Source organism: Neltuma alba, unplaced genomic scaffold (genome assembly GCF_004799145.2).
Source record: "Neltuma alba isolate B1F8T4 unplaced genomic scaffold, ASM479914v2 tig00011781_pilon, whole genome shotgun sequence".
In the NCBI taxonomy this organism is placed as follows: domain Eukaryota; kingdom Viridiplantae; phylum Streptophyta; class Magnoliopsida; order Fabales; family Fabaceae; genus Neltuma; species Neltuma alba.
Genome location: NW_021636404.1, coordinates 55270 through 190072, shown reverse-complemented (window position 1 = coordinate 190072; position 134803 = coordinate 55270). Strand labels below are relative to the sequence as shown.

General features: G+C 33.0%; 14 protein-coding genes and 3 long non-coding RNA genes across 19 annotated transcripts; 2 read left to right on the top strand and 15 right to left on the bottom strand.

The window, feature by feature from the left end:
* Positions 1 to 3016: 3016 nt before the first annotated feature.
* Positions 3017 to 4496, bottom strand: LOC114717917 (MLP-like protein 28). The gene is made up of 3 exons (XM_028903142.1): positions 4237 to 4496; positions 3622 to 4083; positions 3017 to 3480 (listed from the first exon to the last, which is right to left on the bottom strand). The coding sequence occupies exons 1-3, from the start codon at positions 4421 to 4423 to the stop codon at positions 3212 to 3214; spliced, it is 918 nt and encodes a 305-aa protein (XP_028758975.1). The 5' UTR covers positions 4424 to 4496; the 3' UTR covers positions 3017 to 3211.
* Positions 4497 to 16833: 12337 nt separating this feature from the next.
* Positions 16834 to 17809, bottom strand: LOC114717899 (MLP-like protein 43). Its single transcript, XM_028903124.1, has 2 exons — positions 17623 to 17809; positions 16834 to 17471 (listed from the first exon to the last, which is right to left on the bottom strand). The coding sequence occupies exons 1-2, from the start codon at positions 17807 to 17809 to the stop codon at positions 16834 to 16836; spliced, it is 825 nt and encodes a 274-aa protein (XP_028758957.1).
* Positions 17810 to 23901: 6092 nt separating this feature from the next.
* LOC114717882 (uncharacterized) lies at positions 23902 to 24632 on the bottom strand. The gene is made up of 2 exons (XR_003737762.1): positions 24585 to 24632; positions 23902 to 24339 (listed from the first exon to the last, which is right to left on the bottom strand). It is a non-coding gene; the product is annotated as an uncharacterized LOC114717882 (long non-coding RNA).
* A 439-nt stretch (positions 24633 to 25071) lies between these two features.
* On the bottom strand, positions 25072 to 26399 carry LOC114717898 (uncharacterized). Its single transcript, XM_028903123.1, has 2 exons — positions 25622 to 26399; positions 25072 to 25217 (listed from the first exon to the last, which is right to left on the bottom strand). The coding sequence occupies exons 1-2, from the start codon at positions 26397 to 26399 to the stop codon at positions 25072 to 25074; spliced, it is 924 nt and encodes a 307-aa protein (XP_028758956.1).
* A 279-nt stretch (positions 26400 to 26678) lies between these two features.
* LOC114717897 (uncharacterized) lies at positions 26679 to 27272 on the bottom strand. The gene has a single exon (XM_028903122.1). The coding sequence runs from the start codon at positions 27270 to 27272 to the stop codon at positions 26679 to 26681; it is 594 nt and encodes a 197-aa protein (XP_028758955.1).
* A 2290-nt stretch (positions 27273 to 29562) lies between these two features.
* On the bottom strand, positions 29563 to 34414 carry LOC114717877 (uncharacterized). Of its 3 annotated transcripts, none has more exons than XM_028903101.1 (7): positions 34290 to 34414; positions 33488 to 33982; positions 33211 to 33357; positions 31425 to 31508; positions 31058 to 31105; positions 30520 to 30947; positions 29563 to 30283 (listed from the first exon to the last, which is right to left on the bottom strand). In XM_028903101.1, the coding sequence occupies exons 2-7, from the start codon at positions 33978 to 33980 to the stop codon at positions 29666 to 29668; spliced, it is 1818 nt and encodes a 605-aa protein (XP_028758934.1). In that variant the 5' UTR covers positions 33981 to 33982; positions 34290 to 34414; the 3' UTR covers positions 29563 to 29665. The 3 variants fall into 3 exon arrangements, with proteins under 3 accessions (XP_028758934.1, XP_028758936.1, XP_028758937.1); XM_028903104.1 differs by having other exon boundaries at positions 29958 to 30099; XM_028903103.1 differs by lacking the exon at positions 31058 to 31105.
* Positions 34415 to 36732: 2318 nt separating this feature from the next.
* LOC114717878 (MLP-like protein 28) lies at positions 36733 to 39648 on the bottom strand. Its single transcript, XM_028903105.1, has 3 exons — positions 39438 to 39648; positions 38810 to 39274; positions 36733 to 37332 (listed from the first exon to the last, which is right to left on the bottom strand). The coding sequence occupies exons 1-3, from the start codon at positions 39625 to 39627 to the stop codon at positions 37067 to 37069; spliced, it is 921 nt and encodes a 306-aa protein (XP_028758938.1). The 5' UTR covers positions 39628 to 39648; the 3' UTR covers positions 36733 to 37066.
* A 14507-nt stretch (positions 39649 to 54155) lies between these two features.
* On the bottom strand, positions 54156 to 54683 carry LOC114717896 (MLP-like protein 34). Its single transcript, XM_028903121.1, has 2 exons — positions 54566 to 54683; positions 54156 to 54424 (listed from the first exon to the last, which is right to left on the bottom strand). The coding sequence occupies exons 1-2, from the start codon at positions 54681 to 54683 to the stop codon at positions 54156 to 54158; spliced, it is 387 nt and encodes a 128-aa protein (XP_028758954.1).
* Positions 54602 to 57426, bottom strand: LOC114717895 (MLP-like protein 31). The gene is made up of 3 exons (XM_028903120.1): positions 57414 to 57426; positions 55172 to 55204; positions 54602 to 55019 (listed from the first exon to the last, which is right to left on the bottom strand). Exons 1-3 carry the CDS (start codon positions 57424 to 57426, stop codon positions 54781 to 54783), a joined length of 285 nt encoding a protein of 94 aa, XP_028758953.1. The 3' UTR covers positions 54602 to 54780.
* Positions 57427 to 62871: 5445 nt separating this feature from the next.
* LOC114717894 (uncharacterized) lies at positions 62872 to 63651 on the top strand. Its single transcript, XM_028903119.1, has 2 exons — positions 62872 to 63343; positions 63431 to 63651. Exons 1-2 carry the CDS (start codon positions 62872 to 62874, stop codon positions 63649 to 63651), a joined length of 693 nt encoding a protein of 230 aa, XP_028758952.1.
* Positions 63652 to 81362: 17711 nt separating this feature from the next.
* Positions 81363 to 84904, bottom strand: LOC114717893 (uncharacterized). The gene is made up of 5 exons (XM_028903117.1): positions 84412 to 84904; positions 84150 to 84299; positions 82944 to 82991; positions 82393 to 82844; positions 81363 to 81980 (listed from the first exon to the last, which is right to left on the bottom strand). The coding sequence occupies exons 1-5, from the start codon at positions 84902 to 84904 to the stop codon at positions 81363 to 81365; spliced, it is 1761 nt and encodes a 586-aa protein (XP_028758950.1).
* A 9378-nt stretch (positions 84905 to 94282) lies between these two features.
* LOC114717892 (uncharacterized) lies at positions 94283 to 95135 on the bottom strand. Its single transcript, XM_028903116.1, has 3 exons — positions 94921 to 95135; positions 94792 to 94832; positions 94283 to 94461 (listed from the first exon to the last, which is right to left on the bottom strand). The coding sequence occupies exons 1-3, from the start codon at positions 95133 to 95135 to the stop codon at positions 94283 to 94285; spliced, it is 435 nt and encodes a 144-aa protein (XP_028758949.1).
* A 137-nt stretch (positions 95136 to 95272) lies between these two features.
* Positions 95273 to 97557, bottom strand: LOC114717891 (uncharacterized). Its single transcript, XM_028903115.1, has 4 exons — positions 97212 to 97557; positions 96896 to 97045; positions 95954 to 96070; positions 95273 to 95676 (listed from the first exon to the last, which is right to left on the bottom strand). The coding sequence occupies exons 1-4, from the start codon at positions 97555 to 97557 to the stop codon at positions 95273 to 95275; spliced, it is 1017 nt and encodes a 338-aa protein (XP_028758948.1).
* Positions 97558 to 111670: 14113 nt separating this feature from the next.
* LOC114717879 (MLP-like protein 28) lies at positions 111671 to 113337 on the bottom strand. Its single transcript, XM_028903106.1, has 3 exons — positions 113096 to 113337; positions 112487 to 112948; positions 111671 to 112347 (listed from the first exon to the last, which is right to left on the bottom strand). The coding sequence occupies exons 1-3, from the start codon at positions 113280 to 113282 to the stop codon at positions 112076 to 112078; spliced, it is 921 nt and encodes a 306-aa protein (XP_028758939.1). The 5' UTR covers positions 113283 to 113337; the 3' UTR covers positions 111671 to 112075.
* Positions 113338 to 121266: 7929 nt separating this feature from the next.
* LOC114717890 (uncharacterized) lies at positions 121267 to 122197 on the bottom strand. The gene is made up of 3 exons (XM_028903114.1): positions 121964 to 122197; positions 121510 to 121730; positions 121267 to 121411 (listed from the first exon to the last, which is right to left on the bottom strand). Exons 1-3 carry the CDS (start codon positions 122195 to 122197, stop codon positions 121267 to 121269), a joined length of 600 nt encoding a protein of 199 aa, XP_028758947.1.
* Positions 122198 to 122254: 57 nt separating this feature from the next.
* LOC114717885 (uncharacterized) lies at positions 122255 to 129503 on the top strand. The gene is made up of 3 exons (XR_003737764.1): positions 122255 to 122264; positions 126215 to 126221; positions 129420 to 129503. It is a non-coding gene; the product is annotated as an uncharacterized LOC114717885 (long non-coding RNA).
* Positions 129504 to 130666: 1163 nt separating this feature from the next.
* Positions 130667 to 131001, bottom strand: LOC114717883 (uncharacterized). Its single transcript, XR_003737763.1, has 2 exons — positions 130966 to 131001; positions 130667 to 130803 (listed from the first exon to the last, which is right to left on the bottom strand). It is a non-coding gene; the product is annotated as an uncharacterized LOC114717883 (long non-coding RNA).
* Positions 131002 to 134803: the final 3802 nt, after the last annotated feature.

The following is a 134803-nucleotide window of genomic DNA, read 5'->3' as shown; positions in this document are numbered from 1 at the left end:
CAAAACACAGAGAAAGGAAAAGATGATGCCGATGGCTTTCTACTTTTTTCTCTCATCAATTGCAACTATGATGATGGCTTTCTCAGCAACCATAATTATTATTCCCATTATTATGCTTTCTAGTGTTTAAATCCATATATATATATCATGGTTCAAATTAGAGAAAACCTTCTCAATTTTTAATTTGGTATCTATACCTTTTTTCTTTTTTTAAAATCCTTCAACTTCTTTCCGTCAATACCGTTGCCCCCTATGTTTTTAGATATCCTCTCAAGGGCCAACAGAATATAAACGGCGTTAAAAAAGGGTAAAAAATTGAAGATCCAAGGACACAAGCCGTGACTGGATTGTCTTCTTTGTTTATTGAGCATCACAAGCGCAGCAGCAGTTATGAAGACGCAACGCATTCTCTACTCCATTGAGGAAGGAAATGATCAATATACGGCGACAAGAATATATTTCTGTTCCATTCTCGAATTTATCATCTGGTATGAACGGGTTTCATATGTCACTATTTTTGTGTGTTTTTATGAGCAAGTGTCTCTTCTGCTTGACAATCAAAAAAATCCTCTACAAAATATCGCTGAACATTAGCCTCTGCTCTGAAGTAGCCAATTCAGCAGGACTGCAAATTGCAACAGATGGAAACACAACAATTTCCAGATCGCTTGATCAAATTCTGTAAAATTTTAGCCTGTTTGATCTAATACCGATTTGTCTAACTTGGGAGATAGTGAGGTATATGACCTTGTGCAATTCATTTTTATGCATTTAATTTAGTTCATCTAATAGAGTTTGTCTAGGAATGAAGGTTTTTACATGCACAACTCGCACTATTCTATTATATCACTATCACAACACACCAATAGTACTTAGATGTTTGTGACAGAGGTCGAGCAACTGGAAACAAGTGATAACTTTGTAAAGATGCAGTGATCTATTTCAAATGAGGCACCAAGTTTTCTATGTCATTATGGGGAGAATTGGCGTCATCAATGATTTTTTTTCGTTCTTTTTTATTTTGCCATCAATTATCAATGATTTCAGTGCTATCAACGGAGAAGAAACAATCAGAATACAAGACACACCCACATGAAAGAAACGATCCAATTGTAGCTTGCGTCTTCAGTTATTTCCCCCCTAATTTCAATGCTGTTTACATTCTGTTGGCCCTTGAGGACATATCCAAAAACACAAGGGGTAACGGTATTGACGGAAAGAAGTTGAAGGATTTTTAAAAAATGAAAAAAAGTATAGGTACCAAATTAACAATTGAGAAAAACTATAAGTACCTGAAAGATAATTTTCTTTTTTACAGTAACAATTTGAAAACCAACTAGTCTTATTCTAAAGATGTGTGTATTATCCCCGGTTTGCATATTCAGGACATACATTTATATATATGACCTTTTCCAATTGACTTTTTGGTATTGAAGGTTTCTCTGGGTAACGTCTCAAAAGAAAAGGATCTTTTGGTACTCGTCCGACCCATTTTGTCAAATGAAGCTGATTAGGGTATGGATACTCTTGTATTAACAAGTGAAAAGAAAAACTAGAGTTATATGGTAAACCAGATGGGAGGACAGCAGCAAATTAACACTCAACCACGGATTTCATAGCTTACAACCACATATTACAGCTGATCGCAATACATAATTAAGAACAAGCAACACAAGCATTGCAAACAAACTTTTTTTTTTTTTTTATACAAAGGGAAAAAGAAAGGCAAGAAGACAATAAAAGCTGAAAGAAAGACTAGTCTCCTGGGTCCCAGTGGAGCATTTCTCTTATGCCCCGTTTGGTACATTGGAACTGACGCTGGGGAATTGGAAGCGGAACCGGAATTCATAAATTGGGTTGCTTGGTATGTGAGAAGTCCCTTTCATGTGGAACCCACTTACATAAAAGACGATGGAAGTGAGTTCTTTGGGTAGAGTGGGGACTGACACGGGTTCCATGGAAGTGAGATTTCATGACTATTGTACCCTCATATATTTTATCATTTGACAATTTTGTCCCACCTGACCTGTCTCTCTTTGCTCTCCGTCTTCAGCTCAGCCTCCCTCTCCCTCTCTTGCGGCGACAGCGAGGTACAGCGACGGCAAAGGACAACGACTTCATCGGCGACATCTGTGACGGTCATCGGCGAACCTTCCCTCTTGTTCATCCGCGACGGCAACGATAACCTTCAAGCATCTAGGTTCTTCGACTTCAAATCTAGATCAAGCCAAGCCTTCAAGTTCGACCTCAGATGTGACGGTCACTGGTGACCTTCCCCCTCTTGCACGACGGTGATTGACTGGCGACCCTCCTTCCATTCTTCCGAATCTCGCTCTCATCCCCTGCGTCATTCTCACTCCTTAACCTCCTCGTCATCCTTCTCTCCTCTAGCATGTTAAAGACGAGTTGGATCTCAACATTCCTTTCTTCCTTGCGATTCCTGAAGCTATTCAAACGATCTCAACTTCCCTTGCTTCGTCTTCTGCAATTTATTTCATTTTCGCCTTTGATCGCTCCATCTTTGCATCTGTCATATATTGGGGTTGAAGATGAATTTTTTTAATCTTTTGTTCTGGGTTTGATTTCAATGAGATCAATCATTACTAGATTTATTTTGTTATTTGGATTCTAGGTGAAGTTATTCACGTTTGAAGTTCACTTCTTTGGGAGCACGTTGAAGAAGACGATGAATAGGGAAACTTTTCTTTTGCCCTTTTTTTTTCAGATGGGCATTTTGGTACTTTATGTTATAAAAATTAATATAAATTAAAAATAATATTACATGGTCAAACCAAACACGCTTTAAAACGTACTTCCTCTTTCACTTCCACTCTTACTTTCACTGCCATCAAAAACTCTTCCATTATACCAAAAAAGGCATTAGCGTTTCAGGATGAAAAACCTGTGAAAGCTGTTTTTATTACACACAATGGAGTTTATATAACATCCACAAAGACACATACACTGGAGTTGAGGATTTGAATCTCTCAATTTCTTCAGAAATTCACAGTGTTGATTTCAATAAAAGAAAACGATACAATATGCGAGGTTCACCATCTCGCACACATTGTACTTTTCTTCTATGAAATTTAACACCTTAATTGAGATGCTCTAGGAAATCAACAAGACTCAAATCGCATGACTCAAACATCTGAAAATACAAATAAGATCAATATATAGCAAAGCGAAAGATAAGCTTGAAAGATGGCTACTACTGGGTAACAAGATAAGCATCAATGTCTCTGACAACCTCAGCAGCGGAGTCTACGAGAGTGTGGGGGTCAGGAATGTGACCTTTCAACTTCTCATATTCCATAATGACATGCACCAAACTCCCTTTATCCTTTGGAATTGCGTGGAAGGTAACACTCACGGTCTTGAAATCCTTGAGGATATCTCCCTCCACAACTCTCAAAGTGATCAGATTCTTGTCTGCATCTATGGCTTCAATCACCTCCTTAACCACACCGTTCTTCCCTTCTGCACAATCCATAAATAGACCACAAGTTCGTTCTTGAATCAGCATCATGTTCAACATATATAAAACAGATTCAATTAAGTGAATTAACTGTGTGGGTGTGTGACAGAGCAAGAGAGAGAGGTAGTTGAGAAGTTACGTACCATGGACGTAATGCCAGACAATAACGGAACCGACCTTGCCCCAACTTCCTTCAAGAATAGCGTCTCTAATTCTAGCAGGAGAAACATTGGGAATATGGTGTGGCTTGCTGCTGAACATTTCATGAAACTCGTCTGCAGAAGCATTAATGTGCACATCAACTCCCGCCTTCCCCAATAACTGTTCTTCCTGTGCTTGTCCCTGGGTGAGGCTTGCATCAATTTCTCTGCTCATTTCTGTCACCAACTGCATCAGACTGTGTGGATCTGGGATTCTCCCATGCAACTTCTCATACTCAAGAGTCCAGTGAGCCACACTTCCTTTTGCCTTAGGGCTCACTTGAATTACGAACTTAAAGCTCTTGTAATGCTTCAGGAAATCCCCCTCTATCACCCTGAAAATTATCAGGTTCTTTGCTGAATCCACAGCTTCGATCACATCCTTCGCCACCCCCTCCTTCCCATCTGTTATATCAGAGGATTACAGTGGTGCGTAAGTGATAAGAATGAGTAACAGAAATTCTTCAGTCATTTATTTTTATCCGCCTCACACATACAAAAAGAAGCGCGTAAATATATATATATAGAGTATCTCTCTAAATAACAGTTTGAGCTTACCAAGAACGTAATTCCAGACAACGATGGAGCCGGCTTTTGCGAAATCACCTTCAAGCTTAGTCACAGACTTGATTTTAGCAGAACTAATGTTGGCTATGTGATGAGGATTGCTGGTGAACATTTCATGAAACTTCTGGGCAGAGGCATTCAGGTGGACGTCTATTTCGGTCTTCCCAAGATGAGACATCTCAATTCTCTTTTGATAGAAACCAGAAAGATATATAATGCGAAGACTATTGCGTGCACAGCGAAGAAGCCTTTAGTCCTAACCCTTTTATATAGGAATTTTGCGGTGCTTTGAAGCACCACGACCTGCTTCGCAATGTATTCCAAATCATTTTTTTTATCACTTCAATAGGCATTCATTTGTATCAATTTTAATTAGGCGCTTGATTAATATGAAATATTTGAATGCATTTTTATATAAGATAACAGATTAATCGCAATGAATTGGGGCTGTTAAAAAGGTCAAATTTTCAATAAAAATTAAAATTATTTTTTCCTAATAAGTTATTGGTTGAGATGTGGTAAGCGGTCTCATTTCATAAGAAGAAGAATATAAGTTTAAATCTCAAAAAACGTACTTGTTAAGAGAATTTTAATTTTAATGCTCTCAACTAGATAGAAATTAGTTTCAAACTTAAAATGACTTGAATATATTCTGATTTATAAAAAAATAATAAAAGAAAGGATCCGAGACCCGTCACGCCTGCCAGATTATTACAGCTATATAATTTTGTATAGTTGTTTTTTTCCCCTATAAGAGGGCCCTAATTTTGTATAGTTGTTATCAACATATGAATTATTGTACTAGATACATCAAGAAGTTGGGGCCTTTATTGCGGAAAGATTATGACTATTATTTTCATTAAATTTTAAAATTAAATAGTTTTACATATTTAAAAATTTAAAAAATCAATTATAAAAAAAACGAGATTGAAATTTGTTTATTAAAAATTTTGTGAATCGTTGTCTAAACTTTTATTTATTTATTTATTTTCTTTTGTCAACGTATGCTTATTTTTGTGTACCTTTCCAAACATATAGTCCTCTAATCCTATCTATACATGTTTCATAGACCAAGAAAAATCGTAAATTACATTAACTTTCTATTAAAATATAATAAATCTTCAACTTTGTTCCCATTTAATATATACACATTTCAAAAAAAAATTATTACACTATAATAAATAAAGCATAAAATAGTACATTATGTTTAAAATTTAATGAAATAACTTATAAATAAGACTAAGAAAAAACTTATCTCTGTCTTATAAATAGCACCGGAAGAGTAACATAATTTGCCGACTATTGATCCTCCCCTTTATGGTTTGATATTTATTATCACATTTATTGTCCTATCCTCCCCAGCGATTTCTGGATGTTACATGTCTGGCTTTCCCTGTCTTCTCTTTTTTATTTAATATATCATTAAAAATAATTTTTGGTTTCATTATCGCTATAAATTTTCACGCAGGTATTTTTTTGGACCAGCAATTTTCATGCAGGTATAATTTTGGCCTTATTATCCACATGTAATCATGTATCGATCATTTCGTGTACTGTGACGAGAAAATGGTTATAATTTTGAGACTTTGAGATCAAGGAATTATTATCTACTTGTTCCTCTCCTTCTTGGGGAAGTTGAAGTTAAAATGTGAATTTAAATTTTTGTCCGATTTAATAGTTCAATCTGGAATAATCGAAAGTAAATAATCCTCACAATATATGCAATTCACTTAATTTGTCTCAATTTTAATTTTCAGTCATTAATTTGACCTGAATTGTTACTTTTTAAAAAAAAATTATGAGAGTGCAATATTTATATATTTCTTATTTGAATTAAAATACATATTTATAAAAATGATTTATTAAACTGTAATATTCATCCGACGACTAAAATTTTTAATTGAGACAAATTAAGAGAATTACAAATTAAGATGATTCAAACTTGTTAAAATATTGGGTCTTGGCTTGCTAGGGTAATGAAATAATGCAGGATTTATGGCCAACAAGGTATGTACGGAGCTCTCATTCGATATTTATATATATATATATATATTGAAATAAATGGAAGATTATAAGGGTTAAATACGAGTAATTTTTTTTTGGGCAAACAATTATATTCACTTCACTTCTTTACATACACTAGAAATTGATTTAATGGTTGAAAGAATAGGAGAACTCATGTTTCAGTTTTATATGTTTAAAACCCCTCATAATCACTTAAAAAAATATTTTCATATCAAGACAAAATTTTTCTCATGTGAAATTACTTGTGAACAGTTATTTCAAACACCCCCTAGGTAGATTCTCAATCCTTTTTATGGGACCCATTCTTTAAAACAAAAACTAAGTAATGGTGTAGATTTAATATCAACTAAATTTTTTTACGCCCAATTATTTTAATAAATTTAATTATGGTATAGTATTTATTTTCTTCAATATACGTTTTTAAATTGTGGCAAATTTTTATTTATAAAAATTAATAACTTATATAAAGTATGGCAGAAGTATTCACTTTGTTTCAGTTTTTCGTTCATGCATGATGTTATATCCTGTAATTGCCGGTTAATGTCAGCGGAATATTATTTTTAAATATTTATATATATTAAAGGCTGAAATGCATCAAATTCCCTAAAAACTTTGGTCATAAAATCTTCTTCACCTTTAAAAATTTAAATTAAGAACTTTAATGTTTAATTATTTGATTGTCAACCCGCTTACCGTGCAGCGGTTTTTACCATGTCAAAATTTTTTTATTTGTTTTATTATAGATCATGTCATTTGATTTTTTTTATTTGACATGTAATTTTAAGTAACTTAACATTTTTATTTAAAAAATCTTTTAAATTAATTTTTTAAATAATTTTTTATATTTAAATATTTTATTTTTTAAGTAATTAAATGTCTCTTTTTAAGTACTTAAAAAATTTAAAATTACTTTTCTAAACTGCAAGTACTATTTTTTAAATGACATGGCATATAATAAAAAAATATAAAAGGTTGACATTACAAAACCATTAATTTTAATGGTAACTTTAATGGCAGAGAAATTAATAATCAAAATATGAAACATTATGATTATTAATTTAAATTTTTAAAGATGAGGGAAGTTATATATAAGTAACTTAAAATTTAGGAAAGCACGTATTTCAGTCTATTTTAAATATTAACGGAAATTTTTTAAATTAATTTTTTTAAAAGATAATCAATGTTACAGGATTAATTAGATCCACTCCTTACAGGATTTTTTTTGGCGAGGGACCTTGGCAAGTTATGGAATATCCAAGTAGGCTAAACTACGCAATTGTTCATTTAATTTTATATAAGATTTCATTTTAATCTTTTAACTTTAAAAAATATAATTTTAGTCTTTTAACCTTAACATTATTAGTCTTTTTCTTTTTTGCATGACTAAAATCATTATTCTTAAATAATAATTTTTTCTAACAAAATAATTGTTGTAAAAATTAAACTTAATATAATAGTCTTAAATAATAATTTTTTTAACAAAATAGTTGTTTTAAAAATTAAACTTAATATAATAACATCTGAGAATGTTTTATCAATATTCAAGATCTCAATATCATCATTTTTTTATTAACAGTTTTAAGATTAAAAAAAAATATATTTTAAAGTTAAGAGACTAAATTAAAACTTTACATAAAATTAAAAAATTAAAAGTATATTTTAGATATCTCCACATCCTTTGCGTTAAATGATGATGGAGACAAGTTTTCCCTGTCAGTATACACACCGTCATCATAAATAAATGTGTTTTTAAGTATAACATTTTATTTCCTTTTGTCTCTTATATTAAGATTTTTTTCTCTTTCTTATTACCTCCATTCATTAAGGTATCCTTAATTCTGTATATTACATATTTTAATCATTAGATGGTAAGAGCATATTCTTTTTTAAAAATAGTATTACAAATTCTTCTCTCACAATTAAAATACTTACCCTTTTTTTTGTTTTTTGGAATCTACCCTTGCTTGAGTAAACCTTATATTTAAGGTAGTAAGCGTAGACTGAAAAAATACTTGATCAGGTAAACAAGAAAAGATTGAAAGGATAAAAATATTTTTCCCCATAAAAGGAGTCAAATAACAATTACAAAGAAGTCCAACAAAAGTCGTTTTAACAAACAAACCAGAAATGAACAAGACAACTAAACGAAGGGAAAGGACAGACCAACCGTGGACCACCTCCAAGATTACTTGGCACCCTGTTGGAACAAATTTGAATGGCTTGGTCTACTTGTTTAATAAGTACTTTTGTGTCATTAAAAACAAAAATTTCTTTGCATATTTATTTGTATTTTATAAATTACAATTAAAAACTTACTTTTGAAAGCTTTAATCGCCATTCTAAATAAGTCTTTAATTACCAACCATAACTAATGATTATTTTCAGAATCTATACCTATATCATCAATCATAAAAAAGAGTTAAAAAATCTCAAAATTAGATGAGAAATTTGCGTAACATATATATGTATATATTGATTTTAAGAGAAATTCATACAATTTTTTTAAAAATAAGAAAAAATAGTCTTTATAATTTAAATTAAATAGAGAGAAGATCACATTATATTATAATATTTAAATGCAAATATGTATGAATCATTTTTCGTCAAATTTTCTCTTAGAGAGAATTACAATGAAACTTCAAGAAAAGAAAATAATACCAACAATATTTTTTTTATTTGCGATTTCATTGCAACTCTCCATTTCTTTTATTCTAACCAAACGTCTATATATATGGAGAGTATATTTCATGTATTTCAGTGATCATGGGATGATCAGCCCCCACTATCAAGATATCTATGCCTGTGGTGTAACACCCACAATCATTTTACTAAAATGACAAATTTTTTTAATCAAACTGAAAATTTATGTTTTGTTTTTTTTCCCTAAATTTGGAGCCTTATGATTCCAGTCGTCTCATCTGATCACTATCAAGCCACGCATCATAAATTCTCCCTTATCTTCATCTTCCTCCTGCAGATTGGTCCCATTTTAATTTATGTAAAATTAAATTTTAATTATTATTTTTAATTTCACTCTCGAGATAGAGATCATAAGGATGCAAAATTATATTAGAACCACTCACTTCTAGAAAATAAAAATTCATACATACATACATACATACATACATACATACATACATACATACATATATATATATATATTTTCTCTGATGCAATGCTAGTGGATTAGTGTGGTCGCTATCAGAACAACTAACTCAATTCTCATACTGGATTCACAGTCGCTTATCACAATCCACATACCTCTTCATGTTTGATGTCCACGCGAAAGCATGTGAGTTGGTGACTACTTAACCTTCCATGCAGATTTGGATCTGTCACATAGTCATCAACCCCGTCAAGTATGTTTCCTGGATTCTTTGGGAAAGTAAAATAGAGATTTGAGGATGAAGCAAACTAAAAATCACACACTACTTTAGAACTTCTTATATTATGGACCGGAGAAAGTGTATCGCAATTAAGGTCAACCATAATTAAATTCCTGGTTAGCGCAATATAAGAAACTACTCATTCCATGATTGTGTTAGGAGGTAACAAATTAAATACTTAATTAACATAAAAATGGGGAGTCAATTATGATTTTTCCAAAGCATGAAGCTTGGTCATCCGTCAAGTAATTAAAAAACACACGCGCACACATTTTGGTTATGTCATTCTGAGCAGTTATAAAGTCGTTTTAATTTATTACTCCACCTAACCTAACAAGCATTATTAATGTAACCCACTTGAAGAAGAAGCCAACGACATGTCTATAAATTTGCAACATATCCGAGTTGCAAAAGAAGACTAAGCCACACCGAGTCGCACACGTGTCAGAATTTTGGGGCTAATTAACTTAGTTAAAGATACACGGGTGAGCGAGCTGCAGAAGAAGTAACAAGCCATTGCCATCAAGGGTTCTGGCTAATGCACTTTGCGAACCATGGTGCAAGCAACAACTAGTAAGCGCATTTAGTGTTTATTTGGATGAAATTAATTGGTATTTTAATTTCCCAAAAAGCCATTAGTTGACACGGCAAGAATAATGGGGATTGCAATGATGAGGAGAAGGAGACAGGTAGAAGATTTAGAGATAAGTATTGATCATGGTAGATTGATGTATTATCTGTTTATATGTATGTTGCTTACAGCGATGAGCGAGGCAGAAGACTTAGAGATGGATATTGTGTACAAGGCCATACTGAGAACAACTGGTCGGCTGCGAAAGCATTCATTGATCGCCATCCTAGGGTATTGAACGTAGATTTTGGTGTTTCATGAAGAGGCGAAACTCCTCTTCATGTGGCTGTAAAGGTTGGGCATGTGCGCATTATAGAGGAGTTAGTGGAATTAGCTCCAGAAGAATATCTCGTAATACCCAATTCTTATTATGGCTATACTCCACTTGCAACTGCGGTAACACATAGTGCGGCCATTCGAATTGCAACATGCATGATTAAGAAAAGTAGGAATGCGCTTACAATTCCACCTCCAGGTTCTGCGTCCATTCCTGTTACCTTGGCTTTCATTTGTGGCCACAATGAAATGGGACGTTATCTGTATTCTGTCACTTCGTTGCAAGTCTTCACACCAGAAAACGGCAATATTGTGGGTCCTACGTTCCTCCATCTCTGTTTGAGAATTGGACAATGTGGTAATATAACCTTTAGATATATAAATCTACACACGAAAGCACCCCCTCCTAAATATAAGACTTAGTTGACACCAAAAAATTAGATGTTATTATATTTAGGATCAGTGGTTGTACATGTTTCATTTTCATTTTTTTTTGGTCTGTTCATACACCTTGTCATTTTGGCATTGCATCTCATACTATATATATGATTTTGACGCATAAACGGATATTGTCTTGGATTTGCTCCAACAATGCACGGAACTGCTTTTTGCTCCTGACTCATACGGGACCCTAATAATTGAGCGAATAGCATTCTATCTTCATAAATATTCTCTTGACAAATTAAAAGTCAACTTTCGCTCTAAAAGCAATGGGCCTATCACTGTTAGTGCATATTATTGCTTTCCACTGGTCCGTTTTCCCCTAGCTACAATTTTCCATATATTGTTTGCTCTTTTTAATTATTCACTACAAACTAGTTTTATATTTAGGACTGGAAGTAGTATATAAACTCATTCCCAATCCATCTCATCCTTTCTCTCTCACTCCATGTCGTCCTAATTAAATATAGAACACCTTTTAAAAGAAATCATCGATCCATAATCATATGTGTTTAGGAATGTGTGAGTTCTTTGATTAAAAATTAATTAGAAGACTCCTCCTTTGCTTCTCTCTTCCAAGCATATTTATTCTTTGATTTAGTTAATTTTCACCCTATGCAATTGATTTTTTTGCAAGATGATGGCTTCAAAATTTTCCGAAATCAATTCTTTTCAATCACTTGCAGTGGACAACTCTACGCTACTTATATTTGCAACTAGTGTTTTCTTCTCATAATTCATTATTACTGTTAGCATAATAACAGTATTTATTATAACGAAGCTACATATCCAATAACATAACTTCTACCCAAGGCTGCTTTGTCAAGAATTGGATCAGTTAGATCACAAAGTAGGAGAATTGAGTTCAAATCCCACCTTCTTAAAATAGACCCTTTGAGAGAGGCATTCTTTTCGTAACGTTTCAACCCAAATTATTCCATTGGTCAGGAAAAACAACTTACGATACGTTCTAAACTTTTTTCATGGTCCATTATAAGGCTCTTGGAAAATTTGGTGAACATTTTTGACGTATTTCCAAAAAATGTTGGCAACAAAATTTTCAAAAATACTATTTGTGTAATTAATACTCAATTTATTGGAAATACTATCTTTGAATCTATGTTTCCCTTTCTTTTTTTTTTTCGATTTGACTTTATGTTTCAAATAAAACAATCCGTCAATTGTATTAGGAGGTGGCGGTAATTAATTAATAATATTGATGCAATTTTCTTGTACGTCTAGTTATTTATTGCATTATTATTTGAAGAAGCTTATGTTTTCCCATTTCTTTGATCACTAATTGTTACCATCATGTTTGCGGCAGCTATAACGGTTCCTAGAGCGAACACTCAGAATACAGGGTATCCAATGTTTATGGAGAAAACATTATTTAAGGTTTTCTTAATTTCAGATGCGCTTTCCTTATTTTCTCCTCCTGCTTCTGTGCTCACATTTTTAGAAATCCTCACTTCATGCTATGCAAAAGAAGACTTCCTTTACTCACTACTTAGAAAATTGATAGTAGGTCTGTCTACACTTTTTCTGTCTATTGCAACTATGATGGTTGCCTTTTCAGTAACCATAATGATCATGTTGCAATATCACTCATCACGTTTATGGGTTATTCTTCCTGTTCCTATACTCGCTGGTGTTCCAGTAATCCTCTTTATATTATTACAATTCCCTCTGCTTGTTGAAGTATTTTCTTCTACTTATGGTCGGGGCATCTTCAAAAAGAAGGTGGAGAAGTGGCCATGAAACTGTGTGTGTAATTCACACGTCTTACCATATATGTATTATTTTCCATTGAATAAAAATTTCCCCAGTTTAACTTAATGTGTGATAAATTACCAACTCCTTTTATTTTTAGCCTAACTAAGTTAGCAATATGTGCATCAGCCTTCGCATGTTTAGAACATAAACATATATTGATCTCATCATGCCAAATAATTAATTACATTTAGCTGATGACTACCCATATTTCTAGTGATTATTGGTGCTATAATTGGAAAAAAAAAATCAAGGTCGTTGATGAGCCAACATGTAATCGCTACATGCATTTTGAAGGATTATTTGAAGAGGAGGAGTAATCATTACACATGGTCAAGGCAACAGGCAATGGTAAATTGAGGATTCTCAAGTTTGCTTCATGAGTGAAGGCGTACCTGATCATAAAAAGGGGGGAAATCAGCCAACTCCTCAAAATGTGGTTAATTTTGGAACGGTAGACTAGTGGGGCAATGTCATTATGAATTATAGTACATCAAGCGGTTGAATTGCTTTTGGTTGAGGTTGAGGAGTTTAATTGCGGATAGACATTAAGAGAAAGAGCAGCTGATGACTTCTGACATTACAGAACACAAGTAGGGTGAAATCTATTCAGGTAATTTAAATTAAATCACAACATGTCAAGTTCAGCATATTCATCATCTTGACAAGAAAGAAGTATCATTTCCTTCTACCATTAAAAAGGCAAAAATTAAAGTGATCATAAGGAATGTTTAATAGTTTGGAAACACCCTATGAATTTTTTAAAATAATAAAAATTTTATATTATTATTCTAAGTTGTGAGTGATCAAAATTATTACATCCAACAGGTGCATATATGTTGAGTTCGCACAAATCCAAACAGGCTCCAAAGAGAATAAAATCACCATCTGTTTCTTTGTCCCCACTATTTTATTGTCTTCAGTTCTCAATATAAGAGCTATTTAATTAATTTAGATAGATTAAGAAAAATAAAATATATTAGTTAATTGTAACAAATGTAATTTGACGTCCTTAAAATACTCAAATGTAATGTTGGATTATGTATCAGTTTATGCATCATATAAATTAGTTAGGAAAAATAAATAAATGTGAAAGATGGATAGATTGATATATTATATTGAAAACCAAATTTAATCCTTAACTAACTCTTATATATTAAAACTTGACAGAGTATTAAACATCTTAAAGACTTAAACCACACAAGCAGGGAGGGAAAACGGTTATAAATAAATATACAACGTGTGAAGAGCTTGTGAGCTGTGGGAGCAAGCTGCAAAAGTAACAAGCTATTGCCACTACAGGTCCACATGGAGCAAGCAACAACTGGTAAAAGCAATAAGTATGTTTTGTTTCTTTGGATGAAATGTGTATTTTAATTCCTCAAACCGCAAGCATTGGTGATTACAGTGATGAGGAGAAGGAGAGAGGTAGAAGATTTAGATATGGGTATTGTGTTTATGTCTCTCTCTCTCTCTCTCTATATATATATCACGGTAGAATGACATAGTACTCCTCCGATCCTTAATATAAAACCTATTCAATTAATTTGATTAGATTAAATAAGTTAGGTTAGTTAGTTAATTATAAAAAATATGACATGTTTTTTCTAAAATACTATACTTATCTTTCTTAATATCATTTCTTCTTTTTCTACTTGCTTATGGTTGAGGAAGTATACATAGGGTAAGTTAGAAAAATTTGAAAAATATGATAAATAGGTCTTATATTTTAGGACCAAAATTAACTCAACAATTGAATCCTATATTAGGGATCAGAAGAGTATTTGTTTAGATATGGAACACTTTATGATTATTTATTACTCGTTTGGTTTTATGCATTGCATTTGGATTCCCTGTAATCCAGATACAGTGCCTTCTTTCAAGTGTTTGGTTGGTTTATTTAGGTAATTCTGATGCATTGAGATTACATCATATAAGTTAATAGGGATTACACTACTAAAAGTGAAGAATAAGGATTACAACATGTGGGATCAATAAAAAGACATTATTTGCCCCTCCCTTCTTCATTATCTTCCTCCAACCCACTTGTTGCCAACATTCCTTCGTCGGCGAACTTTCCTCCTCCTCCTCCCCACTGACGACCTCTCCATACTCCAGCAACCCGTCCTCCTCCTTCCCCATCGATGACCTTTCCATGCACCAGTGACCCACTGATGACCTTTCCATATGACAACCTACTCTTCCTCCTCCTTCCCCCATTGATGAATTGGGCACCTCATCGTTCTTCAATTCCCCATTTTGGTGAAGTACATGTTGATAATCACTTGATTTATAAGTTGATAACCACAAAATCATGAACTTATAAGAACCATAAAATCTATTTGAAGCTTTAAAAAAAAAGGAAAAAGAAGAACCATAAAATCTATCATTGACAAAACTTTTAGCAATCAAAAGAGCAATAGGAAGCTACATATTAAGAGGTAAACATCTTTCTCTGCTTATAAAAATCAATTTGGCTCTATTTTTTACCAACGTTCCAGAAATTGAAAGTGCAAATAGCTGAAAACTCAAATGAAAAAACTGATTAAGAAATATGAGCCAAGATTGGCACATAAACTCCATTATTTGCTTAAGCTGAAGCAGCAGACTTGGCGAAGGAGGAGAAGAATAAAAGGAACCTGACAGATTGCATACTGCGGTTCTATGAATGCGTGAAGGGAAATTGAAGAACGAACAAGGAAGGCATGCATGACTGCATTTTCTTTGCTAGCGTGGGATACTGGGATGAAGATGCCCGGTTCTTCCGTAGGTAAATGATTTTATTTAAATATAAATAATGAATTTAATTTTACCATTCTCAATGTTGTAGCAAACAACTTCTTTGTAATCATCATTGTATTACATTACATTCCTAGTCATTACATCCCATTACATTCCCACTTATTCTGTGAACCAAACGAGCACTTAATTATCCACGTTCAGATAAAAAATGGTGGCCTAAAAGAAGATATAAAAAACTATTTGCGTTGAAACTTTTTTTTTGGCCGAAACTTTTAAAACGTTATTAATTAAAAATAATTTACCAATATAATTCCGCCCTGATAAGTGCTTATTACTTCAGATCCTGGATTATCCCAAATAGACGGATGAATTATATTTTCGAGTATTATATCCGATCCGAAATAGAGATATGATTAATGTTTACTTTTTCTTTTTTGGTAAAAAATTAGCGCTTACTTTACAAAATCCCAGAAGACAGAGAAAGGAAAAGATGATGCCGATGGCTTTCTACATTTTCTCTCCATTGCAACTATGATAATGGCTTTCTCAGCAACCATAATTATTATTCCCATTATTATGCTTTCTAGTGTTTCAGTCACATGTTTTCATGTTATTACAATAATAATTTGAAAACCAACTGGTCTTATTCTTGAGATGTGTGTATTGTCCTCATTTTGCATGCTCAGGACATACATATATATATTGATCTGATTATGTCAAATTAATTAATTGACTTTTTGGTATTGAAGATTTCTCTGGGTAATGTCTCAAAAGAAAAAGATCTTTTGGTACCCTCCGACCCATTTTGTCAAACGAAGCTAATTAGGATATGGATACTCTTATATTAATAAGTGAAAAGAAAAACTAGAGTTATATGGTATACCAGATTGGAAGACAAGAGCCAATTAACACTCAACCAAGGATTTCATAGCTTACGATCACATATTACAGCTGATCGCAATATACGAGCATTACAAACAACTTCTGATGGAAGCTGTTTTTATTACCCACAATGGAGTATATATGACATCCACAAAGACGGACGCACTGGAGTTGGCGAAAGATAAGCTTGAAAGATGGCTACTGCTGGGTACCAAGATAAGCATCAATGTCTCTGACAACCTCAGCAGCCAAGTCCACAAGAGTGTGAGGATCAGGAATGTGACCTTTCAGCTTCTCATATTCCACAATGACATGCGCCAAACTCCCTTTATCCTTTGGAATTGCGTGCAAGGTAAAACTCAGGGCCTTGAAATCCTTGAGGATATCTCCCTCCACAACTCTAAAAGTCATCAGATTCTTGTCTGCATCTATGGCTTAAATCACCTCCTTAACCACACTGTTCTTCCCTTCTGCACAATTCACAAATACAACACAAGTTCGTTCTTGAATCAGCATCATGTTCAACATATATAAAACAGATTCAATTAAGTGAATTAACTGTGGGGTGGGACTGACAGAGAAAGAGAGAGAGGTGGTGGCGAAGTTGCGTACCATGGACGTAATGCCTGGTAATAACGGAACCGACTTGCCCCAACTTCCTTCAAGAATAGCATCTCTAATTCTAGCAGGAGAAACATTGGGAATATCGTGTGGCTTGCTGCTTAACATTTCGTGAAAATTGTCTGCAGAAGCATTAATGTGCACATCAACTCCCACCTTCCCCAATAACTGTTCTTCCTGTGCCTGTCCCTGGGTGAGACTTGCATCAATTTCTCTGCTCAGTTCTGTCGCCAACTGCATTACAGTGTGTGGATCTGGGATTCTCCCATGCAACTTCCCATACTCAAGAGTCCAGTGAGCCACACTTCCTTTTGCCTTTGGGCTCACTTGAATTATGAACTTAAAGCTCTTGTAATGCTTCAGAAGATCTCCCTCCATCACCCTGAAAATTATCAGGTTCTTTGCTGAATCCACAGCTTCGATCACATCCTTCGCCACCCCCTCCTTCCCATCTGTTATATCAGAGGATTACAGTGGTCAGTAAGTGATAAGAATAAGTAACAGAAATTCTTCAGTCATTTATTTTTATCAGCTTCACACAGACACACACAAAGAAGTGCGTAAATATATATAGTATCTCTCTAAATAACAGTTTGAGCTTACCAAGAACGTAATTCCAGACAACGACGGAGCCGGCTTTTGCGAAATCACCTTCAAGCTTAGTCACAGACTTGATTTTAGCAGGACTAATGTTGGCGATGTGATGAGGATTGCTGGTGAACATTTCATGAAACTTCTGGGCAGAGGCATTGAGGTGGACGTCTATTTCCGTCTTCCCAAGATGAGACATCTTAATTCTCTTTTGATAGAAACCAGAAAGATGTATAATACGAAGCCTATTGCATGCACAACGAAGAAGGCTTTAGCCCTAACCCTTTTATATAGGAATTTTGCGGTGCTTTGAAGCCCCACGACCTGCTTCGCAATGTATTCCAAATCATTTTTTTTTTATTACTTCAATAGGCGATTTGCATCAATTTTAATTAGGCGCTCGATTAATATGAAATATTTGAATGCTTTTTTATATAAAATAACAGGTTAATTGCAATGAATTGGGGCTGTTAAAAAGGTCAAATTTTCAATAAAAATTAAAATTATTTTTTTCCTAATAAGCTGCTGATTGAAATGTGATAAGCGGTTTCACCCAGTAAGGAAAAGAATACAAGTTCGAATCCTAAAAAACATACTTGTTGAGAGGACTTTAACCTTAACACTCTCAACCTGACAGAAATTAATCCCAAGCTTAAAGTGAATTGAGTATACTGTGACTTATATAAAAATAAAAAATAAAAAAAAGGACCGGAGACCCGTACGCCTGCCAGATTATTACAGCTATAATTTTGTATAGTTTTCTTTTCTTTTGTTTAAGAGGGCCATAATTTTGTGTGGTTGTTATCAACATATGAATTATTGTACTACATCAAGAAGTTGAGGCCTCTATTGCTGAAAGATTATGACTATTATTTTCTTTAAATTTTAAAATTAAATAGTTTTACATATTTAAAAATAAAAAAATCAATTATAAAAACAAATCGAAGTTGAAATTTGTATATTAAAACTTTTGTGAATCGTCGTCTAAACTTTTATTTATTTATTTTTTTTCTTTTGTCAATGTATGCTTATCTTTATGTACCTTTCTAAACATGTACCTCTCTAATCCTATTTTTACAAGTTTTATATAGACCAAGAAAAACCGTAAATTACATTAACTTTTTATTAAAATATAATAACTTTTCAACTTTATAACTATTTAATATATACACATTTTTTAAAAAAAATCTACACTATAATAAATAAATAATAAAGTAGTACATTTATGCTTAAAATTTAATGAAATAACTTATAAATAAAATTAAGAAAAGACTTATCTCCATCTTATAAATAGGACAAGAGGAGTATATAATTTGCCGACTATTGATCTCCCGTTTTGTGTTTTGATTAATTATTTTGATTATTTATCATCACATTTATTGTCCTATCCTCACCAGCGATTTTTGGATGTTACATGTCTGCTTTTCCCTGTCTCTCTTTTTTATTTAATTTATTATTAAAAATAATTCTTGGTTTCATTATCGCTATAAATTTTCATGCAGGTATAATTTTGGCCTTATTATCCACATGTAATCATGTATCGATCATTTCATATACCGTGACGAGAAAATGGCTATAATTTTGAGACTTTGAGATCAAGGAATTATTATCTACCTGTTCCTCTCCATATTGGGGAAGTTGAAGTTAAAATGTGAATTTAAATTTTTCTCCGATTCAATAGTTCAATCGAGAATAATCTAAAGAAAATAATCCTCACAATATATTCAATTCACCTAATTTGTCTCAATTTTAATTTTCAGTCATTAATTTGACCTGAATTGTTACTTTATTTTTTAAATTATGAGAGTGCAATATTTATATCCTTCTTATTTGAATTAAAATACATATTTATAAAAATGAATTATTAAACTGTAATATTCATCCGAGGACTAAAATTTTTAAGTGAGACAAATTAAGAGAATTACAAATTAAGATGATTCAAACTTGTTAAAATATTCGGTCTTGGCTTGCTAGAGCAATGAAATCATGCAGGATTTATGCCCAACAAAAAGCTTGTTAAAAATTTTCACCAAAAAAAAAAAAGCTTGTTAAAATATTCAGTTAATTAATATCATCGGTCATTACGTACGGGTCTGTCTTGCCAACAAGATATGTACGGGTCTCTCATTCGATAATTTTTTTATATATATATTGAAATAAATGGAAGATTGTAAGGGTTAAATAATTATGTTTACTTTTTTTTTTTTGCCAACAATTATATTCACTTCACTTTACATACATTAGAAAATGATTTAACCGATCAAAGAATAGGAGAACTCGTGTTTCAGTTATAGGAGGTGAGGTGTACTTAAACACACACACACACACACACTCATGTTAAGACAAAAAAAATTCCATGTACTTATGTAAAGTATGGCAGAAGTATTCACATTGTTTTATAGTTTTTCGTCCATGCATGATGTTATATCCTGTAATTGCTGATTAATGTCAGTGGATTGTTATTTTTAAAAGTTTATATACATTACCCCAAAAACTTTGGTCGTAAAATCTCCTTCACCTTTAAGAACTTTAATGTTTAATTATTTGATTGTCAACCTTCTTATCCTTAAAGGCAGAGGTTTTTACCATGTCAAATTTTTTTTATATTTTTTATTATATATCATGTCATTTAAAAAATAACACTTGTCGTGTGACATGTAATTTGAAGTAATTTAAAATTTTTTATCTAAAAAAAGTTAAATAAATATTTTATATATTTTAAAGTAATTAAGTATTCTTTTTAAGTACTTAAAAAATTTAAAATTTCTTTTATAAACTGCAACTGCTATTTTTTAAATGACATGGCATAAAATATAAAATATAAAAGATTGACATGGCAAAAACCGTTAATTTTAACAGTAATTTTAATGGCAGAGTAATTAATAATCAAAATATGAAACATTATGCTTCTTAATTTCAACTTTTAAAGATGGGAAAAGTTTTATGGAAATGACTTAAAATTTAGGAAATTTTTATGTACTTCAGCCTATTTTAAATATTAATTGAACTTTTTTAAATTAATTTTTTTCAAAAATGATCACTATTACTATATTAATTAGATCCACTCCTTAGAGGATTTTTTTTTTTGGGAGGGACTTGTCAAGTTGAGGATGCTCCATCCAAATAGGCTAAACTACATATTTGTTCATTTAACTTTATACAAGATTTTATTTTAGTTCTTTAATTTTAAAAAGTATATTTCTAAATCATTTAATCTTAAAATAATTAGTCTTTTTCTTTTTTTTGTACTCTTAAATAATAATTTTTTATTAGAAAAAGTTATTTTGAAAATTAAACTTAATATAATAATATTTGAAAATGTTTTATTAACATTCAAGATTTTAATATCATTATTTTTTATTAACAGTTTTAAGATTAAACTAAATACATATATTTTAAAACCAAGAAACTAAATTAAAATTTTATGTAAAATTAAAAAATTAAAAGTATATTTTAGAGACCTCCACATGCTCTGTATTAAATGATGATGGAGAAATTTATGCCCGGATTTTTTTTTTTTAAATAAAAGACCTTCACCATAGCAAGTTTCCCCTATCATATCGGTATATCATACTGTCATCATAAATAAATGTTTTTTTTATTTTCCCTTTTAAGTATAACATTTTATTTCCTTTTGTCTCCTATATTAAGATTTTGTTTCCTTTCTTATTGACTCCATTTATTAAGGCATCTTTAATTCTGTATATTATACATTTTAATCACTAGATGGTGAGAGTATATTTTTTTAAAAAAATAGTATTACAAATTCTTTACTTACAAGTAAAATACTTACCCTTTCTTTCTTTTTTTTTTGTTTTTGGAATCTACCATTGCTTAAGTAAACTCTTTTTCCATAAAAGGAGTCAAATAACAATTACAAAGAAGAAGTCCAAGGGAAGTCATTTTAACAAACAAACCATGAATGAACAAGATAACTTAACAAAGAGAAAGGACAGACTAACAGCGGAATATCCTCCAAGATTGTTTGGTGCCCTGTTGGAACAACTTTGAATGGCTCGATCTGGATCTGCTTAATAAGGCAGTGGTTTTTACCGTAAATTTTTTTTTATATTTTTTATTACGTATCATGTCATTTAAAAAATAACACTTCCCATGTGGCATGTAATTTGAAGTAATTTAAAATTTTTTATCTAAAAAAGCTCAGTTAAATAAATATTTTAAATATTCTTATATTTAAATATTTTATATATTTTAAAGTAATTAAGCTTTTCTTTTTAAGTACTTAAAAAATATAAAATTTCTTTTCTAAACTGCAAGTGCTATTTTTTAAATGACATGGCATATAATAAAAAATATAAAAGGTTGACATGGTGAAAACCGTTAATTTTAACGGCAGAGAAATTAATAATTAAAATATAAAATATTGTGGTCCTTAATTTAAATTTTTAAAGATAAAGAAGGTTACATGTAACTTATTTAAAATTTAGGAAAGTTCTATGTATTTTAAACTATTTAAATATTAATTGAAATTTTCTTAATTAAATTTTTTTAAAAAAAGGATCAATATTACGGGATCAATTAGATCCACTCCTTAGAGGATTTTTTTTTTTTGGGAGGGACCTTGGTGAGTTCTCGAGAATGTTCTATAAGGTCTGTTTAGTATGAGGGAAAGAGAAGGAAAAGGAGGTGAGGGGAGAAAAAATTTTAATGAGCTTATTTTAAAAAATTAAAGAGTTGGGATTATAAAATTTTGGTGAAAAGAAAATGTAAGATACTCCTTCGGTTCTTAATATAACACCCATTTAGCTAATTTAATTAGATTAAGGAAGTTAGGTAAGTTAGTTAATTATAAGAAAAGTGAAATATTTTTCTCAAAATACCATAATCATATTTTTTTAATACCTCATCTCCCTCTTCTATTTGATTATAGTTGAAGGAGTATCCATAGGGATAATTTAGAGAAAATTAATAAATATGAGAAATGGGTCTTATATTTAAGACCAAAACCAATTCAAAAATTGAGTTCTATATTAAGGACCGGAGGAGTAAAAGAGTAAGAAAAATTAATTAGAAAATGTTAATCCTAATTCTTCAATTTTTTAAAATAAGCTCATTAAAATTTGTTCTCCCCTCCCCTCAATTTTCTCGTACCAAACGGACCTTAAATAGACTAAAATATATATTTGTTCTTTTAATTTTATATAAGATTTTATTTTAGTTTTTAATTTTAAAAATTATATTTTTAGTCTTTTATTTTTAAAATTATTAGTCTTTTTTTTGCATGATTAAATTTGTTAGTCTTAAATAATAATTTTTTATAACAAAATTTTTATTTTGAAAATTAGACATAATAAGATAAGATTTGATAATATTTTATCAACATTTAAAATCTTTTTAGAACCCTTGCATGCCCTGCATCAAATGATGATGGAGAAATTTATGCCCAGATTTTTTTTTATGACAACCGTCACCATAGCAAGTTTCTCCTGTCATATCAGCATATCACACCGTCATCACAACTAAATGTTTTTTTTTTAAGTATAGCATTTTATTTCTTTTTGTCTCTTGTATTAAGATTTTTTCCTTTTTTATTACCTCCATTTATTAAGGTGTCTTCAATTCTGTATATTATATATTTTAATCATTAGATGGTAAGAGTATATTCTTTTTTTAAAATGGTATTACAAATTCTTTTCTTACAAGTAAAATACTTGCCCTTTATTTTTTTTTTTTTATGTTCTTTTGGAATCTACCATTGCTTAAGCAAACCTTATATTTAAGATAGTAAGTATAGACTGAAAAAATACTTGTTCAGGTTAAAAAGAAAAGATTGAAAGAATAAAAATAATTTTTTTTCCATAAAAGGAATCAAATAACAATTACAAAGAATTCTAACGGAAGTCATTTTAACAAACAAATCATAAATTTGAATGAAGAGAAAGGGCAGACCAACCGTGAAATATCCTCCAAGATTTGCTTGGTGTCCTGCCGGAACAAATTTGAATGCCTTGATCTGTAACTGTTTAATAACTACTTATAAACACTTTTATGTCAGTCAAAACAAAATTTTTGTATATATTTATTTATATTTTATAAGTTATGATTAAAAAGTTACCTTTAAAAGCTCTAATTACCATTTGAAACAAATCCTTAATTACCGGTCGTAGCCAATGATTATTTCCAGAATCCATACCCATGTCTTTAATCATTAATAAGAGTTAAAAATCTCAAAACTAGACGAGAAATTCACCTAACATGTATATGTGTATATATTGATCTTGAGAGAAAGTCATGTAATTTTTTAAAAATAAGAGAAAAAAGTCTCCATAATTTAAATTAAATAGAGAGAAGGTCAGTATGTTATAATATTTAAATGCAGATATGTATGAACTATTTTTCGTCAAATTTTCTCTTAGAGAGAATTACAATGAAACTTCAAGAAAAGAAAATAATACCAACAATATTTTTTTATATTTGAGATTTCATTGCAACTCTCCATTTCTTTTATTCTAACCAAACGTCTATATATGGAGAGTATATTTCATGTATTTCAGTGATCATGGGGTGATCAGGCCCCACTATCAAGATATCTTTGCCGATGGGATAACATCCACAGTGTTTTTACTAAAATTACAAATTTTTAATCAAACCTAACTTAAAAATTATGTATTTCCCCCTAAATTTGGAGCCTTCATTATGATTCCAGTCGTCTCATATGATCACTATCAAGCCACGCATCATAAATTCTCCCTTATCTTCATCTTCCTCCTGCAGATTGGTCCAATTTTAATTTAGGTAAAATTAAATTGTAATTATTCTTTTTATTTCGCTCTTGAGATAGAGATCATAAGGGTGCAAAATTATATTAGAACCACTCACTTCTAGAAAATAAAAATTATATATATATTTTTCTCTGATGCAATATGTTGACTAGTGGATTAGTGTGGTTCCTGTCAGAGCAACTAACTCAATTCTGATATTTGATTCACAATCGCTTATCACAATCCACGTACCTCTTCATATTTGATGTCCACGTGAAAGCACGTGAGTTGGTGACTACTTAGGGTATGTTTGGATTGGCGTTGGGCAAAACTGACTTCTAGCTCAACTGACTTTTGTAACTGAAGTTAGAGTAAAAGTCAGTTAGAGTATGTTTGGATAGGTGCTTTTGAAAAGTCAGTTGAAAAAGCTGAAAGTTGTTTGGATGATGAATGAAAAAGTTAGTTTAGGTGTAAAATGACTAAAAAGGGCATGGATTTTATTGAATAGTAGTTTTTAAAATTTTATGTTTTTAATTTGATAATAGTTTTAAAAAAAGTATAAAATTATTATGATAAAACATAAATAGTTTATTTGTGAAATTATGAAATAAAAATATTTATTACGGAGAAAAAAATTAAAAACACATCATAGATAATTAATGAAGTATACATAATGGACAAACATGAATATAAATTAAAATTCATTTGGTCTCTAATTAAAGTAAATGAAATCACATAACTAATTAGATAGTAAGCTTTGCACAATTTGGTCCCTAATTGAGTCACGAACACGATTCATTTGTGCGGCAGATGTTAAACTTGACGAGGATGCCTCACCAGCTGCATGATTATTGTCTTCATCTATTACACTTCCATGTTCAGCTTCTACAAAGTGATCATCAGTTGGAGAATTTTGCCTGATAAAATTATGGACAGCCATTGTTGCACAAACTATGCAGACCTGTGTTTGAAACTTGAATCTGGGCATATTTTTTAAGATTACAAACCTTTTCTTCCACACCCCAAAAGTTCTTTCAATAGCGGATCTCAAACTTGAATGATAATAATTGAAGGCCTCATTCTGATTTGTAAATCCTGGGTGACGATTAAAGTCTGGGAGATGATAGCGTTCACGTCTGTATGGGCCAAGGTATCCCATTTGTGATGGATAACCAGCATCAACCAAATAATATTTTCCTAAAAAATCATGACTCAAGTATGTTAAGGTGAAAATAATACAAGTGAAGCTGAGTTTAAAAATAATTAATTTGAAAATTAAAGAAATATACCTTCAGGTGGATGAGGGAAATTCATGGATGGAGTTGAGATAGCAGAATGAAAGACACGAGCATCATGTGCACTACCTTCCCAGCCCGCCAACACGAATGTGAAGCACATATTCCAATCACATACGGCCATGACATTTTGACTAGGAAATCCCTTCCTATTGATATATTTGTCTTGCCTAGCTTGACTAACCGTACAATGTATGTGGGTACCATCAATTGCTCCGATTGCATCCCTAAAAAATGGAAAGTATCGTGGATCATTTGCTATTTTTGGGTGACAATAGGAAAATGTAGGATCAGTTGGCCTGATATTTTCTCGAGATAAATTGAGGCAAGCAGCCAACACTCTATGAAAATGCCGACTGACAGTTTCTCCTGAACGCTGAAACCTTTCCTGAATCATCCTATTACACTGACCATGCGCAATTGTATTCAAGAACATGGCAACAGATTCATGGACACCTATGTACTTAGTATTTTGTAACCCATGTTCAACCAATTTAGAACATAACTGATGAAATGTCTCTATGTCCATTCGAAACATATCCTTAGACCGTCCTTCATGCCCGTCTAAAAGTTCTTGAACCCACAAATAACCAGTCTGTTCACTAGTTCTACATGGCTGTTTGCACAGAAAAGGTGTCACATACTGACCCATTAACACACTTAGCTCTGATAATTGTGTTGTCTGTTCATGTAAAGCGGGAACTAATTGAGACAATTCATCTCCCCAATCATCCTCCCAACCCTCGCCCCAACCCTCCGTTGAATCAGACATAATAAATGTGTGTTACCTGTGAATAGATAAATACTAAAGGTAAGTAAAAATTTTCACAAAAAAGAAAAGAAAAGAAAAGATAATACACAAATTATCATTAAACTTTAACATAATAATTAAACATAGTCATGAAACATACAATATTAAACTTAGTCATTAAACATAGTCACGAAACACATAACATTAAACCTAGTCATTAAATACATCGTCATAACACATAATACATAATACAACATTAAGGTAGAAAAACAGAAGTCATAACAAGTCCCCTGGCACAACTCAAGGATTCTTAGGTGCAGCATACGGCGGTGGATTTTCAGCATTGTGCTTCAACCAAGCCACTAATACCTTCCGATTTTCTCTCAGACCAGCATATATGTCCCTGAAAGTCTTGTTTGCCAGCAGATTACAACACATGACACAAAGATGAGTGTCATTGACAATTTCCTCCATACTCAACAAATCAGCAGTCAGCTCAGTAGTGTTATCACTATTGGAGATTTTGTTTATTGCCGCTGCTGTACTAATGGAAGCCTTCTCAATCGAGCTTACTGCATCTGCTATTCTTTTTGTCGCTGGCATTTTTTGCTTCTTGTATTTATCCAACCCTCCACCTCTCTTCCTCTTTCCTTGGCTCCCTGAACCACTAGGTATATTGGGTGCAGTGTTTGATGTGTTTGCAGTTAAATTTATACCGTCCAAATCATCCGAAACTCCTGCACGGCGTCCAGTGTCAACACCTATCAGCCCGTCTTCACTGTCCCCTGAACCTTCTTCCCAATCCATTGTGGGTCGGTAATCATTTGGCTGATCAGCCCTCTGTGGCTCAGGCTGGGTCGAAGAAGGTGACCACATATCCTGTCCTGATGCCATAGTGCCCTTGAATATAGTTTCCAATTCAGTCCGGAACTTTAACCCATGCTGCCTAAACTTTTCGTATGCTGGATTTTCCTGCAAAGCCAAAAGTAAACAAAAGTTAAATTATTTTCAAAAGTCATTAACTGCTTAAAAATTAACAGAAGCTAGTTCATACCCGCTTCTTTCTCTCCCACCACTCATCAGATGCCACCACTGTGTTCCTTTCAGGGTCCCACCCTATACCGGTCTCCTTACCAATTAGCTGCTCAAATGCCTTCCACTCTTTTCTTAAGTTATCCAACCTATTTTTCAGTTGTCTTTTCTCATATCCTCTCCCTGTCTTTTCATTGAATGTTTTGTGAATGATGTCCCAGCCTTGCTTTGTAAACGAGGATCCTTGACGATGTTTGCTATAAATTGTGTCCACGCATATTTTGAGAAAAACACCAGTAGTGCTTACATCCCAATGCGCTTTGCCTCTATCGTTACTCATTGTTCTTGATGAAATTAAAAATGTATCAAATCCACAATAAGTTTAGAATCAAGCAGTAACACACAGGAATAAACCCACAATTAACAGTGCCTAAACTTTCTGTTTAGAAGCAATCAATCAATACATTTTTAAAGTAATAATGTTTATATATCTTATCCACTTTATTCACCATAGGGCAACCTAACCACATCCCTCTTCACCAAGATCACAAAATTCTAAATGAAACCCCTAAATAATAAGTCTCACATATTCTTAAGAATGATATTTTGAAAATAACAGAATTTACAACATGCTAAAACAAATTAGAAAAAAAAAACTATTTTATATTCTGAAAAAGGAAACCAAATTCGATGTTAAACCCCGGTCACAAATATGACATTCAACATTGAATTATATTCCTACAATGGCTCCTAACAGCACAAACAACACAGGCAAACGTAGAGAAGCAGTAGCACCGAGTCATTGTACGTGAAGCAAATTCATCACAGATGGCAAATTCATCACATTCAAGGTTAATCAAAAATGGGCAAATTCATCAGATACTACAAGAGAATTAAAACCACAAACCAATGTCAGAGGAGCAGACAAGTTCGACGCAGACGCAGGGTGAAGCTAAACGGACAGAAGCAGTAGCAATCGAAAGGCACAAAACTTCCCTCTGCTTTCACAGTGTATCTAAACGAAAAGGAGAACAACAATCAGAACTCAAACATAATTGGAGCTGCGAATTGGAACAACAATCAGTCCAGCTCAAATATATATATGTATATATGCATCAGACACGGTGACCTTACTTGCGAATCGGAGCTGCGAATTGGAGCTGCGAGTTGAAGACCTTCAACCAGCCCCAAGCAGAAGAGAGTGACGGAGGGAGAAGTGCCGACTTCAATGGACACGGTAAATCGAGTGGAGCAGAACAGAGTTGAAGACTTGCGTCTGAGTTGAGGCAGCCACGGTAAATCGACTAGCAGAAATCAAATGGAGCAGAGATGGCTGGATCTACGGGAAGCACGGTGAAGCTCAACAGATCCGGTGAAACTAAAAAACTGAGGATGAAATGAAGATCTGGGAGAAGACCACACCGATCTGCAGCAAATCGACTCCGGCGAATCTCTGGCACATCCAACAGCAAACGAAATTGCGAGCTCGGTCGAACAACCGGAGGACCACCTGAAATGGAAGAAGAACACGGGAGAGCGTGAGAGAGAAGAGCAGGGGAGAACGCTCGGCCGTGTGGGAGAAAATGGAGAGACTGAAGGAGGGAGAATCACCGGTGACAGTCACGGACGGAGAAGCGCCGGCGAGAGGGACGGAGGGAGAGCAGCCGGTCACGGTGAAGATGAAAGCCTGGGGGTGAGCTCTACGGACGGAGGGAGTGACCTGAAATGGAAATGAAGGTGGGTTCGGCCGTTCGGGGGAGGGGAAATGGAGTGAGGGTTAATACTGGTAGGTCATATTTTTCAGATGCAATTAATGCTCCATAACGGTATATCTCAGTTTCAAACTCTCCAAAAGTAACTCCCAGCTGCGTTGGAAACGTTTACCATTTGGTTCAGAAGCTGGTTGCGTTAATTGTCCCAGCCAAACAATCATTTTGGCTCAATTCAGATGCAAACCTCCGTTTCACAATTTCCTAGGGCCGTTTAGCGTTTCAGACGGTAATCCAAACGAAGCCTTAACCTTCCATGCAAATTTGGATCTGTCACATAGTCATCTACTCCGCCAATGGCTTTGTTTGTTTCTCTGGTAATGCTACAAAAAGCATGTGTCCTGGAGTCTTTGGGAAAATGGAGATTCGGGGATGAAGCAAACTTAAAAACACACACCTCTTTAGAACTACTTTATCCGGAGTATTCATGCATCAACATGTTTATGTTCTAAATGTGCAAATTAAAGCCTGAAGTACACACAAATTTCATGGCCACTTCTTCACCTTCTTGTGGAAGATGCCTGGACCATAAGTAGAAGAAATTATTTCAACAAGAAGAGGGAACTGTAATAAAACAAAGAGACTCAATGGCACGCTGGCAACCATAATAACAGGGAGAAAAACCCATGAAGGTGATGAGTTATGTTGCCACATGATGATTATTGTTGCGGAAAAGGCTATCAGCATAGTTGCAATTGAGAGAAAAAGGGTAGAAAGGCCTATGATCAGTTTTGTAGGTAAGGAGTAAAGGAAGTCTTCTTCTGCATAGCGTGACGTGAGGATTCCTAAAAATGTAAGCACAGAAGTAGTAGAAGCAAACAAGGACACTGCATCTGAAATTAAAAAAACTTTGAACAACTTTTCCTTCAGAAATATTGGATACCCAGATGCTTGATCGTTTCCACCCGGAACAGTAAAAGCTGTGGCAAACACAATCGTAACGATTAAAGCACCAACAACTGAGCAAGAAGATGCAGTATCTTTCATCCATTTCTCTCCTTCATTCCTGAGTTCTTTGTGATTCTTTTTAAAATAGTCCAGAGGGGTCAACCCTTCTTTATTTAGACGAAGCTCAATTCCAAGATTCACCACACTCTCTACTGCCTATAATTCAAAAAAAAAAAAAATAGAAAGAAGAAAATTTTTGATAAATTGTATAGTAAAATATTTGTTACACCTGAGTTAATGCAATTATTCCCTCATTTCTTGTTGAATTTAATCTCTCATCTGCTAACCATTAGGTCCAAGTAGGTGGGAACTGCATGATTTAATGATTTTCATTTATATATTAATCTCCCTCACACAACAGGCACACAAAAGCATCTAATTTAACTTCTAACCTTGAACCACTGCCATTCCCTTTGCATTTTTAGAGCAGCACCAGGGATGCGGTTAAGTTGGGAAGCAGGAGCCAACTTGGCTGCCGTGTGCAGCAAGTTGTCGTGATTCTCATTGAACATTGCTGCTACCACATTCCTAAAGTGAAACCCACGAAGAAGGTTGAAAACCTCAGCTTGACGATATTCAACAGCATTGAAGAAAGCATGCCCCTTTCGTTGAGAAAAAGTGACCATTGAGATTAATTCTGGGTTTGCCGTTGATACCCTAAACAAAAACTCAACATTTCCTAATTTAGCCGCCGTCAACAGTGCTTTGGCAATCATAGGCCTTTTATCCTCACTTAGAAACGTTAGATTCTTACAAACCAGGTTTAGTATTTCAGTTGCTCGTGAATGTTGCAACTTCCGCTTATGTATTTCCTTCATTCCTGGACAATTGGTAACTCAAATATAACTCAATATTAGTCAAGCTTAATCATGAGAACAAAAATCTTAAAAGCAACTCATTTAAGTTTTTGGGAATTTCTGAGCTACATACCAAACAAATTATAAAGGAGGGATGTGATCAACCATAGTACATTTAGTCCTATTGAGATGGAATTTTGTCAGCCAAATCATTCAAAAGGATTACAGACACGTGTATGCAAAGGTCTATCTTTTTTTTTTTTTTTTTTTTTTTTGCATTGCACAACAGTTAGGTTCAACTTAAATGTGAGCAATTAGCATCTTATGCACAAGATATGATTTTTATTTTCAAATTTCATATTTTGACATGCCTGATTTTCATGTATGATTAATAAAATAAAATTTTCTTTACATCTTTTGATATATATGTTCTGTTAGATTTGCAATATTATTTGATTTTGTCTTCCAATCAACTAATAGAGAGTATTATATTATTGTACCTTCGGCTTTGTTACTAATCTTGTCTTCTTGTTGCATGTCTACACAGAAATGATTAGCTGTCATGGTTGATGGTATTTTGATATCTTCCACCCATGAAGTGATCAAAGAAATGGAGAAACATTAGCTTCTTCAAATAATGAAAGTGATAAAATTAATAACTAGAAGGACAAGTAAATTGTGTGAAGCCATTCGAATTTTCTGAAGCTATCATGCACAAACAAATAAGTCTCAAATATATAGATTTCATGAGACATGTATCAAGGCTTGTCAGCGTCTGGCTTAGCTAGAATAAGATTCAGCCGAGGATATAAAAATAAAAAATAGGTGAGAGAAATCTCAGCTAATAATACTGAAGGGAATGGCTTACTAATGCTGACGTTTGGCTACTGGAGAGAAAAGGTGAGATGGATATGGTTATTTGAAACAAGTATGCTCAAGCAAATATTGATGTAATGAGACTTTGTCTAGATACTTTAGGCAGAGATAATCGACTGATTTTTTCTTTTTGGATTTGCCAGACATTCGGTCTGTCATGGCAGCTTTCTTTTGTAGTAGTTGAAAAGATATGTTTGTAGGTACGGCTGCTTTGTTTTCAGGATTTCATGATAGATCAAGGAATCTCCGTTTCTCGACAAGCTTATGTTCAAGAGCTTTTGAGATGTTTTAAAATGCAAAGCTGCAGGCCTAAGGATACTCCTTTAGTAGTTAATAAAACATTATCTGAATGTGATGAAGAAGATATGGAGGCTGATGCACCGAGGCATAAGTGTTGTTCAGAGCTTGCTTTGCTTGATTCCAACAAGGCCTGATGTGATGTTTGCAGCATATTTATCATCAATATTCATGCAACAACCAAGTGAGGTGCATTATGCAGCTGGTAAAAGGGTGCTAAGGTATCTAAAAGGCACATCAGAGTTAGACCTATTACAGATTCCAACTTAACTGGATATGTGGATAGTGATTGGGCTGGAAGCTTAGATGATGGAAAGAGTACATCAGGTTATACGTTTTCTCTTGGTTTCTGCAGAAGTTGAATATGCAAACCAAGCAATTTGGTTAAGAAAGATGTTGACATATTTGGGTCTGGAGCGAGCTGAAACTCCTAAAGTATTTTGTGATAGCAGATCAGCTATGGCAAGAAATCCTGTGCAGCATGGGAATGCCAAACACATGAAGGTCAAATTTTATTTTCTCAGAAATGCTGAAAGGGAATAGGAAATATGTCTTCTGCATTGCAGTTCCACGAGCAAGTTGGAGGCATAATCACTAAATCTTTGCCTAAAGACAGATTTCAGGAGCTTAGAAGGAAGCTTAAGAGTCTTTAGACAAAGTCTCAAGGAGGAGTGTTGATGCAATGAGACTACCTTCGGCAAATGTATTCTACTGATTTTTTGTTTTAGCTTTGCAAGACCTTTTGGTTTCTTTTGCAGTAGCTGAAAAGATTTTACAAGATTGTTTACCCCCATTGTCATGTCATATCAGTCTAAGATATGTTTTTAGACCTGGATAGTATTTTGAAAAAGCTGATACATTAGCCAGCTATTGTTAATGAAATGTTCGTTCTCTCACTTTTTTTAGTTCAGTTCCAAGCTCTTCTCTTTACAGAATATACCATGATGAAAACGAAATTATACGAGTGATAGTTCAAACAACTTGAGCTTCAATACCATTACTCTCATCATCATAATTCAGTACTTTGGCTTGTATATAACTGAAAAGAGCATGCAGAAAATTGTAGGGATAAAAAGAAAAAAACAGACATTTAAAAGAGTGACATGCACTAACAGTAATAAACCCATTGCTTCCAGAAGCGAAGTTGACTTTTGTTGAGAGAATCAGAAAGATAGAATGCAATGTTCTCAATTGTTGAGTATCCAAAATCGGCAGCAAAAATCAGCTCTTCACATCGTTGAAGCAAATCCAAGGCAACATCTATTCATATATCATAATCACTTAGCATGTAAGATGGAATATCAGAATAACAACATGAACCCGCATAGGGAAAAGAATGAAAATGAAACATATACATAGTGATTTGTTGACATATTGTAAGTTGTATTACCAAGATCTCCAGTGACGAAACAGCCTCTGAGAAACGAAGGACCCAAAGGGCCATTTTCTGATTTGAAGACTTGCAAAGGAGTGACAGAATAGAGATAACGTCCCATTTCATAGAGGCCAACACGAAAAGCCAATGTAACGGGAATCAATTTAAGCTGTCCATTTGGAATAGAAAGTGCATTGCTATTTCTATCAACCAAGCATTTCGCTATTGGAACGATTCCCCTGTGTGATGCAGCAATTCCAAGTGGAGTATAGCCATGCGCATCAAGTTTTTGAAGGTGTTCTGGTGGAACTAATCTAACCAATTCCTCTACAATGCTCAAATGCCCAAACTTTACAGCCACATGGAGAGGTGTTTCGCCTGTTGAAGCCTCAAGTTCTTGGTTCAAGGCCCTAGGATGGTGATCAATGAATTCTTTCGCAGCAGGCCAATTGTTCTCAGATATAGCCTTGTACAAGTTAGCCAAATCAAAACCTATTGCCTCTGTCATCACTGTAAGACACAAATACCCACACGGATTGTATAATTAAGACGAAGAATGTGTGTGTGCGTGTAGAGAGAGAGAGAGAGAGATTAGCTAAGTTAACCACTTTCTATTAGCTAATTACTCTATTAACCCATTCAAACCAATCTCTGTTCCGTTTTCGTCTTTCGGAACCTATCTCGTTAAAATTGGGGAGCTCTGAGTTACGTAACTCGACCTACACTCTGTATAGTGCCTGTGGGTTTGAAATTTGTAGCTAGCAATTTATTGATGGACAGTATTTTGTTGGAAGGAGCAGAGATTAGACATACGTACCAATAGAATTTGCTTTTTCCAGCTGACTGAATTGAAACTCTGAAACCGTAAAGGGCTCAGCCTTCCTTAGCAGCTCGTGATTATATATTACTTGCTCATAGGTATTATTGTTCCCTTCTCATTCATTTGGGTTGACCTTGTTTATTCCGTGTTGGCGGGCGTAGATTGAGATATTTCGTCTTCTCTACTTGCTGCTAGTTTCTCTGTATTTCACTTTCTCTCGCCAGGTGCCGCTCTACCCAAAGAAAAAAGTGATAACTATTCCTCTAATTTTAAATATTAGAATTAGTTGAGGTTATTTTTAGAATTAAAGGTAAAATTTTTATTCTTTCATATTCTTCAGATTTTCAAATGTGAGGGGATTTGAGTTAAAGTGGACATCAGATAAAATTATTGAATAATATATGTAATAAAAGTAAAGTGAAAGACGCATAAATATTAGAATATTAAGATTTACGGTGGTTCCACTTCATTAACACCTTTTTTTGCCACAAAACAAACAAAAAAGAAAAGAACAAAAGAATGGGGAGTTATCATCCAAAGAAAAAAAATTTCTCCCTGCTTTTGATTACCCTACGCGGTTTCTGGGATTCCAAAACGACATGAAAAAAGTGAGCCCACCAAAATTAACATAAAGTGTAATATGTCAACAGGGCCATTAATGAATTTTTTTCTAGTTTACCCTTGCACATTATTATTACCGGTTAGAGGTGTTGATGAGCTGGATCGGGCAGGACATGACACTTGTTCATTGCTCAACCTGAAGAATGAGCTAGCTGCACCGACTCTACACAATAAAAAATCCTAAATACTTTGAGTAGGCTGGATAGAGTAGGCTTTCTTACTCAAGTAGTGACATTCTACTAATATTATGTGATAAAAATATCTAATTATATCTTATAAATACTATTGTGAATTTCAAATGCATTTATAATTTCACACCTTAAGATATTTCAAAATAAGCTTACATTTTTTGTCTTAAAAAAATAAAACATAATGTAAGTTAAAATCGGCACAATTGAATGTTTATCTCCTATATATTAAGGTTTTCCGTGTGTTTATGATGAATATATTTGTATTTGCCAAATAAACTATGATATATAGATCACATTGCATTTAAAAATATGTACTTAAAAATTACCTTATAAATATATGAATATAAAATATGAAAATTAATTAGTAAAATTGCATTTAAAAATATGTACTTAAAACTTACCTTATAAATTATGAAAATTAATTAGTAAAATTGTGGATTAAAACTACCTCTACTATTAACTCCTGAGGCTTTGGCGAGAAAATAATAAACATTCAATTGTGATTATCTTTACCTACAGTATGAAACTTGTAGCCCCAATGGCCCAACCTGAAGATTCGATCAATTAGGTTAAATTAATAAGTAATGATCAAATAATACACTCTAATGATTATTTGAAAAAAAAAAAAGAGCTATTAATTCATGGTAATGGTAGGCAAATAAATGAATAAAAATTTGATACTCCTCTAGTCTTTAATATAAGACCCATTTAACTAATTTGATTAGATTAAGGAAGTTAGGCAAGTTAATTAATTGTAAGAAATGTGACACGTTTTGCTTAAAATACCATAATCATCTTTCTTAATACCCCATCTTCCTCTTCTACTTGATTATGATTGAGGGAGCATCCATAAGGGTAATTTAGAGAAAATTGATAAATATGAGAAATGGGTTTTATATTTAGGACCAAAACCAACTCAACAATTGGATCCTATATTAAGGATTGGAGGAGTACTATGGAAGAGTGCAAGCAACAAAAAAGAACAATTCTTTTTGCCAAAATAAAAAGGGATAGTGGTTGAAAAATAATATTATAATATATATAATTATATATTTTTCTGGTAGGGCCAAATATGCTGGGCAATATACCTTGTCTGCTGCCTGACCTTGCCTGTGATAAGCCCAGCTCAAAAATACCAATTTTTGTTTGGGTCTCTTTTTATTAGACTGGGTTGGACATTTTTTCTGCCGGCATAATAGGCATCTGTGCCTCATGAACACTCATATTACTCATGTAAATAACTTTTCACTAGCTTCTCGATATTTCTTATAAGGGTAAGTTTGAAAACCTTTACATTTTTGGAACACATTTAGTGATATAATCACCATTTCTTGATCTGAGTGAATTAACTTGTTAACCTTTTGCAATATGGACAAGAGGGAGTATTATTTTAGCCATTTTTTAGATAAAACTGATCTACTATTAAAACCAAACCCATGGACCCTTTCTTACTGATTCTAGCTGTATAATTTCTTTCGTTTTATATATAATCGATTGTTATTACATAAAAGAATACATCTTATTATAATAAACAGACTCATTATTAGAAGGCAAGCTCCCTTGTAAGTGAAAATTCAAAAATTCAATCCTATTTCTAAATTTGATAATCATAAAGTGCACTTGATAGATATAGGAAAATTCACAAATTCAATCCTATTTATAAATTTGATAATCATAAAGTGCACTTGATAGATATAACAACCAAACAGAACCTACCCACTCAACCATGAATAATATCAAGTCTTCCATCACACATATATACAAGAACAGCAGCTAACATAATTGCAATACATAAGAACAAGCTCGTCGTCATCAAGCATTACAACTTCTGACTGAACCTGTTTTTACTCATATATAACTTATGATAATACGCACTTTATTAGGACTTTAATTAAGATTCAAATCCCATGATTTACCCACCATATGTTATCTCGATGGACAGGCTTAGAATAAGGGTGGGGACTAGAGGGCAAGATGAGAACCTATCTCTCTTGTAACATCAGCGACCAACTTTGTGAGAGTGTGAGGATCAGGAATGTGACCTTTCAGCTTCTCATATTCCATGGTGATGTGCACCAAACTCCCTTTATCCTTTGGAGCTGCCTGCAGTGTTATGTCCATGCTCTTGAAATCCTTCAGGATATCTCCCTCCACAACTCTCAAAGTGATTAAGTTCTTGCTCGCATCTACGGCATGGATCTTCTCCTTATCCACACAGTTTTTCCCCTCTGTTAATTCATCACAACACCAGTTCAGTATCATGTCCCAAGGGAAGCATATTAATTCTTTGATCTTGAACGGTAAAAATGAAAAGGAAAATGACGACTTGGCGCCTTATAAGAAGAATAAAGCAGAAATCACTATGATGTCCCAAAGAAAGAATATGATTATCAAAAGGTCCAAATGAGAAGTAAGCAGTATGGATCCTTGTTATCATATTTCCGACACTGAAACTTGTCATTCACTTGTTATGAGATTTTTTGGTAATTACATTCCTTCCTTAGAACTACATAATGATTTCCAAATAAATAACAACGAAGCACATCATCATTGACTCGGATTGGAAATAACTGCAACTCAGTTATAAATCATGAGCACTCAGTCAGAAGCAGCACTTCACTGTTCAAAGTGTCGTTTTCCCAGAAGAAAACCACACTACTACAAAAAATACATTTAACGGCGGTTAAAATAAGCTTTTTACGGCGGTTTTGAAACCGACGTCTATGCCATTGACGTAAAATGTAGAGGATTTCACGGCGGTTTAAGAATCGCCGTGCTATGTGACTTTTCATGGCAGTTATATAGATAATCGCCGTGAAAATTTTTTATTCCTTTAAGCTACATTTCACTCTATTGATCAGGAGGGAATGGGAGAACAAAGCCTCAAAGGAAGTCTCTCGCCAGTTAAAAGCATTCTGATGGAATAAATATAGATTCTTTCCTGCCATAGCGTCACTTAGCTTCACCTTAGGCTACCAGATCGAAGCAACTAAGATTTAATAAAGATAAAATCAAACACTCAGATCTGATAAAATCAAAGACTCAGATATGCTAAAAATCATATCTCTTTAAACTCAGATTAAGCATCTTATTTTTAAACAAAGAAAATAATCATATCAAACCACAAAAACTGTGAAATCCACAGAAAGAATGGAGGTGAAAAACTCACAATTATAAGAATGAAGAGGATGAGGCAATGGTGACGACAATAACAACAGCGACAGTGATGGAAGAACATGGCGGAAATGATAGAAGCAATGGATAAACGTCGAGAAATATAGGAGGAGGGAGAAAATCGAGTGAGGATGTGGTATGGGGGACTATGAGCTCTGACTCTGAAAAGTGAAAACTATCGCGCGATGGATTTTAAAATTCTGATAGACTTTTTACGGCAATTATTTAAAAAACTGCCGTTAAAAGTATTTTTTACGGCGGTTATTTAAAAAACCGCTGTTAAAAGTATTTCTTACGGCAGTTTTTTAATAACTGCCTTTAAAAGTCTGCCTATAATTACAGAAATGCCACCGTCACATTTTTTACAACGTTTTTTCTAATAACCGCCGTAAATTAGTGTCGTGAAAACTTTTTTTCATAGTAGTGCCAGGAGGAGTACTGAAGAGAAAGTGTACATACCTACCTTACTCTCTCTCTCTCTCTATACATATATACACACACATATGCATAAATAAGTAGTTGAGTACTTACCATGGACATAGTGCCAGGTAATGACAGAACCGAGTTTGCCCCAGTTTGCATCTGTAGCAGCATGTTGAACGTTGGCAGGAGAAATATTAGGAATGTGGTGTGGCTTGGAGGTCATCAATTCATGAAACTTGTCTGCAGAAGCATCAATGTGAACATCAACTTCCACCTTCCCAAGTAACTGTTCCTCATGATCGTCTTGTCCTTGTGTGAGGTGTGAATCAATGTCTCTGCTAACCTCAGATGCGAGCTGCAGCAGAGAATGAGGATCTGGGATTTGTCCCTGAAGCTTTTCGTACTCATAAGTCCAGTGGACCACACTTCCCTTTTCCTTTGGAATGGCTTGAATCGTGGCTTTGAAGCTCTTGAGATGTTCAAGTACATCGCCTTCTGTTATCTTCAAAGTGATTGAGTTCTTTGCTGGGTCTATGGCTTCAATCACAGTCTTGGCCACGCAGGTCTTCCCATCTACGTGCAGTCACAACTAATATCAGTCATTTGATCTGATAATATATATATATATATATATATCATATAGTGAAGCTTATTCAATCTCAAAAATAAACGAAAATCATCAATTAAAAAAAAAAACACCGTCGACATGATACTGATAAATTAAAATTTGGCTTACCAAGAACATAATTCCAGACAAGGACAGAGCCAACTTGTCCGAAATGACCTTGTTGCGTAGTCACAGCCTTGACTTTCCCAGGAGCAAGGTTGGCAATGTGATGAGGATTGCTGCTGAACATTTCATGAAACTTCTCAGCAGAAGCATTAAGATGAACATCTGCTTCAACCTTCCCGAATAAGTGAGCCATCTTTCTTTCTTTTCTGTTTGTGGTGAGCGATATGCACAACGAAGGCTGAAGCCCTAGCCCTTTATATAGCAAATTAGAGGTGGTTCGAAGGGTCCATATGTAATAAATATCAACGGTAAGTAGTCCCCATGACCTGCTTTGCAATGAATACTTTTCCGTCCTTTTCTTTACAAATGCAGTCTATTTTCCGTCCCCATGCTCATCACAATGACGAGCATAAAGTGCTAATTACAATTTAAACTATCCATATTGATTTTAAACGGTTCAGATTGAATTTAAATTTTTTATATATTTAAATCAAAGTTTTGTTTTAATAGATACAGAATTTAAAACAAATATAATATCATAACTAAAATATCTTTAAAAAATAAATTTATAGTTCAAAAAATTGTATATTAAAAATTTTAAATCTGACCCGTTCATCTTAAATCTTCCATGGTTTAGATTGCATTACAATGATAAGCGCATGATGCTCATCGATGTGATAAACATTGAATGAATACTCCACATATGGCATTGCCACATCTTAGGCGTCATTAATATCAACATGAATTATTGCATACAAGGTGGTTGAGCTCACGAGGTGTTCTGCTAGCATTTGACGATTAAAATCTTGAATAAAATTTTATCCTTTAATTTATTTGAATGGTTCAGGTTTATCTAAAACTTATTATTCATAGAAAAAATTGTTATAAGCACTTTAAGCTTATCAAATCTGAATCATTTAAATCTCATTTAAACAATTCAGATTTTAAATTTTTAAATAGAAAAAACATCTTTTAAAAAAATAGTAGTTAAGAGATTATCTTTACTCTATAGCATATACCTATTAAAATAATTATTTTAAATCAATAAAAATAAAAAATTAAATCTAAACTATCCACGAAATAATTCAAATTTGATGAGCTTAGAATGAGTACCAGAGCAGCTTAGAATGAGTATATACTATCCCTAGTCCTAATTATGAGACATCATTTATAGTAGACTATAAATGAGGTCTTCTAATTAGGACCAGAGGTAATATAATTTATTTTCAAATTCTATGCAGCATAGCTAGTAGATCATTATATCATTTAATTCCCCCCCCCCCACAATTTTGTTGAGCTATCATCAAAAGCACTCAATAATATAAAGAAAATTTAAACATAAAAGGGGGGGTTAATAATAGATGTACGTTGCTTTATACTATCTTCAATCTTTACTATAAAAACTAGTTGACTAATTTAAAGAAACTTAAAAAGTTTGTTAAGTTAATTATTTGTATTAAACTAGTGTTGTCTTTCATAAAATATCTTTGTTAATAATTTGTATTAGCGAGGACTACTATTTAATAAAATATTTAACATATACAACTACTGTAAAGACTATTTTGAAAAAAATAGATAAATATAAAAGATAAAATAGATAAGAGTTTTATATTTAGAATCAAATTAAAAATTAAACTAATTTTTATATTAAAAATTAGAAGTAATATATGAGTTCTCTCTAAAGAGATAAGTTAGCAATAAGAATGATCCCACTTGTCTTTTTTTTTTTTGGTAAAGGAAGGGGCCGAAGCCCAACAAAACACTCAATTATAAATCGTTCTCCTACTTTCTATACCTACAAGGTCAGCCTCAAGGACTTCCTGCATCTCTTCAGGTGGACTTGTCCAGATCACTTGATCCCACTTGTCTTTTGATGTGGTTCCACAATGCCTTCAACTTATCGACATTCACAAAAAACAGGAAAAAAAAAAAAGTAAGCCCAATGCACCTTCGCTTTATATTGGGTTTAGGTTTGTAATTTTGTTTTTTTTGTTTTTAAACACGGTCGTATACCTGAGTTAAATTTAAATATTATTGGGGGCATTAAAGATAGTTCTCTTAAAAACGTTTTCTCCATTCATATAAATTTAAACTCAAGGCCTCGTGTTTAAACAATTAAAACTCTTTTCACTAGGACCAACACATATTGGTTGCCAAAGTGAATTTTATTCTAATTGATGTTTGCAAACAAAAATTAGAATAAAAATTAATTAATATAATGTAATTTATATTTAAATGTGATTTTTTTTAAAAAAAATAGTTTCACGTTAACTTATTTATATGATATGTTTTATAAAAACTGAAATTAGAATAAAAAATAGTTTAAGCGTACGTTGGGCCACATTATTTATAATTTATAAATATCATTATTTTTATAAAATTTTACACACATGTTAACTTGTTGATTCATATTAAAGTAGAATATGGACAGAGTGTGTAAAAATAGTTTAAAATGAAAGGATTTATAAATATTGACATTAATGTCTACCCAACATGTATCTAGCTTCGTCAGGGTGTAGTTTTTCAGGACAATAATTCAAGTCACAAGAAATTAAACTAACAATGCAAAGGATATCACTCTCTCTGCTCCTCAAATATAAAAGCCAGCTAGTTGGGATATTTATTTTAGTTTTAAATATAATGTATTAATTCAAAAAAGAAATTAAAACCGAAGTACCTAGCTAATAATACATGTTACATTTCCATGAATTCGATGCTTGTATTTACAGCACAATTATATTTTTTTTATTATTTACATATATTATTTTATTAGAAGTAATTCTGTTCAAGGTGTGGTTGGATATTAAATATGGATACCTCTTCTTTTATATATAATTACAGTATATATATATATGGTGTCAAATAAAGTTCAGATTTTAATTTTATCACTTTCGATCGTTTTTATGATTCAGACACTCCTAAAAAAATAAAAATAAGAATAAGAAAAAATTAAAAAAAAAAAGGGGCCAGAGACAGACACTAGCTGGCCGAAAACTGCTTGAATGGGACCTACTCTTGAATCGAATTAGTGGAATGGGGGAAATTAATTGATCCACAGAAATGATTAGGGAACACTGGCTCCAAAGTCAGAACTACTGGTCAAAAACAAAAAATTCAGAACTACTAATATTATCTGCCATTCAATGTTTAGTTTTGCACGTGAAACATGTGACGTCGCCTATATTTGATTTGATTTGATTTGGAGATATGTTTTTTTTTTTTGGCAATTACAGTTTTGTTTGGAAAAACATTTATAAGCATTTTATAAACACGTTTTATATAAATCAAGATAAAATTTCTTTTATATACTTAACTTGTATTTTGTAAATTATGATTAAAATATTATTTATAAGCTACTCCAAATACGCACTATATTAGTATCAAGTAAGTTAGTTTTTAATTATAAAAACTAGTTTGTAGCATAAATTATACTATAAATTAACTCTCATACTTAAGATCAGAGGTAGTATTTGATTCCCATTTAAAGTGAGTTCAAAATTAATATTCAATCTTTTTTAGTTTTGAGTTTGGAGTAAAGTAGTCCTCCCCCCCCCCCCTTGCCATTTTATATCTTTTGTTAAACATGGATCATACCCTTATACAATATAAATCTAAAATATCGGGGGGAATTATTATAAAATGTTAAGAAAGGAATTTAATCATCTAAAATTCCCATAACATGCAACTGAAAAGTATGCCATGATAAATTTCAATATAGATGATGACAACAAATTTATACTGCTGAGTTATTATTAGAAATTTTTATAATTAAATTTATTTTTTGAGACCTCATGATAATTATTCCAATCCATTACCCAAAAAAATAAAAATTAAGAGCTTGTTTGGTTTCTTATTTTAAAAATAATTGTTTGTCTTTAAAAATAAAGGTCAAAAAACATGTTTGGTAACTTGTTTTTAGTTGATTGTTTTCAAAACACAGTAATATTTTTGTAAAAACTAAAAAATAAAGCAATTTTTAGGATTTTTTTTATTTTTATCTTTTGTATTTTTTAATTTTTTGTTTTAGAAAATTGGTCAAACCTTCTTCCTTTTTGCCTATATGATTTTTTTATATTCTTTGTTTTAAATATGATTTTTTTAAATAATTATTCAAACAAATTTTTTTCATTCTCAAAATTTTTTTAAAAATAATTTTATATAATTGTTTTAGGAACAAGAAAATAAAAGAACAAAACAAAGAGCCCTAAGATTTTGGAGACGAGCTAGGCTATTCCAATAAAGCCCAATACGTTGTCTTAAATCTTTTTGAGTTGTTTTGAGCCACACTTGATATTTATGATTAGATAAAGTGAGAAACTCAATTGGATATATAAATTGAGGTTTTAATTGTGGAACTAGATTGAGTTCAAACTTTAAGCGTTTATTTTCTAATAGATATATGAAGTGCTCTATCTCTTAACAAAAAAATATTGTAACAGTGAGTTGTAAAAAAATTACTGCCCTTGATCCTAATCCTAAATATGAGAGCTAGTTAGATATTAGATTTTATCCTAAATATAAAATTCTAATCCAATTTATTTATCAAATTTATAATGTTTTCTCCAAAATATAGGGTTCTACATCAAGGAATAGTTCAAATATATATAATTGTATAAGGTAATTGAGGGAAGTCAACACACATCGTTGCCAATAAATAATTTAGCTAATTTCCTTACCCTATGTTTGTTACACCTGAGTTAATGCAATTATTCCCTCATTTCTTGTTGAATTTAATCTCTCCTCTGCTAACCATTAGGTCCAAGTAGGTGGGAACTGCGTGATTTAATGATTTCATTTATATATTAATCTCCCCCACACAACACACACACGAAAGCATCTAATTTAACTTTTAACCTTGAACCACTGCCATTCCCTTTGCATTTTCAGAGCAGCACCAGGGATGCAGTTAAGTTGGGAAGCAGGAGCCAACTTAGCTGCCGTGTGCAGCAAGTTATCATGATTCTTAGTGAACATTGTTGCTACCACATTCCTAAAGTGAAACTCACAGAGAAGGTTGAAAACCTCAGCTTGACGACATTCAAAAGCATTGAAGAAAGCATGCCCTTTTTGTTGAGAAAAAGTGACCATTGAGATTAATTCTGGGTTTGCTGTTGATATCTTAAACAAAAACTCAACATTTCCTAATTTAGCCGCTGTGAATAGTGCTTTTGCAATCATAGACCTTTTATCTTCACTCAGAAATGTTAGATTCTTACAAACCAGGTTTAGTATTTCAGTTGCTCGTGAATGTTGCAATTTCTGTTTATGTATTTCCTTCATTCCTGGACAATTGGTAACTCAAATATAACTTAATACTCCTCCGGTCCTAAATATAAGATCCCTTTTGTAGTGTAATTTACATTACAAAAGGGATCTTATATTTAGGACAATTACACTACAAAAGGGATCTTATATTTAGGACCGGAGGAGTATTAATCAAGCTTAATCATGAGAACAAAAATCTTAAGAGCAACTCATTTAATTTTTTGGGAATTTCTGAGCTACATACCTGACAAATTATAAAGGAGGGAAGTGATCAACTGTAGTAGATTTAGTCTTATTGATATGGAATTTTATCAACCCTTCATTCAAAAGGATTACAGACACATTATATGCATGCGAAGGTTTATCTTTTTCTTGCGTTGCACAACAGTTAGGTTCAACTTAAATGTGAGCAATTAGCATCTTATGCATAAGATATGATTTTTTATTTTCAAATTTCATATTTTGACGTACCTGATTTTCACGTATGATTAATAAAATAAAATTTCTTACATCTTTTGATATAAATATTCCATTAGATTTGCAATATTATTTGATTTCGTCTTCCAATCAACCGATAGAGAGTATTATATTGTTGTACCTTCGGTTCTCTTACTCATCTTGTCTTCTTGTTGCATGTCTACACAGAAATGATTAGTGGCCGTTGTTGATGGTATTTTGATATTTTCCACCAATGAAGTGATCAAAGAAATGGAGAAACATTAGCTTCTTCAAATAGTGAAAGTGATAAAATTAATAACTAGAAGGACAAGTAAATTGTGTGAAGCTATTGGAATTTTGCGAAGCTATCATGCGCAAACAAATGAGTTTTAAATATATAGATTTCATGATAAAATTAATATGGCTATTTTGAAACGAGCATGCTCAAGCAAATATTGATGTAATGAGACTTTGTCTAGATACTTTAGGCAGAGATAATCTACTGATTTTTTTTTTGTTTTTGGACTTGCCAGACATTCGGCCTGTCATGGCACTTTCTTTTGTAGTAGTTGAAAAGATATGTTTGTAGGTATGGCTGCTTTGTTTTTCAGGATTTCATGACAGATCAAGGAATCTCTGTTTCTCCACAAGCTTATGTTCAAGAGCTTTTAGGATATTTTAAAATGCAAAGCTGCAGGCCTAAGGATACCCCTTTGGTAGTCAATAAAACATTATCTGAATGTGATGAAGAAGATAGATATCAAGGCTGATGCATCGAGGTGTAAGTATAACAATTCTGTCGGGAGCTTGCTTTGCCTGACTTTAACAAGGCCTTATGTGATGTTTGCAGCATATTTATCATCAATATTTATGCAATAACCAAGTGAGGTGCATTATGTAGCTGGTAAAACGGTGCTGATGTATTTAAAAGGCAGATCAGAGTTAGACTTGTTACAGATTCCAAGTTAATTTGATATGTGGATAGTGATTAGGCTGGAAGCTTAGATGATGGGAAGAGTACATCAGGTTGTACGTTTTCTCCTGGTTCTAGTTTGTTTTGGTGGAACTCCAAAAAGCAAGAGGTTGTGGTTCAATCATATGCAGAAGTTGAATATGCAAACCAAGCAATTCGGTTAAGAAAGATGTTGACAGATTTGGGTCTGGAGCAAGCTGAAGCTACTCAAATATTTAGTGATAGCAGATCAGCTATTGCAAGAAACCCTGTGCAGCATGGGAATACCAAACACATGAAGGTCTTTATTTTCTCAGAAATGCTGAAAGGGAACAAGAAATATGTCTTGTGCATTGCAGTTCCGAAAAGCAAGTTGCAGGCATAATCACCAAAGCTTTGCCTAAAGATAGATTTTAGGAGCTTAGAAGGAAGGTTAGAGTCCCTAGACAAAGTCTCAAGGAGGAGTATTGAAGCAATGAGACTACCTTAGGCAAAAGTATTCTGTTGATTTTTTGTTTTGGTTTTGCAAGACCTTTGGTTTCTTTTGTAGTAGTTGAAAAGATTTTACAACATTGTTTATCCCTATTGTCATGTCATATCAGTCTAAGATATGCTTTTAGACCTGGATAGTATTTTGAAAAAGCTGATATATTAGCCAGCTATTGTTAATGAAATGTTCGTTCTCTCAATTTTTTTAGTTCAGTTCCAAGGTCTTTTCTTTACAGAATATACCATGATGAAAACGAGATTATCGTTAAAATAACTTAAGCTTCAATACCATTACTCTCATCATCATAATTTAGCACTTTGGCTTGTATATAACTGAAAAGAGCATGTGAAAAATTGCAGGGATAAAAGGAAAAAAACAGACATTTAAAAGAGTGGCATGCACTAACAGTAATAATCCCATTGCTTCCAGAAGTGAAGTTGACTGTTGTTGAGAGAATCAGAAAGATAGCAAGCAATGTTCTCAGTTGTTAAGTATCCAAAATCGGCGGCAAAAATCAGCTCTTCACATCATTGAAGCAAATCCAAGGCAATATCTATTCATATATCATAATCACTTAGCATATAAGATGGAATATCAAAATAACAACATGAACCCGCGTAGAGAAAAGAATGAAAATCAAACATGTCTAGTGAATTGTTGACATATTGCTTGTTGTATTACCAAGATCTCCAGTGACGAAACAGCCTCCGAGAAACCAAAGACCCAGAGGGCCATTTTCTGGTTTGAAGACTTGCAAAGGAGTGACAGAATAGAGATAACGTCCCATTTCAGAGAGGCCAACACGAAAAGCCAATGTAACAGGAATCAATTTAAGCTGTCCATTCGGAATAGAAAGTGCATTGCTATTTTTATCAACCAAGCATTTCGCTATTGGAATGATTCCCCTGTTTGATGCAGCAATTCCAAGTGGAGTATAGCCACGAGCATCAAGTTTTTGAAGGTATTCTGGTGGAACTAATCCCACCAATTCCTCTACAATGCTCAAATGGTCAAACTTTACAGTCACATGGAGAGGTGTTTCTCCCGTTGAAGCAACAAGTTCTTGGTTCATGGCCCTGGGATGGTGATCAATGAACTCTTTCGCAGCAGGCCAGTTGTTCTCAGATATAGCCTTGTACAAATTAGCCATATCAAAACCTTTGACCTCTGTCATCACTGTAATACACAAAAACACACGCAGACCGTATGCATAACTAAGACGAAGAATATATATATATATATATATATATATCCATATAGAGAGATAGAGAGAGGGAGATTTGCTAAGTTAGCCACTTTCTACTAGCTAATTACTCTATTAACACATTCAAACCAATCTTTGCAGTTGGATTCTGTTTTTGTCGTTCTGAACCTATCTCGTTAAAATTGGGGTGGTCTGCCTTGAGTAACGCAACCTAAAGATCTTGTATGTAGAAGATGGTGATACTCCTTTATGTAGTGCCTGTGGGTTTGAAATTTGAAGCTAGCAACTTTGTTGAAAGGAACAGAGATTAGACACACTTACCAATAGAATTCCCTTCCTATGACTGAACTGAAACTCTGAAACCGTGTGTAAAAGGCTTATTCATTTGGGTTGACTTTGTTTATTCCGTGTTGGCGGCCAGAGGTTGAGTTATTTCGTTCTCTCCACTTGCCGCTGGCTTCTCTCTCCGGGTCCCGCTCTACCCAAAAAAAAAAAAAAAAAAGGTGATAAATATTCCTCCAATTTTAAATATTAGAATTGGTTGAGGTTAATTTTAGTGTTTTCTTCTTCTTCTTTTTTTTCCCGGCAAATCCTCTGAGTGTGAGATAGTCCTTAGTTATCTATTTTTGTTCAGAATCGAAGTGTTTTTTCTTTTCAGGGTTTTTTTTGGGTCCAATTATGGATTGTTTGTGGTATTAAGTTGCCTGTTAAAATGATTGATCCCACTAAACAGTGGATTTGACTTGCCCATTGGAAATTAAAAGCTTCAAAATTTAAATTTCTAAAGAATTTAAGGATGACAAAAAAAAAGTTAAATATATGCGGAACTTAAAAAAAAAAAAAGAATTATTCGGGATTGCATATCTAGAAGAGTGAGGTTACAGGTAGTTTGCTCGAAGGAGGTAGAGCTAGCGAAGAGAGAATCACAAAATCCATCTTTTAAAAAAAAAAAAAGTTCAATTATTTGTTGATATATAAATGACATGGTGCCTAAATGTAGTAAAAAAATATATAGAAACAAAAAAATATTGTGTAAATATATTATTCTTGGTTCATGGTTGATTGTAATCTCAAAGTATAACATGTCTTGTTCTTTCATTATCGTTTTTAATATAAAAATTAGTTGACTAATTTGAAAAGATTAAAAAAGTTTGCTGAGTTAGTTATTTGAAAGAAATAGGTGTTATTTTTTCTAAAATACTATTGTTAATCATGTGTATTAGTTAAAACTATCATTTGATGAAAACCTTTTACATGTGCAACCATTATAATGATTATCTTAAAAACAATGAATAAATATGAGAGATAAAATGGATTAAGATCTTATATTTAGAACCGAATTGAATATCAAACTACTCCTTTAGTCCTAAATATAAAACCCTTATACTAGTATGTATAAAGGTCTTATATTTAGGACTAGAGGAGTAGTTCTTACATTAAGGATAAGAGGTAGTACAACAGAAGATTTAACCATGGGGCAAACTGTTACCCTGAGCATCCCCACACCAAGCATCCCCAGTCTCACATGTGTTAAGACGAAATTGTGCAATTTATTACATACATGCACAAAAAAAGGGACCAAAGCTTCAGAACCGAAGAAAGGCTCTCATCATTTATAGCAGCTTTAACAATTTACTTTCGAATCCGACTTCAATGACCTTATTTTGTAGATTCTTTGTTCTTGTTTTTTTTTTTTTTTTAATATGATGAACATTTCTTGTAAGGCTTTTTAGTTTATCTTCATTTGAATCTCCCCAAGCACAACAGGGCATGGAGAGAAGATGCCCGTAAGACAAACAAGTAATGTCTTCCCCCCACTAAGAAAGCTACAATCATATCCATGCAATGTATGAGATGTTCTCGTAATTATTACTCCTCTAGTCCTTAATATAGGATCCAATTGTTGAATTGGTTTTGGTCATAAATATAAGACCTATTTCTCATATTTATCAATTTTTTCTAAATTACTCTTATGGATACTCCTTCAACCATAATTAAGTAGAAGAGGGAGATGGGGTATTAAGAAAGATTATTATGGTGTTTTAGGAAAAATATATCACATTTCTTATAATTAACTAACTTACCTAACTCTCTTAATCTAATCAAGTTAGTTAAATGGGTCTTATATTAAAGACCGGAGGAGTATAAAATGTCATGAAAGTGTTGAAATCCCGCAATCAAATATAGTATGGCAATTGGCAAACATCATGATGTCTTCTTCCTACCGCGCAAGAAGAGGAAAAAAGTATTACTATAGCCCAAAAGCTGTTAAAAATCTTTTTGAACATTATCGATGGCCATATGGAGAGAAACTAATGTGCCCTTGATGAAAGGCTAGGTTTCGAAAACATGGAAGCTGTATTGCGAAGCATGCATCAAGAATCTAGGATTTTGATTAATTTTATGTAGTGAGCATCGAATAACGACAGAGCAGGGGCGAGATCTGAGGGACAGGGCAGTTGATATGTCCCCCGTCATTTCAAAACAATCAACACCATACAATCCTGGTAGTCAAAACCCCACCCTCACCAGGACTTGACAAGTCAACAAGTAAAAACAGATCAATAAAAACTTGGGCAAAAATCCTTATGGGTGAATCTTGAGTGCCTGTTATGAAGAAGTTATACAACCAGAGCAGTCCAAATTCATGGTCCAGTATTAAGTTTAATGAGGGATCTCTTTGTATTGGCAATAAAATATGACACAGCAGGACAACATGATTTAGTAATGCAATGTTTGGCACGTAAAAAGTGTTTTCTAGGAAGGGAATGGGGAATGCGCCTGTCCCATTTCCATTCTAGGTGCATTTTCCATTTCCTTTATAGAAGATTTTTTTTCTCATACCAAACATTACCTAATGCTACCTAAATGCTCAGTTCTAAGAAAACTAAGGTTAGACCATAGCAAAATTGAGTTACTACTTCTAGTCCTAAATATAAAATCTACTTTTATGGTATAAAAGTGGATCTTATATTTAAGACTAAGGTAGTAATTTTAAGAAATAATGCGCAGAAGGAAAACGGATGGCAGGAGCCAGACACGTAGGTCAATTCAAGCCTAGTAGTAGGACAATGCAATGAATTAAAACGAATATCAAACTTACCCAGTTGAAAATCCTTGATGGAAATTTCAGCAAAACTTTGCAGAAATTGAAGTATGGCATATGCATAGCTAAATCATCTGCTGGAGAACTACACCATGCAATCCCCAAAATCATAACTAAACTGCACTCCCGAGAATGCCCGATGGGAAGAAAGACTTGAAGGTCAACAGCAATATTTGATGATGAGACATTCCAATCCTAAAATCCGGAACACCAGCTATTACTTTCTTCAGTACACCAGCCTGATATCTGCTACTGCTAGCTAATCCAAATTTGAGTGTAGTTGAGTCCAAATAAAAGTAGCTCTTTTAATGAGATTTTTTTTAATCCACAATATTCAAATTCTTGGCCTTACGAGATATTGAACCCTACATTCAACCCAGCCACCATTGGTAAACGCGAACTACTTTGAGCCATAATAATTCTTCTGCTCCCTACTGATAACTGCCAACAGATTTCATGGAACTTATAAAATGGTTGCACAATCGCTTGGTTTTGTATGAACACACATAATAACAATTTCACTGCAAAATTCAGAAGCATAAACAATTTGATTATATTAGAGTTTCAAATGAGTCTTCACTTCGGTACTATGCATGTATAAACAAAATGCTCCGCTACTATATTTTATTTATGGATTTTTTTGGCAGTCTTTGTTTATGTTATATCAATAATATTTTAAATCATATATTTTAAGCAACATGTGATCATCGTTGGGTTTTGCAGATCGATGTTATTCACAATTCAGAAGCAATTCTTCCAATTTTAATTTCATAGGTATCGCAATGTGATAACTATAGTCGGGACCAGAAACGATTTCATAGACAGTGTTAGGAAATAATGTACACGTGTGTATTACGTTGGTAGTTTGTTAGCAGCTGTAATGTATTGTAACCAAATCAGTTAGAGATTATCCCTTGTAATTATCATTATAAATAAGATATCAGTGCTGAAGGAAATCAATTAATTCGCGAAGCACTTTCAGTTTCTCCTTGCCTTTCCATAATTCCTCTGTTTCTTCATTTTCTCACTGACAGGAACGTGCGAAGAAAACAAAACACAGAAAGTCCCATCCAAAGTCATTTTGCATCCAACAGAGTAACACTAACAAGTCTTCCTATTCCTTTGTAATTAATATCTATTCCCAACAGTTAGATAAACACTTTTAAGTAATTATTGGGAAAGACTATCCCCCCATTTTTAAACAATTCTAAACAAGGACAAATTATCCCTTCCAGTTCAGCCATTGTAACCCATCCAAACAGAAAGTCGTGGACAATCAAGGAATGTTCTTCGTTCCTTGTTCATTGTATCACATAGACGTGGAAGGCAAAGCCAGGAAACATAGCAGCAAGTCTGGTAAATTCAATGCCTACTAGCTAAGTTTTAAATAACAATGTACCATCGCCTTTAGGGTTTAGACGAAATAGAGAATTAGATAATCAGTGTTGAGCCATTGATGAGATACACAACTCATTGAACATTGCCAATTTATTGTTATTCTCAGTGAATATTGCTGCTACCACATTCTGAAAGTGAAAACGACGGAGAAGCTCAAAGATCTCAGCTTGATGATATTCAACAGCATTGAAGAAAACATGCCAATTTTGTAAAGAAAAAGTAACCATTGAGATTAATTCTAGGTTTGCTGTTGATACCTTCAACAAAAAACTCAACATTCCCTAATTTAGCTGCCATCAACAATGCTTTTGCAATCATACACTTTTTCTCTTCGGCTTGTGTATTTCCTTCTTTCCTGGAAACTTGGTAACTCAAATATAACTTAATATCAGTCAAGATTAATCATGAGAACAAAATTCTTAAAAGTAACTCAATTAAATTTTTGGAAAATTCTGAGCAGACGTGACAGGCAAATTATAAATGCGGGAGGTGAGCTACTGTAGTAGATTTAGTCCTATTGAGATGGAATTTTGTCAACCCAACCATTCAAAAAGACTACATAGACATGTATAATATACGTACGTAGATCCATCTTTTTCTTGCATTATATCACAGTTAGGTTCAACTTAAATACAAGCGTTTAGCACCTTATGCATAAATTGAGGTTAGCACTACGCTCAAATTCATTTTTATTTTCGAATTTTACATTTTGCCATTACTGATAGAGTATTATATTATTGTACCTTTGGCTCTGTTACTCATTGCGCCTTCTTGTTTCATTTCTATGCAGAAATTATTAGTGGTCGTGGTTGATGGTATTTTGAAATCTTCCACCCAAAAAGTGATCAGAGAAATGGAGAAATATTAGCATCTTCCAACAGTAAAAGTGATAAAATTAATAATTGGAATGACAAATTAAATTGTGTGAAGCTATTCAATTTTTCTAAGATTATCTTGCTTATTTCCCCTCTGATTAGTTTAAACAAAAGATTATTAAAATCCCTCCCCTCCCCTCCCCTTTATATCCCTCCTCCCTTCCCCTACCCTCTACTTCTCTCCATTGAAACCTTTACCTTCCCTTTCCCTCTGTTGAGCCAAACACAACGCAGGGGTTCAGGTAAGCAGGACCATGACAAAATCTTAAGCAAGTTAGGAGTTGTAAATCTTTATGCACCCCAAACTTGAGGGGGAGTGTTAAGAGGTGTCATGTCCAGTTTCGTAAATGGGCTCGAGTTAGTTAGGTTGGGCCCTGTAGCCTATAAATAAGAGTCACAGAGTCCATTATTAAGTGCATTGAAATTCTAGGCCTGAGTTAGTTAGGTTGGGTCCTATAGCCTATAAATAAGAGTCACGGAGTCCATTATTTAGTGTATTGAAATTCATGGCCATGTGGCCCTCGTCAATAATATGAGTAGCATTCAGTTTATCATGTTCTTTACATAGAGTTATATGGTAAACCAGATTGGAGGACAGGAGCAAATTAACACTCAACCAAGGATTTCATAGCTTACAATCGCATGTTACAGCTGATCGCAATATATGAGCATTACAAACAACTTCAGGGGGAAGCTGTTTTTATTACACACAATGGAGTATATATAACATCCACAAAGACCGACGCATTGGAGGTGAGGATTTGAATCTCTCAATTTCTTAAGAAATTAGCAGTGTTGATTTCAATAAAAGAAAACGATACAATATGCGAGGTTCACCATCTCGCACACATTGTACTTTTCTTCTATGAAATTTAACACCTTAATTGAGATGCCATAGGAAATCAACGAGACTCAAATCGCATGACTCAAACATCTGACAATACAAATAAGATCAATATATAGTAGAGCGAAAGATAAGCTTCAAAGATAGTACTACTGGGTAACAAGATGAGCATCAATGTCTCTGACAACTTCAGCGGTTAAGTCTATGAGAGGGTGAGGGTCGGGAGTGTGACCTTTCAGCTTCTCATATTCCATAATGACGTGCACCAAACTCCCTTTATCCTTTGAAACTGCGTGCAAGATAGCGCTCAGGGTCTTGAAATCCTTGAGGATATCTCCCTCCACAACCCTCAAGGTGATCAGAGTCTTGTCTGCATCTATGGCTTCAATCACCACTTTAGCAGCACGGTCCTTCCCTTCTGCACAATTTATAAATACAACAGGAGTTCGTTCTTGAATCAGCATCATGTTCAACATATATAAAACAGATTCAATTAAGTGAATTAACTGTGTGGGTATGTGACAGAGAAAGAGAGAGAGGTGGTTGAGAAGTTACGTACCATGGACGTAATACCAGGTAATAACGGAAACGACCTTGCCCCAACTTCCTTCAACAATAGCATGTCTAATTCTAGCAGGAGAAACATTGGGAATATCGTGTGGCTTGCTGCTTAACATTTCATGAAACTTGTCTGCAGAAGCATTAATGTGCACATCAACTCCCGCCTTCCCCAATAATTGTTCTTCCTGTGCCTGTCCCTGGGTGAGGCTTGCATCAATTTCTCTGCTCATTTCTGGCACCAACTGCATCAGAGTGTGTGGATCTCCCATGCAACTTCTCATAGTCAAGACTCCAATGAGCCACACTTCCTTTTGCCTTTGGGCTCACTTGAATTATGAACTTAAAGCTCTTGTAATGCTTCAGAAGATCTCCCTCTATCACCCTGAAAATTATCAGGTTCTTTGTTGAATCCAAAGCTTCGATCACATCCTTCGCCACCCCCTCCTTCCCATCTGTTATGTCAGAGGATTACAGTGGTGAGTAAGTGATAGAGTCTAAGTAACAGAAATTCTTCAGTCATTCATTTTTGTCAGCTTCACACATACGCACACGAAGTAGTACGTCAATATATATAGTATCTCTCTAAATAACAGTTTGAGCTTACCAAGAACGTAATTCCAGACAACGATGGAGCCGACTTTTGCGAAATCGCCTTGATGCTTAGTCACAGACTTGATTTTGCGAAGCCTATTGCATGCACAAAGAAGGCTTCCGCCCTAACCCTTTATATATGAATTTTGCGGTGCTTTGAAGCCCCACGACCTGCTTCGCAATGTATGCCAAATCTTTTTTTTTTATCACTTCATCAGGCATTCATTTGTATCAATTTTAATTAAGCGCTCGATTAATATGAAATATTTGAATTAATGCATTTTTATATAAAATAACAACAATGAGTTGGGTTTGTTAAAAGGCCATATTTTCAATCAAAATTAAAATTATATTTTCCTAGCAAGCTGTGGTAAATGGTCTCACCTCATAGAAAAGAGAATACAAATTTGAATCTCAAGAAGCATACTTGTTGAGAGAATTTTAATTTTAATGCTCTCTGCATGACAAAAATTAGTTTTAAACCTAAAATGATTTGAGTATACTCAGACTTATTAAAAAAAAAAAAAACCGGAGACCCGTGCACCTGCCAGATTATTACAGCCACGCTGGTCAAAAAATAAAAAGATTATTACAATTCTTTTTTTGTAAGAGAGCCATAATTTTGTATGGTTGTTATCAACATATGAATCATTGTACTACATCAAGAAGGCGGGGCCTTTATTGCGGAAAGATTATGACTGTATTATTTTCTTTAAATTTTATAGTTAAATAGTTTTACACATTTAAAAATAAAAAAACCCATTATAAAAAAAGTCGAAGTTGAAATTTGTATGTTAAAACTTTTATGACTCGTTGTCTAATCTTTTATTTATTTATTTATTTTGTCAACGTGTACTTATCTTTATGTACCTTTCCAAACATGCTCCTCTGATCCTATTTATATATAGATAAAAAAAATCTTAAATTGCATTAACTTTGTATTAAAATATAATAACTTTTCAACTTTGTTCCTATTTAATATATATGTATTTCAAAAATAATAACTATCTATACTATAATAAATAAAGAATAAAATAGTGCTCCTCTAGTTCTTAATATAGAATCCAATTGTTGAACTGGTTTTGATCCTAAATATAAGACTTATTTCTCATATTTATCAATTTTTTCTAAATTACCCTTACGGATACTCCCTTAACCATAATCAAGTAGAAGAGAAAGAGGGGATATTAAGAAAGATGAATATGATATTTTAGGAAAAACATGTCACATTTCTTATAATTAACTAACTTACCTAACTTCCTTAATCTAATCAAATTAGTTAAATGGGCCTTATATTAAGGACCGGAAGAGTACATTTATACTTAAAATTTAATAAAGTGATTTGTAAATATACCCAAGAAAAACCTTCTCTCTCTGTCTTATAAAAAGGACCAGAGGAGTAATATAATTTGCCGACTATTGATCCTTCCCCCTTTAGGGTTTGATTATTTATTACTACCTCCGGTTCTTAATATAAGAGCTCGTTTAATTTTTAGTTTGATCCTTAATATAAGACTCCAATTTACTTTATCTCTCATATTTATCTATTTTTTCAAGATAATCCTTGTAATAATGGTAGTTCTAACTAACTTGATTAGCAAAGATATTTTAAAAAAGACAACGTCTATTTATTACAAATAATTAACCTAACTAGTTTCTTTAATCTACTTAAATAAGCCAACTAACTTTTATATCATGAAGGTAGTATCACATTTATTGTCCTATCCTCACTAGCGATTTCTGGATGTTACATGTCTGCTTTTCCATGTCTTCTCTTTTTTGGTTTAATTTATTACTGAAAATAATTATTGGCTTCGGTATCCCTAAAAGTTTTCACGCCGGTATAATTTTGGCCTTATCACCCAAATGTAATCACGTATCGATCATTTCATGTACTGTGACGAGAAAATGGCTATCATTTTAAGACTTTGAGATCAGGGGGGAAGTTGAAGTTCAAATGTGAATTTAAATTTTTCTCCGATTTAATAATTCAATCGAGATTAATCTAAAGTAAAATAATCCCCACAATATGTGCAATTCGCTTAATTTGTTACAATTTTAATTTTCGGTCATTAATTTGACCTGCGTTGTTACTTTTTTTTGTAAAATTATGAGAGTGTAATACTTATATTTTTCTTATTTGAATTAAAATACATATTTACAAAAATGAATTAAACTATAATATTCGTCCGACGAGTAAAATTTTTAATTGAGACAAATTAACAGAATTACAAATTAATACACACACACACTACCAATCCTAATCATAAGGCCTTATTTATATCCGTTCTAATCATAAGATCTCGTTTGTAGATTATAAATGAAGTCTTATAATTAAGATCAAAGGTAATATATTGAAATAAATGAAAGATTGTAAGGGTTAAATAATTATGTTTATCTGTTTTTGGCAAACAATTATATTTACTTCACTTCTTTACATATATTAGAAATTGATTTAACGGATGAAAGAACAGGATAACTCATGTTTCAGTTTTAGGTTTTCAGAAACTCTCATAATCACTTAAAAAAATATTTTCATATCAAGACAAAATTTTCTCATGTACAATTACTTGTGAAGAGTTATTTCAAACACCCCCTAGTTAGATTCTCAATCCTTTTTATGGGACCCATTCTTAAAACGAAAACTAAAATAATGGTATATGTTTAATATCAATTAAATTTTTTTACGTTCATTTTTTAATTATGATATAGTATTTAATTTCTTCAATAGATGTTTTTAAATTGTGGAAAATTTTTATTTAAAAAATTAATACTCCTCTGGTCCTAAATATAAAACTCATTTTTTAGTGCAAATTGTATTACAAAATGAGTCTTATATTTAGGATCGGAGGAGTAACTTATACAAAGTATGCCAGAAGTATTCACATTGTTTCAGTTTTTCATTCACAAGGCATGATGTTTTATCCTGCAATTGTTGATTAATGTCAGCGGACTATTATTTTTAAAAATTTATATATATTAATGGCTAAAATGCATCAAATCCCTAAAAACTTTGGTCGTAAAATATTTTTCACCTTTAAAGGTTTAAATTAAGAACTTTAATGCTTAATTATTTGATTGTCAACCTTCTTACCGTGCAGCGGTTTTTACCATGTCAAAAATTTTTTATTTGTTTTATTATATATCATGTCATTTGATTATATATTTTTTATTTGACATGTAATTTTAAGTAACTTAAATTTTTTCATTTAAAAAACTCAGTTAAATTAATATTTTAAATATTTTATATTTAAATATTTTATATTTTTTAAAGTAATTAAGTATCTCTTTTCAAGTACTTAACAAAATTTAAAATTACCTTTCTAAACTGCAAGTACTATTTTTTTAAAATGACATGGCAGATAATGAAAAATAAAAAGAGAAAATGGCAAATAAAGACCCCCGAATTATTAAAATTACAGAGGTCACTGAATAAGTAAAATTACTATGAAAACCCAGTCCCATTTTACTTGAGATTTCATTGCAATTCTCCATTTATTTTATTCTAACCAAACGTCTATATATATGGAGAGTATATTTCAGTGATCATGGGGTGATCTGCCCCCAACTCTCAAGGTATCTATGCCTGTGGGGTAGCATCCGCAATCTTTTTGCAAAAATTACAACAAATTTTAATTAAACTGAAAATTTATGTTTCCCCCCCGTTCTAAATTTGGAGCCTTCATTATGATTCCAGTCGTCTCATCTGATCACTATCAAGCCACGTATCATAAATTCTCCCTTATCTTCATCATCCTCCTGCAGATTGGTCCCATTTTATTTTATGTAAAATTAAATTGTAATTATTATTTTTTCATTCCCGAGATAGAGATCATAAGGGTGCAAAATTATATTAGAACCACTCATTTCTATAAAATAAAAATTATATATATATTTTTCTCCGATGCAATTTGTTGACTAGTGGATCAGTGTGGTTCCTATCAGAACAACTAAATAGTCATCAACTCCGTCAATGGATTTGGCCCACGCTGCTCTATGCCAGGGTTCCCCTTGTCTTTAGTATCGATTCTCTCCTTTTCTTCTGGTGCCGTCGACTCTCTCCCATTTTTCTTGTCCCGTCGTATTTTCCTTCTGGCTTTCTTCAACCGCTGACATGCTCGATTCCCCAATATCAGAAGTATCTTTCTTTCTCTCCTTACGGTTCTGCTCAAATTGCTCTTGCTCAACCTGAAAAGCCATTTTTTCCCGAGAGAATTATAATCAATTCTCATAGAAGAGAAATTATTACTAAAAAATCTCAATAACAACCTGAGCAGTTTATAATAACATGTCATACGGTGAAAATGATAACCTTTAGGACTTATTTTTCAATTGTTTTTTTTTTGTTTTGAATCTCATTGTGATTCTTTTTTTTTTTTAGCCTTCCTTCTCTATTACGTGACAGGTACTTTCTTGTTGCTCTTCTGCTGCAAAATGTCAAATCGGATTTACATTGGGTGCTCATCAAATCTGGGCCGTCTAGATCTGATTTAGACGGTTCAGATTTATTTTTATTTTTTAAAAATAATTATTTTAATAGGTAAAGGATAAAAAATAAAGACAATCTCTTAACTATCATTCTTTAAAAATATAATTTTTTTATTTTAAAATAATTATTTAATAATATTAAATCTGGACGGTTCAGATTGCTCATTGGGTACTCATCACGAATGGGGACCCATATCAAATCTGGTTCCAGAGTTTTTGTTCTGCTCTTTTCCCGTTGTCATGCTACCTCCTACTCCCTTTTCTTGCTTTTTATTTACCGAATCAAGTTTTTGATTTTTTTGGTCTAGAAGTGTTTTTTGCCTTCATCCGAGAGCCGTATATCTCCTTTGTTTTGACACCTGGTACACTGAAAAGGGGCTGTTTCTCCTTTTGATTTTCTGTCGTTTTCTGTGTTTGCTCCACCGGTGGAGCTTTCTCCAGTGAGTTTTTCCGTTCAGTTGCGTTCAAGTGACGTTCCTCCTGGTTATGAGCACAAAGGCCACACTTGAAACAAATAACATTTGAGTCCCTCATACTCGACGGTGTAGGCTTTTTCCCTCATCACAAACTTGGACTGAAGTTGTTTATTCGGATCAGTCTCACCGCTGACCCGTGCAAACTTCCCTCTTTCCACTGCCAAGTTATTGTTACAGTTTGCTAGAGTTTTCAAATCAACCTTGAGTGCCTTGCCAATCATGTTCCGAATCACAAGTAAACAGTCTTCAGAGCAAATATGCATTGGCATAGTAGGAATTCTAACCCGCATTGCAAGTTTGCCAATCTTGCTGCAGTATTGGTTAAAATTTGGGCTCCGTTACTGAACAGCAAGATAGTGCCCCTTAGTAACCCACGGACCATCGAAAAGCAACCTTCTTCTTTGCTCCCTATCCTCTGTTCGGAAAACATAATGCCCATTTGGGAGGTCTATCAACTCAAAATGCTCAGAATTAAACAACCAACGTACTCGGTCTTTCATCATTCTGACATTGGTTTTTTTCCCCAGAAGAGTGATGATTAAAGCATTTCCCCATGGCTTGCATAACTCCTCCAAGCGTTGATCTGAGATATTCAGTCTAGGCAGTGACTGTAGTAACTTCTCTTGGTCCTCTGAGAGGATGGGCGCTGTATCTTCTTCTTCTTTAAGCCACTCCTTCATTTGCTCCTCCCATTCCTTTTCCCCATCATTCTCTTCCCTGCCCACCAGCTTCGCCTTATAGGATATTTGAGTCGTTGAAGGGTGCTGTGTCGATTGTTTATTGGGTACCGGGTTCCCTTGACTTGTTTCCTGCATTGGTGTGTCTTCTACCTGTATAGAATTCTCTCCATCAACTTTGCAATCCTTCATAACAGTGTCTGCTGCTATTCTCTTGATATTCTTACCACGTAGATCATCTTCTTCCTTTGACGGATCAGTTGATTCAGCTGGTTGATCACCCAAGTTGACCGGAAATCCATGCACATCACTTTCACTCTTGCTCACCTTCTCTCATTTTTCTCTCGCTATGTTGTTATTATTTTCATGCTTCTTTTGAAAAGGTTTTCCACTGTACTGTTTTTCCTTTTTGGCTTTATCTTGTGCTTTAATTTTGAAGAATATGTTCTCATTTTCTTTTCCCTTTTGGTAACACATCAATTATGCTTTCTTGTTACATAGCTACTACTTTTTTCTCTCTTTCTTCTTTTTTTTTCTTTTTCTTTTTCATGCATGAGTACATTTTAGTTTGGAGAATACTAAAAGGGTAATGATTAATGGAAGCCAATAGCTATAACCGTGGTTTAGTAAATTTTAAACTTTTAAGTTCATAATTTGTGCTTGTTTAATATTTATAAAACTGATTATTTTGTAGTTTCTTAACTTAATTTATAAAACTTAAATTAATAGTTCAATGGTTATAGAAATGTCATCATGATATAAGGGGACTGAATATTTGCTACCTAGGGCTTCGAAAATTAAGAAGAAAGCGGATTTGGAAGACTCGTGTTGCGTGTTCCGAAAGGGGCACCTAGTCGGGTATCATCGCCATCGATCTACTGAAACAGCAGCTTTAAGTTAGGGAAGGGAGAAACAACTTTAACGACATAGTTGCAGAGCCACTTACGGTGCACAGCAAAAAAGATTGGTTTGAATGGGTTAAAAACTATCTAATATCTAGAGATCTCTGGAAAATGACAAGCAGTAGAGCAAGACCAGAGAGATATCGGGTGAAAGAATTTGCAAGATGGAGAAGAAAGAATGCCGCAGCATTGCATGTCATTCGTATCTCTTGTGGGCCTCACAATCACTTTCGTATAAGAGGCGTCTCTGAAGCCAAAGATGCATAGGACATTCTCTATGATACCTACAATAATAATGCACCCCACTCTCCTCCCTCAGGTCAGTGCCATCCATGTGTGTATGTATGTCTGTGTCTGCGCGCGCGCGCCCGCGTGTTTGGGACTTTCTTATCTAGCCTCATAAACTCTTGTCGCGTTAGCTAATCATGTTGACATTTATCTATACGTGAATTGAACTTCAAATGCCTTCAAAAATTTAAAAGGAAGCGGGTCATGAAATTTTAATTATTCAAGATCGAGGACATGTATGTGTGGAAAAATTAATTGTTCCTAGAACTTTGCAAAGGGTCTTATAATAATAATCAGGGACACCACCTCTCTCAAAAATATAATGGTCCCATTTGGTACGAAACATTAAAAATGAGATATATGCATGGATTGAGATTAAAAGTACAAAACTATGTTAAAATGGTGTTTAATATGAGTAATTGCATGATACTTGGGATTAGACAAACACATATACGTGGAATTGGACAATACCATAAGGGGAGGTGGTATTCTCCAATCCTATCTATATGGGATTGTCTATCTCATGTGATAAGAAATCACTCATACTAAGTATCTTTTTAACATATGTTTTTAACCTCAATCCCAATCTTTATCTTTCATTTTCAATATTCTGTACCCAACGTAACCAATGGCTCTTGTAATTGGAAACGGAAGGTCTATTATGGTTAGTGCTCCATACTTCATGACTGAAAAAGGAGACTAATTAACAAGAGATTTATCTTCGCAAATTTACTCAAACTATGGTCCTTCTTTGTTCGCAAGGCCACTAATACTTCTCTAATTACCCTCCTAGTCTATGCGCGCTGGACAAATTATATGTATGATTCCTTAGCATTGAATTAATTGGTGATTACAGTGATTAGGGAGGCAGAAGAATTAGAGATGGGTACTCTGTACAACGCCATAGCTCAGAACAACTGGTGGGTTGCAAAAGCATCCATTGATCGGTATCCCAGAGCATTGGATATAGATTTTGCCGCTTCAATAGGAGAAACACCTCTTCATGTGGCCGTGAAGTTTGGGCATGTTGGCATAGTAGAGGAGTTGGTAAGATTAGTTCCACATGAATATCTCAAAATACGCGATGCTTATTATGATTGTACTCCACTTGCAACTGCTGCAATATATAGTGGAGTCATCCCAAACGCAGCATGCTTGATCAACGAAAACAACAATGCACTTGCAATTCCATCTAAAAATGGTTGGCGCATTCCTGTTACCTTGGCTTTTATTGGTGGCCTTACCAAAATGGGACGTTATCTCTATTCTGTCACTCCTTTGCAGTTCTTCAAACCAGAAAACGGCCCTGTGGGCCCTACATTCCTCTACACCTGTTTGAGGATTGGACAATTAGGTAACACAACATAAATGTTGTCCTACGTATATGCATGTTGTCATTTTGTCATTCCATCTCGTACTAAGCGATTTTATGCATAAATAGATTTTGCCTTGGATTTGCTCCAACAGTGCACCGAGCTGCTTTTTGCTGCCGACGTATACGGGATCTCAACAATTCAGAATATTGCACGTTATCCTCCTAATTTTCTGAACAAAAGTACCACTACAAAAAATTCGACTTTCAGCGGCGACATTGAAAGTCCAAAAGTCGCCGCTGAAACGCTTCAGCGGCGACATTTTGTCACCACCAAGTCGTTGCCGTAGCGACCGTGGCTGAAACTTATTAGCGGCGACAAAAAAAGTCGTCGCTGAAAGTGGACATTCAGCGGCGACACAAAGTCACCGCTGAAAGCTGATGAGTTTGCCACTCAGAACCGTCGCCACTGAAACATGAGAATCGGCGGCGACTATATGTTTTACAAAATTTAATTAATCACATTTTAAATTAAAAAATATAAATAGTAATAATATTTAATTAACTATATACATGATTTTATTATCTATATCTCTCACACATTTTTAATTCATTATATTATCTCCTTTAATGATTTTATTTCTCAATCCTCTCATACATATGTTCATCATCAAATATTATTATGTCAATTAAGTATACTCACACTAATTTAATTATAATAATCTCTCACATATATTTAATTATGTTATCTCTTTCAATTATAATATCCTTCTCTCTCTCACACATACAGACTATCTCTCTTCCAATAATACTTACATCTACCTCTCACCTCTCACCCTCTCACTCTATATTTCATTACTTATCCCATCAAACTTGCATACTTTTTCACGCATGCCTCGATCTCATTTCTCTCCCATGCATAATGTTTTTCTATTCCATCTCTCAAACATTTGGATATGGGATATGCGTGTTAAACACACACTCCAAACTTTCTTCCTCTTCCTTTCTCTCTCAAACACCATATTATCTTTCTTTTAGTCTCTCTCTAACACAAAAATACATTAATTATCAAAGTTACTTAATTACGCAAATAAAAGATTATAATATAAAATTTTTACCAAAAAAAAGATTAAAAAAATGTGAAAAAACTTTTGTCGCCGCTGAAATAAGATTCAGCGGCGACAAAAGGTCACCGCTGAAAGCTATATTCAGCGGCGACAGGAAGCGTCGCCGCTGAAACAGGATTCAGCAGTGACATAAGGTCGCCGCTGAAAGAGACATTCAGTGGCGACAGGAAGAGTCGCCGCTGAAAGAGGATTCAGCGGCGACAGTTAGTCGCCGCTAAAACCACATTCAGCGGCGACTTGAATTGTCGCTGCCGTAGTGCACACTTTCGGCGGCGACAAATTTTGTCGCCGCTGAAAGTTGAAGTTACAGCGGCGACAATAATATGTCGCCGCCATAACTCATGCTTTTGGCGGCGACATACTTGTCGCCGCAGAAAGGCCGACTTTTAGCGGCGACAATAATTGTCGCCGCTGAAAGTCATATTTTCAGCGGCGACTCCCTTTGTCGCCGCTGAAAGTGGTCGCTGAAAGTCCAGATTTTTGTAGTGAGTCGATTTCCATTCTGGAAGCAATGGTCCTATCACTGTTAGTGCATATTATTGCTTTCCGCTCTCTATTTTTCCCTATAATTTTCTTTATGCTGTTTGCTCATTTTAATTATGACGATAAGGATAAACATGGTGAAGATGAAGTTATTTTAATAACCACTGGTATAACTCTAGTTTTTTTTTTTTGTGTTATATTCATCAATAATTGGTGACATACATATAATCATTCCAAATCCATCTCATCCTTCCTCTCTTACTCTCTACCATCCTAAATACATATAGGACGTCTTTTAAGAACTATTCCTGAGAAAATTCCTTTAAGAAAATTCCTTTAAGCTTTAGCAACTCCAACAGTTACTAAGTATGCTTCTCTGGCAATCCACTCACAAGAACTATTCCTGAGAAAATTCCTTTAAGAATATACCCAAGGAGGGGGACACAGCTCCTACTTGTGGATGAACAATGATGCCAAACACACTGAACAAGCAAGAGCCTATCCATATCAAAGAAGATGACCCATGAAAGACCATCTAAAAGCCAAATATGAGAATCTCAAGCAACAAAGAACCAACCTCACTTCTATTAGTAGGAGTAAAATGGCAAACAACAACCTCAAACCAGTCACAACTCCTCTTAGTATAAGCCTTAGTAGCCATACTATTAGAGTTCAGGCCATCTATTCTAGTTCTTCCCCACCTTGCAATCTTCCGCACTAATGCCAGTGAGCCAGAAATACCTTGGTTAAGACTTATATGGCTCATGGAATGAGCTACGCCAAGACATAAAAACTCAACCCATCAAGGCATTTAGAATCACACAATAGAGACACATAAAAAACAAAAATGGCCACGTTAACAATCTCACATTTGAAAATCAAAACAAAATAAGTAGAAAAACTATGAAACTTGAAGAATACCTAAACCTCATAACCCATATGACTCCCAAAATCTTCGTTGAAATCCTTTGCTGAAGGAAACTTAACATCACTATAGAAATCCTCACTGCAGCAACAGAGAATCCCCAACTCCCACCCTTCAAATCATCCTTCACCACCATCCTTTTCAACTGTCTAGAGAGAAAACCACCATCTCGAACCAAACCGTGACATCAAGACCCATGGAGGCACCCATCGAAGATCTGCTTCCAAGGCCTATTCTAATCTTTTATTTATTTATTTTGTCAATGTATGCTTATCTTTATGTACCTTTCCAAACGTACTCCTCTAATCCTATTTATACATGTTTCATACATACCAAGAAGAATATTAAATTGCATTAACTTTCTATTAAAATATAATAACTTTTCAGCTTTGCCCATATTTAATATATATATGTTTTAAAAAAATATCTACAATATAATAAATAAAGAATAAAATAGTACATTCATGCTTAAAATTTAATAAAGTGATTTATAAATAAACCCAAGAAAAATCTTCTCCCTCTCGCTTATGAAAAGGACAAGAGGAGTAATATAATTTGCCGATTATTACTACCTCCGATTTTTAATATAAGAACTCGTTTATTTGGGTTCTAAATATAAGACTCTAATCTACTTTATCTTTCATATTTAGCTATTTTTTCTCAAAATAGTCCTTGTAATAATGGTAGTTCTAGCCAATGCACTGGATTAGCAAAGATATTTTAGGAAAAACAACACCTATTTATTATAAATAACTAACTTAACTAATTTGTTTTTAATCTACTTAAATTAATCAAGTAACTTTTATATCAAGGACGGGAGGATTGTCCTATCCTCACTAGCGATTTCTGGATGTTACATGTCTGCTTTTCCATGTCTTCTCTTTTTAATTTAATTTATTACTGAAAATAATTCTTGGCTTCGTTATCCCTATAAGTTTTCATGCAGGCATAATTTTGGCCTTATTACCCACATGTAATCATGCATCGATCATTTCATTTACTTTTGACGAGAAAATGGCTATAATTTTGAGACTTTGAGATCACGGGGGAAGTTGAAGTTAAAATGTGAATTTAAATTTTTCTCCGATTTAATAATTCAATCGAGAATAATCTAAAGTAAATAATCCTCACAATATATGCAATTCGCTTAATTTGTTTCAATTTTAATTTTCAGTCATTAATTTGACCTGCGTTGTTACTTTTTTTTTTGTAAAACTATATTTGAATTAAAATACATATTTATAAAATTGATTAATTAAACTGTAATATTCATCCGATGACTAAAATTTTTAATTGAGACAAATTAAGAGAATTACAAATTAAGATTATTCAAACTTGTTAAAATATGCGGTCTTGGCTTGCTAGGGTAATGAAATCATGCAGGATTTATGCCCAAAAAAAGCTTGTTAAAATATTCAGTTAATATCATCGTTCAAACTTCAAACTGTACGTACGGGTCTCTCTCTCTCTCTCTCTCTCGCGCCAACAAGATAGGTACGGGTCTCTCATATATATATACACAGAGAGAGAGAGAGAGAGAGAGAGAGATAAATGGAAGATTGTAAGGGTTAAATACTTGCAATTACTTTTTTTTTTTTGCCAACAATTATATTCACTTCACTTCTTTACATACATTAGAAATTGATTTAACCGATGAAAGAATAGGAGAACTCATCTTTCAGTTTTAGGAGGCATTTGGAAACCCTCATAATCACTTTAAAAATATATATTTTCATGTCAAGACAAAATTTTTCTTCTGTACTTATTTTGAATTCTGTAAAATTACTTGTGAAACGTTATTTCAAACACCCCCTAAATTAAATACTCAATTCTTTTTATGGGACCCATTCTTCAGAACAAAAACTAAAATAATGGTATAGGTTTAATATCAATTAAATTTTTTTACGCCCAGTTTTCTAATAAATTTAATTATGATATAGTATTTACTTTCTTCAATGGATGTTTTTATTGTGGTAAATTTTTATTTATAACTTATATAAAGTATGGCAGAAGTATTCACATTGTTTCAGTTATTTCCTGTAATTTCTGATTAATGTCAGCGGACTATTATTTTTTAAAATTTATATATATTAAAGGCTAAAATGCATCAGATTCCCCAAAAACTTTGGTCGTAAAATCTCCATCACCTTCAAGAACTTTAATGATTAATTATTTGATCATCAACCTTCTTACCGTTAAAATATTGGTAAAGGCGGTGATTTTACCATGTCAATATTTTTTTTTATTGTATATCATGTCATATAAAGATAACACTTGTCATCTGACATGTAATTTTGGAGTAATTCAAAATTTCTTATTTACAAAAATCAGTTAAATTAATATTTTAAATAAATTTTTATATTTAAATTTTTTATTTTTAAAATAATTAAGCATTTCTTTTTAAGTACTTAAAAAATTTAAAATTAATTTTCTAAACTGTAAGTGCTATTTTTTAAATGACATGCTATAAAACAAAAGAATATAAAATTAAGGTTGACATGGCAAAAACTGTTAATTTTAACGGTAATTTTAACGGCAGAGAAATTAATAATTAAAATATGAAACATTATGGTCCTTAATTTGAACTTTTGAAGATGAGAGAGGTTATATGCAAGTGACTTAAAATTTAGGAAAGTTCTGTGTATTTCAGTCTGTCTTAAATATTAATTAAAAATTTTTAATCAAATTTTTTAAAGATGATCAATATTACGGGATTAATTAGATCCACTTCTTAGAGGATTTTTTTTATTTTGGTGGGGGAGGGACCTTGGCAAATTCTGGAGAATGCTTCATCCAAATAGGCTAAACTATACATTTGTCTATTTAACCTTATACAAAGTTTCAATTTAGTCCTTTAATTTTAAAAGTACATTTTAAAATCTTTTACCTTTAAAATAGTTAGTCTTTTTTTTTTTACTAAAATTTTTAGTCTCAAATAGTAATTTTTTATAATAAAATAGTTTTTAAAAAAATTAAACTTAACATAATAATATTTGAGAGTGTTTTATCAATATTCAAGATTTTAATATCATCATTTTTGTTAACAGTTTCAGGATTAAACTAAAAATGTATATTTTAAAGTCAAGGGACTACATTAAAATTTTACATAAAATTAAAAAAACTAAAAGTGTATCTTAGAGACCTTCACATGCTCTATATTAAATAATGATGGAAAAATTTATGCCCAGATTTTTTTTAATGAAAAACCGTCAACATAGCTAGTTTCTCCAATCATACTAGTATATCAAACTGTCATCATAAATAAATGTTTTTTTTTAAGTATAACATTCTATTTCCTTTTGTCTCCGATATTAAGATTATTTTCTTTCTTATTACCTCCATTATTGACAAACTCAATTATTTTTATATATTTTGATATCTTTTATATGGGTTTTATCAACTTAATTAGTCCTTTGGTCTTAATTGATTGTTAATTGATTTAATATATTTTATTTTGAATTATTATTTTATAGGGGTAAAATTGTCATATTTTGGTTTAATTGTGAGTAATTGATTTTTGAGGACAATTAATGCTACCTTATTCTTAAATTTTGCTTGCAGGTTTTTGAAGATTTAAAAATAAAAATAAAAAAAGATAAAAAAATAAATTAAAAAAATATAATAATAAAAGGGGGAGCAAAACACAACGTTTTGCCCCCCAAACCTAATACACAATTAATCATCATCATCTTCATATTCGGAAGGAGGGGGAGGACGCGCCCACGGGAGCTGATGGCACAAACCAACAAAACAGAGATTCAGCGAGACAGAGCAAACCAGCGACGGCATTATTCATCATCATCTCCAACGAGCTGACGGAGAGACTGAAGGACCAGAGGGCGACGACGGGGGCTGAGTCTTGAGCCATTCTCTCCCATCACCACCGTCTTCATCCTTGCTGAACCTTCCTGGCGGCAGAGCGAGACGAAGGAGTGAGAGAGACGGCGAGAACAGGGACGACAACCCCTCACTGTTCTGTCACCGTTGGCGTCACTTCTCTGAGTCTTCCAACGGTTTCTTCGATGTTCTTCATGGCTGGACATGGTGGATTGCTGGTGGCAGCGATTTTGATGGCAAACCGAGGCTAGAGTTTCATAATCTTCCAATTCAACAATAATGGCGGGAGGTTGGATCTTTAAAGGGGAGTTTAGTTACTTTAATTTCCTGTCTAATAATTATTTAACAATTCTTAGGTCTTAGGATAGTTATTCTGATTATTAGAAAATTTTTATTGTTTAATCTGATTATATTTGGAGATTATTGTGACTGGATTATTGTTTAGCATTTGACATTGTGTTGTTTATAACTTTAATTTCAATTATAATATTATGGTTATGACATTTGTATTGATTTTGGAGTTAATATATTGTGATTTTCTGAGGTGACTTGGAATCTTGGATCATATTGTCTCTTGCTAGCTTTAATTCTGTTGTTTTGGATTTAAGGGTTCTAATTAAGCATTGGTTTTTAGCATCGTTAATCTCATTTTACTATTCTAGTTGCAGTTAGAAAGTTGGGATTTTAGGAAAATATTTTGTGGCAATTCGAGGTAGCTCGGTTATTGGATTAAAAGCTCAATTATAATTCTAAATTCATTGTTTTAACTCCCGTATCTTTTGAAGTGAGGATTGCTTGCGTTGTTGAATTGGAGGATTGATTATTATCATTGTTATTTGTGTGTTTCATTTTCATTTCTTTAATCTTCATTCATTTTAATCATTTTTATATATAAAAAAAAGTATTTTAATTCCAATTTAATTCATGGTGTTTAATTAGAAATTATCAAATCAAAAATCCTTTTTATAATTTAGGTTACTTGCATTTATTTACTAGGATTTAATTTCATTTTCGGCTCCTCAAAGTGAATACGACTCGGATTGTGCACTATATTGCATTAATTCAGTTAATTTTTGGAGTAACCCCAAAGCGACAAATTAAGGGCAATTATCTTCAATTATTAAGGTATCTTTAGTTATATATATTATATATTTTAATCATTAGATGGTAAGAGCGTATTCTTTTTTAAAAATAGTATTACCAAAATTCTTTTCTTACAAGTACAATATTTAAAAGCAGATATGTATGAACCATTCCTCAAATTTTCTCTTAGAGAGAATTACAATAAAATTTTTAAAGAAGAAAATAATTACCAGCAATATTTTTTACTTGAGATTTTATTGCAATTCTTCATTTCTTTTATTCTAACCAAAAGAGAGTACATTTCATATATTTCAGTGACCATGGGGTGATCAGCCCCCACTATCAGACATCCATGCCTGTGGGGTAAAATACACAGTCCTTTTACTAAAATTGCAAAAAAACATTTATCAAACCGAAAATTTATGCTTTTTTCCCCTAAATTTGGAGCCTTCTTTATGATTCCAGTCGTCTCATCTGATGACTATCAATCCACGCGTCACAAATTCTCCCTCGTATTCAGCTTCCTCCTGCAGATCGGTCCCATTTTAATTTATGTAAAATTAAATTATTATTGTTGTTTTTTATTTCACTCTCGAGATGGAGATCATAAGGGGGCAAAATTATATTAACCGCTCACTTCTGGAAAATAAAAATTATACATTTTTTTCTCTGATGCAATATATATATATATGCATATCATAAAGTAATTATCCTAAAAATTCCAACTAAAATATAATCCTTTAGCCATTTTTTCCCTTAAATTTTTGGAAAATGGGTCCCTTTTTGCTCCAAAAATTAGCTTCAAAATTATTTAAGCCATTTTAGCGAAATGAGCTCTTTCATAATATTCTAAACTCTGAAAATTAATATTTCATAATTTTCCCACAATTTAAATAATTTTTAATGATTATTTCTTCATAATTCTTCCTAATTCCTTTAATACCTTGAAATTCAGGATATTATATTTATCATACATGAAAATGAGGTATGTCAAAATATAAAATTTGAGAATAAAAATCAATTTGGGCATAGTGACATGCTGATCTTTTTTGGTTTTTTTGTTTTGTACTGAGATGCTGATCTTGATTTATGCATAAGATGCCTAATGTTGACATTTAAGTTGAACCTAACTTTGATGCAATGCAAGAAAAGGATAGACCCATGTGCACGTATGTATGCGTGTGTGATCTTTTTGAATGGTTGCACTGACAAAATTCCAACTCAATATATAGGACTAAATCTACTACAGCAGCTCATCTCCTTCGTTTATAATTTGCTTGGCACGTATGCTCAATTTCCCTAGAACTTAAATTAGTTACTTTTAAGATTTTTTCTTCTCATGATTAAACTCGACTAATATTAAGTTATATTTGAGTTACCAATTGTCGAGGGATGAAGGAAATACATAAGCTGAAGTTGCAACATACACGTGCAACCGAAATTCTAGAGCTAGCTTCTAACAATTTGACATTTCTGAATGAAGATAAAAAGGCGTGTGATTGGAAAAGCACTGTTGGCGTGTTGAGTTTTTTAAGAAGATATCAACAGCAAACCCAGAATTAATCTCAATGGTCACTTTTTCTCAACAAGATTAAAGGAGAATGCTTTCTTCAGTGCTGTTAAATATCATCAAGCTGAGAATTTTAACCTCTTTGTGGGTTTCACTTTAGGAATATGGTAGCAGCAATGTTCCTTGAGAATTCCAATAACTTGCTGCACATAACAGCGAAGTTGGCTTCCTCCTTTCCAACTTTAGCGCATCCCTGGTGCCGCTTAGGGAATGGCAATGGTTTAAGGTTAGAAGTTAAATTAAATGCTTTTGTGTTTGTGTGTGTTGTGTGAGGGAGATTAACACATAAACTAAAATCATTAAACCATGCACCTCCCACCTCTTTGGACCTAATGGTTAGCAGGTGAAGGATTAAATTCAACAGGAAATGAGAGATTAATTCCATTCTCCCAGATGTAACAAATATTTTAAGATACAATCTGTTAGGACTTTTATTTTACTTCTTTCCTTTCTTTAATATAGGCGGTAGAGAGTATGGTGAATCATGGAATTGAGCGTCGTCATAACAAAGACAAGTTGACTCCTCTGGACTATTTCAAAGAAAACCACAAAGAACTCAGGAAGAATGGCCAGAAATGGATGAAAGATACTGCAACTTCTTGCTCAGTTGTTGGTGCCCTAATTGTCATCATTATGTTTGCTGCAACTTTTGCTGTTCCTGGTGGAAATGATCAAATATCTGGGCGCCCAATATTTTTGAAGGAAATGTGGTTCAGAGTTTTCTTAATTTCAGATAGATACGGTGTCCTTGTTTGCTTCTACTTCTTCTGTGCTTATATTTTTGAGAATTCTTAAGTTATGCAAAAGATGACTTCCTTTACTCCTTACCTAGAAAATTGATCATAGGCCTCATTTTACTTATTCTTTCAGTTGCAACTATGCTTATAGCCTTTTCCTCAGCAATAATCATCATGTAACAACAAAACTCATCACCTTTTTGGGCTTTTCTTCCTCTTATTATGCTTGCTAGCGTGCCCATAACTATCTTTGTTTTACTACAGTTCCCTCTTCTTGTTGAAATAATTTATTCTACTTATGGTCCAGGCATCTTCCGGAAGGTGGAGAACTGGCCATGAAATGTGTGCGCTTCATATCTTATTACTTTATGTATTTTCTGTTGAATAAGAAATTCTTGATCCCCTCGATTGTGAAGCACCTGGTTTTATTTTTAGCTTAAGTAAGGGCATATGTTGGTGATGTGTGTGTATCATCAACCTTTGCACATTCAGAACATGAATATGTTGATGTCTGATTAGGCCAAATTAATTAATTTTAAAGTAGTGTATGCTTGTTTAGTTTGCTTCATCCCAAATCTCCATTTTCTGAAGGACTCCAAGAATCGTGCTTTTGGAAATGTGATGATGCATGCGCCCACTATAGTTTGAATAACCCAAATAAAATTGAACAATTTAAATTTAAATTAATAAAAAGTTTGGTAGTCTAATTTTATTCATGAGAAACTTTTCATTGACAATAAGAAATTTCAGTAAGCATAAAGTTTTTTTTTAATCCTATTTATAAGTCATCTCATTAAATTTTTAACATGAATGTACTATCTTATCCATCACTTATTATAGTATAAATATTTATTTCTTTAAATAGTATTTATATTAAATGGGGATAAAATTAAAAAGTTGTTATATTTTAATGGTGAGTTAATACAGTTCAAGAAATTTTTTTTGGGATGAAATGTGTATTTTAATTTCTAAATCTGCAAGAATTGGTGATTACAGTGAGAAGGGGAGACAGATACAAGATTTAGATATGGGTATTGTGTTTAAGTTTACATCATGGTAGGGCACTTTATGATTGTGTAATAATTCTCTACGTTCAGACAGAAAATGGGAGCTTAGAAGACATCGAAAAACTATTTGCGTTTAAAAAAATTATTAATTAAAGATAATTTATCAATATAATTCTACCCTGAGAAGTGGTTACTAGTATTGGAAATGTTGTATATATATATTTCTTATTTGGTATTGTTTTGTATGGGCTGACCGCTGCGTGTAGATATGCCTGCCCATTTTGGTGTACATGGTCAGGACTCCTTATAAATAAGAGTCCAGTAGGCCCATTTCTCTGTAATCTAATTTTCAATCAATGCAATATTCAGTTTTATTTCTTTGAGCTGTGCGTTTTGGGAGAGTGAAGGCAGGGCATCTTGTTCAACATGGCATCAGAGCCACACGCCGTCGTCTAGGGCTACCGATAGAGCCAATCGACGCGAGCCCTGAAGAACCTCACACACACAAACCCTACACAACGAATTCAATGGGAGAGGAAAAGATCGCGGCCGAAGCCATCCCCTTTTCACATCCTCTATTTTTACACCCTTCGGATACCCAGGGAACAGCGATCATTCCTCATATCCTCACCGGCACCGAGAACTATACGGTATGGTCTCGTGCGATGCGAATCGCTCTCCTCGGCAAGCATAAGCTTGGCTTCGTGGACGGATCGTGCAAGAAAGCAGATCAAGATAGCCATCTGCTGCCGCAATGGGAGAGACGCAACACTGTCGTCCTTTCGTGGTTAATCAATTCGATTTCTAAGGAATTGGCCACCGGCATCATCTATTTTCAAGATGCTCATGATGTTTGGACGGAATTAAAAGAGCGTTTTGACAAGAAAAGCGGGTCAAGAATATTTGCATTACACAGGGAAATTAACTCTCTCCGTCAAGGCCCCAATTCGGTCATGGTATACTTTTTGAAACTAAAAGAATTATGGGAGGAGCAGGCGGCGCTCGTTGCTATCCTATCTTGTAATTGTTCGACAGCTAAGGCATACTTTGATTCAATCCAAGAGCAGAAGTTACTCCAATTTTTGATGGGGCTGAACGAAAATTTTACACAAGCGCGCAGTCAAATCCTGCTCATGTCCCCTCTGCCATCTGTCAACGAGGCATATTCTATGATCATCCAAGATGAAACTCAACAGTTCATCAGCTATGGAGATAAAAATGTCGCAACAGAGGGACTCGCCATGACCGCCAGAGGAAGGGGTCGCGGACGTGGACGGGGAAGAGGAGAAAATCTCCCGGAATGTACCCATTGTCACAAGAAGGGACATGTTCGCGAAAATTGCTTCCAGATCGTTGGCTACCCGGCGAATTTCAAAGGCAATAGAGGGAGACAACAAAAGGACTTTCAGCAAGGGGGAGCAGATTCCATTAAGGATTCAGATTTTCATGGCCATGCCGCAACTACGGTCGCTCCCACTTTTACGCAAGAGCAATATGAAAAGATCCTGGAGCTACTCAAGAAAGACACAGAACCTGCAGTGCACGCATTAACTAGTACAGGTTTGATTTCTCCTATCCCTAGTTTTCAATCTTACACACATTGGATACTGGATTCGGGTGCCACAACCCACATGGCTGGTAAATTGGACCTATTTGACAGTTATGAACAATATTCTAGACCGATCAAAACAATTAAAATACCTAATGGAGATAGGTTAGCTGTCACTCATATTGGTTCGGTCACTGTAGCTGAAAGGATTATCATTCATAATGTTCTTTATGCACCCCGCTTGGAATTCAATCTTATATCTATATCCAGATTCACTAGAGAAAATAATTGCATGGCAGCCTTCTTTCCTGATCTCTGTATACTGCAGGGCCTTTAGGATGGGAGGATCAGGATGACTGGTAGAGAGTATAAGGGATTGTATGTACTAAAAGTGACCAACAGTATTCAGGATTAAGCTAATGTTGTCCAAAATGAGAAAAATTTGAAGAAGGATTGTGATATTCAATTGTGGCATAGAAGGCTAGGACATGCACCCCTATTTGTGTTAAAACATTTGAATCTTACATGTACTGATTCTTCTATACTGAATAAAGATTCTCATTCATGTGATATTTGCATTCGGTCTAAACAGACTAAGTTTCCATTTAATTCCAGTGTGATTAAATCTAAGAGATGTTTCGACTTGATCCATGCAGATGTTTGGGGTCCCTACAGGAACCCCACACATCAAGGTTTCCAGTTTTTCTTAACTTTGGTGGATGATTTTTCAAGGGGGACTTGGATATTTTTAATGAGACATAAGAATGAAGCTGAATCACATGTTAAAAATTTTATTGCTTATGTTTCAACACAATTTTCAGCCACTGTGAGAAAAATTAGGAGTGATAACGGGACTGAATTTACTAACAACCAATTAAGAACTTATTTTCAAGAAAAGGGCATAGTTCACCAAACATCCTGTCCCTATACTCCTGAACAGAATGGGGTAGTGGAGAGAAAGCATAGAACCATCATGCAAATCACTAGAGGTCTTATTTTACAGTCTGGGATTCCCATTAAATATTGGGGAGAGTGTGTCAAAATGGCTTCCTATATTGTGAATAGGATACCTTCCAAAGTAATCGATTATCAAACACCTTATGAGCGTGTCTATGGGATCAAACCAGACTTAAGTCACCTAAGAACTTTTGGATCCCTTGCTTATGCTACTGATTTGAAAGCTAATGATAAGTTACAGGCCAGAGCCATCCCTAGCATTTTCTTAGGATACCCAGATAATCAAAAGGGTTTCTTGCTCCTTAACCTGAAAGAAAGTACTTTTTTTATCAGCAGACATGTTAATTTCATCGAGGATAAGTTTCGTTTTAAAGATGTTAAGGATAATTTTCAAAAAGGAATAAGTAGTGATATAAAGTCAATGTTCTGGTTTGATTATGATAATTTTATAACTCAAGCACCTGGGACTATCAAGGGATGTGAATCAGTGAATATTAATGAGAATTCTTGTTCAGCTGGGGATAGAATGAATTGTGAAGAAGGAAGTGACAGTAATATAGATAGCAATGTTAACCGAACAAATCTTCCTGGTTAAAGATCCACTCGTGTGAGGAGACCCCCTATTTGGGCAAATGATTATGTTTGTTCCTTGTTACAGTTTGATTCCAATTATTCTGTGAAAGGAAATTGTAAATATCCCATTGATGATTATTTATGTTATGCTAATGTGTCTGCTGATCACATGTGTTTTCTGACCTCACTTGATTCTAATAATGAGCCATCATGCTATGAAGAAGCTGTGCAAAATACTAATTGGATTAAAGCCATGAAGGCTGAAATGAGTGCTTTAGAAGGTAACAAAACTTGGACAATAGTGCCTTTACCTAAGGATAAAAGACCTATTGGTTGCAAGTGGGTGTATAAAATTAAGTATAATGCTGATGGTAGTATAGATAAGTACAAGGCTAGACTTGTAGCAAAAGGTTACAGTCAGAAAGAGGGAATTGATTACCATGAAACCTTTTCCCCTGTTGTGAAAATGTTCACTGTTAGAGTTGTTTTAAAACTAGCAGCAATGAATAAATGGAGTCTTTACCAAATGGATGTGCATAATGCATTTTTACAAGGTGACTTAGATGAAGAGGTTTATATGAAAATACCTCAAGGTTTTGATAGACAGGGGGAGCAAATGGTTTGCAAACTAAATAAGTCTCTCTATGGTTTAAAGCAGGCTTCAAGACAATGGAATCAAAAATTGTCTGAAGCATTGCAAATGGGGGGATTTATACAAAGCAAATCAGATTATTCTTTGTTTCTTAAACATTTTGATCATGGAGTTGTTCTTATTCTGGTTTATGTAGATGATCTGTTGATAACTGGAAGTACTAGAATCGGTATTGATGAAACTAAAAGGTTCTTGCATAGTCATTTTAAAATGAAAGACCTAGGACAAATGAAATATTTTCTTGGCATAGAGGTAGCTAAATCTGAAAAAGGGATTGTTCTGTCACAAAGAAAATATGTGCTGGATCTTTTGTTTGAGACTGGTATGACAGGTTGTAAACCATTGGGAGTACCTATGGCGCAGAGCTTGAGACTTCTTGCTTATGATGAGAAGAAAAACCGCAAGGAAGATCTGTTGAAGGAACCAGAGAAATATAGACGATTGGTTGGTAAGTTGATTTATTTGACTATGACCCAGCCTGACATTTCTTATTCTGTGCAGACATTGAGCCAGTTCATGCAAAAGCCAACCAAAGCACACATGGCCGCTGCTAGGAGTGTTCTGAGATATCTTAAGGGAACCCCTAGGCTAGGAATTTTTATCAGCTCAGAAGGGAAACCGGAGCTAGAGTGCTACTGTGATTCAGATTGGGCTTCCTGTGCAATGACAAGAAGATCAGTTTCTGGCTATCTGCTGAAGTTGGGAGGATCGCTTGTGATGTGGAAAACTAAGAAGCAACATACTGTTTCGAAGTCTTCTGCAGAAGCTGAATACAGAGCCTTGAGTATGGCAACTTCTGAGATAGTTTGGGCTATTGGTCTGTTAAAAGACTTGGGTATAAATCATGAGGGTCCAGTGAAGGTGCACTGTGACAGCAAAGCTGCGATACATATTGTAGCTAATCCGGTTTTTCATGAGCGTACAAAACACATAAAGATAGATTGCCACTTTGTCAGGGAGAAGTGGGAATCAAAGCTGATTGATTTGTGTCATGTTAGAAGTCATGACCAAGAGGCAGACTTGCTGACAAAGGCTGTAGGAGGAAATGTGAAGAAGAGTCTTTTAGGCAAGTTAGGAACTATTGATGTTTTTAAGCCCCTAACTTGAGGGGGAGTATTGGAAATGTTGTATATATATATATTTCTTATTTGGTATTGTTTTGTATGGGCTGACCGCTTCGTGTAGATATGCCTGCCCGTTTTGGTGTACATGGTCAGGACTCCTTATAAATAAGAGTCCAGTAGGCCCATTTCTCTGTAATATGATTTTCAATCAATGCAATATTCAGTTTTATTTCTTTGAGCTGTGCGTTTTGGGAGAGTGAAGGCAGGGCATCTTGTTCAACAACTAGACATCCTGGATTATGCCAAATCGACAGATTATATTCTCGAGTATTGGATCGGCCCATCCGAAATAGCGGATTAATGCTTACCTTTTTCATTTTGGTCAAAGATTAGGGCTTACTTTACAAAAGCCCAGAAGACAGAAAGGAACGTAAGAAGGCTGAGCCATTAACATATCAAATTTCCGTCAGAGAAGGGAAGCTGCATATATATATATATATATATATATATATATTTCCATGTTCAACTGGTAAGTAATGTGTATGATTGATCTCCGTTCTTTTCAACAGAAAATATGTGTAGTTATCAAGAAATATTGCCCATTAATTGGTAGCTGCAATTTCAACCTTCAAAGCGGCGGCGATATTACACACAGTATCATCACCATCGATCAGCAACAACAGCTTCAATTGAGCTATGGAAAGGAGGCGTAATTTTAACGACATAGTTGCAGAGCTACTCGCCAAGAACAGCAGAAAAGATTGGTTTGAATGGGTTCAGAACTATCTAATATCTCAAGATCTTTGGGAAGTGATGAATAGTATCGCAGGACCAGACGAAAATGATGTGGAAGATTTTGGCAGATGGAGAAGAAAGAATGCTGCGGCATTGCATATCATTCCCATCTCTTGTGGGCCTAAGAATCTCGCCGTTTGATACCACCTCCAATCTTTAATACAAGAGCTCGTTTGAATTTATTTTAGTCCTAAATATAATGCGGCACGGGAGATGCGGTCAAGTGTATTAACTAGAATTATCATTATTACATGGACTATCTAAAAAAAAAAGTATGAGAAACAAAATGAATGGGTCTTATACTTAGAATAAAATAAAAATCAAACAAGCTTTTATATTAAAAACCAGATGTAGTATTAAAATTTCATGACCCTCCTTCTTTGAAAAGTTTAAATGCATTTGAAATTCAATTCACGTGTAGATAAATCTCTTGGATGAATAGCTACCGCGACAAGGACTTGATCATCATCTGCAATCAAGCTTAGCTTTTTGTTCATAATAAAAAAAATCATAATTGACTAGTCATTTTTATGTTAATGAGGTATTTAATTTGTTACATCATAAGGCGATCATGGAAGAGGAGTTTCCGATGTTGTGCTACGACTTCAATTGCGATATAGTCAAAATTCATGTTCATGATGAATTATCATTCAGCAATAAAGAAACTTAGCAGTGCTATTTACTTTCTCTATATACAAAACTAATGAAAATAGTCTAAAATCTATTTAAAAAAATCTGTTGGTATCATCAATAATACTCCTCCAGTCCTAAAAATCTCAACCATAACTTTTTTGCTTAAACTTTTTATTAACTTATTTTTTTGGTAAGAAATTTTTATTAATTTAAATTTAAATTGTTCAACTTTATCTTGATTCAAACTATAACAGGCCCGCTATAGTCGCAACATTATCAATGTTTATGCTCTAGATATGCAAAGCGTGATGATATGCAAACGCATTAATTAGGCTAAAAATAAAACCAGGTGTTTTATTTGCATGATAAGATTCAAGGGGATCTGAAATTTCTTATTCAATAGAAAATACGTGATGTAATAAGATGTGAAGTACGTACTTGCATAAATATTAGTGAATCAGAACCCAGATATTAAAAACAAGTTAGGGCCTAGAACAGTCAACAAGACCGTGGGTTGACTAGTTAAATTTTTGAAAGGACTTCTATCATTCTTTAAGATTATTCTTAATCATAATTATTATAAAGTACCATGGGCCAATCACATGTATTAGGCCCATGTGATGACTTTGGTTTGGGCCACCCGTAATTGAATCACCAAGCATACAACCCATTTTATATTTGTTCCCATTAAAAATAAATAATTCATCTGCAAAGCGAAAGGGGCTAGTTTCTCATAACATGATGAACCAAAGCTCGAATCTCAACTAAAAAAGCTACTCATAATTAGTACCCGATAGTATTTCAAACAGAATTACATTTAATAGGAGAATACCTGTGCCTACCAAAAAAAAATTCATCCACAATTAGCTAATTAATCTAATTAATTTGGCATAACCACATCAATATATATTTATGTTCTAAACATGCAAAGGTTGATACACACCTCCAACATAGGTTAAATATATAAGCAATTGGGTTATTACACGATTAAGATTCAAGAGGAGGAAAATCTTTATTAAATAGGAAATCATACATATATGGTAAGATTTGAATTAATTACATGCACAGTTCATGACCACTCTTCCACCTTCTTCTTGAAGATGCTTGGACCATAAGTAGAAGAAAACACTTTAACAAGAAGAGGGAATTGTAATAATATAAAGAGGGTTACTGGAACACCAGCCAGCATAGTAATAGGAAGAGTAACCCATAAACGTAGTGAATTATATTGCAACATGATCATTATTGTTGCTGAAAAGGAAATCATCATAGTTGCAATAGACAAAAACAATGTAGAAAGACCTGTTATCAATTTTGTAGGTAGCGAGCAAAGGAAGTCTTCTTCTGCATAGCGTGAGGTGAGGATTCCTAAAAATACGAGCACAGAAGTAGTGGATGAAAACAAAGAAAGTGCATCTGAAATCAAGAAAACTTTAAATAACTTCTCCTTGATAAACATTGGGTACCCTGAATCCTGATTGTTCCCCCCGGGAACTGTTAAAGCTGCGGTAAACATGATAGTAACAATTAGAGTCCCAACAACTGAACAAGAAGATGCTGTGTCCTTCATCCATTTTTCTCCTTCAGCCCTTAGCCCTTTGTGGTTTTTTTTGAAATATTCTATAGGAATCAGCCCCTCCTTGTTTTGATGTAGCCTGTATCCGGCATCCACTACACTCTCGACAGCCTATGTATATAGAAAATAAATAAATAAATGAGCAATAAATAAAAGACTCAAAGTAACAAAATAGCTAGAATTGATTAATTGTATATTAAAACAATTATTTTGTTCTATATAAGCTAACCCATTATTATTCTTAAATTATACAAGGAATTATCTAATGATATAAAATCACTTCACTTTTCTAGCTAGTTCACAATCAGCAAGTCTCATCAGATGTGTCTATGAATTAAAAAAAATTAATCCTTAAAGGGAACATCTCCTTCTTTGGTCAATTTCATTCATTAAATTGCACCATATAATAATGAATCTTAATTATTGGCAAGGAAAACAAACCGGACATGTGTGCATGTGTTAATATGATTCATTTTCTTCTGCCTCTGGCATGCACAGAAAAGGATTAAATTTCAGTTCTAACCTTGAACCATTGCAGTTCTCTTTGCATCTGCAGTGCGGCACCGGAGATGCTGTTAAGGTAGGAATCAGGAGCTAACGAGGCTGCCAAATGTAGCAAGTTATTTCCTGTCTCTCTTGCTGCTCTCATTTTTGCCGGTGTTGCTGCTGCCATAATCTGGAAGTGACGACAAAGGAAGAGGCTGAAAACCGCAGCTTTACGATATTCAACAGCGGTAATGACGAAAACGGGATAGTTTAGACAAACGGAAGTAACAAGTGCGATTAACTCCGGGTTTGCCTTCGTTACTCGCAAAACAAACTCAGCATTGTCCTGCTGAGCTGCACAATTCAGTGCTATTCTAATCATATTCCTCTTTTCTACATTCAGAAGCATCAGAATATTCGGACAAAGTAGGTTTAGAATTTCAGCTGCTTGTGCATGCTGGAGCTTCATCTTATATATTTCCTTCATTCCTGCACCATTGTTAGTCGATCAAAATAGAACTAGAATATTAAAGGCATTCGATTTAAGTTCTGGGCAACTTTTTGGCGCGCGCACAAATATATACATACCTGACAAATTATATACGCTGGAGAGTAGCCAATGGCGTAGACCTGTCCCTGTTGACGTGCATTTTTCTAGTCAAAGCTAAGTGCAACTTAATTAAATGCTAACATTGAGTAACCGGTGCGTAAATTAAGGCTGAGACATATATTCAAAAATCGAGCTTATAATAAAAAATAATTTTTAATTTCAAATTTCATATTTTGGCATACCTGATTTTATGGGTGCTAAATTAAATGAAAAACATTACAAATTGTAATCTACTATGTTGTGTAATAATAGTTATATAATATTATTTGATTTCATCTCCTGAAGTGATAGTAGAGGATATTGTACCTTGACCAGCTCTGCTGCCCTCGCCTTCTTGCTGAATATCTACGCAGAAATGCCCAGTGGTTGTGGTTGATGGTATTTTAATAACTTCCACCCAAAAGTGATCAAAGAAATGGGAAAACATAAGCTTCTTCAAATAATAATGCAGAAAAAAGCTAGAAGCACAAGTAAATTACATAAATAGTATTAATTAATTACCGCCGCCTCTTGTTTTCTATGAAACTTGAAGTCAAAGATGATATCTTCCAATTAATTGAGGGTTAATTACATAAATAGTATTTTTGGAATTTTTTTTCCAACCTTATTTAATCTAAACTGGAAGGAAACTTGAAAAAAATTATTAATTTAAGAGAAATTTAATACTTTAACTGTCATTAATTAGTATGTAAGAATTAGTTGAAAATGTCTTATAATAAGAATCAAAGGGAGTACTACCTCACCAGAACGAGAAAAATGGTTCACTTGTCAAATTTAAAAATGAAATGCTTTTTGCAACTCTGCACATATTTAAGAGCACAGAGAAACACTATACGATACTTCAACTCCTCTTCTAATAAATTGTAATAGGGAAGGGTAATACCTATTTGGAAAAAAATTCATTAATGATCCATCAAGTGACTTATATTGTGGGTTGAGTGTCTTTCAAAAGGCTATATTTATTTAATTAGGAAGGTAGGAGTAAGAGGGGAAGGGTGATCGAAACGGATTGGGAATAAGTGTGTGTAAACTAAATTATACCAGAGGTTGTTTCATCTTCACCATCTTTACCGTCATCATCATAATTTGCCATTATGGCTAGCCAGTACTTTAAAAGAGCAAACGACATATATAGAAAATTGCAGGGAGAACGGAGAGTGGAAAGTAATAATATGTATACTAACAGTGATAGGCCCATCGCTTCAAGAACGGAAGTTGACTTTTATGAAGAGAATGAGGAAGAGAGAGTGCAATATTCGCAATTGTTGAGTTCTCATCCGCGTCTTGAGCAAAAAGCAGCTCCGTGCATTGTTGGAGCAATTGCAAGGCAATACCTATTCATGTAACAAAATCATTTAGTATAAGGAGATGAGAGGGAAAAAATGAAAATGAAACATAAATTGCGCTTTATTGCGAATGAAATTATACATCTAAAAATGACGTTACCATATTCTCCATTTCTCAAACAGGTTCGGAGAAACTCAGGGCCCACAAAAGAGCCGTTTTCTGGTTTGAAGACTTCCAAAGGAGTGACAGAATAGAGATAACGTCCCAATTTGTTGTGGCCAGACAGAAAAGCCAAGGAAACAGGAATCAGCCAAGGCCATGGAGCTGGAATTGCAAGTGCATTGCTATTTTTCTTTATCATGCATTTTGCAATTGGGATGGATTCCGTATGTGTGGCAGTTGTTGCAAGTGGAGTATAGCCATAATAATCCCATATTTCAAGATATTCTGGTTCAACTAATTTCATCAACTCTTCTACTATGGCCACATGCCCGAACTTTGCCGCTGTATGAAGAGGTGTTTCGCCTCTTGAAGCTCCAAAATCTACGTCCAATAACTTAGGATGGCGATCAATGAATGCTTTTGCTTCGAACCAGTTGTCCTCATATATGGCCTTGTTCAAATTAGCCATCTCTAATTCGTCTGCCTCCATCACTGGAATCAACAACCAGCACATACGCATTAAAAATTTAAAATATGTATTCGAATGCATAATTAAGAGGAAGGACATAGGTAAATCAAATGAGAAGGAGTGAATGCAATGAGTTAGCACCCAGTGTTGCTATCGAAGTTCAGATAGGAATTGGCTCAGGTGTTGCCTAATAATAATACTCCTCCGGTCCTAATTATAAGACCCAATTGACTTATTTGAGGAGATTAAGGAAGTAAGTTAAGTTGGTTATTTATAATAAATAAGTATTGTTATTCCTAAATATCCTTGCTAATTAAGTATATTGGCTAAAACTATCATTATTAGAAGAATTATCTTTGAAAAAAATGTATAAATATAAGAGAGAAAATGGATTGGGTCTTATAATTAGGACCAAATAAAAAGTCAAATTGGGTCTTATAATAAGGACCGGAGGAGTACTTTAATTTTCTTCTGCACATAAAGAAGAAACGACGGAGGTTTTTAGTAATATAGCCTTAACGCCATCCTTCATATCTAAATCTTGTACTTCTCTCCCCTCGTTACTGTATGTAATCATCAATTCTTTCAGGTGAAATTAAAATACACATTTCAACGAAATAAACAAAGATTAATTGCGCTTACTTCTTTCTTCCTCCACGTGAATTTGTGATGGCAGTGGCTTGTTACTTCTTTTTCAGCTCGCTCTCACACTTCACTGCTCTTCACACATTCTATATATTTATAGCCTTTTCGTTTATTCCTTCCGTGTTCGTATGGTTTAAGGTGTTCAATAAATGATAGGGGATCAAGAAAAAAGATCGTGATATGTTACCAACAAGGAAAAGAAAAAGAAAAAGAAAAAGAAAACAAACTTGACTTTTTCTTTAAAAAAGCACGTACACATTAAAAACGATAGTGCTGTAGGGGAACAACTTAATTGACTTAAGTACCATGTAGTATCTTCTTTTGCAGATGCCTCACAGTTCACTTGCTCCTGATGCATTGTATATCTGTAGCCATTGTCGCATTATTTCTCATGGTTTAAACGCGGACCTGGCACAATCTGGAACGTTGGTGAAGCAAACGACTTGGATTTGAATTGAAGATTATCAATTCACTAAAAAGCGGCAGATCTTCTAGAGAAAACTCACACAAGGAACATAAAAATTACTAAATCTCAAATCAAAATTGTTTCCTATAAATTAATAGTTTTTGGGTTAAAATGCATTCGGTACCTTGAAGTATTTTCTCAGGTGTATCCAACACCTGGAGTATTTGTAGTGCATCCAGCTTCCTGAAGTAATTTTTATGTGTATCTAGCACCTTGGAGTAATTTTTCCCTTAGTGCTAGATGTACCAAAAAATATTTTTGGGTGCTGGACACATCTAAAAAAAACTTTGAGATGTTGGATGCATACAAAAAACTTCACGGTGCTCAACGCACCTAAAAAAATACTTCATGGTGTCTTTTAGGGTATTGGATGCATCCGAAAAAATACTTTGGAATGCTGGATGCATCTTAACCCATAGGTTTTTCACTACTAAATAATAACACATTTTTTAAAAGAATTTTTTATTTGAGATTCAGTAATTTGGAAGTTGCTTTTGTAGAAATTTCCCCATCTTGTTACGCAAATCTTGTTTTTAGTAATTTTTGCACCAAAGTCCTAAACTTATGCATCACGTTTGACTGTTTGTGCCTGTTTGGATTTGTGCAAATTAAACTGAATATATGCCCTTGTTCAGCACAATTATTTTTAATTAGGCATAACTTAAAATAGCATAAACCTTTTATTATTTCAACGATTAATTAATAGGTTTTAACGTAATTTTTTTATCCGAAAGGGTATCAATGTATGTAATTACGTTAAAAAAAATCTTGTTATTCCTCAAACTATATTAAACATTCTGCATAATCACTTTTGTTTTTGAATAATACTATAAATAATTAAAAATTGAGGATAGTAATAATCTCTATATTTTAAGAAATTTTTGTTATGTGTTTTCCATATAATCAAAAAAATTATTGGTAATTTCACTTTATTTTCAGTTTTTATTCAATAAAAAGTTAATGTATCAGATATTCATATTATACTGATATTATATTTGATACAAATTAATTTTTTTAATTTTATTTCATTTTATCTGTGTTGATTCAATCATGCTTCTGATATTTAAAAACAACTACACATAATTGTTGTTTCACCTCATATATAAAACAAATCTTTCACTGTTTTAAGAAAGTTCAAAATTTATTTCCCCCCTCTAATAACCTGAAATAGTTAGGTAAAATTAAAGCCAACAGTTTTTGCCGGTTTTAATTTTGTCATTGCTACAAAGTTTTTTAATAAATAATGCTTCTTCATTAACATAAGTACGTCAATGAAAGATTGTGCTGCCTTTTCACCTTATTTGAATTTTTATTTAATTTGTTTATTTTTTCAAATGGTGATAGAAAATTGTGTAAAAGGTAATAGGAAACACAGTGGATATTTTTCTAATTATTTCAATTTCTTATTTTTAATAATCTTTTTGTTTTATTATAAATAATCAAAATATATGCACATAAATATGTTAAGGCTAGACTCGAGCCTTATACCTCGTTCAAGTGTAGGGGCTGGCAGCCCACCAGATGACAAGTTACGGCGGGTTAGGGGTGGGAATCAAATTGAAGTCTAATCTGTTGAGGACTCAGCACATGAACCTCATTATTTTTATTGGAATTTGCTGAAATAATTCGTTATTAAATAATTAAGAAAACATACTATGCGTAAAAACACATGAAGCTTGAAAAGGGCCTACTGGAGATTCAATAATGAGCTCCTAACGTTGTTCACCTCATCTCTAGACTAGGAGTAAGTTTGTGTAAGATAAGTCTCTTGTTGACTCTGTAATCACCACTTACGAACAAAGGACCATATTGTGAGTAAATTTGTCACTGCCTCCGTTTCTTATTATAAAAGCGTGTTTGATTTTTAATTTGGTTCCAAATATAAGACCCCAAACTATTTTGTTTTTCATGTTTACTCATTTTTTTCAAAGTAGTCCTTATAGTAGTTGCACATGTTAAATGTTTCATCAAATGGTAATTCTAGCTAATATATATAATTAGCAAGGGCATTTTAGAAAAGACAACATCTATCTATTTATAACAAATAACTAACTTAACTAATTCCCTTAATCTCCTAAAATTAGTCAACTAGGTCTTATATTAAGGATCGAAAGTTGTAACATTATACTCTTCCGATCTCCAATATAAGACCCCTTTCTTAGTGTAAATTACACTGTAAAAAGGAACTTATATTTAGGACCGGAGGAATATATTTATAGCCATTGTCGTGTTATTTCTTACATGCTTGTTCATATCGTTTAATTTAAAATATTTAATACTATTTCATTAAGTTTTTAATGTAAAAGCTACTTAACTACTACTTGAAGGAACGAAGGCGCCATATGCTTTTTAAGATCCTCTAAATTGAATGGAATAGATCTGACGCAGACAAGAAGCAAGGAATGGAAATAAAAGACAAACGTGTTTATGAAATGGGGAATGCTTGACGCGACACAATCTTATGTTTTAGTAATTTTTGCACCAAAGTTCAAAAGACCATATTTTGAGTAAACCTGTGTAGGTAAGTCTCTTGTTAAATAGTCTCCTTTTTCGTTAATGAAGTATGCGACACGAAGTATAAAGTTAGTTCTAGGAATAATTATTATAAGACGCTTTATAAAGTTAGTTCTAGGAATAATTAAAGAATGTTTCCACATACACCCCTGATGGATTATTAAAATTTCATGACCCTCTTTCTTTGAAAAATTTAAAGGAACAGATCAGAGATCCATCATATACACAACTTACCAAGTGAATTGGTTCTATATATGCACCTTCCCTCCTTCGACGGAAACTTCGCAGCTATATGTCAATGGCTCAGCTTTCTTTTGCAATTCATTCTTTCCTTTCTGTCTTCTGGGTTTGTGAGCCTTCTAATAGACACGAAACAACAACAACAAATAAAAATGACTTCCGTCGAATGCTCCGAATAAATATAAGCTGGTTCCCATGATATGATGACGGTGTAATAATCCACAATGTAAAGTAAGCATTAATCATGCCTCTGTTTCAGATATGAGGTAACATAATCATAATTAAAATAATTCAAAAATAAACTGTGTGCATTTCAATAAACTGGTTACCCCTATGTCTAAACAAATAATACACTAAGTATCTCTCTGCCATGATATATACTTGTACAGAATACCCATCTCTAAATCTTCTACCTCTCTCCTTCTCGTCATTGTAATCACCAATTCTTGCAATGTCAACTAATCGCTTTTTGAGAAATTAAAACATATTAATTTCATCCAAAGATTAAACGTGGCTACTAGTTGTTGCTTGCTTCCATGATTCACACATCGGCCAGAATCTCAGGTGGCAATGGCTTGTTACTTCTCTTCTGCTACTCTCTCGCACTTCACAAACTCTTCACACGTCTATATTAAACAAGTTAGCCCCAAAATTCTGACACACGACTCGGCGTGGCTTAGCCTTCTTTTGCAACTCTGTTTTACACACACACACATATTATTGTTCATGACGAATTATCTTTCAGCAATGAAGAAACTCAACCACTTGATGTACTATACTTCGCGTTCACAATGACCATTGTGTATACCCACGATCCTACTGTTTCAGGATTAACGTCATTTTGGAGATTTGGTGGACTTTTCTTTTTTTTTTTTGTTAAAAAATAAAACTGAAACTTGGTTCACAAAGGAAGATAAAAAAAAAAAAAAATACAAGGATCAAACAAGGGGGAGAAAACCTAACCATCTTTCATTATTTGTCCCTTTTAAATAAGAAGCAAAAGATGATCAAAGATTAAAAAAAGTATAAATAATTTCAAGACCTTACCTAGTACATTCTCTATGTACAAAACTAATGAAAACAGTCCAAAGTCTATTTAAAATTTTGTTGGTATCGTCTACGGTATCTTGAAAGGAATGATCATCGGCTTGATTTGTGAGCTTTAATTTGACGGGATACTCTCTCTCTCTCTCTCTCTCTCTCTCTCTCTCACAACCAAGAAATGGGAGTGATTTTTGTGATATTGGTTAATTGAACATTTTAATAAAGAATATAAAATTTTATATCTCATTATATTAATGATTTTAATCTGTTAAATTTGAATTCAAAAAATCTCTACCATAACTTTTTGCTTAACTGAAATTTCTTATTATGCTCATGAATACAATTGAACTTTTTATTAATTGAAATTTAAATTGTTCAACTTCATTTGCATTCAAACGATAATAGGCCCAGATATGTTTCTTGCCATAGTCACAATAGGCTTAAGATGATTTTTGGCCGTTTAATGTTGCACTTGTTTTTTTTTTTTGGTTCTTTAAGTTTCAAATAATAGGTTTTGATTTCTCATGGAGCAAAATGGTCTAAATCTTTATTGAATTATATGGATCAATGTTTTAAATGAAAAGAAACTTCATGGATCAAAACTTATGGTTTGAAACTTGAAGGACCAAAACCAAACTAAGAAAATTTAACACCCCAAATTTTGACTCGGGAAGAGAAGAAAAAGAAATTCATTAAAATTATTTAATGCCTAAATAAAATTGGAAAAATTATGGAATATTGATTTTGAGGGCTTAGAAATATTTTGGAAAAGTTTATTCCCCAAAAAACAGCTTAAATAATTTTAAAGCTATTTTCATAATGAAATGGGTTATTTTCTTAGAAAATTCTAAGAAAAATACTTAGAGGTATTAAGAGCTATTTTCTTAAAAAAATTCAAGAAAAATAGTTAGGAGTTGACTTTGACCTGAAATTTTTAAAGAAGTTATTTTATGGGTCAAAGAAGCTAATAGATAATATAACTCCATATTATAAATTCTGGATATATTTTACGTTTAGAAAATCGGAGAAGCATAAAATTGGAAGTATAAATGTGATAGAGGGGCAAAAGGGTACAGGAATTTTTCTTATACCCGTGCTGCCTCCCTTGTTAATCTTCTGAATTCGCCTCCCATCCTCATTTCTGCTGCCATTCAAAGAGGAATACGCGAGAGAAAGAGTGAGAGAAGACGGAGGAAGAGCTTGGCCGGAGAGGTGATAGGAGGTGGTGAAGTTACATGCAAGAGTGATTTTCGGTTAAGGCGAGTCTCTTGACCACTCTCCTACTCTTCATTTCTCCATTCTCTGCGTGATTGAAGAGTTGAGGGAAGATGAAATTTTGGGTTATCAAGAAATGGGGAAACCAAATGAAATAATGGTCGGAACAAGTAGATTAAAGCTTGTGTAAGTGAGTTTAAGTGTTGCATGTTGATAAATCTGGTTGCATGTGGATTTTCTCCCTCTGTTTTCCAAGACCGAAACAGGGGTTAAAGGTTCAGGAAAGTGGCATCTAGTTTGGGTGTTGGTTCCGCTTTATGATGACCTTCGAACTAAAATCTTGTTGTTTTGGGCTGAACATTGTTGGGTTCTTTGAGAGTTAGGAGAAGGATGTGAGAATGCTTATTTATATAAAGTGAAATGCAGTTTGCTCTTCCCTTTCTTGCCAGCCGTGACTGTTGGGAAAGTGTTCTAACTTGGGGGATATATTTATATACATGTGTATAAGAGTATGGAATCTGAAACTTTACTAAAATTGTTGATTGATGTTCTCTTAGACCAAGTGATTGTTCAAGCTAATTAAACCAAGTTAGAGATCTGAAAACGAAGGTCCAAATCTTGTTTCTTGAACTGAAATTTCGGGACCATAAATGTTTTCTGTTTGCAATATTTTGAAAGATAAAAGCTGGAATTTTAAATGAAATGAAAGGACCATTATTTATAAATATGAGATATATATATATATATATATATCCATGTGTGTATATGCTCGGTTTCTAGGTGTAGTTGCCGCCCCTATGTGTTAGAAATTGATTCCTCAAATGTTGGAATCATTGTAAAGATCTGGAATTTCCAGATTTGAAGAGTAGGCCGAGGGATTGTTTGATTTCGGGTTCTTTGGAATTAAAAGTTAAGAAATGGAAGAGAGTTGGATAGTAAACTGTGTGAAGCTTAATGTTCAGGTTCTAAATACTAAATGATTATTTGGTGTGACTAAACCATGCTCAAAGATATTAAAATGAGGACTCAGATGCTCTTATTGAAGCTAGGAATTTTAAAAGTTGGTTAAAGGCACCTAGAAGTTAATGGTTATATATTATATAGTGTTGGTATAAAATATCAAGATGAGTGCTGCAAAATTTAAATTGGGACACATGATTTTAAATCTGGAAAGATTTCCAGAACAAAGAATAAAGCTGCACAAAGTTTCTGAAAACGTTTTAAGTGTTCAAATGCTGCAAAAATTTTGTATGGTCTAGATGATATATGGACTTGTATGCAGATTAACATAATCACATATTAAGGTTTGTAATTTTGGAGGCTGAAATTGAAGAGAAACGCACTGTTATGATGCTATATAATATTTTAGAATTATATGGAATTGAAGAATCATATATACTAAAGCACCTAGACATGCCTAACTGATGAATGGATGGAATGAAATTGGGAGCCAAGTTTCTATTTCCTCTCCCCTGTTCAGCCAGCGACTGTTTCAACATGAAGGAGATGAATTTATTTAATGATCGAACTTAGAACTAAACTTGGCGGCTGTTTTGGGGATGAAAGGAATCAAGCTAGGAATTGATTTGAAATTTATTATTGAGGTTTGTTTGAGGTTCCAAATGGTGAATGGACATTGTAAATGGATTAATTGTTATGGTGTTTGGAAATTATTTTATGGTATACATTTGGGACTCAATAGTATACAGTCAATGATTGAGGTATGGGTTAAAAATTGACAACTGATTAGAAAGGTTGCTGGAGGAATGTTGGACCAAAGATTAAGAAGATTGATAGATGGTTGGAAATTGAAATTGCTTAGCTTGGATTTAAATAAGTATTATGTTAATTGTTAATAAAAGCTAGCAGAGCTTATAGAATTATTTTAGAAAAATGAAGCAAAATCAATTGGTACGATTATATATGTATAATATTTTTGACTAAAATGACCAGTTACTAAGTAAAGTAATTATATAGGTTAAGATAAGGAAGGAAATTTTCCAATGAAAGTAGTTTGAATAAGAAAAGTTGTCTATGATGACCAACTACTAAGTAAGGGTAGAATTTAAAGAAATTGGGAATTCAAAGAAAGTAGTTTAATTTGTAAACTGTATTTAGATTAAGAGTTAATCTATCCTTCCTAATATGACAAGTTTTTATATCTGCTCAAGCTCACCAAGAAGCATAAAGAAAGGAGAACGATAAGGTTTGATTTGGAGGGAAGCGGATCAGGTAGTAGTTCTTTCCTACCTCACACTTATGTCTGATTGCTGCATGTCTGTTTGTGCCATATTGCTGTTTAAAGCATGAGAACATGTAATCCTTAATTCCTTGCATGGATTATTTAGCCGTGATCACGTGTAACTGATAGACATGGGGCAGTATCTACCAATTATTTACGCATTATTTATTCAGCTTGTCTATCTATCAATGCATATAAATACTTAATTGCATTAGCTTGGAAGATTATGTTTCACTTTGGCTTGTTTTGCATACTTTGTATAATCTGCACATTTGTTTGATGGAAATTACTACTATGGGGATTCTTTAGAATCTCACCCTCCCATTTATGATGAACAACAAAGGCTAGTAGCTCGAAGGATATGGAGGTTGTTTAAGAAGAATGTGAGCTGGTTGAAGAGCAGGGATGCCTGCTATATTCTGTACATAGTTGTAGAATATTTGGATAATTTAATATTTATACTATTATATATGTTATATGGGCAAGTAACTTAGGAGAGCACTGCCAGGCATAGGCAAGTGCCGTCGACCTAGATGGTTGCTATATTTTTAATATACTATTATGAGATTGCATAGTATGAAATCATTCTAGGTGATAATAGATTAAGTTGAAAGCAGGATTGATTATGGATCACTTGTGAAATATTTGATCGATGGATTCTAATGTTGAAGGGGAAAAAAAATTCCCTCTCTTTTACGAAGTCAAAAACCTGGCATTAGTGATTCATAGTATTATACTGATCCTATTAGTATATAGAAAGTTAGGTGTTGCAGAAAAAACTTGAAGGACCAAAGTTTGTATTAACCCGTCACAATATTATCAATGTTTGTGTTCTAGATGTGCAAAGCTTGATGATACAATTAGGCTAAAAATAAAACCAGGTTCTTTATTTACATGATAAGATTCAAGGGGATCGGAAATTTCTTATTCAACAAAAAATACATAAAGTAATAAGATGTGAAGGACACACAAATTTCATCCTCCAGAAAATAATACATATTATGGTAAGATGTGAATTAATTACATGCACAGTTCATGGCCACTTCTCTACCTTCTTGAAGATGCCTTGACCATAAGTAGAAAAAGTTACTTCAACAAGAAGAGGGAATTGTAATAATACAAAGAAGATTATTGGAACACCAGCAAGGACAATAACAGGAAGAGTAACCCATAAACGTGATGAGTTATATTGCAACATGATCATTATGGTTGCTGAAAAGGAAATCATCATAGTTGCGATAGGCAAAAAAGTGTAGACAACCTATTACTCCTCCGGTCCTAATTATAAGACCCAATTGACTTATTGAAGAGATTAAGGAAGTAAGTTAAGTTGGTTATTTATAATAAATAAGTGTTGTTATTCCTAAAATATCCTTGCTAATTAAGTATATTGGCTAAAACTATCATTATTAGAAGGATTATCTTGGAAAAAAATGCATAAATATAGAGAGAAAATGGATTGGGTCTTATAATTAGGACCAAATAAAAAGTCAAATTGGGTCTTATAATAAGGACCGGAGGAGTATCAATTTTCTTACTAACGAGTAAAGAAAGTCTTCTTCTGCAGCGTGACGTAAGGATTCCTGAAATGTGAGCATAGAAGTAGTGGACGGAAACAAGGAAAGTGCATATGAAATTAAGAGAGATTTAAATAACTTCTCCTTCTTAAACAGTGGGTATCCTGAATTCTCGTCGTTCCCTCCAGAAACTATTAAAGCTATGGCAAACATGATGGTAACAATTAGAGCCCCAACAACTGAGCAAGAAGACGCTGTTTTCTTCATCCATTTTCCTCCTTCAGCCCTCAGCTCTTTCTGGTTTTCTTTGAAAAATTCTAGAGGGATGAGCACTTTCTTGTTTGGAAATAGCCTATCTCCAGGATCCATCACACTCTTGACGGCCCATGTTTACAGAAAATAAATACACAATAAGAAATCTATAAAAGACACAAAGTATTGAAGCAAAAGAGCATTAAATTTCAATTCTAATAACTAACCTTGAACCATTGCATTTCTCTTTGTATCTACAATGCGGTCCCGGGGATGCAGTTAAGGTAGGAAGAAGGAGATAACATGGCTGCCACATGCAGCAAGTTATCTAAGTTCTCATGATCAACTAATGTCACCGCCACATTCTTAAAGCGAAAACCATGGAGGAGATTGAAAATCTCAGATCTACGATATTTAACAGCATCGAAGAAAAAGGGCAAGTCTGGGTAGCCAAAAGTGACTAGCGTGATTAATTCTGGGTTTGCCTTCGTTACTCGCAAACAAAACTCAACATTCTCTGCTTTAGCTGCAGCAATCATTGCTTTTCCAACCATATTCTTCTTTACTTTATTCAAATATATCATATCTTCACAAACTAGATTTAGAATTTCAGCTGCTTGTGCATGCTGCACCTTCATCTTGTATATTTCCCTCATTCCTGCACCATTGGTAAATCAAATACAACTAAAATATTACAGGCATCCAATTTAAGTTCTGGAGGACTTTTTGCCATACTTATATACCTGAAAAATTATAGATGCTGGAGATAAGTGAATGGAGCAGACCTAGCCTTGTTTGACATGGATTTTGGTGTACTTGAATTCACGTAAAACGAATAAAATGAAGAAACTTTACATTGTATAATCTGTGTTCTATAATAATAGGTATATAATATTATTTGATTTCATCTCCTAAAGTGATAGAGAATTCTGTACCTTGACCGGCTTTGTTGCTTTCGCCTTCTTGCTGAATACCTACGCAGAAATGCCCAGTCGTTGCGGTTGATGGTATTTTCATATCTTCCACCCAGAAGTGATCAAAGAAAACATAAGCTTCTTCAAATAATAATGCAATAAATTACTAGAAGTACAAGTAAATTACATTAATAGTATTAATTAATTGCCGCCACCTCCTAATTAAGTCAGGGGATTGTTTTCTATGAAACATAAAGTCAGAGATAATATTTTCCAATAAATTGATAGTGTTAATTACATAAATAGTATTTTTGGGAAATTTTTTTTGCCAACATTATGTTTGGAAATACGTCATAAAAGTTTCACCACATTTTCAAAGAGACTTATAATGGACCATGAAAAACTTTTAGAAGATATCTTATTTTATTATTGGATGTAGTGTAGTCATAAATACTGTTATTATGCTGACAATAACAATGAATTATCAGAATACAACATTAATTGTAAATATGTGTGTGTGTGTGTAGAGTTGTTGTCCACTGCAAGTGATTAAGCAGATTGATAGCTTTTGGAAAATTTTGAAGCAATCATCTTGCAAAAGGACAAAAGCACTGAGTGAAAATTAACTAAATTAAAGAATAGGCTTGGAAGAGAGAAGCAAGGGGGGAGTCTTCTAATTTTCTGTCAAAGAACTCGCATTCCGAAACACATAATTATGGATTTAGAGTTCTCACAAAACTATACCTAAAACTCTAAGACTCATTATTTATGGTAGCAAACTTACTGTTAGAATTTACACTTTCCAACATGTTCTGTACATAGTGGACTTCCCTTATTCTCTAATCCGGCCCATACTTAATCCTTATCATTGTAATTCACCACTTCGGCTAGTGTATAATTAAAATGAGCAAACAACATTAAGGAAATTGTAGGGAAAAACAGAGAGTGGAAATATGCACCAACAGTGATAGGGCCATCGCTTCCAGAATGGAAGTTGACTTTTCTTCAGAGTATTAGGAAGATAGCGTGCAATATTCTGAATTGTTGGTTCCTCGTCCAAGTCAGTAGCAAAAAGCAGCTCCGTGCATCGTTGGAGCAAATGCAAGGCAATATCTGTTTATGTATCAAAATCATAGAGTATGAGATGGAATGGAAAAATAATGACGACATGTATAAACAGACAAAGAAAAAAATGAAAATGAAACACATATATTACTATGCTTTGTGTATAAAATTATATATATAGAAGTTATGCTACCAAATTCTCCAATTGACAAACAGTTAGCGAGAAAAGCAGGCCCCACAGTGCGGTTTTTTGGTTTGAAGACTTCCAGAGGAGTGACAGAATAAAGATAACGTCCCATTTCCTTATGGCCAGAATCAAAAGCCATGGTAACAGGAATCTGCCAATCTTCACTTGGAATTGCAAGTGCCTTTTTATTTTTGTTGATCAAGCATGCTGCAACCGGGATGAGTTCACTATGTGAAACAGCTATTGCAAGCGGAGTATTGTTATAATAAGCATCGCGTATCTCGAGATATTTTTGTGGAACTAATCTCAGAAACTCCTCTGCTATGCCCAGATGCCCAAACTTTGCAGCCGCATGAAGAGGTGTTTCGCCCATTGACGTAGCAAAATCTACGTCCAATACCTCAGGATGGGATCAATGGATGCCTTTGCGGCCGACCACTTGTTCTGAGCTATGGCCTTGTACAGAATACTTATCCCTAATTCTTCTGCCTCCGTCAACACTGTATGTAATCACCACTAAATTAATTAAATGCTGAGGAATCATATAAATATGATCTGTCCACTAGGAGGGCAATGAGAGAATTATATAGGGCACTGATCTGGGGGAGAAGGGCATGGCGCAGTAGTATAGTAGGTATAATAGAGAGTATCCCATGCAACTTTGGCTTCAGAGACCCCTCTTATATGCGAGTGATTGGGATGCCCACAAGAGATACGGATGAAGTGCAATGCTGCAGCATTGTTTCTTCTCCATTTAGCAAAATCTTCCACCTGATTTTCGTCTGGTCTTGCGCTACTATTCGTCACTTCCCAAAGATCGTCAGATATCAGATAGTTCTTAACCCATTCGAAACAATCTTCACTGCTGTCTTCCGTCAGTGGCTCTGCAACTATGTCGTTAAAATTGCGCCTCCCTTCCATAACTCAATTAAAGCTGTTTCTGCAGATCCGTGGTGGTGATGATACTCTATGTAATAATACAAATAGCTGCGCCTTTGAAAATTGAAATTGTAGCTACCAATTAATCCCAGGGTGCCCCACATCTAAACAAATAATACATCATTCCACCATTAAAAATCCTGAAAGCTTGTAGATCGATGAGGGTTTGTCGCCTCGTCTTGCTCCAGCTTCTCCTGTATCAGCTTGTCCGTCTGTCGTTTTGTGTGTTTTTCTTTGTTAGAAAATCTACGTTGAATCCAAAACAAAGAAGACGAGGAAGCTAACGGCCAAGGAAAGTAAGAAACAAAGAAGATGAAGTTGACGAGACCGAAGGAAAAGATACAGTGAGAAACCAAAAAGCTGAGTGAGGCTTAGAGCATGCGAATTGAAGCAGTGTGAGAGGAATTTAATGTTGGTCAGAGTATTTGTCAAACAACACGTGACTGGGGTATGGGTAGGCAGGAGGTGGACTAACATTTTACCTTAAAGATTCAAATTTTAAATGAATATTATATTAAGTTAATGATAAATATTGGGTGGTGATTGGGAGCTGGGAAAGATTTTGTTTTATAAGATAAAAATAATACTCCTCTGGTCGAGCAGAGAGAAGGTTTTTTTTGTTTTATTTATAAGTTACTTTATTAAATTTTCAGCGTAAATGTACTATTTTGTCCTTCATTTATTATAGTGTAAGTAGTTATCTTTTTTGAACGGTGTATATATTAAATATGGGTAAAGTTGGAAAACTGTAATATTTTAATAGAGAGTTAATATATTTTAAGGTTTTTTTAGTCTGTGTAAAATATGCTGAAAGTATCTTATAAATAGGACCAGAGGAGTGTATTAATAAAAACTGATTAAAAACAGTTGAGTTTAATTTTTTTTAATACTAGGTTGATATATACTCCTCCAGTCCTATTTATAGAATAGAGAGAGAAAATAATTTTTTGTTCTATTTATAGGGCACTGAGAGAAATTTTTTGTATCGATGTACAAATTTACCCCTCATTTATTACTATGTTGACTTTGTTTAAATGAAGTATAATGTATATTAAATAGAGATAAAGTTAGAAAGTTACTAAGTTTTAAATGAGAGTTAATGAAGTTTAAGATTTTTCTTAGTCTGTATGAAATATGTTGGAAGTGCCTTATAAATAGGATCAGAAGAGTATATTGTTACTGTGATGTAATTTGAAGATGTAATTATATTGCTGGTCAAAAAAGAAGTTGTAATTATATTACATTTTTTAAGCACAGTAACCGTATCTAATAAATCTTCTACCTCTCTCCTCTTCACTGTAATCACCACCTCTAGTAGTTTGAGAAATTAAAATACATATTTCATCCAAAGAAACAAAACACTAATTGCGATTACCAGTTGTTGCTTGCTCCATGTGAATCTGTGGTGGCAATGGCTTGCTACTTCTTTTGCAGCTGGCTCTCACATTTCACAAACTCTTCTTGTTTTTTTTTTACTGAAAATCTGAAAGCTTGCATTAATCAACTAAACACCAGAACAAAACCGAAAACAAAATCCGTATCACAAACTCTTCCCACATTGTATATCTATAGACGTTTTCCCTACGTTTTTGTATTGTTTGAGACATTTTTTAAGGCATTTAATACTCTGTCCAGTTGCTAATATAAAAGTTAGTTAGAGATTGAATTTGGTCCTAAATATATATTATCTCAATCTATTTATCTCCCATTTTTATTTATTTTCTCCAAACTATAATTTACATAACGTATAAACTAATATATAATCTAATGTTATGCATGAGTTATGTTAGGATATCAAATTACATATGTTATAATTAACTAATTTATTTTATTTTTTTAATTTTCTCAAATTAATTAAGTAATGCTTATATTAAAAATGGAAGGGAGTATATAATTCAGGGAAGAAGAAATGGACAATGATTATATTCTCCTGTTTGGACTCGTACAAACTCAACATATATGTATATGCACGGTATATATGCCCTCATTGAAAGTAATCATTTAATGACGCACAACTTAGAATAATAATATAAAAATTTTATTATTGTAAAAACTACTAATAGGGTATTAACGTAATTAACTGTCGGCAAAAAATTAACGTAATTAGCTGTATGTAATTAATTACGTCGTAAACCTTATTATTTCCTAATTATCTTAAACATTCTTTATAATCACTTTAATTTTTGCCTTTTGAAGGTGTTGGCACCATAAGTGCATGGATTATGACAAGTAATTGTTATGAGTCTCACATGGGGAATCTTACAAGTGTTGAAAGTGCCGTAAAGTGGAGCCGCCCAGGATATCGGCTCTCGAGAAGGGTGCTTTGTTATAAGTCCTGTTGGGGAATCTAACAAATATTGTGAGGTTTATAAGTTTAAAAGCTCTTCTTCTTAATAGGCTAGTCTTTTGGAATTGAGCTCTCATTTTGGACTTGTGCTTAGTGTCACGACTATCCTTTATACACCAATATAGTTATTCTATTTAATCTCGAATCATTAAAAGCCAGGTTCCAATCCTTGGGAAGACAATTTTTTATTTTATTTTAGTTCCCAAATACAAAGTCTGATCCTGTTCAAAGAATGGGATTTTCTGAAAAGTTTTAAACCTTTCAAAATTCACTTTCAAGTAAACTGTCTAGTTGTTCGAGTACCCACTTTAACCCTTTTACAAAAATGGTAAAAACGGTTAAAAACTCATGGTTCATATTCAACCATCGAACCCATTCTTTTTCTATCCACCTTTTGGATCCCATATCAAATCAATTATAGCCAGTAGAATCTAGCCATAGGCTTGTACAACGAGTTACACATATAGATACACATAATTTTAGACAAAATAATAACTATATATCAAAATATTGATCATTTCCTTCAATAGCAGTTACCATGATTTATCTACCCTTAGCCATCTCCTTATGGAGGAATATTTACATACCAAAATAGATATACAATATATCTTCACTTCAAAATAAAATGCATTTTAAGCAATATATATATATATATATTCACCCTCTACACCATTCCTTCAAAAATTCCAGATTGCCCTATTAATCAGGTATACGTAATTAATACCATGGGATTTAGTTTCATCCCTCAAATCATAACATCAACGTTGTTGAGATAAACACCAACAATATACACACATGTCATGCTTTAATTAGTTCCCAATCTCAACAATTTCCTCCGCTTATGAAAATTCTAGATTTTGGCATTACTTTTCCATTTTAACTCCAAGAAAATCTGTTCACTATAATTCAGAACATGGAGCCAAAACCAAAAGAATATATATAAAGAGCCCAATTCTTTCTCCCAATGCTCCGGTCTCAAAAGGCTTTGTTCTATATATCTATATATATATTTATAGCTCATGCGTTTAGCATTCAAATGTTTCTTGACCAGCAAAATCGAGCAGCGTCCTTCCATCATTAAGTCTGGAATTTTCCTTATTCAAAGCAGACACTCTTCGATCCCTCAATAACCACACAGAGCATATAAAATCAACATATTATAATCATACAACCAGAAAATAATTAATTATATTTAGACTCGTTAATCATCTATTACCCAAACCAGAAGCCATTTCCTTAAATCCTCGAACCTCTATTTCAGAAACTTTAACCAGAGCAATCAACCGAAAAAAAAACAAGTGCAGAAATCTCAACCACAAACGTCATCCTAACCATTAAGCACGGTTTCTACAGCTTGGCTGTCATGCTCTTCAGTTTCTCCCTCAAAAACCAGATGTCATCTTTATTATCGTCTTGCAATACATGACCAATTAACAGAAAACAAAGATGAAAGAAGATTCAGGAGACTCACCTTGTTTGATTTCCACTTTGGTATAAATCGATTCCCTCCTCCGATTGCCTTTGCTCTTCTTGATCTCTCTCGAAGTCTCTCAACTCTCTCTCTGTTTTCCCTTCGAATAGCAGAGCAAAATGAGAAGGGAGGAGGTGTTAGGGAATATTAGATGGATGAGGGATGTGAAATGACCATTTTGCCCTTTGGTCTTCATTTTCCCTTCAATTTGATCCTTCTCTACATTTTTTTTTTGGATAATCAAATAATTCCAGAAATCACACCTGGATATCTATATGAAGTTTCTTCTTCCATTAGCTTCTTTAGTCTATAAAATAATTATCCTAAAAATCTCAGCTCAAAAATTATCCTCTAACTATTTTTTCTCAAATTTTCCAAGAAAATAGGTCCTAAATTCCTGAAATTAACTTTTTAATTATTCAGACCATATTTTAAGGGTCTTAATCTCAACAATTTCTCTAAAAATTTTCTCCTTCATCATGCTTTACTCAAATCCATAAAATTTGGGATATTACACTTAGCACAATAACACAGTGATGAGAAAAAAATTGTTCTCATAGAGATTTACATAAAAATGAAGAGCAAAAAACAGGCCAAAAGTAAATTCAATTAAGTTGAACTGAGAAATTTTTTTGATGAATAGTAGGAATTTTGAAAACTATTTTTAAAACCAGAAATTAATAAAAACAATTTATTCTTTAACTTCAAGGATTAAAAGCGACTTAGGATTGTTTGTCCATTTTGTATATCATGATCTTTCATTTGTCTCCTCTTATAGATGTTCTTAATAAAAATAAGTGCTACTCTAGGATTTAAAAAATACTTGTAAAAGCTCTCTCAAATTAAGAACAAATGTTTGCTTCTATTAATTATTGCTCACTTGCTTGTTACAATTAATAAAATTAAATTTTCAGTTCCAATTCTAACATGACCATGCAGATTAAAACTGGCAAATATATCTCTGTCTTAGCAATAAAATCATCCATTCAATATGCAAATTTTAATTCTCCCAACAAGAAATTCAGAGGTAGACCGTAGATGGTTTCCAGTAAGTATTGTCTCTGTAATGCCAGAAGTCAGCTGCTCTTATTAACTCCCCAACCACGAGTAATAAAGCAATTCAACGAACTGATGTGCTACAATTCGTAATGACTATACCCTACTAGCCTACTCTTCCAAAACTAACGTCATTTTGGGGAGTTGGTTGATTTTTTCCCCCCTTCTTATGAATAATAAAACGGGAACTTCTTTCACAAACGAGGGCAAACAATACAGAGATCAAAGGAAAAAAAATCAGTAATTTCATTACTCTGTTTAATTAGTTAGATTTTACATTCTCTATATACAGAATCTATGAAAACAATCTAAAATTTTGATGGTATCATCAATGATATCTTGAAAGGAGTGATTATTGGCTTGATTCAAGAGAAAAAGGTTCATGCTCCTGCACAATCGCAATATGCTTCTACTTTCCTAATTCCCAGATTCCAAGAGGGTTCTAGACCATTTGCGACTCGGCAAGAGGACATATACTCACTCGGGTTTTGAGTTCTGTTTCAAGATGATTGTTGCTTTAGGCTCTCAAGAAAATATGAAGTTCTTTTGACAATATATTCAAATTCATCCTCCAATAAATGGGGAGTGTTTATTTTAATCATCATAATAGTACTCCCTCTTTTTCAAATTATGATGAGTCTTTTTGAGAAACATTTTCGTTTCATTTTATACGTCTTTCTAGAAGCTTAAAGAAGTATTTACTAGGTGGCAAAAAAGAAGTGTTTACCAATACTATTTTAATATATCCTTATTTGCTTCAATAACTTTAATTTATTCATCACGTTAACTAAGGATAAATTTGGTAATTTAGTCAATAATTTCTATAGTTTTTGTCAAATTTTTTCTGATAAGTTGTACTATGAGTTTTCTTTCGGTCTTTCATTACGTTTCTTGGTTTTGCCTATTAGCGCATGTAATATGATGTTTTTTTGGTGATTAAAAAAAGACAGAATTACAATCAAGTCTCAAGGAAGGGAAATAATTACTAAAAGGTCCTAATAACAACCTAAGTAGCTTGTAATGACTAGTTCTAAAATAGAAAATGACAACCTCAAGGATTTGTTTTGTAGTTTTTTTCTTCCTTGAGATCTCATCATAATTCTCCCTTAAAAAGATTTGTAAGCATAACTTCAATTTCAAATGATTTATATTTTAAAATGGAGGAAGTATAAGGATTTTAATAAAATATTATTAATTTTATTTATTACTCCTTCTTGTCCATATTATAAGAAGTATTTTAGAAGAAAATTTTGATTCAAAATATAAGAGGTTGACAGAGTAATTAATGATAGTTTTTCACTTTTACCCTTTGTTATAAGGAGAAGAGAGGGTTTTAAATACACAAGAGATATGAAAGAATGTCCCAATCACATTCTTTAATAAGAGTAGAACAGGTAATTTTTATCAATTTAAAACACATTCAATGATTTAACCAACATTCCTTCATTTGTCAGGAAACTTAACTGATGTGTTACATTATGAACCGGAAGAAGTATAACATTACATGTGTAGATGTCCATTACTCTTTACTCTTAGAATTATTTATCTTTAATGTTCTAAACACGCAACCTCTCCAATAAATGATTTGGGAAAGTTTCTTATGATTAATGTTATTATATCCTTCTTTATTTTTTGTGATCATAGCACTAGACTTCAATATTTAAAGGCATATGCTGGCGGAAAAAAAAGGTTGAAGTCATGTGCATTGGCAACAAAAACAGAGAGATAATGAGAAAACTCAATTCTTTTCTCTCCCAATTTCGTCTTACTATTCCTTCTACTCTCTTGTAGCTCTCTCATTATGGTAACATTATTAGAATTTACATTGAAATGAAGAGGAGACGTTATATCTCGTGTGAACGAGAGGATGAGAATATGTTGTTCTCATAGAAAAGGTCCTGGTGGCTCCCCGTGGAATAATTTCACCACACTTGGGCGTACACCCCTCTCGGCCCTCATGTATGTGCAATGGCCATAAAGTTGGCCTTGGTTGTGGCTGATTTTGGTTTGGGCTTGTATGGATGTACTTCTCTTTGGTTTCTTGGGGACTTTGGGTTGGTTGAGCTTCAGTCTCGGCTACTCTTTTTTTTTCTTTTATTATCTTTTACTTTATGTTAGGTCGACTTTTGTCTCCTGATTATTTGGGTTTTGCTCAAATAATTTTTTTGTCATAGACCAGCCTTTTTATCTTTTAATAAGACAAAACTGCTCCTAATAAAATAAATCCAGTTGTTTATGATGCTAATGGTAACACCCCAATTTTTTTGATTTAGGAAAAACAAAAAAGAGAAAATTTATCTAAAATTATTTAAAGCCTAATTAAATTGGAAAAAATTATGAAATATTAGTTTTAAGGATTATAAATTTTATGAAAATTTTATTTCCTTAAAAATGGCTCAAATAATTTTAAAGTTAATTTTTGGAGTAGTGTGGCCTATTTTCTTAGAAAATTTAAGGAAAAATAGTTAGAGGTTTATATTTGAGTTGAAAATTTTAGGATATTTATTTTATGAGGTAAAGAAGGTACTTGAGGCATAAACTCCTTAAAATTATTTAAGGATTAATTTCTAGAATTAAAGGTTATTTCTCAATCGAAAAAAAAGAATTAAAGGTTATTTTCTTGGAAAATTCAAGAAAAATAGCTAGGAGTTAATTTTTTATCCGAAATTTTTAGAGAAATCATTTTATGGGTCAAAGTAGTTAATGGATAATATAAATACACATAAAACATTATGAATTATTTTCGGGGTTTATCTTATAATTTCAGAATTATAGAGGAAGGATGAAATTGGAAGGAAGCATTGAGTGTAAGGCAAAACGGATATTTCCTGTTTACTCCCACATCGCACGCGTGCTAGCACCATTTAACACCAGAAAACAGCCCCCAAAAAAAATTTTCACTCTGCCAATCGAAAGAAAGGGAGAGAGTAGAGAGAGACCAGAGGAAACGAGGGCGACGGGGAGAAGCCAGGGGTAGCAATCGGGGGTGATCCTTCCATGCAACTGTGATTTCCAACCAAGTTGAGCCTCATGAGTCCCTTTCTGTCTTCGTTTTCTGGATTGATGCTTGGTTCCGGAGTGTTCAAGGAGAGAGAGTTGGGGTATTGAGAGAAGTGAAGGAAAGGAGAAGAGGATCGGTGAACTCAAGTTCTATAGCAAGATTAAAGTGGGTAGTGGTAGTTTTTGAGCTTGCATGTCCCTTTCTTCGCCCCTGCATTCCTATCCGGTTTTTGTGTGTGTGTGTGTGCGCGCGCGAATCTGGTTTGTGATTTTTCAAGGTCAAATGCTTGACTGGTCCTCCGTGCTGTCAAGTTATGAAGCTAGTGAGAGGTAGTAGGTGTATGTAGGTATATATATATATAAGTGTATATATACCCGAATGGTTGCTCTGTTTCTGGCGACCGAAACAGGGGTTAAATGAGTCTCTGGTTGGTGTTGAGTCTTAGTGGTTGAGGAGAGGAATAATACGGTGTTGATGCATACGTATTTTTTTGTTGCATGTGACGTTGCTGCTCTGTTCTGGGTTGTCTGAAACAGGACCTATATTTTCCTTGATGAAAGGAGTCGGCTAAGGTTTAAAATACACACACATATATATAATGATTATGGGTGCGTGGATCGAAAGTTTGTGGAACTTAAATTTATTGCGTGTTAGAGAAGTTGCTGAAGTTAAAGGGAGAAGAAGGACGTTTCTTATATATATAGATATATGCATGTGCCGGGGGGTGCTTGGCATTTGAATCTGAAGTGTTAATTTAATTAGACGTTAAGAGTTGATTACAGGTGGTTCTACATATATGTGAGACATTGGGTTTAGGATAATTTAATTGGAAGTATGTTAATCTGGAAAAATTCCAGATTTGTTAAGTTGTATGAAATGCTTATGGGAAGGAGTAGAGGGGAAATCAAAATAGGATGATAGGCTTGAATTGTTTGGTGTAATAATGGTTCTAGGTGTTTAAGTTGTAAAGAGATTAAGAAAGAATTTGGAATGAGAATAAAAGGGATTAAGAATATGGTTTATAATTAGTTATGATTTCAGTCATTTAAATAGGAACTTCATATTGTTGATTTGAGGTTGCTACAGAGAATGGGAAAAAGAAATTAAAAGAAATTGTTAATTGAAGGGTGTACAGAGGAGGTTAATCACGAGGTTTGATTGATAGAACTTAAGTGATTTTATAGAGCATTAAGCAAAAAGAATTTGAGGTGAATATATGTGTGTGTATGTGTGTGTCGGCCAAAGTTTGTAGAAACTAACATGAATTTCATTGTTTGAGGTTTGCTTGAGGTTTCAAATGGTGGATGGGAATTTTAAATTGATAGATTAATGGTTATTGTTTGAGGTTTGCTTGAGGTTTCAAATGGTGGGTGGGAATTTTAAATTGATAGCTTAATGGTTATAGTGTTTGGAAATTATTTCAAAGGTATGCATTAGGGAAATTCTTAATTGCACAATCAATGATTAAGGTTTGGGATAAAATTTGTAATCAAGAGAATTTATGAGAAAGGTTGTTTGAGGAATGTTAAATTTAAGTTTAAGAAGATTAATAGATGTTAGAAGTTGTATTTGATTAGCTTGGAATTTATTTTGTTGGACGTTCTTAAAGATTGAATAATAGAGGAGAATAACTAAATTAGGATTGAATATGTTTGGATGGTGATCTAGGTACAAAGGACACCTTGTTTGTCCTTAAATGTAATAGACAAAAAGATAATATTTTGACCAGGATAACCATTACTAACTAAGATAACTGTTTGGAATTACAAATGAAAGGAAACCTTTTGAAAGTTATATTGTGAATAAGAAAAATTGTCCAGGATAACTAAGTACTAAGTAAGGGTAGAGATTAAAGAAAGATATTTAATTTATGAATTATAATTGGACCAAGCATTGATCTACCTTTACGAACATGATAGGTTTCGATATTTGTAAAAGCCTGCCAAAACTGTAGAAAGGAAGGAAGACTATAAGGTTTGACTTGGAAGTGGAAGGTCTAGATAGTAGTTCTTTCCTACCTTACACTTGTGTATGATTGTTACATGTCTGTTTGTGCCATAATATTGTTTTAAAGCATGAGGACATGTAATCTTTAATTTCTTGCATGGATTATATAGCCGTGATCATGTGTAACTAATAGACATGGGCAGTATCTACCAATTATTTGCGCATTATTTATTCGACTTGTCTATCTGTCATTGCACATAAATGCTAAATTACATTAGCTTGCAAGGTCATGTTCCACTTTGACTTGTTTTGCATGCTTTATGTGATCCGTATTTGTGTTAGCGGGAAATTACTATTATGGGGATTCATAGAGTCTCACCCTCCCTTCCTATAATATACAGCCAGGGCAAGCAACTCCAAAGGGAAAGAAGTGGAATTGTAAGTAGGTGGGTTAGTTGAAGAGTAGGGATGCCTGCTTCATTTTGTACTTGATGAATAGAATATATACTGATAACATTATTGTTTATATCTATATATCTATGTTATATGGCAAGAAACTATTACTTGCTTGTTGTAAATGTTAGTTTGTATCCTCTATAAGGAGGCAAGTATTGCTAGGCACAGGTAAATGCTGTCAGTCAGAATGGCTGTAATATGTTAGTATTATTTTATAAGATTTCTCCATATGAAATCAACCTAGGTGAGAGTAAGCATGTTTAAAGTTAGGGGTTTGGTGAATCACTCGTCAGAATTTTTATAAAGTTTAAATTATCCCAAACAGTGAGTTCCAATGTTAATCACAGGTTCAATCTTGCATTAGAATTCTACTTGCAAATGGTTTATTTTGAAATGAACAAAAAAAATTATCCCAGTTTTCCCAAGATAGAAACCTGATGTTTAATGATTCACAGACATTATATTGACTTTTTTTTTTTTGAATGAAAAGAGACATTATATTGACTTTATTAGTATATAAAAAGTTAGGTGTTGTACTAATTAAATAGAATCAGAATGAAAAAAATTATAATAAAAAAATATTTTGAATATCATTAAATAAATATAATGAAAATTGATTATTGCTTTATAATAATAATAATATGATACCAAATACACTTAATCCCTGCGTTCATATATCAATTTGATGAATGAACTATTAAAATAGTAGAACGTAATTTATTATGTGGGATCCAAAAGATTGTAATCAATACCAAATACATTTAATCCAGGTCAGCATAAGGACCATAAATGCTAGTTAAGAATAAAACAGCGGAAATTTTCATTTAAGGACTGCTGAAGGCAATTAATTTTCAAAAGGTCCCAAAACATTTTGAAATGTCACTGTAAAACTATGGGGGCAAATTGAAATTAACTTCAAAATGAAAAAGCAGTGTTACCCCTCAAACTATGACTCTGAAATTTGAGGTCTTCCCTCTCTCACCTTCAAACTATGTCATGAGAAGCAAATTGATTTTATGTCATAGCTTAATTCTTTGTATACACATAGAATGAAAGAATAACAAAGAGTTATCCTATATGCATCAAATGTTTTAATATACAATTAATCAGAACTTCTATTTTGCTACTTTGTGTCTTTTATTTATTGTTTATTTATTTATTTTCTATAAACATAGGCTGTACAGAGTGTGGTCGATCCTGGACAAAGGCTACTTGTAAACGACAAGGAGCTCAGGCCTCTCGAATTTTTCAAAGAAAACCACAAGGGTTTGAGGGCTGAAGGAGAAAAATGGATGAAGGAAACAACGTCTTCTTATTCAGTTGCTGGGGCTCTAATTGTTACCATGGTGTTTGCCGCAGCTATAACGGTTCCCAGAGGGAACAATCAGGATTCAAGGTACCTAATGTGTATGAATGAAAAGTTATTTAGAGTTTTCTTAATTTCAAATGCACTTTTCTTGTTTTCTTCCTCTACTTCCGTGCTCACATTTTTAGGGATCCTCACATCACGCTATGTGGAAGAACACTTCCTTTACTCACTACCCAGAAAATTGATAATAGGTCTGTCTACACTTTTTTTTTTTGTCTATTGCAACTATGATGATTGCCTTTTCAGTAGCCATAATGATCATGTTGCAATGTAACTCACACGTTTATGGGTTATTCTTCCTGTTCCTATACTTGCTAGTGTTCCAGTAACCCTTTTTGTATTATTACAATTTCCTGTCCTTGTTGAAGTATTTTCTTCTACTTATGGTCCAGGCCTATTCAAGAAGAAGGTGGAAAAGTGGCCATGAACTGTGCGTGTAATTCACATGTCTTACTATGTATGTATTATTTTCTATTGAAACAAAGTTTCCCTCGTTTATCTTAATGTGTAATAAATTACCAGCTACTTTTATTTGGATTTGCATTGGGTGCTCATCAAAACTGATAAGTACCAAGTGTTCATCAGATCTGGACAGTCTAGATTTAATTTTAATTTTAATTTCATTTTTTTAAAATAATTATCTTAATAGGTATATGATAAAAAACAAAGATAATCTCTTAATTATCATTTTTTAAAAAAATAATTTTTTTATTTTAAAATAATTATTTAAAAATATTAAATCTGGACCGTCCAGATTAGATCTGAACGGTCCAAATTGCTCATCAAGTGATGAGCACCAAATATAGACCCGCTTTTATTTTTAGCCCAAATAACTTAACGATGTGTGCGTCAGCCTTTGAATATTTAGAACATTATTTCTAGGGATTATTGGTGCTATAATTGGAAAGAAAAATTTATTAGTTGACATAATCAAGGCCATTGATGAGCGTCAACATGTAATTACTACATGCATTTTGAAGGATTATTTGAAAGAAAAATATATTATGTGTAATTCACATGTCTTACTATATATGCAATATGCACATTTTGAAGATTTAGATTCGAGAAATAGCCTCTCCACTCCCCCCCCCTCAAAAAAAAAAAAACAATGGTACTGTGTTTAAGTCCATATATATATATATATATATCATGGTAGAATGATATATTTTTTGTTTAGTTGTGGGGCACTTAATGATTACTCAATTCTCTACGTTCAGATAAAAAAAATGGTGGCCTAAAAGAAGATATATAAAAAATTATTAATTCAAAATAATTTATCAATATAATTCCACCCTGAAAACTGCTTACTTCACATCCTGGATTATCCCAAATAGACGGATGAATTATATTTTCGAGTATTATATCCGATCCGAAATAGAGATATGATTAATATTACTTTTTCTTTTTTGGTAAAAAATTAGCGCTTACTTTACAAAAACTCAGAAGACAGAGAAAGGAAAAGATGATGCCGATGGCTTTCTACATATTCTCTCCGTTGCAACCATGATGATGGCTTTCTCAGCAACCAAAATGATGATTCCTATTATTATGCTTTCTAGTGTTTCAGTCACATGTTTTCATATTATTACAATAATAATGTGAAAACCAACTAGTCCTATTCCGGAGATGTGTGAATTGTCCTCAGTTTGCATATTCAGGGCATACATACATACATATGTACGTACGTACGTATACATATTGATCTGATTATGTCAAATCAATTGACTTTTTGGTATTGAAGGTTTCTTTGGGTAATGTCTCAAAAGAAAAAGATCTTTTGGTACTCCTCCGACCCATTTTGTCAAATGAAGCTAATTAGGGTATATGGATACTCTTATATTGATAAGTGAAAAGAAAAGCTAGATTTATATGGTAAACCAGATCGGAAGACAGCAGAAAATTAACACTCAACCACGGATTTCATAGCTTACAATCACATATTACAGCTGATCTCAATACATAATTAAGAGCAAGCAACAGGAGCATTACAAACAACTTCTGATGGAAGCTGTTTTTATTACACACAATGGAGTATATATAACATCCACAAAGACAGACACACTGGAGCTGAGGATTTGAATCTCTCAATTTCTTAAGAAATTAACAGTGTTGATTTCAATAAAAGAAAACGATACAATATGCGAGGTTCACTATCTCGCACACATTGTACTTTTCTTCTATGAAATTTAACACCTTAATTGAGATGCTCTAGGAAATCAACGAGACTCAAACCGCATGACTCAAACATCTGAAAATACAAATAAGATCAATATATAGTATGGCGAAAGATAAGCTTGAAAGATGGCTACTGCTGGGTAACAAGATGAGCATCAATGTCCCTGACAAGCTCAGCACCGAAGTCTACTAGAGTGTGGGGGTCAGGAATGTGACCTTTCAACTTCTCATATTCGATAATGACGTGAACCAAACTCCCTTTATCCTTTGGAATTGCGTGCAAGGTAGCACTCAGGGCCTTGAAATCCTTGAGGATATCTCCCTCCACAACTCTCAAAGTGATCAGATTCTTGTCTGCATCTATGGCTTCAATCACCTCCTTAGCTACACTGTTCTTCCCTTCTGCACAATTCATAAATACACCACAAATTTGTTCTTGAATCAGCATCATGTTCAACATATATAAAACAGATTCAATTAACTGAATTAACTGTGCGTGTGTGACAGAGAAAGAGAGAGAGGTAGTTGAGAAGTTACGTACCATGGACGTAATGCCAGGTAATGACGGAACCGACCTTGCCCCAACTTCCTTCAAGAATAGCATCTCTAATTCTAGCAGGAGAAACATTGGGAATATGGCGTGGCTTGCTGCTGAACATTTCATGAAACTTGTCGGCAGAAGCATTAATGTGCACATCAACTCCCACCTTCCCCAATAACTGTTCTTCCTGTGCCTGTCCCTGGGTGAGGCTTGCATCAATTTCTCTGCTCAGTTCTGTCGCCAACTGCATCACAGTGTGTGGATCTGGGATTCTCCCATGCAACTTCTCATACTCAAGAGTCCAGTGAGCCACACTTCCTTTTGCCTTTGGGCTCACTTGAATTATGAACTTAAAGCTCTTGTAATGCTTCAGAAGATCTCCCTCTATCACCCTGAAAATTATCAGGTTCTCTGCTGAATCCACAGCTTCGATCACATCCTTCGCCACCCTCTCCTTCCCATCTGTTATATCATAGGATTACAGTGGCGAGTAAGTGATAAGAATAAGTAACAGAAATTCTTCAGTCATTTATTTTTATCAGCTTCACACATACAAACACAAAGAAGTGCGTAAATTTATGTAGTATCTAAGTAACAGTTTGAGCTTACCAAGAACGTAATTCCAGACAACGATGGAGCCGGCTTTTGCTAAATCACCTTGAAGCTTAGTCACAGACTTGATTTTAGCAGGACTAATGTTGGCTATGTGATGAGGATTGCTGGTGAACATTTCATGAAACTTCTGGGCAGAGGCATTCAGGTGGACGTCTATTTCGGTCTTCCCAAGATGAGACATCTTAATTCTCTTTTGATAGAAACGAGAAAGATATATAATACGAAGCCTATTGCATGCGCAACGAAGAAGGCTTTAGCCCTAACCCTTTATATAGGAATTTTGCGGTGCTTTGAAGCACCACGACCTGCTTCGCAATGTATTCCAAATCATTTTCTTTTATTACTTCAATAGGCATTCATTTGTATCAATTTTAATTAGGCGCTCGATTAATATGAAATATTTGAATGCTTTTTTATATAAAATAACAGGTTAATTGCAATGAATTGGGGCTGTTAAAAATGTGAAATTTTCAATAAAAATTAAAATTATTTTTCCCTGATAAGCTGCTAATTGAGATGTGATAAGCGGGTTCACCCAGTAAGAAAGAAAATACAAGTTCAAATCCTAAAAAACATACTTGTTAAGAGGACTTTAACCTTAACGCTCTCAACCTGACAGAAATTAATCTCAAGCTTAAAGTGAATTGAGTATACTCTGACTTATATAAAAATAAAAAATAAAGAAAGGATCGGAGACCCGTATGCCTGCCAGATTATTACAGCTATAATTTTGTATAGTTTTCTTTTTCTTTTGTTTAAGAGGGCCATAATTTTGTATGGTTGTTATCAACATATGAATTATTGTACTACATCAAGAAGTTGAGGCCTCTATTGCGGAGAGATTATGACTATTATTTTCTTTAAATTTTAAAATTAAATAGTTTTACATATTTTAAAATAAAAAAATCAATTATAAAAACAAATCGAAGTTGAAATTTGTATATTAAAACTTTTGTCAATCGTTGTCTAAAACTTTTATTTATTTATTTTTTCTTTTGTCAACGTATGCTTATCTTTATGTACCTTTGTAAACATGTACTCCTCTAATCCTATTTATACATGCTTTATATAGACCAAGAAAAACCGTAAACTACATTAACTTTTTATTAAAATATAATAACTTTTCAACTTTATCACTATTCAATATATACCAATTTTTTTTAAAAAAAAAGATCTACACTATAATAAATAAATAATAAAATAGTATATTTATGCTTAAAATTAAATGAAATAACTTACAAATAAAATTAAGAAAAACTTGTCTCCGTCTTATAAATAGGACAAGAAGAGTAATATAATTTGCCAACTATTGATCTCCCCTTTTGCGGTTTGATTATTTTGATTATTTATCATCAGACTTATTGTCCTATCCTCACCAGCGATTTCTGGATGTTGCATGTCTGCTTTTCCCTGTCTCTCTTTTTTATTTAATTTATTATTGAAAATAATTCTTGGTTTCATTATCGCTATAAATTTTCATGCAGGGATAATTTTGGCCTTATTGTCCACATGTAATCATGTATCGATCATTTCATGTACCGTGACGAGAAAATGGCTATAATTTTGAGACTTTGAGATCAAGGAATTATTATCTACTTGTTCCTCTCCTTATTGGGGAAGTTGAAGTTAAAATGTGAATTTAAATTTTTCTCCGATTCAATAGTTCAATCGAGAATAACCTAAAGTAAATAATCCTCACAATATATTCAATTCACCTAATTTGTCTCAATTTTAATTTTCAGTCATTAATTTGACCTGAATTGTTACTTTTTTTTAATTATGAGAGTGCAATATTTATATCTTTCTTATTTGAATTAAAATACATATTTATAAAAATGAATTATTAAACTGTAATATTCATCCGACGACCAAAATTTTTAAGTGAGACAAATTAAGAGAATTACAAACTAAGATGATTCAAACTTGATAAAATATTCGGTCCTGGCTTGCTAGGGTAATGAAATAATGCAGGATTTATGGCCAACGAAAAGCTTGTTAAAATATTCAGTTAATTAATATCATCGTTCAGTACGTACGGGTCTCTCTCTTGCCAGCTGCCAACAAGGTATGTACGGGTCTCTCATTCGATAATATTTATATATATATATTTTGAAATAAATGGAAGATTGCAAGGGTTAAATAATTATGTTTACTTCTTTTTTTTTTTTTGCCAACAATTTTATTCACTTCACTTTAAATATACTAGAAAATGATTTAACCGATGAAAGAATAGGAGAAGTCATGTTTCAGTTGTAGGAGGTGTACTTAAAAATATATACATATATATATATTCATGTTAAGACAAAAAAATTTTCATGTACTTATGTAAAGTATGGCAGAAGTATTCACATTGTTTTATGGTTTTTTGTTCATGCATGATGTTATAATTTGAAAATATATATAAGGATTAAAAAAATGAAACAAAATTATTGTCATTTACAAATTAAATTTTTTACTTTTAAAATTTTGTCCATCCGTCAGTTTAATCTTTACTCGTGGACTGATCTAAAAAGTTAGGTTTGCTCATGCCATGCTTGGGGGACAAGTCAGAATCCCACCAAAACATAGTATATTAATTTAATTAGTTTTTTTTTAGCACTGAAATTTAATTAGTTAAAATATTAACAAATGATTGTCGTACTACACTATAAATAAAAAAATATTTCCTTAAACACTCGTCATTATCCACTCAGTCATAAATAACCCTTATTTAAGAATTAAAATAAATGTTGCTTTGAAAGTACCATTTCATGTTAGTTATATGTCATCAATCTTAAGAAAGTAATTGGTCCAAAATATCTTAAGAAAGTAAGAATACTAAACCGATTATTTTAATTGATAAATTAAGGGTTAAGGAATCATTAATATGTCCCGGCCAAAAAAAAAAGGAATCATTAATATAAATAATATATATTACTAGAATAATTTAATGATGCACAACAACACAAATCCAAAGGAGATTAAAATATTATTTATTTATATTTATTTTTTTAATTTACATGACGTTATCCAAAACTGTCCCTGTACGGAAAAAATCTAAGTCCTTCAAAGAATTAATTAACACCTAGATGTGAAAGTTTTAAAGCTGAAAAAAATCCAAGGAGATTCTGATATGCAAAAGATGAAAGAAATAATTTACCGCAATATTTATATCTTTCTTATTTGAATTAAAATACATATTTATAAAAATGAATTATTAAACTGTAATATTCATCCGACGACCAAAATTTTTAAGTGAGACAAATTAAGAGAATTACAAAATAAGAGAATTACAAATTAAGATGATTCAAACTTGTTAAAATATTCGGTCTTAGCTTGCTAGGGTAATGAAATAATGCAGGATTTATGGCCAACGAAAAGCTTGTTAAAATATTCAGTTAATTAATATCATCGTTCAGTACGTACGGGTCTCTCATTCGATAATATATATATATATATATATATATATTGAAATAAATGGAAGATTGTAAGGGTTAAATAATTATGTTTACTTTTTTTTTTTGCCAACAATTATATTCACTTCACTTTACATATATTAGAAAATGATTTGACCCATGAAAGAATAGGAGAAGTCATGTTTCAGTTGTAGGTGTACTTAAATATATATATATATATACACACACACATGTTAAGACAAAAAAATTTTCATGTACTTATGTAAAGTATGGCAGAAGTATTCACATTGTTTTATAGTTTTTCGTTTATGCATGATGTTATATCCTGTAATTGGTGATTAATGTCAGTGGATTGTTATTTTTAAAAGTTTATATACATTACCCCAAAAACTTTGGTCGTAAAATCTCCTTCACCTTTAAGAACTTTAATGTTTAATTATTTGATTATCAACCTTCCTATCGTTAAAGGCAGTGGTTTTTACCATGTCAAAATTTTTTTTATATTTTTTTATTATATATCATGTCATTTAAAAAATAACACTTGTCGTGTGACATGTAATTTGAAGTAATTTAAAATTTTTTTATCTAAAAAAATCAGTTAAATAAATATTTTATATATTTTAAAGTAATTAAGTATTTCTTTTTAAGTACTTAAAAAATTTAAAATTTCTTTTCTAAGCTGCAACTGCTATTTTTCAAATGACATGGCATAAAATAAAAAATATAAAAAGATGACATGGCAAAAACCGTTAATTTTAACAGTAATTTTAATGGCAGAGTAATTAATAATCAAAATATAGTTCTTAATTTAAACTTTTAAGGATGGGATAAGTTTTATGGAAATGACTTAAAATTTAGGAAAGTTTTATGCGCTTCAGCCTATTTTAAATATTAATTGAACTTTTTTAAATTAAATTTTTTTTAAAAAAATGATCACTATTACTGGATTAATTAGATCCACTCCTTAGAGGATTTTTTTTTTGGAGGGACTTGGCAAGGTGAGGATGCTCTATCCAAATAGCCTAAACTATATATTTGTTTATTTAACCTTATACAAGATTTCATTTTAGTTCTTTAATTTTAAAAAGTATATTTCTAAATCATTTAACCTTAAAATTATTAGTCTTTTCTTTTTTTATTACTCTTAAATAATAATTTTTTTATAACAAAATAATTATTTTGAAAATTTAACTTAATATAATAACATTTGAAAATGTTTTATCAACATTCCAGATTTTCATATCATCAATTTTTATTAACAGTTTTGGAATTAAACTAAAAATATATATTAAAGCCAAGAAACTATTACAAAAAAAAGCCAAGAAACTAAATTAAAATTTTATATAAAATTAAAAAATTAAAAGTATATTTTAGAGACCTCCACATGCTCTGTATTAAATGATTATGGAGAAATTTATGCCCAGAGTTTTTTTTTTTAAATAAAAGACCGTCACCATAGTAAGTTTCCCCTGTCATATCAGTATATCACACTGTCATCATAAGTAAATGTTTTTTTTTATTTTTCCTTTTAAGTATAACATTTTATTTCCTTTTGTCTCCTGTATTAATATTTTTTTTCCCTTTCTTATTGACTCCATTTATTAAGGTATCTTTAATTCTGTATATTATATATTTTAATCATTAGATGGTAAGTTTATATTTTTTTAAAAAAATAGTATTACAAATTCTTTTCTTACAAGTAAAATACTTACCCTTGCTTCTTTTTTTTTGGGAATCTACCATTGCTTAAGTAAACTTTTTTTCCATAAAAGGAGTCAAATAACAATTACAGAAAAGAAGTCCAAGGGAAGTCATTTTAACAAACAAACCATGAATGAACAAGATAACTTAACAAAGAGAAAGGACAGACTAACAGCGGAATATCCTCCAAGATTGCTTGGTGCCCTGTTGGAGCAACTTTGAATGGCTTGATCTGGATCTGCTTAATAAGGCAGTGGTTTTTACCATAAATTTTTTTTATATTTTTTATTACATATCATGTCATTTAAAAAATATCACTTGCCATGTGGCATGTAATTTGAAGTAATTTAAAATTTTTTATCTAAAAAAACTCAGTTAAATAAATATTTTTATATTTATATATTTTAAGGTAATTAAGTTTTTCTTTTTGAGTACTTAAAAAATATAAAATTTATTTTCTAAACTGCAAGTGCTATTTTTTAAATGACATGGCATATAATAAAAAATATAAAAGGTTGACATGGCGAAAACCGTTAATTTTAACGGCAGAGAAATTAATAATTAAAATATAAAATATTATGGTCCTTAATTTAAATTTTTAAAGATAAAGAAGGTTACATGTAACTTATTTAAAATTTAGGAAAGTTCTATGTATTTTAAGCTATTTTAAATATTAAGTGAAATTTTTTAAATTAAATTTTTTTTAAAAACGATCAATATTACGGGATCAATCAGACCCACTCCTTAGAGGATTTTTTTTTTTTGGGAGGGACCTTGGCAAATTCTAGAGAATGTTCTATAGATTAAAATATATATTTGTTCTTTTAATTTTATATAAGATTTTATTTTAAAAAGTACATTTTTATTCTTTTATCTTAAAAATTATTAGTCTTTTTTTTGCATGACTAAATTCGTTAATCTTAAATAATAATTTTTCATGACAAAATAGTTATTTTGAAAATTAAACATTATAAGATAAGATTTGATAATATTGTATCAATATTTAAAATCTTTTTAGAACCCCCGCGTGCCCTGTATTAAACGATGATGGAGAAATTTATGCCCAGACTTTTTTTAATGACAACCATCACCATAGCAAGTGTCTCCTGTCATATCAGCATATCACATTGTCATCATAAATAAATGTTTTTTTTAAGTATAACATTTTATTTCTTTTTGTCTCTTATATTAAGATTTTATCCTTTTTTATTACCTCTATTTATTAAGGTATCTTCAATTCTGTATATTATATATTTTAATCATTAGATGGTAAGAGTATATTCTTTTTTTAAAGTGGTATTACAAAGTCTTTTCTTACAAGTAAAATACTTACCGTTTTTTTTTTTTGGAATCTACCATTGCTTAAGTAAACCTTATATTTAAGATAGTAAGTGTAGACTGAAAAAAAAAATACTTGTTCAGGTTAAAAAGAAAAGACTGAAAGAATAAAAATAATTTTTTTTCATAAAAGGAATCAAATAACAATTACAAAGAATTCCAACGGAAGTCATTTTAACAAGCAAATCATAAATTTTAATGAAGAACAAGGACAGACCAACCGTGGAATATCCTCCAAGATTTGCTTGGTGTCCTGCTGGAACAAATTTCAATGGCTTGATCTGTAACTGTTTAATAACTACATATAAACACTTTTATGTCAGTCAAAACAAAATTTTTGTATATATTTATCTATATTTTATAAATTATGATTAAAAAGTTACTTTTAAAAGCTCTAATTACCATTTCAAACAAATCCTTAATTACCGGTCATAACCAATGATTATTTCAGAATCCATACCCATATCTTTAATCATTAATAAGAGTTAAAAATCTCAAGACTAAATGAGAAACTCATCTAACATGTATATCTGTGTATATTGATCTTGAGAGAAAGTCATATAATTTTTTAAAACTAGGAGAAAAAAGTCTTCATAATTTAAATTAAATAGAGAGAAGATCAGTATGTTATAATATTTAGATGCAGATATGTATGAACTATTTTTCGTCAAATTATCTCTTAGAGAGAATTACAATAAAACTTCAAGAAAAGAAAATAATTATCAACGATATTTTATATTTGAGATTTGATTGCAATTCTGTATTTCTTTTATTCTAACCAATCATCTATATATATATATATGGAGAGTATATTTAATATATTTCAGTGATCCTGGGGTGATCAGGCCCCACTATCAAGATATCTATGCCTATGGGGTAACATCCACAATCTTTTTACTAAAATTACAAATTTTTTTTAATCAAACCTAACTTAAAAATTATGTTTTTTCCACTAAATTTGGAGCCTTCATTATGATTCGAGTCGTCTCATATGATCACTATCAAGCCACGCATCATAAGTTCTCCCTTATCTGCATCTTCCTCCTGCAGATTGGTCCAATTTTAATTTATGTAAAATTAAATTTTAATTATTCTTTTCATTTCACTCTCGAGATCGATACAGATCATAAGGGCGCAAAATTATATTAGAACCACTCACTTCTAGAAAATAAAAATTATATATATATATTTTTCTCTGATGCTATATGTTGACTAGTGGATTAGTGTGGTTCCTATCAGAGCAACTAACTCAATTCTGATATTGGATTCACAATCGCTTATCACAATCCACCTACCTCTTCATATGTCCACGTGAAAGCACGTGAGTTGGTGACTACTTAACCTTCCATGCAGATTTGGATCTGTCACATAGTCATCAACTCCGCTAATGGCTTTGTTTGTTTCTCTGGTAATGCTACAAAAAGCATGTGTCCTGGAGTATTTGGGAAAATGGAGATTTGGGGATGAAGCAAACTAAAAAGCACACACTACTCTAGAACTACTTTATCTGGAGTATTCATGCATCAACATGTTTATGTTCTAAATGTGCAAATTAAAGCCTCAAGTACACACACATTTCATGGCCACTTCTTCACCTTCTTGTGGAAGATGCCTGGACCATAAGTAGAAGAAATCATTTCTACAAGAAGAGGGAACTGTAATAAAACAAAGAGACTCAATGGCACGTTGGCAAGCATAATGACAGGGAGAAAAGCCCATGAAGGTGATGACTTATGTTGCACCATGATGATTATTGTTGCGGAAAAGGCTATTAGCAAAGTTGCAATTGAGAGAAAAAGTGTAGAAAGGCCTATGATCAATTTTGTGGGTAAGGAGTAAAGGAAGTCCTCTTTTGCATAGCATGATGTGAGGATTCCTAAAAATGTAAGGACAGAAGTAGTAGAAGTAGACAAGGACATTGCATCTCAAATTAAGAAAACTTTGAACAACTTTTCCTTCAAAAATATTGGATACCCAGATGATTGATCATTTCCACCTGGAACAGTAAAAGCTGTGGCAAACACAATGGTAACGATTAAAGCACCAACAACTGAGCAAGAAGATGCAGTATCTTTCATCCATTTCTCTCCTTCATTCCTGAGTTCTTTGTGATTCTTTTTGAAATAGTCCAGAGGAGTCAACCCTTCTTTGTTTAGACGAAGCTCAATTCCAGGATTCACCACACTCTCCACTGCCTATAATTCAAAAAAAGAAATAGAAAGAAGAAAATTTCTGATAAATTGTATAGTAAAATATTTGTTACACCTAGGTCAATGCAATTATTCCCTCATTTCTTGTTGAATTTAATCTCTCATCTGCTAACCATTAGGTCCAAGTAGGTGGGAACTGCATGATTTAATGATTTTCATTTATATATAAATCTCCCTCACACAACACACGCACAAAAGCATCTAATTTAACTTCTAACCTTGAACCACCGCCATTCCTTTTGCATTTTCAGAGCAGCACCAGTGATGCGGTTAAGTTGGGAAGCAGGAGCCAACTTGGCTGCCGTGTGCAGCAAGTTATCGTGATTCTCATTAAACATTATTGCTACCACATTCCTAAAGTGAAATCCACGGAGAAGGTTGAAAACCTCAGCTTGATGATATTCAATAGCATTGAAGAAAACATGCCCTTTTTGTTGAGAGAAAGTGACCATTGAGATTAATTATGGGTTTGCTGTTGATACCTTGAACAAAAACTCAACATTTCCCAATTTAGCTTCTGTCAACAGTGCTTTTGCAATCATAGGCCTTTTGTCTTCACTCAGAAATGTTAGATTCTTACAAACCAGGTTTAGTATTTCAATTGCTCGTGAATGTTGCAACTTCGGCTTATGTATTTCCTTCATTCCTGGACAATTGGTAACTCAAATATAACTTAATATTAGTCAAGCTTAATCATGAGAACAAAAATCTTAAAAGCAACTCGTTTAAGTTTTTGGGAATTTCTGAGCTACATACCAGACAAATAATAAAGGAGGGAGGTGATCAACTGTAGTAGATTTAGTCCTGTCGAGATGGAATTTTATCAGCCAAATCATTTAAAAGGATTACAGATACATGTATATGCATGTGAAGGTCTATCTTTTTTTTTGCATTGCACAACAGTTAGGTTCAACTTAAATGCAAGCAATTAGCATGTTATGTACAAGATATGATTTTTATTTTCAAATTTCATATTTTGACATGCCTGATTTTCATGTATGATTAATAAAATAAAATTTTCTTTACATCTTTTTATATATATGTTCTATTAGATTTGCAATATTATTTGATTTCGTCTTCCAATCAACTGATAGAGAGTATTATGTTATTGTACCTTCGGCTCTATTACTCATCTTGTCTTCTTGTTGCATGTCTCCACAGAAATGATTAGTTACTGTGGTTGATGGTATTTTGATATCTTCCACCCATGAAGTGATCAAAGAAATAGAGAAACATTAGCTTCTTCAAATAATGAAAGTGGTAAAATTAATAACTAGAAGGACAAGTAAACTGTGTGAAGCCATTCGAATTTTGTGAAGCTATCATTCACAAATAAATAAGTCTTAAATATATAGATTTCATGAGACATGTATCAAGGCCAGTCAGCGTCTGGCTTAGCTAGAATAAGATACAGCCGAGGATATAAAAATTAAAAATAGGTGAGAGAAATCTCAGCTAATAATACTAAAGGGAATGGCTTATTAAGCTGGCGTTCGACTACTGGAGAGAAAAGGTGAGATGGATATGATTATTTTGAAATAAGTATGCTCAAGCAAATATTGATGTAATGAGACTTTGTCTAGATACTTCAGGCAGAGATAATCTACTGACTTTTTGTTTTTGGATTTGCCAGACATTTGGTCTGTCATGGCAGCTTTCTTTTGTAGTAGTTGAAAAGATATGTTTGTAGCTATGGCTGCTCTGTTTTTTAGGATTTCATGACAGATCAAGGAATCTCCGTTTCTCCACAAGCTTATGTTCAAGAGCTTTTGAGATATTTTAAAATGCAAAGCTGCAGGCCTATGGATACTCCTTTAGTAGTTAATAAAACATTATCTGAATGTGATGAAGAAGATACGAAGGCTGATGCACTGAGGCATAAGTGTTGTTCGGAGCTTGCTTTGCTTGACTTGAACAAGGCCTGATGTAATGTTTGCAGCATATTTATCATCAATATTCATGCAACAACCAAGTGAGGTGCATTATGTAGCTGGTAAAAGGGTGCTGAGGTATTTAAAAGGCACATCAGAGTTAGACCTATTACAGATTCCAAGTTAATTGGATATGTGGATAGTGATTGGGCTAGAAGTAGGGGTGTGCATGAGGCCCGCATGCCCAATAAGCCCGCCCGAGCCCGCAAGAAAAGCGCCCAGCCCAGCCCAGTAAAAAGCTGCCCAAGCAAAAATGGGCATCTTCGGGCTGGGCTGATTCATGGGCAGGGCAGGGCCGCGGGCAGGGTATGCTGCCCTGCCCATTTGGCCCTGCCCGAAAAATATATAATTATATATATAAGATAATATTATTTTAAGCAATTATCTCTTTTGTTTTGGCCAAAAAAATTAGGTAAAATTAGAAAAATGAAAGGAACATAAAATTATAATTATATAAAAGAGCTAAATATCAAAATATAAGATTCAATATGCTAAATTACTCCAAGTCAAATTTCTTTCTTTTTCTCTTACATCCAATTTTTTAAAACAAAAAAAAAAAATAAAACCACCTTTCAAATTTTGTGCTTTCACATGATTATAAAAATCTGCCAACTATATGAATAAACTAAGGAATTAAACTACTGATTTAGCTTGATTATTAAATGTTCTAATTATTAAATATTTTTTTTTTACCTCCCATAAGAAATTGAAAGTTGAAGAACAAGACTACATAGGCCTTATATATATATGAGTGATAGACTCATTCGTGATAATTTTTTTCCTCTCACTTGTCTCAAAACACGATAATTGAATTTTTTTTCTACATATGATATAAGGCATGGTGTCATTACGCTGGGCAGAAAAGCCCGCCTTGCCCAGCCCGTCCTTGCCCTGCCCAAAATGGTTAGGGCCTCTACTGGGTAGGGCCGGGCAGCGGGTTGCAAAACGCAGCCCGCTCATCTTTCGGGCTGGGCATCGGGCAAGGGGTTTGCCCTGCCCAGCCCTGCCCATGTGCAGCCCTAGCTAGAAGCTTAGAAGATGGAAAGAGTACATCAGGTTATACGTTTTCTCTTGGTTCTAGTATGTTTTGCTAGAATTCCAAACAACAAGAGGTCATGGCTTAATCATCTGCAGAAGTTGAATATGCAAACCAAGCAATTCGGTTAAGAAAGATGTTGACAGATTTGGGTCTGGAGCGAGCTAAAGCTACTAAAGTATTTTGTGATAGCAGATAAGCTATTGCAAGAAATCCTGTGCAGCATGGGAATGCCAAACACATGAAGGTCGAATTTTATTTTCTCAGAAATGTTGAAAGGGAACAGGAAATATGTCTTGTGCATTGCAGTTCCAAAGAGCAAGTTGCAGGCATAACCACTAAATCTTTGCCTAAAGACAGATTTTAGGAGCTTAGAAGGAAGCTTAAGAGTCTCTAGACAAAGTCTCAAGAAGGAGTGTTGATGGAATGAGACTGCCTTCGGTAAAGGTATTCTGCTGATTTTTTGTTTTCGCTTTGCAAGACCTTTGGTTTCTTTTGCAGTAATCGAAAAGATTTTACAAGATTGTTTACTCTCATTGTCATGCCATATTAGTCTAAGATATGGTTTTAGAACTGGATAGTATTTTGAAAAAGCTGATACATTAGCCAGCTATTGTTAATGAAATGTTCGTTCTCTCACTTTTTTTAGTTCAGTTCCAAGCCCTTCTCTTTACATAATATACCATGATGAAAACGAAATTATACAAGTGATGGTTCAAATAACTTGAGCTTCAATACCATTACTCTCATCATCATAGTACTGGCTTGTATATAACTGAAAAGAGCATGTAGAAAATTATAGGGATAAAAAGAAAAAACAGACATTTAAAAGAGTAACATGAACTAACAGTAATAAACCCATTGCTTCCAGAAGCGAAGTTGACTTTTGTTGAGAGAATCGGAAAGATAGAATGCAATGTTCTCAATTGTTGAGTATCCAAAATCGGCAGCAAAAATCAGCTCTTCACATCGTTGTAGCAAATCCAAGGCAACATCTATTCATATATAATAATCACTTGGCATATAAGATGGAATATCAGAATAACAACATGAACCCGCATAGAGAAAAGAATGAAAATGAAACATATACATAGTGATTTGCTGACATATGGTAAGTTGTATTACCAAGATCTCTAGTGATGAAACGGCCTTTGAGAAACGAAGGACCCAAAGGGCCATTTTCTAGTTTGAAGACTTGTAAAGGAGTGACAGAATAGAGATAACGTCCTATTTCATAGAGGCCAACACGAAAAGCCAATGTAACAGGAATCAATTTAAGCTGTCCATTTGGAATAGAAAGTGAATTGCTATTTTTATCAATCAAGCATTTCGCTATTGGAATGATTCCCCTCTGTGATGCAGCAATTCTAAGCGGAGTATAGCCATGAGCATCAAGTTTTTGAAGGCATTCTGGTGGAACTAATTCACCAATTGCTCTACAATGCTCAAATGCCCAAACTTTACAGCCACATGGAGAGGTGTTTCGCCCGTTGTAGCAACAGGTTCTTGGTTCAAGGCCCTGGGATGGTGATCAATGAACTCTTTCACAGCAAGCCAGTTGTTCTCAGATATAGCCTTGTACAAATTAGCCAAATCAAAACCTATTGCCTCTGCCATCACTGTGAGGCACAGATACGCACACAGATTGTAATTAAGACGAAGAATGTGCGTGCGTGTGTGTGTAGAGAGAGAGAGAGAGATTAGCTAAGTTAACCACTTTCGATTAGCTAATTACTTTATTAACCCATTCAAACCAATCGCTGCTCCGTTTTCGTCGTTCGGAACCCATCTCGTTAAAACTGGGGAGGTCTGCCTTATGTAACTCGACCTATATTCGATGTATAGTGCCTGCGGGCTTGAAATTTGCAGCTAGCAATTTATTAAGGGACAGTATTTTGATGAAAGGAGCAGAGATTAGACACAGTTACCAATAGAATTCCCTATTTACGGCTGACTGAATTGAAACTCTAAAACCTTATGTATAAGCTTGGCCTTTCTTTAGCAACTCATGATTATATATGACTTGTTCATAGATATTTTTGTTCGTTTCTCATTCATTTGGGTTGACCTTGTTTATTCCTTGTTGGTGTGCGTAGATTGGGATATTTCGTCTTCCCTACGTGCTGCTAGTTTCTGTATTTTACTTTCTCTCGCCAGGTCTTGCTCTGCCCCGAAAAACAGAAGTAATAACTATTCCTCTAATTTTAAATATTAGAATCAGTTGAGGTTATTTTTAGTAAAATTTCTAGAAAAAATGACAAATAAAGACTCCTAAATTATCAAAATTACACAGAGGTCACTTGAAGAAATAAAATTACCATGAAGGACCCAATCTCATATTGCAAATATGAAATCTTAGCGAAATGTTTGAAATGCCCCTAAGCCAAGTTGTGATTTGGTGTATTGAAGTTGTCATTCGCTAAAGTAAACTTGTTATTTCCCATAATCAACTTGTCATTTAGCATACTTTCAACCAAATTGTGATTTGATCTACTAAAGTTGTCATTTGTTAAAGTGAACTTGTCATTTCCTATAGTTAACTTGTCATTTGGCTAAGGGGTATTTCAGACATTTTACTAAGATTTCATATTTGCAATATGAGACTGGGTTCCTTATGGTAATTTTGCTTATTTAGGTGACCTTTGCATAATTTTGATAATTCGGGGGTCTATTTGTGATTTTCTCAAATTCCTATTCCTTCATGTTCTTCATATTTTCAAATGCGAAGCGATTTGAGTTAAGGATCTGTTTGACTCAATGAAAGGAAGAGGAGGGGATGGATTTTAATGGAGGGAAGAAGAGTGGAAGGATTTAATATTATTTTGTTTGGATTTATAAAAAGAGAGATGAGGGAAAGAGTTTTAATATTACCTTGTTTGATTCATGAGGGGAGAGGAGGAGAGGGAAAAATATTTTGAAATGAACAATTTTACCCTTATTTTATATAAGATTCTTTTTTTCAAAATTTATAGAATGTTTAATAAAATAGAATTATAAATAACATTTAATATATTAACCGACACTTATACCAAAATTCTAATATACTTTAGAGCGTGAAGTATTATTGAAATGAAAGCTAAGGTAATGTTCCACCACAACTTGTACTGTATCCTATCTTTGAATGAAATATTTGATTATGCAAAAGAGAGAGCAGTGTCTGGAGACAAGAAGAAAAGGATTTTGGGTAGTATAGGGATATTAGAAATAAATAAAAGCATAATAGTTACTACATGGCAAAATATTGTCTTTTCCCTCTAAATCTTCCCAATTTTGGAGGGGAGATTCAGGAGGGGGGAAGGGAAAATTTTTAAAAAAATTTCTTCCCCTCCTAAAATTTGTGTGTTGCCAAATAAGAGGTAATGATTAAAATTCTTCTCCTTTCCTTCTAAATCCCTCATACCAAACAAACCTTTAAAGTGGACATTAGATAAAATTATTGAATAATATATGCAATAAAAATAAAGTAAAATATGTATAAATATTAGAATATTATAATTTACGGTGGGGACAAAAGAATGTGTCGTTATCATCCAAGAAAAAAATTCTTCCTAGTCTTGATTACCTCAAGCGGTTTCTTGGATTCCAAAATCGCTTGGAAAAAATGCTTTCACATGAATTAAGATAAAATATAATGGGTCAACAGAGTTATTAATAAATTTTTTCCTAGTTCACCCTTAGTTATAAATTACTCCTCTAGTCCTAAATATAAAACTCATTTTATAATTTAGACTACAAAATGAGTTTTATATTTAGAATCGGGACACTATCACTACTCATATAAATAACCTTTCACTAACTTGTTGATATTTGTTCTAAGAGGAGGTTTGAAAAAGTTTATGCTTTTAGAACACATTTAATGACATAGTTGTTTTTTTTTTTTTATCTATATGTGACTTAACTTGTTGACCCTTTATAATATAGACTAGAGGGAGTAGTTTTAACAAGATATAAAAATAAACATTTATGATTTTATTATATTTTTAAGATATTTGAATGATTTGAATTTATTATCATTTTAAAATTTATTAGATTTATTAGTATTTTAATATTTTTATTATTAGAATTAGTTGTTATTATTATTTTTATTTTTATCATTATTTTATTATAATTAGATCTAGAGTTTTCATTCTATGGTAGACTTTGAATATTGAATTAGATTATTCTTTCTTGTTTTCTTTCCCAACTCTCCCTTTTCCTGTTCTATTTTTATCTTTTGCCTTTTTTTTTTTTCAGCTCGCTTCTTTTTCTCATTTTCTCTCCTTGTTTTCCATCAACTTTTTTGACCATCTTTTAGATAAAATTGATCTGCCATTAAAACCAAACCCATGGACCCTTTCCTACTGACTCCAGCTATATAGTTTCTTTCTTTTTATATCTAATTGATTGTTTTATATATATACATATATATATTTAAAAGAATACATCTTCGTTAATGAAATTACAACTAAGTGTAATTATTATAATAAATAAACTCATTATTAGAAGGCAAGCTCCCTTTTAAGTGAAAATTCACACATTTAATCCTGTCTATAAGTTCAAGCCGTCAGTATTTGCCAAAAAAAATTATTAAAAGGTAAGCCTGAAAATGAGAAAGTTGATAAATCATAAAGTGCACTCGATAGATATATATAACAACCAATCAAAACACACTCATTCAACCATGAATAATCTCAAGTAGTCTTCCATCCCACACATACACAGGAACAGTAGCTAACATAATTGCAATACATAAGAACAAGCTCCTCGTCATCAAGCATTACAACGTCTGACTGAACATGTTTTTATTCATATATAACTTATGACGATACGAACTTTAGGTGTTATGTCGATGGACAGGCTTGAAGCTAGAGGGCAACATGAGAACCGATGTCTCTGACAACATCAGTAACGAACTTTGTGAGACAGTGAGGATCAGGAATATGTAACCTTTCAGCTTCTCATATTCCATGGTGACGTGCACCAAACTCCCTTTATCCTTTGGAGTTGCCTGCAGTGTTATGTCCATGCTCTTGAAATCCTTCAGGATATCTCCCTCCACAACTCTGACAGTGATTAAGTTCTTGCTCGCATCCACGGCATGGATCTTCTCCTTAGCCACACAGTTTTTTCCTTCTGTTAATTCATCACAATACCAGTTCAGTATAATGTTCAAAGGGAAGCTCATTGATTCTTTGATCTTCTATGGTAAAAATGAAAAGGAAAATAACACGTTGGCACCTTATCAGAAGAATAAAGTAGAAATCACCATGATGTCCCAAAGAAAGAATATGACAATCAAAAAGTCCAAATGACAATTAAGCAGTATGGATCTTCTTGTCATATTTTCGGTACCGAAACTTGCCATTCACTTGTTATGAGATTTTTTGGTAATTATATTCCTTCCTTAGGACCATATAATGATTTCCCAATAAATAGTAATGAATGACATCATCATTGATTCGGATCGGAAATAACTGCAACTCAGATATAAATTATGAGGGCTCAATCACAAGCAGCACTTCACTGTTCAAGGTGTCGTTTTCCAAGAAGAAAACGAGAAGTACTAAAGAGAAAGGGTACGTAACTTACTCTCTCTCTCTCTATATATATATGTGTGTGTGTGTGTGCATAAATAAGTAGTTGAGTGCTTACCATGGACATAGCGCCAGGTAATGACAGAACCGAGCTTGCCCCAGTTTGCATCTGCAACACCATGTTGAATTTTGGCAGGAGAAATATTAGGAATGTGGTGTGGCTTGGAGGTGAACAATTCATGAAACTTGTCTGCAGAAGCATCAATGTGAACATCAACTTCCGCCTTCCCAATAACTGTTCCTTATGATCGTCCTGTCCTTGTGTGAGGTGTGAATCGATGTCTCTGCTAACCTCAGATGCGAGCTGCAAAGAATGAGGATCTGGGCTTTGCCCCTGAAGCTTTTCGTACTCGAAAGTCCAGTGAACCACACTTCCCTTTACTTTGGAATGGCTTGAATCGTGGCTTTGAAGCTCTTGAGATGTTCAAGTACATCGCCTTCTATTATCTTCAAAGTGATTGAGTTCTTTGCTGGGTCTATGGCTTCAATCACAGTCTTGGCCACGCAGGTCTTGCCATCTACGTGCAGTCACAACTAATATCTGTCATTTGATCTGATAATATATATATATATATATATATATTGTATAGTGAAGCTTATTCAATCTCGAAAATGAACGAAAATCGTCAATTAAAAAGAAAACCGTCGACATGATATTGATAAATTAAAATTTGGCTTACCAAGAACATAATTCCAGACGAGGACAGAGCCAACTTCTCCGAAACAACCTTGATGCTTGGTCACAGCCTTGATTTTCCCAGGAGTAACGTTGGCAATGTGATGAGGAGTGCTGCTGATCATTTCATGAAACTTCACAGCAGAAGCATTAAGGTGAACATCTGCTTCAAGCTTCCCGAATAAGTGAGCCATCTTTCTTTCTTTTCTGTTTGTGGTGATCGATATATATTGCAAACCCTAATTCACATGCATAACGAAGGCTTAAGCCCTAGCCCTTTATATAGGAAATTTGGGGTGGTTCGAAGCGTCCGTATGTAGTAAATATCAACAGTAACCAGTCCCTATGACCTGCTTCGCAATGAATATTTTTCCATCCTTTTCTTTACAAATGTTGTCTATTTTAGATTAATTTTAATCTTTTACACATATGCCACATGGGAGCACATTCCATGCTCATAGCAATGACGAGCATGAGGCGCTCATCGCAATTTGGACTATCCAGATTGATTTTAGATTGTTTAGATTGAATTTAAATTTTTTTATATTTTAATCAACTTTTTGTTTTGATAGATACAAAATTTAAAATAAATATAATATCATAATTAATATATCTTTAGAAATAAATTTATCATTAAAAAATTATATATTAAAAATTTTAAATCTGAACCATCAATATTAAATTTTGAATGATTTAAATTGCATTACACTGATGAGTACATGATGCTTATCGTTGTGATGAGCATTAAATGAAGAACCCACATATGACATTGTCAGGATCCTAGGCGTCATTAATATCAACATGAATTAGTGCACCCAAGGTTGTTGAGCTCATAAGGTGTTCTACTAAACATTTGACGATTAAAATTTTGAATAAAATTTTATCCTTCAATTTAGTTGAATGGTTCAGGTTTATCTAAAATTTATTATTCATAGAAAAATATTGTTATGAGCACCTTAAACTTATGAGATCTGGACCATTCAGATCTCATTTGAACAGTTCAGATTTTAAATTTTTAATTAATTATTTTTAAATAGAAAAAATGTATTTTTGAAAAAAATAGTAGTTAAGAGGTTATCTTTACTCTATAGCATACACTTATTAAAATAATTATTTTTAATAAATAAAAATAAAATTAAATCTAAACTATCCACTAAATAATTCAAATTTGATGAGTTTAAAATGAGTACTAGAGTAGCTTAGAATGAGTATATACTACCTCCGGTCCTAATTATGAGACCTCATTTGTAGTCTATAAATGAAGTCTTATAATTACAGTCGGAGGTAATATAATTTATTTTCAAATTCTATGCAGCAAAGCTAGTAGATCATTTATATCATTTAATTTTCCCCCAACAATTTTTCCTAAAATACCCTTGTTAATAATGTGTATTAGCAAAAATTATTATTTGATAAAAATATTTAATTTATACAACTACTATAAGGATTATTTTGAAAAAAAATATATAAATATAAATGACAGAATTGATAGGGATCTTATATTTAAGATCAAATTAAAAATTAAACTATCATATTAAAATTGGAAGTAATATATGAGTTCTCTCCCAAGAGATAAGTTAGCAATAAAAAATGAACCCACTTGTCTTTTGATGTGGTTCCGCAATGCCTTCGACTCATCGACATTCACAAAAATCGGGAAAAAAAAAAAAAAGCCCAATGCATCTTCGCTTTATTTTGGGTTTGTTTACATTAAGATTTGTAATTTTTTTTTTTACATGGTTGTATAACTGAGTTCAATTTAAACATTATCGGGGCGATTAAAGATAGTTCTCTTAAAAATATTTTCTCCATTCATATAAATTTATACTCAAGGCCTCATGTTTAAGCACTTAAAACTTCTTTCACTAGAACCAACACATGTTGATTGCCAAAGTGAATTTTATTCTAATTGATTTTTCAAACTAAAATTAGAATAAAAATTCATCAGTATAATGTAATTTATATTTAAATATGATTTTATAAAAAAAATTTTCACGTTAACTTATTTATCTGATATATTTTATAAACTGAAATTAGAATAAAAAAATAGTTTAGGCGTATGTTCGCCACATTATTTATAATTTATAAATATCATGATTTTTATAAAAGTTTACACACATGTTAATTTGTTGATTCATATTAAAGTAGAATATTGACACAGTCTGTAAAAATAGTTTAAAATGAAAGGATTTATAAATATTGACATTAAAGTCTACCCAACATATATCTAGCTTCATCAGGGTTTAGTTTTTCAGGACAATAATTCAAGTCACAAGAAATTAAACTAACAATGCAAAGGATATCACTCTCTCTGGTCCTCAAATGTAAAAACCAGCTAGTTGGGATGTTTATTTGAGTTTTAAATATAATGTATTAATTCAAAAAAAATTAAAACCGAAGTACCTAGCTAGTTATACATGTTACATTTCCATGAATTTGATGCTTGTATTTATAGCACAATTATATATTTTTTTATTATTTACATATATTATTTTATTGGAGGTAATTTTATTCAAAGTATAGTCGGGTATTAAATATAAACACCTCTTCTTTTATATATAATTATAATATATATATATGGTGCCAAATAAAGTTCATATTTTAATTTCATCACTTTCGATCGTTTTTATGATTCAGACACTCCTAAGAAAATAAAAAATAAGAATAAATTTAAAAACAAAAGAAGAAAAAAAAAAAGGGGGGCCAGAGACAGACACTGGCTGGCGGAAAGCTGCTTGAATTGGATCTACTCTTGAATCGAATTAGTGGAATGAGGGAAATTAATTGATCCACAGAAATGATTAGGGAACGCTGGTTCCAAAGCCAGAACTACTTCTCAGGTCAAAAAAAAAAAAAAAAAACAAAGTCATAACTACTTCTAATATTAACTGCCATTCAATGTTTAGTTTTGCAGGTGAAACACGTGACGTCGCCTATATTTGATTTGATTTGATTTGGAGATATGTTTTTTTTGGGCAATTACAGGTTTGTTTGGAAAAACGTTTACAAACTTTATAAACACGTTTTATATAAATTGAGATAAAATTTTTTCATATACTTAATTTGTATTTTGTAAATCATGATTAAAATATTATTTATAAGCTATTCCAAATAAATACTATATTAGTATCAAGTAAGTTAGTTTCTAATTATAAAAACTAGTTTGTAACATAGATTATACTGTAAATTAACTCTCATACTTAAGATCAGAGGTAGTATTTGATTCTCATTTAAAGTGAGTTCAAAATTAATATTCAATCTTTTTTAGTTTTGAGTTTGAAGTAGTCCTATTTTTTTTCCTTTTGCCATTTTATATCTTTTATTAAACATGGATCATACCCTTATACAATATAAATCTAAAATATCAGGGGGAATTATTATAAAATGTTAAGAAAGGAATTTAATCATCTAAAATTCCCATAACATACGACTGAAAAGTATGCCATGATAAATTTCAATATAGATTATGACAACAAACTTATACTGCTGAGTTATTATTAGAACTTTTTATAATTAAATTTATTTTTTGAGACCTCATGATAATTATTCCAATCCATTACCCAAAAAAATGAAAATTTAGGTTTCTTATTTTAAAAAGAATTGTTTGTTTTTAAAAATAAAGGTCCAAAACGTGCTTGGTAACTTGTTTTTAGTTGATTGTCTTAAAAACACAGTAATATTTTTGTAAAAACTAAAAAATAAAGCAATTTTTCAAAATTTTTTATTTTTATCTTTTGTATTTTTAAATTTTTTTTGTTTTAGAAAAATTGGAGAAACCTTCTTCCTTTCTTGCCTATCTGAATTTTTATATTCTTTGTTTTAAATATGATTTTTTTAAAATA

What these genes read in the sequence shown, in the direction of transcription:
- LOC114717917 (XM_028903142.1), bottom strand. Translation starts at nt 4,423, where the DNA reads ATGTCTCATCTTGGGAAGACCGAAATAGACGTCCACCTGAATGCCTCT. An exon ending in TGTCTGGAATTACGTTCTTG is followed by an intron (nt 4,084 to 4,236) that starts GTAAGCTCAAAC and finishes CTGATATAACAG; the next exon opens with ATGGGAAGGAGGGGGTGGCG. An exon ending in TGTCTGGCATTACGTCCATG is followed by an intron (nt 3,481 to 3,621) that starts GTACGTAACTTC and finishes TGGATTGTGCAG; the next exon opens with AAGGGAAGAACGGTGTGGTT.
- LOC114717899 (XM_028903124.1), bottom strand. Translation starts at nt 17,809, where the DNA reads ATGTCTCATCTTGGGAAGACGGAAATAGACGTCCACCTCAATGCCTCT. An exon ending in TGTCTGGAATTACGTTCTTG is followed by an intron (nt 17,472 to 17,622) that starts GTAAGCTCAAAC and finishes CTGATATAACAG; the next exon opens with ATGGGAAGGAGGGGGTGGCG.
- LOC114717898 (XM_028903123.1), bottom strand. Translation starts at nt 26,399, where the DNA reads ATGTCTGATTCAACGGAGGGTTGGGGCGAGGGTTGGGAGGATGATTGG. An exon ending in TTTCCCTCATCCACCTGAAG is followed by an intron (nt 25,218 to 25,621) that starts GTATATTTCTTT and finishes ATCACTTTGTAG; the next exon opens with AAGCTGAACATGGAAGTGTA.
- LOC114717897 (XM_028903122.1), bottom strand. Translation starts at nt 27,272, where the DNA reads ATGGCATCAGGACAGGATATGTGGTCACCTTCTTCGACCCAGCCTGAG.
- LOC114717877 (XM_028903101.1), bottom strand. Translation starts at nt 33,980, where the DNA reads ATGACAGAGGCAATAGGTTTTGATTTGGCTAACTTGTACAAGGCTATA. An exon ending in GAAGCAATGGGTTTATTACT is followed by an intron (nt 31,509 to 33,210) that starts GTTAGTGCATGT and finishes CATGGGTGGAAG; the next exon opens with ATATCAAAATACCATCAACC. An exon ending in GGGAATGGCAGTGGTTCAAG is followed by an intron (nt 30,284 to 30,519) that starts GTTAGAAGTTAA and finishes TTTGAATTATAG; the next exon opens with GCAGTAGAGAGTGTGGTGAA.
- LOC114717878 (XM_028903105.1), bottom strand. Translation starts at nt 39,627, where the DNA reads ATGGCTCACTTATTCGGGAAGGTTGAAGCAGATGTTCATCTTAATGCT. An exon ending in TGTCTGGAATTATGTTCTTG is followed by an intron (nt 39,275 to 39,437) that starts GTAAGCCAAATT and finishes GACTGCACGTAG; the next exon opens with ATGGGAAGACCTGCGTGGCC. An exon ending in TACCTGGCACTATGTCCATG is followed by an intron (nt 37,333 to 38,809) that starts GTAAGTACTCAA and finishes ATGAATTAACAG; the next exon opens with AGGGGAAAAACTGTGTGGAT.
- LOC114717896 (XM_028903121.1), bottom strand. Translation starts at nt 54,683, where the DNA reads ATGTTAAGCAGCAAGCCACACGATATTCCCAATGTTTCTCCTGCTAGA. An exon ending in TACCTGGTATTACGTCCATG is followed by an intron (nt 54,425 to 54,565) that starts GTACGTAACTTC and finishes TAAATTGTGCAG; the next exon opens with AAGGGAAGGACCGTGCTGCT.
- LOC114717895 (XM_028903120.1), bottom strand. An exon ending in TGTCTGGAATTACGTTCTTG is followed by an intron (nt 55,020 to 55,171) that starts GTAAGCTCAAAC and finishes CTGACATAACAG; the next exon opens with ATGGGAAGGAGGGGGTGGCG.
- LOC114717894 (XM_028903119.1), top strand. Translation starts at nt 62,872, where the DNA reads ATGGGTACTCTGTACAACGCCATAGCTCAGAACAACTGGTGGGTTGCA. An exon ending in TTTGAGGATTGGACAATTAG is followed by an intron (nt 63,344 to 63,430) that starts GTAACACAACAT and finishes ATGCATAAATAG; the next exon opens with ATTTTGCCTTGGATTTGCTC.
- LOC114717893 (XM_028903117.1), bottom strand. Translation starts at nt 84,904, where the DNA reads ATGGAGGCAGACGAATTAGAGATGGCTAATTTGAACAAGGCCATATAT. An exon ending in TTTGAGAAATGGAGAATATG is followed by an intron (nt 84,300 to 84,411) that starts GTAACGTCATTT and finishes TTACATGAATAG; the next exon opens with GTATTGCCTTGCAATTGCTC. An exon ending in GAAGCGATGGGCCTATCACT is followed by an intron (nt 82,992 to 84,149) that starts GTTAGTATACAT and finishes GCACGTCAACAG; the next exon opens with GGACAGGTCTACGCCATTGG.
- LOC114717892 (XM_028903116.1), bottom strand. Translation starts at nt 95,135, where the DNA reads ATGGATCCTGGAGATAGGCTATTTCCAAACAAGAAAGTGCTCATCCCT. An exon ending in GAGAATTCAGGATACCCACT is followed by an intron (nt 94,833 to 94,920) that starts GTTTAAGAAGGA and finishes CTCACATTTCAG; the next exon opens with GAATCCTTACGTCACGCTGC. An exon ending in GAAGAAGACTTTCTTTACTC is followed by an intron (nt 94,462 to 94,791) that starts GTTAGTAAGAAA and finishes TTTCCTTTTCAG; the next exon opens with CAACCATAATGATCATGTTG.
- LOC114717891 (XM_028903115.1), bottom strand. Translation starts at nt 97,557, where the DNA reads ATGGGCGAAACACCTCTTCATGCGGCTGCAAAGTTTGGGCATCTGGGC. An exon ending in GCCTGCTTTTCTCGCTAACT is followed by an intron (nt 97,046 to 97,211) that starts GTTTGTCAATTG and finishes ATACATAAACAG; the next exon opens with ATATTGCCTTGCATTTGCTC. An exon ending in AAGCAACAAAGCCGGTCAAG is followed by an intron (nt 95,677 to 95,953) that starts GTACAGAATTCT and finishes CCAATGGTGCAG; the next exon opens with GAATGAGGGAAATATACAAG.
- LOC114717879 (XM_028903106.1), bottom strand. Translation starts at nt 113,282, where the DNA reads ATGTCTCATCTTGGGAAGACCGAAATAGACGTCCACCTGAATGCCTCT. An exon ending in TGTCTGGAATTACGTTCTTG is followed by an intron (nt 112,949 to 113,095) that starts GTAAGCTCAAAC and finishes ATGATATAACAG; the next exon opens with ATGGGAAGGAGAGGGTGGCG. An exon ending in TACCTGGCATTACGTCCATG is followed by an intron (nt 112,348 to 112,486) that starts GTACGTAACTTC and finishes TGAATTGTGCAG; the next exon opens with AAGGGAAGAACAGTGTAGCT.
- LOC114717890 (XM_028903114.1), bottom strand. Translation starts at nt 122,197, where the DNA reads ATGGTCACTTTCTCTCAACAAAAAGGGCATGTTTTCTTCAATGCTATT. An exon ending in AGGAATGGCGGTGGTTCAAG is followed by an intron (nt 121,731 to 121,963) that starts GTTAGAAGTTAA and finishes TTTGAATTATAG; the next exon opens with GCAGTGGAGAGTGTGGTGAA. An exon ending in GGAAATGATCAATCATCTGG is followed by an intron (nt 121,412 to 121,509) that starts GTATCCAATATT and finishes TTACATTTTTAG; the next exon opens with GAATCCTCACATCATGCTAT.